The following is a 144,179-nucleotide window of genomic DNA, read 5'->3' as shown; positions in this document are numbered from 1 at the left end:
ATCCTACTGAAGTTGAAACCCAATTACCTTATGCTAACGTAAAATTCAGTAGAATGTAAAATACATGCTAATGTGAAACTCTGGGGGAAACATTTTGTTATCTAGCTACAACAGAATGTTTTAAACGCTGGGGAAAACCCTTGAAAAAACTCGTACCCTATCCTAACTATTGGTTCTCTGTGACCATCATTCTCCTTTCTGCTCTCATTTCGCATCCCTTGCCCTGCTCAGCACCACAGATACCGAGGAAAAGCGCTACCTAGGACAACTCTGCTATTCCCCACACACTCAGCCGAGTTACACAGAGCAAAGAAAACGCGCGCAACGCACTTAGACAATACATAACAAATACGATGAGTGATACACTGTAAGATTTCAATATTTAAGCCTTATGGGTTTGTGTGTGTCCCCTTGAAAGTTTAAGAACTCAAACAAGATAGATCAATAAGCCCTGACCTGTTGTCCCCTCTGCTAGGGAGGTACATAAGGAAGAATTCTGAGGCACTAGGGAATAACCGACGCCTTACCTTATCACTTCAGCAAACAGACAAGGAAAGCTGGGAGCCAGCAGAACACGTAGCTTAAATGCTTGAAACTGCAAGTGACCACATAGCTCCTAGCTGATTCTAGCGCTCCCTCAAAGGTATGGCTTTAAATGGCCACACTAGGTGCCAATTCAAACACAGTTCGCCCGATCAGCATAATTAACGACGATCTTCCTATAAAATTAAGCTTTAGGGAAGCCCGCTTTAATGAGTCCTACAGAACCGGTTGGTTGCGGTACTCACCACAGACAAATTCTGAACTGAAGCCAGGAAGCTGCCTCAATTGCCCCACAGAAGAGAGCGGCACAAAGTAAAGCCTTAGGTCGCTAGGACAGCTCGGCGGGGCTGCAAGGAAAAGCGACCCTGCAGGAAAACCCCCCGCTCACGAGATCACCGGGGCCGAGAAACGCCTTGGCACGGCAGAGGAAAGGAACAAAGAGGAGGGCGCTTCTTCTTCCACGCACGGTACCGTCAGGCCTCAAGCGCTGAGTTTGGGGCTGCTCCTTCCCCGCCCTCAGGGCTGGGCACCCGCCCGCCCTCGGCTCCCGGGCAGGTGCCGCCGCCGCCGCCACACCTGGGGCCGAAGGGCGGCTGCTGCCGCCCGGCCGCGCCGAGAGGGAGGAAGCCGCAGGCGAGCTGCGGTGCCGCGGGTGGCTTGAGGACACGCGTAAATACCCGTTACGCAAAGCGGAACGCGGGTTTCTTCCGCCTGCCACCCGCACGGCAGCGGGGCGGCCGGCAGCCCCCCGCGGCAGGCACCGAGCCGCTCCGGAGCCCCGCTCCCGCCCTCCCAGCCGCCCGCCCCGCGGGGAGGCGGGCAGGTGAGCGGCCCCGCCGCCGGGCGCCGCCGAGGGAAGGGGCGGCCGCCGCGCAGGCTCGCCGGGCGGGCAGCCCCCGCTCTGCCGCAGGTGGACCGGGCTCCCGGCGCCTCGGGGAGGCGGGAAAAGCGGGGGCGGCCGTCAGGGCCGGCCGCGCGCTGCCCTGGGGAAAGCCCCGCTCCGCTCCGCTCCGCTCTGCTTCCGCCCGCGCCGGGGCAGCGGGCACCTGTCAGCGCCGGCCGCCCCTCGCTTACCTGGTGGTGGTGGTGGCCGTGGCCGTGGCCGCCGCCGCCTCCCGCCCCGCCCGGTGCGGCGCGAGCGAGCCGCCCGCCCGCGCGCCGCCAGTAACGGCGCTCCACCCGCCCGCGCGCGCGGCGGCCGGCGGCGCAGCGCGAGGCACCGGCTCCAACCGGCGCTTCTCGGATCCGGCCCCGCCCCCGCCCCGCCGCCGCTGTCACGTTACCGGCCGCGCCAGCCAATGGGGCGGGGCCGGCCGAGCCGCTGACAGGCGGCGGGGCGGGGGCTGCGGCGGACAAAAGCGGCCCGGGCCCCTCCCTCCCCCCCCCCCCCCCCCCCCCCCGGGCGCTCACCTGCGGGGCCGCCTGACGGGAGGGGCCCTCCCGCACCGGGACCCCCGGGTGGGACCCCCCCCCCCCTTCCCGGTGCCCGCAGGCAGCAAGCCGCCCCCCTCGGTGCCGGAATTTAAAGAAATGGAGCCGCTGGAAAGCGGGAGGAGGTGGAAGAAGGGCGAAAGCAATCGTGGGCGACGATTAAAAATAATAAAAATGAAAGGAGGTGACGCTGGCGAAGAGGCCGTCGGGTGTGAGGGAGGGCGGCGGGGGTCCCGGGGCACCGGAGGCCTCGGCTCATCGCTGCCCCGGTGCCCGCCCGCCTGGTGCAAGGGCCAGCAGGAGCCCGGGCTGCTGCATGGCACGACCCTGCTACGGCTCTTCGGGTCCAGCAAAAACCTCGTAACCTAATAAAAAAAAAAGTTCATAAATATACACAATGTTTTTTTTAAAAAAAAGTCAACCGTAAATGCATTCGACTTTGCTACTTCACTTCCTCTTTTCTCCAGCGGACACTGCGGCTCCCTCCTCCAAATGCTTGAAAAAGGGTAAACTGCGTGAAAGCCTGCAAGAAAATGTTGATTCCTACCTGGATTTCTGCAAATAAAGATGAAATTTAAACCGAATAACCAGGAGAAATGGGCTGCCTCTGCCTCCTCTTAGTCGTACAAACAGCTCAATCTACCCAAGTAATTTTCCTGCCGTGTTTTCATTCTTAGCGACTCCGTTGCAAGAATCTATTCAAAATTCTATTTACGATATAATTATATTCCTTACACTCGCTCTGCTATAGCAATGTTTATTGTTTGTCTAGTCATCAGTTTCACAGGGAAAGGGTCTATTTTCAAAACACCGCTTTTCCTCCGTAAAACACCAAAATCCTTTTCTTCACAGCTGTACAAAACCTCCCCGTCATTTGAACAGCACAGACACTAAATGTTGCAAAAATGCCAACTTTCAAATTGTATTCAGCACACATTCAGCTATTATTACTAGTTTCAACTTAAAAGAGCCATTAAAATATAACGTATCTTATGTGCTTGTTTTGATACACAAGCATTGCTGTTGAGCCAGAAGTGAAACTAATTACAAATGAAAGTGAAGCTCGCTTTTTAACCCGAACACGTAGAAATACTAATGCAAACGTACGTTGTATAAAAAAAAAAAAGCCTGTTTGGTTCACTAGTTTGCAGTCATATTGGTAGCGTAGCAGAGAATGTATTGGTTTTGTATTTGGTTTAGGCTGATAGTTTCTACTTAGGGTGGTGTACTTTGATAGTAATCTAACCTCAGCGAAGCCGCTGCTGCCATCCCGAAGACGACAATACCCGGCGCTGGCTGCAATTACCGCTCCAAGAGGCGTTGGTAAGGTTTGGGAAGCAGCAGACAGCAGGCCAGCCGTCTTCCCAGGAGAGCAATTCCCTCCTGTCTCATCAGCTGCCACCTCCTTAGCTGACTGTATCTCCATTTCCATCACCAGGACAAATCTTCTGCTCTATCAGGGTTTCCCTGAGGAATGATTTCATCTGTTTCGTCCATTTTACCTCATTGGAACTACTCCCCCTTTCCATGAGGAAAAGAAATAAAAGTGCCTCTTATTCTGTAATCTTTCTTCCTACTAACTCAAAAATGAAAAGTCTGTCTCCAGGATCTGCCACATTTTCTTTTTGTCAGCAATAAGCTAGGAAGACGAGTTACTGTTTAATTAAATTATAAACCCAAGAACTGTTTGTGCTAAATCGTAAAAGCAAGAACTATTTGTGCTAAATTGTAAAACCAAGAACTATTTGTGCCAAAAGTAGAAGTATTGAATTAAGTCAGAACACTGAAGTTAATGGTCATAAGGTCCATAATTGCTCGAGCAAAAGATTGCAACCCAACTTTCTAGGTTTGGCTCTTATTTACTTTGCTGCTGAGTACCTCCTGGGGAAACAACAAGGGGAGCACTCAACTCGTCAGTCACACCCCACAAATCCCCGAGTGATGATAGCTGAGCAAAGGGAATATTTTGTTAGCCACCTACTCAAAAACAACGCTGTTTTTAGCTGTGCAGCTCTTGACTGTATACGTAGCAGATCAAGTTCATCTTTGGGGTTATCTTAGTGTGATTATTTTAGGATGAATTTCTTCCAGTCTTTTTCAAGCAACATTATCTGGAAAATGTTCTTCAAGCTCTAACACCCTTTCTAGTTGTTTGTCACAGCCATTTATAAGACAGTGAAAAACAACAGCTTGACAATCCAGAGGAAGTTGAGTTTCATTTCACACAGCATGCCATCCCCTGATCTTTTTTAACGTGGTATTTAGATGTTACGAAACCAGCTTTGAATCGCAAAAGAAGTAGCAGTTTCAAATGTTATGCTCAGTGTGACTAATGGGTGTCCTGAGCATCTATTTCAATCCCTCCGCTCGTATGATTTTGGGAAATCTCATGTAGTAAGAAAGGGAAAGCTATATAGCAGAGTCCTGTATATTTAAGACGGTAATATTTACAGTCAAAATTTCACTTTAAAATAGCTCCTATTGAGCGTTCTTTTTAATATCAGAGAGGTGATATTATACTTGTCTTTTAAGCCTCCAGTAGCGCTTGGAGTTGCAGGAGCAACAGCATCTTGATGGGCAATCGCTTTGGCAGCGGTTATCCGAAGGCGGGCCAGTCCTCCGAGTAACGCACCCTGTGACACCTCGCCTTGCCATCACCAAGCGCGTTTCTGACCGCCTGTTTCTCAAGATCCCATCGTTTGATACGAAAGGCTACAGTGTCGTAGTTTGCTGAAGCACGAGCCGGCAGATCATAACCCTTTAAGCTCTAAAATGCCATACTAGCATTTTATTCTCCTATAGAGAATAAAAAAAGCGTGCAAGCTTCATAGCTCTCCGTGTAAGTTAATCTCAGTCCCCGGCACATCCCGGTTATTATCGCACTCGCTCTTTCTGGCGTTCTTTGTCTCCTTCTGAGAATTTATAAATCACATGTTACGTTACCCCAGATCATTGATTTCCTGGTGCAATAAGGTGGCTTGCAGCGAAGCGGCAAGGCCCTGGGTGCGGGGCGGGTATTTTAGAACAACACTCCCCTCTGCTGGCTCTGCGGGCAGGCACAGCTGTTCAGAAAAGGGCAACGTTCGTGTTCAGAAAAGGGCGACGAAGCTGGTGAAGGGTCTGGAGCACAGGCCTTGTGAGGAGCGGCTGAGGGAGCTGGGGTTGTTTAGCCTGGAGAAGAGGAGGCTGAGGGCAGACCTTATTGCTCTCTACAACTCCCTGAAAGGAGGTTGTACTGAGGTGGGGGTCGATCTCTTCTCCCAAGTAGCTAGCGATAGGACGAGAGGAAACAGGCTCAAGCTCCATCAGAGGAGGTTTAGATTGGATATTAGGAGAAATTTCTTTACTGAAAAAGTGGTCAAGCATTGGAACAGGCTGCCCAGAGAGGTGGTGGAGTCCCCATCCCTGGAAGTGTTCAAAAAACGGGTAGATGTGGCACTTTGGGACATGGTTTAGTCTAGTCTACCCTTGATTGGTTTAGAGTAGACTTGGTAGTGGAGGTTAATGGTTGGACTGGATGATCTTAAAGGTCTTTTCCAACCTAAACGATTCTATGATTCTATGACCTGCCCAAATCCTCTGCCTCCAGCTCAGGCCAGACCCCTGCTCCTTCCAGACAGCTTTGGCCAGAAGGAAACTAGCAAAGGTCTTCTCAATTTATCAAATGAATGTGGTAACCATTTAATTAACCAAGTTTAATCCAGCATCAACTGGACAGGAATAGCAATTTAGTTTCTGCTCAAGACACGAGTATCCCCAAGCTGTAGATAACCGCTAAAATTGGGAGTCTTAGGGCCTGCCATTTCATATGCACGCCAAAGCCCTGACGCGTTAGCTCTTGAGCTGCGCTACAGTAGCTCAGAGTAGGAGACGGCTTGATGTCGTTCAGTGAAAAAGCATCAGGCTCATTGGGTATCCCGAGAACAGCACTGTAGATCGGCCATCCCGCAAAACACAGGACGTTTGAGAAGACAGCACGTTCTTTTTCTTTCTCTGTTCTGCTTTGCTACCTATTCTCTGTGCCTACCTGTGAGGAAGTGAGTGCAGACAAAGTGACAGCAGCATCTTAACATTCTTTTTTTTTTTTTTGGCCCATTACAGTGCAGGCAGCCTAAAAACCCCAGGAATGTACAGTATATAGGGTTGCTAGCATGAACCTCGCTTTGCAGAAAATGGATGCATATAGATCTGTCGTCTGCAAACACCTTCTCTAAACAGACTATGCTGATTTTAATTGACAACTCTTAAGTATCAGCTGGAGCCTCATGCCAGATAAAATTAAGTCAATATTTAAAAACACTTTTTACTCAGCCCAACTGGCATTTCTTTATAGAGTGTGTATATAGGGCACCACAGAAAAAAGATTGATTTTTTTAAGAGAGAGGCCACAATTTTTGTGACTCTAATGGAAACCAAGAACAGCCCTACAGTGAATTTTAATTGAGTGCTATGTTTCCTATCTGGCCATCTGTTCCGAACTGCTAGCAAGAACCAGAACATGACATTTTACAGAGGGGTTTGATGGAAACTACCATATTCAGGTACAGCTGTCTTGCGTTCAAGTCGTACAGTTGTTGGAATATTGTCCACAACCGAGGGGGAAGGAGTGTTAAGAGGAAGGGGGGAGAGAATTGCAGAGATAAATGAGTAAGATTGTGCTTAATTCTTGTTCTCCACAAGGACAGGAACTGGTCCCAGTGCAGCACTACATGTGCTCCTAACTCACTTGTACAAGCACGACTGAAAAACATAATTAAGCACTTTGCTGAACAAAGATTCTGTTCACATACTCTGCTGAATGAAGGCTTTTGGTGGACTCCAAAACACAGGAAGATGATGAATAAGCTAAAGATGGGGGAAGAGGAGTAGAAAATACAGATATAATCCTAAAACAATAGTCCCAGTCAGAGAAATTCTTTGAAAAGGGAGACAGAGACGTTCCACAGAAAACCTGTTGAAAGATTGGATCAAAGTGGTACTCAATGTTAACAGTTAGAACAGGTAACAGTGCTGAAAGCTATACTGAGCTATAGCTGAAAGCTATACTGAGGTTAACTGGAATAAACCTTCATTAGAAGACAGGAAACAGGTGATTACACAGTAGGTGGTTCCCGATTTGTGTTCAGAACAAAGCCTGTGCTAAGCACACCGAAGGTCTAGTTAGAAAAGATCACGTAACAAATATTTCTCATGAAAAAAGTGTTTTCAAAGAGTTTGGAGAGGAAATAAAAGGCTTGAATAAAGAAGAAACCAGAATGTCAGGATCAAGGAGACATCCTAAGTAACAGCAATAGGGAAAGGAAATTAAAAAAAAAAAAAAATACAGCATAAGGTGGCACAAGCAATGCTTTTGTAAGCAGGATCTTTTCCGGTCATCAGCAGGTTTTTAAATGCTGAAGAACAGGGACTCCTCTCTGCTTCTTTTAGATGGTATTGCATTCCTGTCTCCTGGTGATCCTTGCATCTTATTCTTATTGACTAATTGTGAAGGCTTTGTCTGAGACTTTCCAAGAAAACTTCTAAGGTGGACTCCAAGTAGACAGAGCAACTAAAGATGAGCATGTGTTTCCTAAGAGCTGTCAACACAAAATAAATGTTTGTTGGCTCTAGAAGCCCTACAGGCATTAACAGTTCACATATGACACTTAATACTGCATTACTAATAATTGATGCGTGTCTGCTAGAATGCTATTAACAAAAAAAAAAAATTGTAGTGCTTTGGAATTCCGATACCATTCACTCCTGTTGTTCACAAATGCTTTGACTCCACTGTACAGTTCTAGCATTGCAACTACAATTCATAAAAATGCAATTAAGAATGCGGCATGTGAAACTCTGTGTTACGTAATTTTCTGCAGAAAAGACAGGAAATACACTTCAGTGTATTCTTATGCAGATCCTGGCTTCTCACAAGTGTCCTAGGTCTTTCTTTCACTTACGCTATCTTATTTTTTTACATTTCACTCACCTTGCACAGAGGTGAAAGAATTTTACACCTAGTAAATATTTCATTAACACCAGCTTCTGTTCGCTCAGCACTCTTGCAAAGTCTTGCATTTCTAGTCAATTCAGCACTTGTCTGGAGACAACTTTGTGCTTGCTGTGGAGGTTAACACACTAGAAATCAGAGGTCCTCCAGTAGGAAACTACTTACTGTGTTGTTTTATGTAATCACTGTTGCTTTACTCGTTAGGCCACAGATATGCAGCCCTGATTGCAACTGAGACAGTTCAAGAGGGTCACCCCCTTCCAATAACCTCCTGGTGCTGATTATAATCCCCAGCTATTTTTTCACCTGCAGTTGCTGCTCCCTCGGAACTGCAGTCCAGTTTACATGTGATGTCGCTTCCCAGTTTGATGCTACCAAAATTAACCCAGTCAGTTGAAACACTTTTGGTTACAGGGTTTCTTTAACGTGCATCATTCTGAAAGACCCAATTTGGCACCAACCAGTATAAGCTCCTTCCCATTTAACTCGCCCTTACAATAAAGCAGGATCTGCTCTGCACCTGGAAGACTCAGATCCTCAGGGAAATTGTTAGATCAAAAGACCAAAGGCAATTTATTTGTCTTTCAGCACACTTTCATTCCGGACCTTTTTTTCTCATTCTGTTCAGTCTTCTTTCCTAATGTGTAGTTTGAGGTTGGCCAGTGATTTATGTGAAGAATTTAATCCCAGTATCCCTCCAGAAGGTGCAAACATCAGTTCTGTACTACTTGTAGCCCCTGCCAGCAAAAATGTCACAGAATCACTTTCTGGTAGCTTGAGGAATCCATAATAAAACATGCCGCTGCTACATCTCAAGCAGGAATTTGCCTTCTGTTTTCTAGAGAACATGGGAAAAATAAGACAAAAAGGTCTGTTATACCAAAGTATCTCTACTCAAATTTAAATACAAAGAAGGCACCTCTGGAATCTGTCCCAGAATACTTCCATTGCCATACCCGTTTTCATTATTAATGACTTGATTCCACAGGGGGAAAAAAAAGCCAATTTTGTCCACAAACCGTCACAACATAAAAATATATAATTTTATAAAGAAGTCAAAGATACAGACACATAATTTAAAATCAGCCTTGGCAGTATGAACAATGTCCAAATAAATGAATATTACTTTGTTCATGGATACTGCTAAGGAATGCTAGAGGTATCCACCACCTGCTTCACTCTGCAGTTGCACTGAAGTTTCTTTGAGATATACAAAATGTATGAGGTCACTTAAAATTGGAGTGCTCCCAGCACCTGCTAAGATTAGATCTTTAGAGGCAATAAAGCCAGTATAATCTTAACTCCAGGATCAAACTAATTGGCTATGATACCTGTTTCAAAATAGTGCCAAGCACACACAGTAGCTACCATCTGATAAGTAATCATTACAGTGCAGCCTACCACGCAAAGAAAAGTCATTATTTTTGAATGAGACTCAAAGTAAATAATAAATGTGTACAGAACAGCCTCTTATGAGGAGTTCCTTGGCAGATATTTGGGTTGTTTAATCATAAAAAAATGTAGTTAGACACGAGTCATACAGCTCACCCCAAACGACTGAAAAGTCTTATGCATTTGTTTAATACTGCATACTGTGAGTAATATAGGAAATTCTCACTGAAGTATTTCCAGCTTCCTAGACTCCTCTGATGCAAACCAGTGTTAGTCATGCAGTCCGATAGCCACATCCTCTTCCCCAATCCAGATGCAGGCTGGACTCAGCCTTTAGGAATAACGTTAGGCCTGCGAGGTATTTGGGCTGTATTTCTTCATCCGTATTATCGTACATTGTATTAAGATGGCATGCTAATTTCTCAGAACACCTCTTTAATAAATACTCACAAAAGACAAGATTCGTACAATTTTTCTTGGGCAGGGCTTACAGCCACAGCACAGCAGACTGTGAAGTGGCAGCATGGCCATGGGCTGGGGGTAAGGGTGGTACCTCCCATCCGAGAGACTCCAAATTATCCACGGCTCAGAGGTGTGGCCTGCCTAACCTATTGCGCAGGCGCCGAGTACAGGACTGGACGCAGAACTGCTGCAGACATGTCTTCCTGTGCTTTTGCTTGAAAAGCAGGACTGTTGGCACAGCCTAGTTGTGCAGTTCTGAGGAAGAAAAGGAATAGAAGAGACTAAGAAGAGGAATTGTGAGCAAAGAAATTCTCTCATCTGCTGCCCGGTCGCTTTCGTGATCAGAAAAACAGGCTTTCATCCATTTCTTGTTAGTAAACAAGACTGTGTCAAAAACTTTGATGTCCCATCAGTAATTGGATATTTTTCCCTCTTGACAAAAAGTCCTCGGGGCCCGAAATTCATATAAAAAAGAAATGACAACACATATGTGCCTTTTTGAACTGCCACGTGTAAGGTTTTATTTTTATGACTTGCATAATAACACTTTGGAAAGTACTGGCTATATCCCAAGGGAAAGCTGATCTAAATTTTATGGTTCTCATCTCTACTTTGATTTGACCAAGATACAGGTTCATTAGAGTCTTTTCTACTGCAGCTAGGGTAGAAAACTCCAACAGACAAAGCAGAGCTGAAGTCAGCTGATTTTCTGTGGCCTGTTAGTAGTGTGATTTGTGCATCCAAGTTCTGCCAAGTAATTTTCTCCTCTATGATTGAACTGCCTCACGCTAATCTGTTTTGAAGTGTAGAGATTCCTGACTATCATTGCTACTTTACAAATAAAATGGAGCTGGATTATATGAAAATAAATTAGCCTAAAGACTAACTCTTACTTCTAATGAATGAGAATGTGTTAAGCAGTTGAACCAGCCATGCGAGACTTCTATCAAAAATCCTGGCTGCTTTACTGTGCACTTACAAAATGAGTGAGATGCTTCTAAACTGCAAGTCAGTATGAGATACTTGGGGTGTTTAAAAAAAGCCAGAAAAGCTTAATGTGGGTGCTGGGAAAATGACTTACTTTAAATATGGAAATAAATATTACTTCGAAGTATGAAACATAAATTTGAAAAAGCAAATACCTCACCACACCTAAATTTATTACTTTAGCTGAGTCCTGGGATTTGGGACCAATTTAATTTTATGAATACTTTTGAACGCTGAATTCAAAAGACTTGACTTAATCATTAGGCTCAGATGTCAGTGTTCCTGCTTCCCCTGCTGTACCAGAACTTGGAAAATCCTGTTAAGTTAGCAATCTTTGAAACAGAATGTTTGTCCCTTCACACTGCTGAAAGTGTGGCAAGGCTGAACTCAATCGGTTTCTCTAACACTCTTGCGTTGGGCCTCCTTCAAGACCTTCTGACTGATATACAAAGTGAGCCTTTCCTGCTTAAAGCACAAAATGCCATTAAGTTAAATAAATTAAGTTGCCGATTTTGGGGGAGAACGCGAAAAAAATGCTACTGAGAATAGGTAGCAACTAGAATTTTCATAGTGGTCCATCACTACAGCGGACTTTGATTGTTGCAGAAGTTGGACCTGTTGTATGCTTTTCATATTACTGCAGATGAAATTTAAACCAAAACTGACGCACCAGATGCTATAGAATTGTAACTAAAAGAGCAGACAATATTTCCTTTGCTCTGTTAGTTAAACTGCAGTGGATCCTATTAACTCATGTGCTCATAAGATTCTGTTTTACCAACAGCAGTCACATAACAAGGTGTCTTGCAAGAGATGAAATGTCACAGTTGGGACAGATGAAACTTTAAAACCGCCTTCATTCTTCACTATCTCAGCTGATCTGGTAAACACTGAGCATCACTTAACAGGGTAAGGACTCAAACAGTACTTGTTTCATCAGCTGAGGATGAATCAGCAGTATCTTAACAACATCCCTTCAGCTATCTATATCACGGACCTAGACAAGTAGTGTCATGCAGAAGCCTGGAAAATATAACACTGCATGGATTTCCCCATGATGTCTGCTTTGTACACGATATTCTGTGAAAAATATGGGCATCAATGTGACTAATGGCCAATGGAAGGCTACAGTTTCTTTTTTTTTTCTTCTTTTTGAACCTACTTGTGACATGGGAAGGTTTGGGATCTGCTGCCCTGCAGCGGATGCCTGGAGAGGTCATCTCTGCCAGCAGGAGCACTGCCTTTGAGACCACAAGAATTCTCAAAGACTGTGACAGAAAAAAAAGGAATAAAGTTCTTTGTGTGTCTTATTTAGGATCAAAAATAATAGGTGGGACTAATTTCCTAATTTTGCTTTTTTGTTCTGGTTTTGTCAGAGTATTTCTACATCCAAGCAGAGGTGTTCTAGTTCATTTTATCAACCTGGTTCTCTTCAATCAGCTTTCACTCTTTCATTTTATATATGTATAATGATTACATATATATAACACAACACATACACTAATGGTATCCAAGTAGTAGATGTATCTATTGCACTTGATAATATCTGCATTCTGCCTGCTAATCCATTTCTTTTTTTTTCTTTATTGATTTCTTTATTGATTATTATCAATACAGTAGACCTCTTTCTAGCATCAACATTTTAAAAAAAACAATGAGGACTTGCTATAGAAAGTGTTTTCTTATTGTCTGGTACAGTTCTTTTTAAAATATTTATCTGTGTTACTGGACATTTTAGAACAAGAAATGCATTTGACATGTAACGTCATGCCAGGCCCCTCTAAAAACCTGATTTGTGAGGTTCTTTCAGTTCTGCACTGGTCTGAGATGCTGGATGTTAAGATCACAACGTCACTTAGCATACAAAATCAACTGGAGTTGTACAACATTTCTCTCTCTTAAAGCTCTGTACAGTGACATTAAGGCAAACTGGTTTTGTAAAGATTTACAAAAGTAGCACAAATAGGTTGCAAGCACATCTCAAATAGATGTATTTTTTTCCTAACTGAATAATCAAATGTAGTGATGATGAGGTGCTGATTAAAGGGAACTTTTTCATTTACCAGTGGAGTAAGTCTCTGTTTGTCCTGGTTGCGAAATGAACCTTAGAAATGCAAATCCTGTGACTTTGTGGAATACCTTTAGAAATCTGGAAACCCCCATTCTTTTCCTGATAAGGGGTTAACTTAGGCACAAGATGATTGTTAACAATTTTGACACTTCATTCCTTCCCGAAAGACACACCTAAGAAGGTCATTAGTTAGCCCAGTTTACAGTGAGCACCAATTTTTATGTTGCTTGGATATGCCTGCGCGTAGCTCCGTATCAAGAAGTATTTGAGCAGGAAGAGATCAGAAAAGTTGTAATTTGAGTTCTGACAAAAAAATCTACCAGAACTTGGAAATCGGGAGACATTTCTAAAACATTCAGCCAAGCTGCTGCGCCTCGCTGTGCGAGCAGGCCTCTCACCTAGCAGCAGCCTCCCACCCGCACGGGGCCCGGCTGCGACCTTTCTGCGGTGCCACCTCTGTTGCCCGCCTTGGCACAACGACCAACGCTGTGCTGTGGCGGATCGCCTTCCCTCAGGAGTGATGTGCTACAGCCCGTGGCACGGCGTGCTGCCTTCCCGATGCATTTTCCAGCCCGTGCCCTTAGGACTGAGGCCTGACAGCCTGTGGCACGGCGCACTGCCTTCCCAATGCATTTTCCAGGCCGTGCCCTCAGGAGTGATGCCCGACAGCCCGTGGCACGATGTGTTGCCTTCCTGACACATTTTCCAGGCTGTGCCCTCAGGAGTGATGCCCGACAGCCTGTGGCACGGCGTGCTGCCTTCCCGATGCATTTTCCAGGCCATGCCCTCAGGAGTGATGCCCGACAGCCTGTGGCACAGTGCGTTGCCTTCCCGATGCATTTTCCAGGCCATGCCCTCAGGAGTGATGCCCGTGGCATGGCGCGTTGCCTTCCCGATGCATTTTCCAGGCCGTCCCCTCAGGAGTGATGCCTGACAGCCTGTGGCATGGCGTGCTGCCTTCCCAATGTGTTTTCCAGGCAATGCCCTCAGGAGTGATGCCCGACAGCCTGTGGCATGGCACGTTGCCTTCCCAATGCATTTTCCAGCCCGTGCCCTCAGGAGTGATGCCGGTGGCATGGCGTGCTGCCTTCCCAATGTATTTTCCAGGCCGTGCCCTCAGGAGCGATGCCCGACAGCCCATGGCACGGCGCGTTGCCTTCCCGACGCATTTTCCAGGCTGTGCCCTCAGGAGTGATGCCCGACAGCCTGTGGCACGGCGTGCTGCCTTCCCGATGCATTTTCCAGGCAATGCCCTCAGGACTGATGCCCGACAGCCCGTGGGAGGGCACGCTGCCTTCCCGACGCATTTTCCAGGCCGTGCCCACCGATGCCATCACCCGCGCCCCGCTCCTCGCTCCCCCGGCGGCTCTGGGGCACCTGCGAGGAGGTGCCTGCGGGAAACCCGCCACGGACAGCCCGCTCCCGATGCGGGGCCGGGCTTCACCTGTCTGGGGCCACGCAGCTTTACCCTGCCTTCGGCCGCTGGCTGCCCTGCCCCGGGGCGGGCGCTGAGGGAAGGCCCCGCTCTGCCCCCTGCGGCCGCCATTTTCCTCAGGGCTCTCGCGCCCCTTCCCCTGAGGCGCCGGGAGGGAGCGCCCGCGGGCGGCGGGGCGGCGGTGGCCTTGCTCCGCCCTGGCAGCTCCGCACCTCCTTCGCGGGCGGGGACGGGGACGGGAGCGGGAGCGGGGCGGCAGGCGGAGGCGGCGCCGGGGCGGTGAGTTGTGGTGGTGCGGGAGCGGCGTGGAGGCCGAGCCCTCGGGGCCTGGCCGAGGGCCGGCGGGGGAAGCGGCCCCGGGGCGGGCCGGGCCTCGCCAGCATCGCGGTCTCCGCTGGGAGAGGCCCGGAGCCGGTGCGGCGGGCCCGGGGAATGCGGGGCGGTAACGCGGGCAGGGGCGGCCCGTGGGTGGCCGGCTCCGGCCCCTCTGCTGGACCCGGGGCCTGTCGGTGGGTGTGTGGGGGTGTGTGTGGTGTGGTGTGTTGTGTGTGTGTGGTGTGTGTGTGTGTGTGTGTGGTGTGTGTTGTGTGGTGTGGTGTGTGTTTTGTGTGTGTGTGTGTGTAAGTGCCCGGCAGTTTCTGGCCTTTCGAACTTCGTCCTGCGAACGCGGGGTGCTTCAGGTTGAAAATATGCGTGGGCAGAGGGCGTCGGTGAAAGCATGAGTGCAATACCAAGTGACTAAATGGCAAAGCTGCTGTGAGGAGGGAAAAAAATAAGACACCGCCCCCCCCCCCCCATCCCTCTCCTCATTCCGTATCGTAAAATTTATTTCTCCACGCTCAGTTTTCCCCGTTCCGTGTAGATCATGGAGGAAGAAATGCCAAAATGTTGACTACTGCGACAAATCCTTCACATACAGCAGTTTTTATGTTCAGTGCCCTGGAGCAGAATACCCAGCTTCCCCCAGTCCAGCAACTTTAGCAACAGTTCTCTTGGCTCGACATGTCATTTATTACTTTTAGATGGCAGAAAGAAAGGTTTTGGAGAGGCCTTTGGCACCCTTTCTTTCTCTAAAGCTTTCATCCTCTAGGCACGTACAAAAAGTCTTTCAAAGGCTTCAGAAAGTTTGGCTGAGATGTAACATTTTCCAGGTTTGCATATCCAGCAAATGTTAAGCACAACGCAAATATAACAGGGATTATATTTAAATTATTGTGGTGGCTGGTGGGCTTGTTTCTGGGAACATGTTTGTTGCTGAGACTGCACAGTAAAATGAGGCTACTTGTTACATGGAAAAAATGCAGCAGCGTTAAGGGGTCTGGCTCTAAGTCTTTCAAGCTCAAAGGCATTCTTTTTATTCAGTTATACCTCTGTATAACTGAAGCTCAACATGAAGGGGCAGCAGCATTTGGCCTTTAGTTTCAAATAGGAAAAAAAAATCAATTTGTTACAAACATGTAAGTTTTCACAAAGCGACCCCCGTGGTACAGAAGCATCCGAGGTCAGGGTACTGTATGACCAGGAGGCTGGGCAGATGTTGTGAAGGGAGCGGAAGAGCCTGCGACTCAGAGGTTGTATCTGTGCTGGAGTGATTATAGACCACAGCGTGAGCTAAATGATTGTTAGTACACAGATACATTTGCACAGTTCCCATGACAAAGTCTAACTGTATCTCCCAGTCTAGTTTAAATCACCAAATCTGAGTTTAAACCAGATTAGCAACCAGAATGTGTCTTCCTCCCAGCCCCACTAAAAAACATTTACTGTGTTGGCCTTTCTGGTAGCCTTCCTTGCTTCTCACTCCCCTAAAAAAATAGGAAGCCCCAGGAGTAGTCATTTGTTATCCTTTTTTCCCCAACATGTTCTTTTTTCTGTTTTCTCTATGAGCATGCAAACCTGAATTCCAGCAGGACTGACTGAGTTAAAGCATGAATGCTTCAGAGCACTGGAAATTAGAATGGGATGAAAAGTATTCCTAACTTAATTTCTGGCTTAACAGGTACAACTCTTGGCCAAAAAGCTGGTGCCTGGCTCCAAGATTGAAAAAAGAGACATTAATAAGAATAAGAAAGAAAAAATTAATACCTTTTCATTCCCCGCCAAAGACCAGTGCATTTTCTGTGTTTGAAGAACCTTTCAAATTTTTAAGAGAGTTGAAACAGGGTTTGCAATACCTCTGTAGCTGCCTAGCACTGTGTAACTTTCCTGAGCTGGAAGAAACTTTCTATCTTGATGAGAAAAACTTGCCTTAGGACATTATAAAACATCTTATTGATGACCTATACATACTTGGTCATTGCCAGAACTCATGCAGAGGTAATAATTAAGCATGTGCTCATCCTAAAAGTAACAGTAAATAATTCTCTTGAGCCTGTGATATGTATTAACATGTCATATACAATTATAGTGGGAACGTGTGTGTTTGGAAAAAAACCCCTAAATGGTAGGTCTTGCTTTTTTTTTGAGATCAGTGTGGTTATATTAAGGAGGTCTTTGCCTTTATTTCCTAGAGTAGCTTAAATGGAACTATTCAATGTTGCAGAAGATAGAAAAGGTGTTTTTAGAAAGAAAAAGTCATAAAGGTATTTTATAGGAGGCTTTCCTGTTTAGTGGCCAGTAGTCTTGTCCCTGAGTGCTCTTGAGTCTGAACAAATGCTGTTCAGCATTTGCTGGAAAAGTGTCACAAAGATTGAAATGTAGTGGGACAAATGTTACATGCTAGCGTCTTGACTTTCCTTACTGAGGCTGTTCAGCAAAGTATTGTTTCCATTACATTCCTCATAAAGTGTTCACAGTGCCTGCATTTCTGTGGTCTTAAAGGTGGATATAATTTTTTACTTCACGTATTTCAGGGTTCTTGCAGAGATTGACCATGCTACAGTGATACAGGTGCACTGTTCCTCATGCTGTGTTGTGGTTTTGTATGAGCCATTGCTTGTCAGATTACCACACTGTCTTTCACTGCAGCATGGCAGTAATGCTAGAAATATTTACAGCTGTTAATAATTTTTCTTACAAAAGTTGCGAGTTAGTTTTGCATGTAAGGTTTGCAAGGGTTTTTTTATTTAATTTTGCTACTCCTCAATATGAAATGAAACAGGCAAAGATAGCGTGTTTGTCCCTCTGTGCTAACTACTGCAAGCGTTTGCGGTGTGCTGCATGAGTAATCCTGTCTCTGGTCTGATCCTGGGAGAACAGCACTATTGTTACAGTCACATTTTAAGATAGTATCAGTATGTTACATAAGTAGTTTTTGTAAACATACACAAGGCGAGAAATAGAGGGCTTCACAATCTTTTTGATTTCATGTAGTTATTATCAAAGGTTATGTCAAATATGCTAAGTGCTGTTATTAAAAGTAACTTAACATGTATTGACAGGTCTTTTTAAATAGATATATTTCTTTTGTGTCTTTCAGACTATCTGCTGACTAGTGTCAAAGATTTAATTGCTGGGGTTTTTTGCTGGTGTTCAGGCCAGCAGAGTTGAGGAAGTTGCCAGTGTTTCGTCTTGTAAAGAAAGCGTCAATGAATTCTGTACTTGCAGATTGCTAAATGCAGTGGGATTACGTGGGTATTATTGAGGGTCTAACTGAGTTAGCTACAACTCAGTACTGTGTGAGAAAGACCCTGACTTCAGAACTAAGATTGAGTTTGTAGCACTGGAATAAGAGAAAGGCAAACCCAACATGCTTTTAAAACCTGACTCATTCAATGAGGCATCCTTCAAAGGCAGTATTGGATGACCTTTATTAGTTTACATTGAAGGTGTAAAGAACACTTTCTTGTGGCACTAAATCCATTCTTCTTAATGGAAAAAATAATACTTTGATACTGAATTATCTTCTCTATTTCTGTCTCCAAGGCTTGCATGGTACTGTTTTAACAGGCAGTGACATTCCTTTGTTTCTAATACAAATAGTATCGTTTTTCTTTCTTTTTTGTTTTCTTCCCCTTTTCAGGTAGCAAAGTCTGGGGGGAAGCAGAGGTTATCCATTATTTAATGAGTAAGCTAGGGAAAACAAAGTTAATAATAATACTGCTGTGGCTACTGTGTTTCTGACATAGGGCTATGGGTTACATGTTTTTCTCTTACACATACCAGGCATTTTGACAATGTCATCCAATATATATATATTTAAAAATACATTCTTGAAGTAATTGCCTGAAGTACCAGCTCTTACTTCTTTTTTATAGTTAGATTAGCAGGGCACATTTTCTCTAGTCAGTGAACGATCTGTTGCTCCACACAGAACATCCTTTCTAGCTGTCTGTTTTCTGCTGTGGTAGATGTTTGCCAAGTCACTGTGGCAAAACTTAGTATAGTTATATAAAGTGCGTAGGCCTGCCTCTTCAGTGTGACTGGTGAGCTTAATTATCTGTTTCAGAATAGCTGATATGATGCACTTGAAAATGAAGACCAGTTTTAAAGCTGTGTGACTTTTTAAAAAATTGGCTCCTTTTCTATTCTGCCTAAATCGGCAATTGTAATAGCAATTTTTATTACACAAACACATTTTCGCAATGATTTTAACAGAGACTTTGAATCTTGAGTTGCGTTTAGTCTTAATTGTCATTCAAGGGAAAGAAGATCAGTGCTGTCAAATAGAGGAAACCTTCCTTCTAGATGACAGTCAGAAACATTTTGCAGCCCTGTCAGTTAAGAAGTTTCATCCTCTATGCTTACAAATGTGATAAGGTAATAATTTACTAGAACTTACTTCAATGAAACAAAATCACTGAAGGGAAGAGAAGGGGATCTTATCTTTTAAAATTGCTTAGTGATGTGTAGAAACTCACTCCTGGACTCTGTAAGTTTTTTTCAGGTCACTTATTTATTATGCAGGCATGCTTTTTGCTTCACGAAGTTTCTGTTGCCTTGGCATTAGAACATACCAACTACGAACAGATTTACTTTCCAGATCCATCAAACTTTCAGCCTCTGCAGTAAGTATTCCTTCAGCTTCGTAGATAAAACTATTTTGTGCAATATTTTAGAGATGCGCTAATTTTGTAGTGTTACCAATATATACGCATTAGCTATGTTTTCTTTATTTCTTGTTACATTGATCCAAACATTTAATATTAAGAACAAAGTAAGATATTTGAATCAGTCAAATATTTAACCACACTAGCATAACAGAATTTGGCGATTATTACTGTGTGTATCCTCTTCAGCCTTTAAAGTCATACCTAGCACGTATCAGGCCAGAAGGATTGCCTAGTTGTTTGGGCACTAGAGCTTGAGATACAGGATACAGGTTCAGTCCCAGATTTATCACAGACTTTTGGTATGTCAATTAATTTCTTTGTATCTCAGTTTTCCTTTAATGAGAGTCGTGGTGCTTCTTGATACTGCAATAACGAGGGGTATATAAGTACCTCAAACTTAGTTTTATACAGAATCTTCTCAATTTCCCAGCTTAACTGCTTATAAGATTGTGTAACTTCATTTTAAGTGTTCCATTTTTGTTGAGAGAAAACAGAGCTTTGCAACATGGTAGGTGATTGGAGGTCACATTCTGCACTGCATATAGAACGCTGGAATGTAAATTGTGTTCCCAGGTCAGAACAGGAGTTCACCTAGTCAGCAGCTTGGGTCAACTGAGGCACATGTCAGATCCTTCAAAACAGATGTTCAAACCATTATACTGGACAGTTGTAGCATATTTTGCCCATATGAGAAGTTTCTTTTAGCGTGCAAGCCACTTTGAAGGTCAGTGTTTGCCTGAGTCAGTTTTTCATATACTGTAAGTATTGGTATGCTGTTGAATGGAGCTGGATATTCTCACTAAACGTGCTGAAATCTGATCCTCTTTTTTTTTAATTTTCTTAAGATCTTGGCTGCAGTTGCAGCTTTTGACATTGAATTCCACAGTTTAATTATGGACCATGTAAAAGTATTTGCTAATACCATTATTAAACATATCGCCATTCAATTTAATCACAGGTTTCTTTGTATTAGGAAAAAAAGATAAATACGAGCAGCACCTGACTTTCTATCAGGTGCTTTTCCTGATAGAAAGTGTTAGGGAAAGCAGGAGGTCAGAGTTAGAGCTTGGTGAGGACATACCTCTCCTGTTTAACACCGATCCTAAACTCATGGAAATCCTAGCCCTGCACCTAGAAATGGCTTGAAGATTATCAAGTGATGACATAACTGGGCTAAACAAAAAAAAAAGAGTCTTAAGAATTCTCATGACCTTCTGGAAGAAAGAATGCTACTTCAGGTATCATTTAAGAACATCAGTTAATTGGTTAGCTTTCTCAAAGTAATAAGGTGGACCTGAGCCCCACTGTAAGCTGAATCTGTGAAAACCTGAAAACTAATGCAGGTCCAGCTATTCTGTTGTAAAACTAGTTTCAAAGCCCAAGAAAAAATAAATAGGAAGACTTGAATCATTAAATATTTCAACTTAAAATAGTATGGAAGCTGTAAGGTGAAGGCTTATTTTACTTGTCAATACATTTTTTAGCTAGGGAAGGTTACTTAATGCAGTTAAGATTTACATTACAGTTAATTATAAAAGTCCTGCAGTTGATAAGCCTTTAGCTTTCAGCAAATTGAAACAATTTCAAGAAGAGCAGGTCAATGGAACAAATTTACTCATGGCAGCATACAGAATTCTCATTATTAACTGGAAAAGTTCAAGGTGGGACTTCTTATTCCTTGTAGCATGAGAAGTAGTCTAGCATGTGAAAAAAGATGTGTGTGTGGGGCGCAGTTGAAGTAGTACCTGTGTTATTTGTAGTTATATAGTACAGCCAAATATTAATCATATTTACCAAGACATACACTGTAAAATTGGATTCATCTTCTAAACCATGCGTTTGTTTTTAAATAGATGCAGTACAGTTTACCTAGTCAGAACTGTTTATTGACTATGGTGTGTGTTCTGTGTCAAGAAGTACAATTTCACCTGTGTAGTTATCTTAATGGTTTTCTTCCTGAGGACAAAGAAGAGGTGTCCTGTGCTTGGCTCCTCTGGTGTTTGTGTCTTATAGATGAGGCCAGAATCAGATCTGTAGAGAAGACATATGAGCAGAGAAGTATCTATTTAATTTTATAGCTTCCCATTCTTCAAATCATTATGTATATGGTAGCTTCATTACTGTAAACAGGTTGAGTGCAAACATGTGCCTGCATAATATTTCTACTATGAGTCATTCCCATTGATTCAAAGTTGAAACTTGGAATGTAATGGTAACGCAGACATTTTCTTCTCAGAGTATGGTAGCTAGAGTATGGGTTTTGAATCTTCCAGACAATAACAATAGCTAGCAGTGGTAAAAGTCACTAAAATCAGTAGTCTGACTCAAAGAGTGTCTGGAGTACTGAGGGACTATGTAATTCCTAGGTATTTTTTTTTTCAGTATCAAGCTGGTTTACAAAGATAGAAATGGGCTTGCGCTTTTTTTGTTTGCACATAGGTTTTTTTCCCTAACTTTCTTTTCTCTTTTTAGCTTAAAAATACCACAACTATCAATAAGTTTTTTTCTGCCTTTATAGAGAGTACTCGTTGAAAGTCTATTCTAAAGCAGTTTTCCAAGACCTTAATTGAAGGTCTGAATATACAGCAAAAAACATGTTCTAATGTGGTTTTGCTGTGTTGTAAGTAAATACTTTAAAGTTTTAAAAGTCTGAATGAAAATAGGAAATGTCTTTGCTATTTTCCTCTTACCCATCAATTTAACAAATAAAATACAGAGAAAATGCACAATTTCCAAACTGGATTGAGCAGGAATTGGGCTAGAAATAACACAGTCTTTAAGTTGTTAGTATATCATAGAAAAGAAAAACAATGTATGTACTCTATTTTTTTCTTTTTAGGTCATCTTTTAAAGCTGTTGAGCTAAATTATGCCCCTGCTCCATCCTTGCTGAAAGTTCAGTGGCTTTAGATAATGATGAATGAAAATTTAGGACATTTTTGTGTATTTTCTTCTTAGTCTGAATTCAAGCTATTATAGAAGCTTTAATGAAAGAACATGTCTATAATTTTGTGTAACTGCTGAATTCAGCTGGCAATGGTATATTTGAGAAAGCATGAAGGAGGGTTTGTCATGCAGAACCCAACAATATAGTACTTTGTCTTTCTTAACAAAACCCTTCTGTCTGTATATTTTGATCTCGCAGACAATGGCCTTCAGACACAAAAACACAAGACGAATTGAAGGGCTTGATAGCAATGTGTGGTAAGTAAAAGGAAAAGATCTGCAAATTTCAGAAAATATCTTTGGCCGATATATTTTCTTTCCAAATTGATAATTATTGCCAATAAGAAGGCACGTAGCACTTGCTATCTCTGCTGAAATATATTTGGCACCTGCTTAGGAGCAATGAACTAAATTATCTTAAAGGTGTGAATTAATTCTTATTCTTGAGCTTTAAATATTAGGCTTGGGCTTCTCTTCATCTAGTAAATCACATAAGACAAGTATAACTCTTGGGTGTGGTGGTACAGCTGACTTTCAAATTTAAATGTTAATTTTGTTGAGTAATGTATATCAGTTACACTTGATTTGTGTTTATCAAGTAAGTCAGGTTTCTTTTTAAAGCCATTATACTTGTCTTTATAATTTAGCTCATTATTTTTAATACACTTTTTTCTAGGTATTAAATTGGTCTCAAAACAATATTGCCATCACTAGTAAATATGGGATTTTGCTAGTTGGTGAAAACACTATTTTGGGCTTACATTAGTTGTATGAATATATGTGTGTATATATACACAAGGTATTTTGGTTATTCAGCCTCAGACTCATTTTTAGCAATTTGTATTAATTTTTGACAGAACTGTGATGCTATGTGGTGGGGTTTTGTTTTGTTTTGTTTGGTGGTTTTTTTTTTTTAAATCTTGTTAACATTTGGGTAGTGAGGAAAGGGTAAAATGCAAAGTGTACCTGTGAAGAGAGGGAAGAAAAAAGAACTGTTCAAGAATCCTAACACTCATATGTGGCAGGCTACGAGGAACATTTAAACAGCCTGAAACAGGCTGTTGCCTAAGATCACAAAAAAAAAAAAATTATAGCACTCTGAGGTGACTGGATAGTTTAAATGACACCTTCACTTGAGAGAATCTAGCCTTTAAATCATTTAATGTGCCTGTTCTAATTAGGCCTACTTCATTTTGCAAAGAGGGTAGTGTTCCATTTCTGCCCATATCCAGAGTTACTGTGTGTTTGTGTGTGCGTATCTGAGCACAGTTCTGCTGGCAGAAAAGTTATTCTGTGGCTGCAGAAAGTCAGCCTTTTACTGGGTTCCCTCTGACTCCTGTGGTTACTTACCATTGTCCCAGCCCCCACCTCTCCATACGAGCACTCAACTGCTGTGAATTTGGCAAAGTGAAATACTTTTTTTGCCTTCTAATGCTAATGAAAGAAAAGATAATTTCATCTGGTATGTTAACTTTGAGATGTTTTCCCCCTTTAGGGTTGAATTTACAAAGGTGGCAGCAGATCCCTCAATTGTTAACCTTGGCCAAGGCCTTCCTGATATATCCCCTCCCAGCTATGTTAAAGAAGAGCTGGCAAAGGCAGTGGCAGTTGACAGACTGAACCAGTACACACGAGGCTTTGTAAGTACTGTGGAACTTGAGGACCCAAGTTCAGTGGAGAACATGCCACAGGGAAAAAAATAAATTGACTTTTGCTTTAAATTAGTTTTATGTGTAGGTCATACTGTTCTGTCCCAAATTAAGTTGATCTAGTAGCCTTATCTGTTACTAATGAACATCCTCTGTGTAGGCTTCTTCAAGGCAGAATCCTTCAGCAAGAGCAAAATGGTAGAGCACATGTGGGATAGATTGTCTTTGAAGAGTCAATTCACAGTCTAAAGAGTGTAAATTACACATTTACCTCCGATTTTGGTCAGTCTAAACATGAATCAGATAGGATAACAGTAGAATGAGAAAGAAATACTTGATACCAGTTGGGACAGTGCCTCTAGGATCAAGAAAAGATTCACCCATAACATTTAGTAGATTTCAGCAGAGATTAGGAAGTGATGAAGACAGGAAGTTTTTGCCCCTGAAAGACAGTCACTACCCATTCTGTAAGTTGGCTTGTAGAGTTTATGTCTTGAGCTGGGTGTGAGCGTGTGGCATTTATCGTTGTCCAAGGCAGGATATTTTAGTATGACCACTTCCTTGTTTGGTTTGTCTTTTTAATATTTTGTGGTAAAGATAAACCATATTGCCGCTGAGAATCATGTGTCAGGATTGCTGCAAGACCCTAAGGAGTTTAATATTTTTTCTAGATGACTCTGTTATGCAACAGTGGTAGAAAAACATTGTATAGACTGGTAGGCCAGCAATTGCTTTGGTAGCTGTGGCATCATTGTGTATATATTCCAACAAAACTTTTTGCCTGTTCTCAGAGAATCTGCATGCATTAGAACTGACGGGGAGCAGCAGCGGCCAGCAGCTCTCTAAAGGAGAAGCTATCAGAGCGAGCAGGGCAGAGGCCTCACCAGCCCAGTCTCACAGTACCTGCGCAAGGCGGGCCCAGAGGTGGTGGCTGAGGTCAGCCCAGATCACCAGGCGAGCTTGTGGTGGTGGGGAGGGCCTGAGGTCAAGCCAGGAAGTCAATCCACGGGTCAAGCCCGGCAATGCTAACCATGATTAGACATAGCCCAGCGATCACTAGGCAGGTTCAGGGTGACAAGGCAGGTCTAAGGTCAAGCCACAGAATCAGTCTACGGGTAGGGGCCGGGATCAGCAAGCTCTGTGGCCAGGTACAGGCATGGCTGTAGCTGAATTGCAGACCAGCAACCCTACTGCGTAGCACTTAAGTGGAGCCCCTGGACCAGGGGCACAGCTCTGGGTAGAGGCCCCAGGTGAGGCTGGTCAGGGCCATTAAGGCCTATTAGGGCGCTCAGGGCCCTGGCAAGAACAGAAAAAAGAAAAAAAATAAATCCCCACTGAATGTAGCCTCATTACAATCCTTCTTTGGGTCACTTTGTTTTATTATCTTTAGCTGTGTGCAGAGTCTCTGCAGGTAGAATATATATATATGTATAACTTGAAAGTGTAAAGCAATTGTTTGGTGGCAGACACAAAAGATGGGTGAGATTTAGTGAACTTCTGTGCTAAGCATTAGTGTGTTCATCAGCTACAATAAGGTACCTGAAAAGTCATTGCTCATCAGGCAGGCAAGGTTTTGGAGGAGCCTTGGCACAGGGGGAAAGGCTACAGATAGAATGGGGTATAGTCCACCTGCCGGCAAATATTCGCAGACTGATTGTCCAGAATAATTTGCAAATCAAACATAAATGTAATTTTCCCAATGCATGCAATTATTCAATGTTTACTTCTTTCACTTTGTTCTTTATTTCCAAATAGCTTGATAATTCCCATGATAACTATGAATGTTTGCAGATATATTACGCTGTAGATAGTAATTAAAGAGGAATTTTTACAAATATTCCCCATTTCCTCTACAAACTTCTGCCCTTCTAAGGTTTTTGGGCACAAATATCTGTGGTAGCAAATAGGGGAGGGCTGACTAGGAATGATGCACATCCATCTGATAATTGAGACATTGTCTCAGCTCTCTGCAGTGCTTGGACCTCTTGTTGACTGTAGAGTGACCTAACGTGACTTGGGTGGTGCAGCATTCCTGCGCTGCTGACACACTCATGGCAAGAAATGGCTGTCATTTGAATCAACAATGACTTGTAAGCCTTAATTTATGGTAATGTTCTTGTTTACAGAAGGGTTCATGATTTTATGCCTTGTGTGTAGAGGTACAATGGTCAGTATTTTCAAGAAGGATTTTTGTTACATAGTTGAATTTTCTCACGGAGCTGTTTTCTATTTCTACCAAGTATCCAGACAGAAAAAAGATTTGCACAGCAGGAAACCTGTAGTCTTCCCGAGTAAACAGAATTGTGCCTTCTTCATATTATATATGATCTTTGTTGCATGTTTGTTTTCTCGTTCTTTAGAATCATAGAATCATAGAATCATAGAATCGTCTAGGTTGGAAAAGACCTTTAAGATCATCCAGTCCAACCATTAACCTACACTACCAAGCCCACCTAAACCAATCAAGGGTAGACTAGACTAAACCATATCCCGAAGTGCCACATCTACCCGTTTTTTGAACACTTCCAGGGGTGGTGACTCCACCACCTCTCTGGGCAGGCTGTTCCAGTGCTTGACCGCCCTTTCCGTAAAGAAATTTTTCCTAATTTCCAGCCTAAACCTCCCCTGGCGCAGCTTGAGCCCATTTCCTCTCGTCCTTTGCACATTTTGAGAAGAGTACATTAACTGCCATGTCCCTGTAGGGGACACAAGTGGTGAATTGTGCTCTGAGATTTGGGATATGATTACGTGAATCATCATTCTGATCACAAGTGCTGTTTATCAGCGGTACGTAAACAGAATAAAAAGATTTCCCTTGCATCAAATGATTTTTAGTTGAAAGATAAGGAAAGAAACAGAAGGAGCTTCAGATGGAAATATGGGCAGGTGGGAAGGAGACTCTAAAGGGGGTGAGGATGAATTGGTGTCAGCGTATTCCCTTCTCTCCTCCTGTCTCTTGTTCTAGCACTCCTACAGGCTTCCTGGAGCTATCCTGAGATGTGATAATAAGATAGAAATTAAAAAGCGTCAGATATACAAAAAGAATTTCCTAGCAGATACGAATAAATTGAAACCACTTTTCTTCCCTAGCGCGCAAAAACTTTAAACCATGCTACCTGTTAACAGCCATTACACTGAGGCCTCATCTTACATTTTTCTATTTCAAAATGTATTATTTTGATATATGTGGAAAAAAACCCCAGACATAGGCTTTGTACATTGTCAGGAACACATGAATCGGTTGCATTTGTTTGCTTTAAACAGGGACATCCGTCGCTGGTGAAAGCCTTGTCTCAAGTGTACGAGAGAGTTTGTGGAAGAAAGATTGATCCTCTCACAGATATCCTGGTGACTGTGGGAGCTTATGGATCTCTCTTTAGTACAATACAGGCATTAATTGAAGAGGGAGACGAAGTAAGTTTTTATTTGAAATGTTCACATATACTTGCTAAAATGAGAATTTGCCTGTTTTTTATTCATCCACTTTTGAGTATCAGTTAATATTGGGGCTTCTTTCTGATCTCCATTAATTTGATGTTACAGTTGCACATCTGACTTACAGTTTCAGACGTTGTGATCAGGAAACTGTCCTTTGGATGTTTTCCTATCATTCACCAACTTACAAACCCCTTTCTTTCATACTTGCAGCAGTTACATGCAGCAGTTTCTTTATCACTATTACTGTTAGGTGACACAATACACAGTGATTCCTTACTTGAGAAAACTTGTGGGCTGTTGTCTGCAACAGAAGACTAAGGGTGGTGCAAAGTATTGTTGGTGTTTGAATAACCATTGTGTATCAAGTTCTGTTTTGGACCATTGCATGGTAGCAGAAGAGCAAAAAGGTCCTTTAAAGAAAGGATTGTTAGTTTACTGTACTAGCTGTGATGATTCATCCCTTTACTTCTGATGTCTGCCTTTTGGACAATGATACTAAAAGTCCTTTTGGGGGCTATTTGTATCTGTAGTAGACAAGAACTTTTTGTGTTGTCATGCATTTTGTTTTCAGTGTCTTGTTGGTTTCGCTTGTATGATGTATTCTCATCTGTATCTTCCTTTTCTGTTGCTCTGATATTCACTTCTCTTTTTTTGTAACAGTTCCCTGCTATTAGCCTTTGGGTTTTATTTTTCCTTATTATCTAGCCTCTACATAATTTTCCTTGAATTTGTCCTCTTTTTCTACCTGAAAATTTTCTTCTGATAAAATGTGAGGACTTAAGCCATTCTTCTGAGATTTCTAGATACTTGGAAATCCTGGAATTTCATGCGCAGAATCAGGGCAGCTGTGCTGTGGTTCAACAATTTGCTGTTGCTGTCGCCCATCTTTGTGTCTTTGCCTTACACCTCCAAATCTGTGTGTGGGACCCAAACATTCCTAATATTATATCTTAATAGTTGTAATGTGTAACTGTAGAAGAACAGCCTCTGTGTGTTGTCAAAAATGAGTAGTGCTTGTCATACTTAGACTGAGGGCATTGTTATATGATGTTCTAAAAGGAGGAACATTCTGCAATGTTAGATCATGATGGAGGGCCAGAAACATTATCAAGTTACACCACCAAAGTAAATCTGGAAATATGATGGTATCATGCATGGCAAATTCTCTGTTTCTGATACTGATGATTGTAATTTCAGGTAATAATAATAGAGCCATTTTATGACTGTTATGAACCAATGGTAAAGATGGCGGGTGCAAAGCCTGTTTTTATCCCACTGAGATGTGTGAGTAGCTTTTTAAAAATGATTTATCCTATAAAGTTTCTCATCCATAGTCAACACAGTTCGCTGAACACCTTCTAGGCGATGCTCTTCTGTATAGTTTTTCATAATATCCAATTATATAAAAATTAGATAGATTGCTACAGTGTAAGTCTAAGAAAATGATAATCCAAAGCAGATAGAATATTTTATTGGTGTTGGAGAAGGTGGGACAATGTTTCTCATTTGCTTTAATTTGTGCATTCTGCAAGCTGATCAAAGTTCCTTTTTTGGATGTCATCAGAGAATATTTTCAGTGCAAATAAGGGAAGGAGGACCACATATTGGTTCAATTTCTGTATCTGCTGTTTTTCAAAAGATTTGGTTTCTGATCTCTCCAGCAACTCCTACAATGACAGAATAGAATTTCTTTTCCAAAAACTGCTTACTAAATAAGGAGCTATCATGCAGTAGACATGTTTGCTATACATACGAGAATTACTGTTTCCTTTATTGGTAAAAAGTAATGATTTTCGTATGGGTTAATTTTCAAATTGGTACTGCTGGCATTATGCTGGCAGCTTGCAAGGATTGTTCTGGATGCAAAATGTTGATCCTGTTACTGTTGCCTTGGGTAACTGGCAGCCGTGCATGGGGAGGGCTGAGGGGCCCTTTAGGCACGACTGTTCCATGAACACCATGAAATCAGAACAACAGAGAGTGACAAAATCTCCAGGACTGCAGTGGGAGTAGGTGAGACTGTTCCTCTGGGTTCCATCCTTCTAGGGACATTAGGAATGACGGGGTTCCTCCAAGTATTTTCTGTTTCACACCCTTATTTTTGGTCTGGCCCTCTCCGCATAATGTGCAGGTGTCAGAAAGTTAGTGTGGCCATGCTCTTTGTTCTCTGTAGCAACTGGCCCAAACTTCTGTTGTCCTTGTGTAATACCACAGCAACTCCAGAACCTCAGTGGTGCAGATTTTTAACTGTCTGGCCATTTTCATATGGACAAGGGAGAGGAAAAGACCTTGAATCTCTCTAGTGGTGATCAGTCTTTCCAGCCAAGCATGCACACACTTGTTCTAGTGCCTGTGAAGGCCATAAACTCTCCTGTCATATGACTGGGCTTCCTGCATTACACAGTTATCATCAGCATGTGTGTAACCGGATCCTGGAAACCAGTTCCTGGGGAGGCTTTAAGACAGACAGTGGCCAGGAGAGGATAGACACTGTCATAATAATTTACCTTGCTCGTAGCCTCCCTGCCTGCTCCCAGAAGTGCCTTCTCCCAGGAGAGCAGGACAGATTGGATAGGTTGTCAAGTATGGTTATGAAAGTGTCTGAGGGTGATAAGTTGGGCATCTCTGTTTAGGCTGTAACATGTTGTATTCAAGTAATGCATACATTTATTGGTTTGGTTTTTTTTAGAAAAAGGATGGAAACTCTGCATCTAGTGCTGATTGGGTCTTAGATCCTGCTGAACTTGCTACTAAATTTAATTCGAAAACAAAAGCAATTATTCTGAATACCCCGCACAACCCTATAGGCAAGGTAAGAGTCCTGCTTTAACACTACTGTAATTTCAGAGTATGCCTTAAATACTGTGATTAACGCATTGTCCCCTTTCTTGTACCCCAGGTGTTCACCAGAGAAGAGCTCCAAGTAATAGCTGATCTCTGTATTAAATATGACACCCTGTGCATCAGCGATGAGGTGTATGAATGGCTGGTGTATAAAGGAAATAAACACATTAAAATAGGTACTGATTTTTTGTGGCATCTCAGAAGTCGTTGAGGAATGATGTTGTAAATGCGCCTCTCGGAGATAATGATTGCTGGAAGGAGCTCAGTCTTCAAGCTTTGACTATTTTACCATGTTTAGGCTCTAAGGAGGAGAGCCCTCCCTTTTCTGAAAAATATTTTAAAGAATAATTTCCAAATAGAATTTCCAAGACTTTGGAGCAGATAGCCATAGAAACCAGTGGGACCGATGCTCATAAATCGGCTATGATCATCTGAATATCCCATCCTTATTCAGTTACTTTGGCCATGACAAGTGTAACTGCTGTTCATGTATGCATATTGGACTGTGCTTTGCTCAAGAACTAACAGAAGGAACAGGGATTAAAACTTCCTTCTCAAAGCATTGTAGACATAATCAATGACGGAATCATATAATGAGGAACACGATTATTTTTGCTCCACTGCTTATAAAAAGAAAAAAAAATGTATGAAGGTTAGTGCAGAGATAGTGCATGAACACTGTCCCTCCAAAGTGCAGAGACAGTGTTAAACAATGGACGTTGAATTCAGTGAAGTAAATTGCTAATTGCTGCACAGGCAGCGTGAAAGCATGCTAAAGTCTTCAGCGAGTATTGCTACAGAGGTAAAGCACCATTGCAAGAACAAACCAGAAAACCAAATATGATGTTATGTCCCTGTCCCTCTTGTTTTACTTCTTGATCCAAGTTTCACGGAAGTTAGTGAAATCACTCCCACTGTCTCAGAACAAGTGAATGTAGTGCAGGTTACTGAACTCCCTCCCCAATCCTATAATGCGACAGCTAAGCATTTAAAGTTTCTAGTGTGGTGGTCTTGGGTTGGATCCGCTGATGTATTTGAGCAGGCTTCAGTCCAAAACTTACTTCTTATTTGTACGGACATTTGTTTCTGATGGTAGCATCTTGCATGAGCTATCTGTTATGATGTACTTATTGTCATAATGAAGGCACATTTCAGTCTTGTGCAATGAAGACATCTAGTTGAGATTAAACAATGAAATCAAGAGACATAAATAGACATGAAAAAGCTTAGCTTTTTTCCTGGCTTTGCCACAGGTTGAATGCTGAATAACTTTGCTTCTATGCTTCAGTTCCATATATGTAGAGTGGCAAGAAAAGAAACTTTGCATTAGTGGGGGCTACATCATTGTAAAAACTGAATCTCATAAATAATAAAAAGGCAATTATATCTAAATGACCTTGCAAGACTTACTAGCTCAGCTATGCAGTTGCTGATCATACAGCTGAAGTACATTAATTGTATTGGCCATGCATAGGATATGAGTCTGTTTTCAAAGTGGCCTAATTTCATGGCTGTTGTGGTGCCTTGATAGTGATACCTTCTCAAAGACCTTCAGATGTGGAAGAAGGGGAACATTTTGGGTACATTCATGTGATAGTAATCTGAGTCAGTGCATGCTAACAAGTTACTTTGGTAACTGATCATGTATGGCTTATCATGTCCCAATTGCAAAGTAAAAGGAGTTCAATTAAAGCTTTCTTCGTGGGCTTAGTGGGTGGTTCATGCAAATAGCCGTCCTCAGAACCAAAATCTCTGTGGGTGGTGTAAGGTAATCCATTTTCTTTTGCAATGGCAGCAGGTCTGAACACTCGTGTTGTCAAGTTATGCTTTGTCTTAGTGGACAGGTGGTGAATTCTTAAGACATGGTAACTCTGTTGTTCGTTAGTATCAGTATTGTCATTTTAATGCTTCAAACCAAAACATTTCCCGTTGAACAAAAGGCATTCTGTAGTTTAGCGTAAAATGTAAAAATACCATGTAATGATAATGCAAGTTAAAGCCTGGACAGTTAGACAGCTAGGTTTAGGTACATATTCTCTAATAGATCCCATGATATCATCTTTAACTTTAGTATTAAAATTACTATAAAACATTCAGGGTAACACTGTAAATAGTAACATTATTTCAGTAAAAGAAACAAGATCTGCTCTTTTTAACTTAAGTTTCTTAGATTTTTTTTTTAAGTCTACAAAAGATAATACAAGGAAAAAAAGAATGTATTTCACTAATTAAAAACTCTCGTCTTTCCATGTTAACCTCTACGTATTCCATCAAATGCAGTGACACTTTTTTTTTGAGAGATGCAAAATGGATATTGCATCAATTTACAGGGTCTGATGGTGGTTCTTTAATACAATTTAACAGGAATTGCCAGCCACAGATCATAAAATTAGTACAGTCTTTGTGCTGTCACTGAAGCAGTTTTTGGTAGCGTAGAGCACTTCATCATGTTTCTCCTCATTACCTGACTTCCGTAAAACCGTGGACCACCTCTAAGTAATGATTAGGGTTGCACTGGCAGATTTAGAGATTGCATTTCATAACTGAGGGTTCTGAACAAGCCTCTCAACAAGCTGAGTGCCATCCCAGGTAACAGGCTTATTATATGTGTTAGTTTGCACTTCATTAGTTTTTAAATTGTAGTCAGGCTTAGTTATGGTGTCATATAATGATGTTGCCATATGGCCTGAGGAATTTCCCTCTCTATTTAAAACCTGCAGCTTGTAAAAGCAATGGAGCTGCTTCTTCCCCTGTGCCCTTTTGCTACTGCTGCTATTTGAAATGCTGTTACATTCCGTCTCCAAGATTGAATTCCTATGACTGTGTGGCAAAACAGTCTCGCTAGAGGGCATTAGCTTTGAAATTCAATTCTTTTTGCAGTCTGTGAGAGCTAGTTTGGTTGCCTTTAGGAAGTGATCTATACTCTTGACCTAGCTAGCTAGAAGATGCATCTGTTCAAGCTGCCTTTTTGTTTTCAAGGTCACAGAGCAGTTGCGTGAATATGGGTGGGCTAATAGGAATATGAGTTTCTTTCCTGCTGTTTTGTTTCTCTTCTTGGCAAGTGTGCTCAAAAAAAAATACAATAGGTGTTTTCAAATAACTGCAAAGACTTATACCATGTCTAATGCAGATAACTGCTGCAAAAACTTCCTTATGAAATTTGGTGGGTTTATTTGGAAAATCTTTGTTCAGTGGTCTCCCTAGAGAGGGGATTTAACAATTGACAGATTCATTTGTAGTGGTTCTAGTGTACAAATGAGGTGGAGCTGGATGTTGTTGACCACTGCAGTTGCAGTAGTGGTATGACCTTGTCTAACTTTGTGTCTCAGACTTAAGTGTGTCTTGATTTATCTATTTTTGTTGAAAATGAATTAAGTTAAAGAGTCCAAATAGAGCTCCCCTGAAGCAGTGTACAGAAAAAAAAATTGCAAACTACAGGAAGAGACCTTTGCTCTGTCATCTCCTTGGAAAGGAAACAAAGGATTTTGGTCTCCTACCAGATACAAATACAGAGACAGAGATAGGCCTCCATTTGTCCCTTAATCCTTCCAGACATCCTTAGCTAGCTGCTGTTGTCAGTCAGTCCCACGCCTGTTCAAATTATATAACAAAACATTATTTATTTACTCACTCTGCTAGTTTTCCGATTCTTGCGGTGATTGGTTCTGGGTTAGCAGTCTTAGTAATTCTTTTTTTTTTTTTTTTCTTTTTCTGATGTCTGAGACAGCCACTGACACTGAACTGGACAATTCTATTAAAATGGCTTGCAGTGCCTGAGTTAATGTTGCATATGGTGCTATTATCAGGCATCAGAAATAAGGCTGTCTTGAGATGAATGCGTAGCCACTTCTTACATCATATCTTTCTTATGAATAATTATGTATTGTAGCTGGGGATAACTAACATGTAGTTTTCACAAACTGTGCCTCTCATTTTCTGCCTCTTCTTTCTCCTTTCATTAATCCTTACCTTCTTTTCATGACAAAAAGCATTGGTCCATATCTTTTCTCATTTGTTACAACTGCTATAATTTTAAAATATTCTCATTGCTTGCTTAATATGCTGCAATGATATATCAACATATAGCTCTGAGCTAGGGGCAGTACAGTTTTTCGAACTACCTGGACTATGTGAGTGCACCTGTACCCAATTAATTTTATTTTATATACAGCTACATTGCCAGGTATGTGGGAAAGAACAATAACCATAGGAAGTGCTGGAAAAACATACAGTGTAACTGGCTGGAAGGTAAGAAGAATCACTGTAAAAGCTTTCAGTTATATAAATAACAGAATGCATTTATTACACTAAAAAAGTCTCTGTTTTTATGACCTGTCTTTTAAAAGTTTCTGGCAAATCTCTGTGTCTCCAAAACATGAAGATAGCATTCAATTGGAGCAATTACCTGTCTTGAACACCCACGTTTTAATTCTCTTCCTGTCTCTCAATTAATAAGCTCTTGTGAGAAAACAATACTAAAAAAATAAACACAGTAGGGTTTGTTCAAAACCAGTCAAGATTCTTGGAGAAAATGTGGATATTATCATATTTTAACCTTCCAGTTTTGTGGTGATATTTTCAGATTGTGATAATGGTATGTTTTGGAATGGCTTATATTTCTGTAGAGTATGTAATTGATAATATTTTCTTGACTTTAAAATACATATCAGAAAGTAAACAAAAACATTTAACCATTTGGCAACTGAAGTCTTTCCTCTTTATCACCTGTGCTCAAACTGAACCATGACGTATATGAATCAGTAGTGAGCTTTTGTTTTATGCTCAAACCACCTTTGACACAGGAGCTTATGAGATGAAAAGATTCTAAAACAATTAGGAATAATGCTCCTAATAAATGCTTGGTTTGATTTCTAACCCTTGTTATGTGAAGAGTTAAAAGATTGCTCAGTCCCCTATGAGAGATAGGGATAAGTGAAACTACAACTGTTGTCTCAAATCTGGAATTTTTTAGTGGCATAATTCAGCAAACTTTGTGTAAACCACCTCTTTTCTTAATTCTTTATCAAAACAAATTCACTACCAGTTCTTAAAATAGAAAAACCTGAGATACTGGCTAATTTAAATTTTTGGTTAATTTTTAGTAACACCACTACTGTAAGTATAACATACGCATGCTTTCTTCCCTTAGCTTGGTTGGTCTATTGGCCCTCAGAACCTGATTAAGCATTTGCAAGTTGTTCACCAAAATACACTGTATACTTGCGCAACTCCATTACAGGTAGGTACAGATGGGGCAGAGGAGGCTATTTTCTGGTGTAGCAAAACTCTAGGCCTCACTGTAATAAACCAATAATCACAAAAATAAATTTGTAGTTGTCAAAATATATAGTCTGGGGTGCAATAAGAGAAGAAAAATTAGATCAGCTCACCAGACATTAAAAAAAAAAAAAAAAATCACAGTCTTGCAGATTCTTTCTTCTTTCACCTACAAACTGCTGCTTCTTGCATAAAACGTGATAATCTTAGTGTTTTCCTAGCGAATACAAATAAAAGTTGTTGCAATAAGGTCTTGTTTTACTGAGCATTATCTCTGCCTGCTAGTCTAGTATTCTATGATACATTATTATCAGTCATTTAAACAGCTTCAATTCAGATTGTAAACCCTTGTGTCAAGGACTGTGACTTCTGTATATGACTAGTGCCAAGCAAATGATTGGGTTCTTTGGGTGTTGCCACAGCACAAAGTAACAAACACACACTTGGACGTAGCTTGTGTAATTTGTATATGCTGATTTTCTTAATAGGAGCCAGAATCAAAGAAAAATCCACATGATTTCAGTAGGAAGTGTGCGAGTGTCTGTGAGTTTACCAAGTATCCATAAGTACTTTGAACGTTGATTATGTTTCCAGGAGGCTTTGGCACAAGCATTTTCGATAGACTATAAACGCATGGATGACCCAGACTGCTATTTTTACTCACTGTCTCGGGAGCTGGAAAGCAAGCGTGATCGGATGGCTCAGCTACTTCAAGAAGCTGGACTAAAGCCTGTCATTCCAGATGGAGGATACTTTATGATTGTTGATGTTTCTACATTAAGTTAGTGTACAGTTTATTAAAAAGGGCATGGAAAGCAAGTATTATAGTTAATCTGAAAATGCAACTTTCATTTTAAACTATATTCTCATTTCATGTTCGTACAATGTTGTCAGAAGTACTAACTGGGACTGAAATTTTCTGTTTGACGTTAGCCTGGGAGGTAGATTTTATAAGCTGCAGCAAAGCTTTTGTTTGTGGTTTGTGATCCTAACTACTGTCTGTGTTTTGCAAAGCTTTGGCAAGGTTTTAGGGAGGATAAAGGAGGTGGATAAATATTTTCAAAAGGTCTATGATTATGAAAAAGTTTGAGAGCCAAGCACCTGGCTTAATATCCTGAGTTCCTACCATTTGTACTTTCCCCTTTCTGTTTTTTTGTTTGTTTGTTTGTTTTTCTTAATCTGAAGTCATACCCTGAAGGCCCTTTTGAGGCATTCTGATTTCTAAACACTGTCAAATGCTACCAAAACTTACAAAACCTTCTGGAAATTCAGGTTATGGTAACTTTGGAGGAAGAATTCCCACAGGGGAACATTTTGTAGTTCCACATTCTTCACTAACTGGTCCTAATGGCACTTGTCATTCACACAGAAATGTTTAAACACAGCTGGACCTCGCAGTGCTACCATGTGTCAGGAAGTTTTAGATACCCCAGTTTCACAGATGAGAAAACTGCAGTTGCAGTGATTATTGTTGTCCATGCAATAAACACATTCTTCAGTACCCTCCACAGTCCTGATCCTTCCATAACCCAGACTTGAGGACTTCTTGGAGTACTGCATGGCTTTCTTCCAAGCTACATGTCTGCATTTGCTTTGAATAGAAAGCAAATGCTCAGGTCAGAATGGAAAGGTTCCATCTGTTTGCCTATTGTAATTGTTATACTATAATTTTTAAGTTATATTTTAAAAGAAAAGCATATGTCTTTATTCTTAAGTATTAACTATAATAAAGTGCTGTTAATGAATGCCTTCCCAATGGAGTCTAGGAAATCTTACAACATGTTTGTTTAAATTTAATTTTTTTAGATGTGGATCTCTCTGATGTAGATGAGAAACAACCTTATGATTATAAATTTGTCAAATGGATGATAGCATCTAAGGTAAGATGCCTTAGTCATACTCTAGTTTTAGAAATGCTTTTCTGTTGAAAGCAAGAGCAGTGCAACTGTACTTATTAAATAATGTAGTAGAGATATTCTATTCAAAATATTATTTGGTGTTTTATAATATATGATAATGATGTGGCTAAAATACTGCTAAGTATGCTGACAATGTACCCTGTAGGTTTGTGTGATGTCCCAGCACTTTTCTTTCAGCATGCTTAAATGCTAGTTGACGAAAGTACCTTTGAAATGTTTTGCCTTAAAAAAGTAATTTGAAATTAGTTAAGCCTAGCTGGTGCATGCAAAACCAAACCTTGTCTTTCCCTCACATGTTGGGAGGGAGAGTTCTAGAAATGGAATAGTAAAATCGTCATGCTTAAACCAGATTTTTTTTTATATATACATATATGAAATAAGCAAATAGTATTTCTTTTTTATGTTTCAGAAGCTGTCAGCAATTCCTCTTTCAGCATTCTGTGGTCCTGAGACAAAAAGGCAGTTTGAAAAATATATACGGTTTTGCTTCATTAAGGTAAATTTGTGTCCTGGGAAGACTTAAGACTCGTAAAAATCAATGCAGTACAGAAATCTGCAAGAGATTGGTTGTTAACATTTTGCCCAGGATCTCCTGAGTTGGATGGTTTTAGGAACAGGTTAGCTTGGTGTAAAATTCAGCACAAAGTAGCTTCAACTGTCTTTTTGCTGAGGGGCTTTAAACCGTGAATGTGGGTGGCATGGCTCAGAAGGGCAACTGGCAGAAACAACTGGGTGGGTAGGCCTTTTTTAGCTTACTCTATTGATTTTTAAAAATATTCTTGACCAGTGGTGATAGTGAAAATGAATGATACAGATATGCTATCAATTAAGGTGAATTCCATAATCCAGAGCAGAGAATAACTGTACAGCAGAATGGTACACCCCATGCCCATTCAGTTTCCAACAACAAAACCAGCGAAGAGGTCACCTTCAAGTTTAGCTCACTTGCCTGAAAAAACACAGGGTTTCACATGAGCTCCAAATTAGAAAAGAAAACAAAGACACAGGAAGTTATCGTACATGTTTTTTTGTGAATTGGCTGACTTTTGCCAGTTTGCAAGCACCTCCTTTTCACATATTCTTCCTCCTGTTGAATCTGTTCTTGAAAAGACTGAAACACTTTGGGGACAGGTACATAAGCTTTGATAAGCCCGCAGCCCTAAGATGTTCCCCGATCATTCTGTAACGGAGTCTGCATAATGGAACATGTACTGCTATAAAGATCGGAGGAGCCTTAGCTTGAACCAGTAATAAAGGGGAGTTTCTGCTTGTGTTAGTTCTTTTGATGAGGTTTAAAGGCTATGATACAAACTGAGCCAGCAGCAACCAGGATGATACTTGCTGGTTGTAAATGTGGCTTGCCCAGGATGAACAGCACTAATCAGGTCAAGTTAAAGACTCACCAGGCTGTAGCCAAGCCACACAACTGGCCAGTGGATGGATTACCCATATTTAGAGGGATTATGTTTAAGTAGTTCACAGCATAACTTGGTTGCATGGAGATTTCAAAATCCCAACTGTACACATAAAGATTAGGAAACTCTGCTAGGGTGTCTCCAATATAGAGCTGCCAGCTACATCACTGCATAATGCCAGGCATTTATATAAGAAGTATTGCTCTCATTATAGTATGAATGCTGAGAAAATACGTTATCTTTTAAATATACCTAATAAGTATTTGCAAGGAATCAGCATTGAATTTTTTGTGTAGTCTAGATTTGTAGCTATAACTGTTAGTGAAAATCTGACTGACAGGTATTTACAGGATGCAAGTGAAACTACCAAATATTGATTTGGGATGATATAATCATGATTACTACTCTCTTTTCAAGAACTCCATACTTGCAGTAATAGTGATACATCTTGTTTTGCAGAAAGACAGCACACTAGATGCAGCTGAAGTGATCCTGAAGACCTGGAATAAACAGACAGCCTGATTTTTCTTTTTAACTCTTCCATCTGGTATAATTATCTAATAGTAGGGGTTTTTATTGCAAATTTAAGAACAAATTACTTAATTAATGTGACAATGTAAATAACTTTGTGCTGCCACCTGCTGAGGAGTTAAAACAATGTTTTACTGAAATATGTGTAATTCAACTCGGAGGTTATTTTCAGTCTTTTCAAAATCATTTACTTTTTTCCTAAAAAAAAAAAAAAATCTATGGGATTCACTTCTTTTACTGAAAGGCAAAAATTTCTAGGACTCCATGTAAAATAAATAGATGATATAGGTATTTTAAAACTTAGAAGAAAAAAGTGGGAGGTGTTTTTGGTATGAGATAGTATAAGAACTAGGGGTGAGACTTAAATATTGTGGTTTGTGAAACCCAGTAGCCTGCAGTGGAGGAAAATTAAGATATGTCTTATATTAGATAACTGCAGTGACTTTCTACATACACACCTGTCTACCCTGTCCATGCACAAATTGCATCAGTTTAAATAAAGTGATTGAGTTAAATCATTACAGTGTTTATACTATAGGCAAGATTGAAAAGTGCTAAGTTGCGTAATTACTATTTTATTTTCCCATAATAGTCATGTGTGCTGTTCTGAAAGTATTCAGTCCTCAATAAAATTATAAAAGTGGCATCTAGAATAGGAATTCTCTTTACTCATGTCTACCTATTTATTTATTTATTACATGGATGAATCTACAAAGCAAAATAGAAGACTTTGCTTTAGAGGCTCCTTCACAATCAGATGTGACACAATTAATCCTGTCAGCCTTTTTCTTACCATGTTCACAACATTGGTAACTTCACACCAAACTTATTTCAAACTCTTTAGGTCTAGGGGGGAGCATGGAGATGGGCCTAATACTGTGCTGTGGAGCTCGACTAACTGTTTCAAGCTCAGCTGATAAAAGACTGTTTCAGAAGAGATCAATGTGGAGAATTCCTTTCTAGTTGCCTCCCATTTCAGTTCTCTCTGCGATCTTTTCATCTGGATGGGTTTCCCACTAGCAGAAGCAATCCAGGTAGGTAACCTTTTAAAGCTGTGTGTTATGTTCTCCATGTTGTTTCTATATTCTTCCCACAGGCCTTATGGTAGAAAGCCTGGACAAATTCAGTAACTAGTTTGGCAAATATTTTACTCGTTCTGTGATCACGCAGCTGGAATCTTAACTGGATTCCACAGATTATGACCGTGGCCAGGGCCTAAAAACAAGTCTAGAAACTGGACTGTGAGAGCAGCTGCTACGCTTTTTCATTAGTACTTCTTGGCCTTGGGTTCGTGTGAGTCCAGTAGCTGGGGCTTCTATCGTCTTTGTAGCAGTCTTGCACTGTCATTCCCCAAATCTCACCAGAAGATGGTTGGCTGGTATTTTTATAGCGGTATGCAGTCTTTGTGTAGAAAAATCAATTTAGTAACTAAAACGACTTAACGGAAATTGTAGCATGCAATTCATGTGGAAATTCCTACATTAAATTCCAGGAGGAACTGTTTTTTTACAATGCTAAATTTCTGTGAAATCTACACTCTATTTTACAAGGAGTTTAAAATCTGTTTATGTAAGTTGCACTGGGGAGCTGTGCTGTTGCAGGAACTAAGAGGGCAGTGCAACAGTCTGTTGAGCTCCATGATAATTTGGGAAAGGAAAATGTAAAATAGTCTGCCGCTTTGAAAGTAAATTTTTATAAAATTAAGCAAATTTTTCTAGCATAAATACATGGTAAAAACATAGGCTTCTATGAAATGTTTGTATGATTATGTGAATCAAAATTTTTTAATTTCTTAAGCCTCTGAAATTATACAAAATAATAAAATATTTTGAATTTTGGTTTCTTGTCCTTGAAACAGGTGCTTCTCAATGCAATTAAACCTTATGCAAGTAATATTATTTTCATCATTGTTATATATAAAAAGCTTTAAAGATCATTGCAGCATGCTTCTTCTGAAGATAACAGCTACAGAGCACAATTCTCTTAAGTATCTTTTAAAACCCTATTTCTACAATCTAAGATTTCCCTGGTGTGTTAGCGTGTGAGCACATCCATAATTGGGTTATCTGGCTTCACAACAGTAGTAAGGTATTAAGGGTTCTTCCATTCACCTCTCCATACAATGTTTTCATGCTCTGTTAAAAAAAGACAAAAAGCACCTCACTGCTTTGAAAAGACTTGATGTAACATGCTTATATTATTCTCATCGGCAAATGGGACACCCTGTGTAAAATCAGCCCAGAATATGCATGAAAGAAAAATGATATGCAGGGCTGAAGAGGAAATTAAGAAAACTATAGCAAAATAATTTTTCCCTTGTTATGTTTGACTGTTTCAAATATCTCATTAGTATGGTAATGACTCACCTGCTAAAGCACCACATTTGAGTCGGGACACACAGGTGGCCGATGTTTACGGATAGCTCTGCATTGTGTATAGGTGCAGAGCCTTACTCGTGTGTACTGGTTTTGGCTGGGGTAGAGTTTATTTTCTTCATAGTAGCTAGCGTGGGGCTATGGTTCGGATTTGTGCTGGGAACAGCGTTGATCACACAGGGATGTTTTCATTATTGCTGAGCAGTGCTTACGCAGAGTCAAGGCCTTTTCTGCCCCCTCAGACTGCCCCGCCAGCGAGCAGGCTGGGGGTGCACAAGATGTTGGGAGGGGACACAGCTGGGACAGCCGACCCCAACTGACCCAAGGGATATCCCAACCGACCCCAACTGACCCAAGGGATATCCCAACCGTATGGCGTCAGGCTCAGCAATGAAACGGGGGGGAGGTTGATTGGGGGCGGGGGGGGTCTGCTGCTCGGGGGCTGGCTGAGCATCGGTCGGTTGGTGGTGAGCGATTGTTTTCATTTGCATCACTTGTCTGTCTTGGGGTTTATTTTCCTCTCCGATACTTTTTGCCCCCCTCTTTTCCTTACAAATTTTAAAATTATTATTATTTCTTTTTAATTATTAAGCTGTTTTTATCTCCACCCACAAGTTTCTGTCTCACTTTTACCCTTCCAATTCTCCCCCCATCCCACCGGGAGGGGGGAGTGAGTGAGCAGCTGTGTGGTGCTTAGTTGCCGGCTGGGGTTAAACCTCATGTTATAGGACCCATTCTATTAGACTTGAGTAGTTAAAATTTCTTTTTTCCTATTTTGTCCAGGTGCTGTAATGTGGTAATCTTTTTGTTTCATCAAATGTCTGAGCACATAAGATGCAGCACAGAGATGAATTAACATACCAAGCGTAATTAAACTGCTCTGGCTATTTATTTTTTTCCTTCATTTGCTCCTTTGAGGCATTTGACTGACATCTGCTATTTTAAAAAAATGACCATTGGCTAAATCAACAAACCAGTACAAAGGACCTTTAGTAAGAAGGAAAGAAAGTAAGAACCACTGACTTGTTTTCATTAATGTACTGTTCATTGCATTTGCAAAGGCATCTGAATATCCCATTGCATTATTTTTAAAATGATGCTGGTAATATTAGCAATGTAAGAATTGCAATTTAATTACCCCGGTTTTTTTTTTTTTTTCATTACTGACAGTAGCTAGCATGAGATACTTTGGATGAAATTCTAAGAAACTCCAGAATGACCAATTAAGTAAGTTTTAAAATAGCATTATTGTTCTAACTACAGTGATGGGAAAGAACACATACAGCTGGGGACAGCAGGGTGAACTTTCCCTAAGTTATTAAAATAATCTCTTGTTGACAGAGACTGTTAATAGTGGTATTCCCATCTGCCACATCAGCCATTTTTTTTTCTGCTGCTTGTGGACAAAGCGCTTGAAAAATTGCTGCAGACAGGGAATAAAGAAATGCTGAGATACCATCTATCATATTTTTTTGCAACATTTCTGAAAATGATTGTCTTTCCATGGTGGAAATTAAACACTTTCAATTCTAGTTAATGAGAATAGGGTCAGGCGGGACCCGCTGTTGACAGTGATTGCCAGGAGAAGATCTTTTTCATGGAACGGATTATATGAGAAGCCAGGACAAACCTGGAAAGCTTGATGGGACTGACAGTGCTGATGGGGCACATCTGGTGCAGACAATGCTACATACACATTTCAGAGGGTGTGGGGAAACTTAATATCGCCTGCTGTATTCACATTGACAGTTATAGTGATTTTTTTTTTTTTCCTCCCTATTACTATTTCATCTTTTGGGTTTATTGAGCATTTGTGAAAAAGGTCATTGCAAGTGGATAAAGAGAAGCTTTAAATTTATATCTTAGCATCTGTATCTTCTAATAGATCAGCTTCCGTGTATTCCAAAAGGTATGTAATTTTTTTTAAATCTAAGGAATGTGTTGGCAAGTTCAAACTAGCTTGTTTTCAAGCAGCACACAGCATTTCAGTCCGCAGAAAAGTGTTTAGAAGTTGGGTGATAATGAATTTGACGCAATATTAGCAAGTACTAAGAGAACTTGTCAACCCCGCTGCATTTCCTTCTTTGAGCTAGCAAATTGAAAAATATTCTTGTTACATAGTGGAGACGTGGGCTTAAGTGGTGTGGACAGTCCTTTGTAGCTGATTAATAGATAGCCAATTTACAACTGTTCAGAGACTTCAATACTGATCACTTTAAAGCATTGAAGCACTGGCACTTTCCAAAACCTGTAGACCCTCGTGTCCTCTTCATCCCTCTCTATCGGTGAGGAGAGGCTCATACCAAAGGAATAGGGGTTTTTCCCACTCTTTTACCGCTTGGGCGTGAAATATGGATAATCTCTTGGGGAATTCAAGTCCGGACTGGAGTCCAGTGCTGGAGGGCTTTGGTTTTGCAACAGTTCTTGTGGGTTTCTCCTGCCATTTGCTGCCAAGATGGGTGAGAGGGGGAGGGACAGCAGGGGAGCTGCTGGTGTCACACAGGAGCGCGTGGGGTGACACGGGAAGCCCACGCAGACGGGCAGGGACGCGTGGCTGCTTGGGTCAGGCAGGGCGGCTGTGCGTGGCCCGTTGCCGAGGGCTTCCGCGAGCCACAGCCGGGTTGCCCGGCACCTGCGGGTCCTGCAGAAGGGCCAGGTTTTTCTCATGGTTGAATCAGCCCAGCGTCAAACCAGAACAGCTGTAACAGATGGTGCCAGGAAGGGGGAACTAAACTTTTCTTGGCTTTTCTTTCCCTTTCTGGGAATTGGTCTCCGCTTGGTCTCAGTCCCACAGCCAAGAACACGTTGTGCCCTAGACGTGCAAACTCCCGTGGTTTTGCTTAAGCGCGTTTTCAGCAGTATTTCGCCGAAACGCTGGAGTTTGCACAGAAACAGCCGAACCGTTGGCACATTCCATGGGCAGCTCCACTTTGCCCGGCAGCGGCGTGGGGCTGGCAGGCGGGCAGGCGCCGTCAGCAGCACACGGCTGCGCCCCTCATGCTCCCGGCACTGGAAGGTTCCAGCTCAGCCTCCCAGGGTGCAGACACTTGAAGTGACGAGGGCTTCCTGAGCCCACAGCCCCAGGGCACCCAGCGCCATTTGATGATTTCTTAGAACAAGACTTGGGTCCCCTCCATGCCAGGGGGCCCAGGCCACAGGCTGGCTCCCAGCTCCCACCTGCCCTCGCCGCTCCCTTGGGCGGCCAAGCCCAGCCCGTGAGCTGGCCGGGGGGGGCCTGGGCCTTCCCCTGCCCCGGGGCTCGGCCTCCCCAGCGCCGCCCGGCCGGGAGCCCGGGCTCCCCCCGGCGCGGGCCGTGCGGGCAGCGCCTTCGCGGCCGTTTGTCCCTTGGGCCGGCCCGTAGCGGGCGCGCGGCGGGCCCCGCCCCGCGCTGTCGCTATATAAGGGGGCGGGCGCGGAGCCGCCTGACTCCGGGCAGGCGCTGCGGCAGCGGGGAGGCAAGATGGCGTCCACGAGCCGGTACGGCAGGCCGGCCGGGGCGCTCGGAGGGGCCCGTGCGGAGGAAGAGGGCGGCGGCAGCGGCGGGGGGGGGTGCTCCGCCATCTCTCCCTGGCCGCGGCGCTTAGAGAAGATGGCCGCGTTGCCCCCTTGCTGCCGCCCAGGGAGGAACCGGTGGCTATCGCCGCCATTGCCCCGGGGTTCGCGGCGCCCCTGGCCCCCCTCTCCGGTTTCCCGTGTCTCGGGGCCGCCCTGTGCGCGGCTCCCGGGGTGGCGGGAGGCCAGGGAGCGCCGCGGGGGGCTGGGCCTCCCTAGGCTGCTCCGTGAGGGCCGGGGCGGGCGGCCCCCGGGGGAGCGGCCTCTGAGGGGCGGCCGGGGGGGGGCTGAGCTCGGCGCAGCTCCGCCGCCTGCCTTCTTGGCGTCGTTACGAAGCGATAGCGCTCCGAGAAGCAGCGAGCGATTTAGGGGATGTCGTGGCGATTCGTGACTTGATTCCGGGGCCCCCTCGTTAACGTGGGCTCGGTATTGTCGGCGCTTGCGATCGAGCCCTTTTTCCTGTCGGGCCGGGCTCTTCCCTCGGCGGTGCCTCACCTTCCCGCTTGCCGTCCCCCCGGGCTGCTGCTGGCCCCAGGGCCGTCGGCCGGGGATCGAAGGCCGGGGGGTGGGGGGCACGGCCTGGGCCCGGCGCCTCGGAGCCCAGGTGGCTGCTCCCTGGCTTGCCTCCAGCTTATCGGCTCCTGGAAACAGCTTTTTAGGCTCCCACCCTAAATCCGTACCGGCACTAGGCAGTGGCCAAGCGGGCCTCGGGCTCTGAATTAGTCCTTTTTGCCCTGGAGATGGAGCGAGGTTGGTTGGTTGGGGTTTTCCCCCCCCAAGTCGGGAATGAAGGAAGCGCCCGTGGAGCGGGCTGTGGAGTGACTTTATTACTCCTGCTAAACCTGTCCCAGGATCTAGGGAGTGCTTCCTAGTAGTCTTGCTGCAGCTCGGGAGCTATTTGCTGAGGTAGACCTTTACACACGTGCCATGCATTTTCCTTCAGTGTAGTTGACTCAGTATATCGAACCTGTATGTTACAAGGAGTACAGTGTATATGTCTAGATAAATAAGTTAAAAGTTGGGATAGGAAGACAATTTTTTACAATGTTTTGTGAAGGTGTAGTCTAAAGCAAAACACTGTTAGTATTCTTTCAGGCTTCTGGATTTTTTTTTCCTTTTGCTTCGTGTGTCGCTAGCCTTTTGCGTAATGCCAAATGTCAGATGATCGCACGTGCTTTGTCAACAATTTTGTCTTGTCATATGAAACTGCTGGCTGGGAATAGTGAGAAGGGAAGTACTTTAAAGAGCTTTTATGTATTATTTTGAACATAATTTACATGTGAAGGTCTTGTGTATACATGTTCTTTCTGGAGGCTGTAATATTAATAGCGATGTTGATTTTCAATTTTTGTTCCAAGTCTTAGGTATTTTTCTGAACAGTCACTGGATTAAAATGCTTGGGGTTTTTTTTGTTCTTTTGACTCATCAGAAATATCTAAAAAGTAAAAATCAAGATGGGATGTATAAATCAGGCTGAAATAATGGAGTAGTGGGAGCGGGGGGAACTTGGATTAATGCAACTTTTAATAGGATATTTTCTACAATTGAAAGGATTAGATGTTATTTTTTGGCACATTCATATTGAGGATGGTGGGTACTCATGACAAATTTTTTGTGATCAACTTCTGTACCCTCCGCTTTTTAGCGTGAGCAGAACGGCTTCGTTGAATATAGGGACCCCAACTGCAAATATTTTTTTATTCCAATTTTGAAACGATCAGTTCTAGCAGAATTACTGAACAGTCACTAGTAGCTTGAGTAAGGTATTTACTTTTAAAATGTTTGGTCAGAAGCAATTGGTTATTACTCTAGTCAGTCACTAAAAGTTGTTGTGTTAAGTAGCGCTAATGCTTTATAGTTTTTTATATCTGCTGTAACTGTTGAAGATGCATGGGTGTGAAAGAGACAGATCCCTGTTATCAAAAGCAGTTGTCACATAATCCTCTTCATGAGCTGATTGTTTTTTGTTAAGATCTCACAAATAATGAGTTGCCTAATTTAAAATTGGACTTTTTCTTCAAATACTTGAAAATAATAAACCAGTGGTAGAATCAGCTATTTTCTAAAAATATATGTTGTGTGTGCACTACTTCCTGAATTAAGGACCTGGTAAGCAATATTGGTCTGATTGGAATGGGTGAGAAAGCTCAATTGGAAGGAAGCAATCACCACAGACTTCTTGGGGAACTTCATGTAGTGATAGACTGCAAGTTAGACTACACTTAAATCTCTGTTTAGATTTTTGACGTTTTAATTTGAAGTATTTTTGGTACAAGATACATCACAAAAATACTGGAATTTAAGAGGACCTGAGGTCTTGATTGTGAAATGTAGTGTTACAGCATTTAAATAAAAGGTGAAGTTCATGTGTTTTAGGTTAATATTAAGTCATGCAAATCAGTGTAAATTCTGTATTATTAAAGTGTTCTTTTCAGCAAGGAACTCTTAATACTTTTGGATGTGCAACCTACTTGATTAAAAGTAATTAATACTCTGATATTTTTTTTTTTCCTTAGTTTGGATATACTTCCAAGAGTGACTTGCCCAAATCATCCAGATTCCATTTTAGTAGAGGATTACAGAGCTGGTGATATGATTTGTTCTGAATGTGGGCTAGTAGTAGGTAAGTAGCTATTCATATTTTTATGAATTACCATATAACTTGTGTGTGTAGATTTGTTTTCCCACAAAACTGGTATATGATAATTCGAGTATTAGAAGGCTTTTTCTTGGTGTCTAAATGTTTTCTTTTATGATATTCTGTTGGCTAAAAGCTTACTGTTTTGAATAGTCTGTCTTCTGGTAACTTCTTGCGTTATGAAAAGAATCAAACTCTCTTTAAAGATTGAAAATTCAAAATACGTTGTAGTATTGAATTAAAATATTGTGCTGTCTAGTCCAGTATTCTGTCTTTAATCATGACTGTTGTTTTAGTCAGGAAAGTATGAGAAATGTAATAAAAGCTCTTTGTCAAATAACTTGCTTACAAAAAAAAAAATCTCAGTTTCGCATTAGTTGAAGGTTATCTTCTGCCCGAAGGGTTTCTCTTTATATCCTTGCCAGCACCTGTTTTTGTTAATTACTTCTCCTAAGGCTTTTAATACTATCCAAAGTAAATATCCAGTTTTTCCTCTGGAATTTTGCTGAGCTGTTTTACTTGGTTCATGTGGCAGCAACTTCCACAGGCTAAACTGTGTTTCGAAGTATAATGGAGTATTTAAAATGAAAGGCCTTTTAGGCATTGTCTTTGAGAGAGAGAGGGAGAGAGAATCATGCTGTCATAGAACATGCTGCATATTCATTTTTATGTATCTTTTCTAGGATCAGCAGCTTATTGTGCATTTTACTGTCTTTATTCCTTTTGCATGGGAAACTTTCCATGCTCATGTTATGATCATTCTTTAAACCTCTTATTAAATTCTTTTCAACATGCCATGACCAAAAGAAAATCCTCTGTTTTGAGGGTGCATGTTCAGGTGATTCGTTCAGTGGTGCTACATGTTTCAGATGGGTTTATATCCCTCTCTGCTAGGCTGTGGTGATTTTGTTTTGGCTCTTGCCTTGCAGTGAGTGAAAAATTTTTCTACAGTTGTTAGCGTAAAGCTAAAGGTTTAATAAATTGCAGCACAAGTAGTACTGATTTAGCCAGGTGACTAGAATACGTCTCTGTGCAAAAAGCAAGCTTCCACATGGCTTATTAAAGTAAATGTTAAATATTGAAACTTGAGTACCAGTTTCCTTTAAAATTCTGAAACCACATGAAAGGCTAAGGGGAGGACTGTTACTTGCTTTGTTAAAAGAAGGCTTGGTTTAAATTGCATAAATTATGATAAAGATAAATGAATCATAATAAATTTGTTGGTTAAAAATACAAATGTCCACAGCAATATTTCCTATCGAAATATGGTAATAGGCTTCTAAGCTATTGCTTACAAATAGTTTGGTCTGTGTTCAGCTCTTTGCGTGGCTGCCATACAAGTTGAACCAAAGTTTAGAAAAGCCCATCTTGATCAGTTCATAACTTTTAAGATAATTCTGGCTTTCGTAGAAGGGGGAAAGGTTTTGCTCGATATGTTTTGTTTTTAGGAACTTGGGGGTTTAGCAGAAATCTCAACTTCATGTACCTCCTGTTACCTAGTCACAAGGTATTCTTGCTTTAGAGATTTACTCTCTGGTCCCTCCTGAATCAATAGCGTTGGAGATTTCTTTAGTTCAAGTTGTCAGCATTTTTGATGAGCAGAATCATTAGAATATTAATACAAACTTTCGCTGAGTTGAATTTTTAAAATGTGTTTAAAGTGGTCTTAGTCCTCTTTACAGCCAACCTTACTGGTAGGGCAAAAAGTGTTTTTTCTTTAAGCATGCAGTGTTTTTTAAGTAGGCCTTTCTGTGGATTTATCGCTAGAAGGCTTTAACAGTTACTTTTGTTGTGCTGATTGTTCTCATTCTGTCTTGCCTTCCTTCAGCAATTTAGTTTACCTGCATTTGTCCAATTTGTTAGCTAGGGTATCTAGCAGCTTGTTTGGAAAACCAGTGAAATCAGACGAAGATAAGTAATTGAAGAGTGCATGGCCAAACAGAAGTGTGAACATTCAATGCTTTCTCTTCTGGTCTGGTAAGAAATTTGGAGGAAGAGAAAAACAGATCCGATTCCTGATGCCTGTTTTCTGGAGGTGCATGTGGAATAGGCATGTTTTAAAAGAGTGAAGACAACATTTTGTTTCCAAATGAGAAGGCTTTTATGTATTTGTTGCAGATTCCATGATATGTGTTCCCCTTAAGAGAGTAGTGATTTCATTTCCTGTTCTTACATAGAAAAGTCGTGGATTTGTGTTTCAAGGCTTACATAGGTCATGATGTGTAGCTGATGTGAACAGGGCCCACTGAGAACCCCTTTTGAGGTGGGCTGAAAGTTAGTGAGATCTTTATCATTGAAGGGGATCAGAAGGGGATCAGTTAAAAACCCCAAAAGACTCAATACACGCTGTAGCCAAAGAAGTCTTACAGGTTTATTTAAAAATTTTGTGATTTTTTGGTGTCTGCAGAGCACTGCTGGTGTACATGGGGCAGAATGGTAAATGCTGAATTTGTGCATTTATTTTACTGTTGCAAAGTACATAGTTGTGGTGGGTTGACCCTGGCTGGAAGCCAGGTGCTCTCCAAAGCCGCTCTATCGCTCCCTCTCCTCAGTGGGACGGGGGAGAGAAAATGCAATGAAGGGCTCATGGGCTGAGACCCGGACAGGGAGATCGCTCACCAATTACTGTCACGAGCAAAACAGACTCAACTTGGGGAAATTAGCTTATTACCAGTCAAAATCAGAGTAGGAGAATGAGAAATAAAAACTTCCCCCCACCCCTCCCTTCTTCCTGGGCTTAACTTCACTCTCGATTTTCTCTACCTCCTCCCCCTGAGCAGTGCAGAGGGATGAGGAATGGGGGTTGGGGTCGGTTCATCACTCGTTGTCTCTGCCGCTCCTTCCTCCTCAGGGGAGGACTCCTCACACTCCTCCCCTGCTCCAGCGTGGGGTCCCTCCCGCGGCAGACAGTCCTCCAGGAACTTCTTCAATGGTGGGGGTCCTTCCCCCGGGCTACAGTTCTTCACAAATTGCCCCAGCGTGGGTCCCTCCCACGGGATGCAGCCCTTCAGGAGCAGCCTGCTCCAGCGTGGGTCCCCCACGGGGTCCGCAGCCCTGCCAGCAAACCTGCTCCAGCCTGGGCTCCTCTCTCCATGGGGCCACAGCTCCTGCCAGGAGCCTGCTCCAGTGCGGGCTTCCCACGGGGTCACAGCCTGCTTTGGGCACATCCCCCTGCTCCAGCACAGGCTTCCCATGGGGTCACAGCCTCCTTCGGGCACATCCCCCTGCTCCAGCACAGGCTTCCCATGGGGTCACAGCCTCCTTTGGGCACATTCCCCTGCTCCGGCGTGGGCTCCTCCCTGGGTGCAGGGGGATCTGTGCTCCCCTGTGGGCCTCCATGGGTGCAGGGGCACAGCTGCCTCACCATGGGCTGCACCAGGGGTGCCGGGGAATCTCTGCTCCGGCGCCTGGAGCACCTCCTGCCCTCCTTCTGCACTGACCTTGGGGTCTGCAGAGGTGTTCCGCTCACATATTCTCACTTCTCCCTCTGGCTGCAGATGCACAGTTGGTGTGTGTTGTGGGTTTTTTTTTTTTCTTTCCCGCTTCTTGAATATGTTATCCCAGAGGCCTTGGCCAGTGGCAGGTCCGTCTTGGAGCCAGCTGGCATTGGCTCTATCGGACACAGGGGAAGCTTCTAGCAGCTTCTCACAGAAGCCACCCCCGCCTGCTACCAAAATCTTTCCATGCAATCCCAATACAATAGTTATGTGACTTCACTGATTTATTTTTAATTTTTTTTTTTAGTGCAATTTGGCTGAAATCAGAGCAAAGAGTCTTTGATGAAACTGAGCGTATTTCCACTTCATGTTTTTCTTGCTTGCTATGGCAAAATACTAAAGTTTCACATTTGTGGAAAAAGCCCGAGTTTGTTAAATGTAAAACTGTGTCATAGGATGAAATAGCTCATGCATAGATAATTTTCAGGTTTTGTAATTAATCTTCTGTGAATATGAGATTAAATCAGTATTATGAGTATTAGGACTGAGGCTGCATTTATCAGGTCTGTAGCTGAAAGGGTGAAGCAATGTAGAAGTTTGTGGGAGCAGGAGGCTAGAAGGAGGAGCTGATCTCTTTAACAGTTGAATTCCATGTCTTAGGCAGAGCTGTATATTGGACATACTGCTCTTTAAAGGGCTTTTTGAGAAAGATTTTTAGTCAAAGTTTTTTTGTACTCACAGGTGTTGTTCTTAGTTTGTCAATAGGGTTGAAATTTCAAGTTAAATCCAGTATGCTGCTTTTCTTTTGCACAGCATTTTTCACTTGTTCTATTTAGAAACTGTGCTGTTTTGCTGTGCAGGATTGAAACAATTAAATCTTGTAATGTCAGTATGACTGAAGCTGGTGGCTGTTTTATTACTGCTTCAAAATAGAGCTTCAGTCTACTAAAATCTCTCATATGCCTTTTCACTGTTACCTTTCCTGGATTAGCTTGTGTTCCATCTTTTCATGGTAACCGTTTCCAGCTTGTTAACTTTTCCTCCTGCTAATTGGCTTTTGCATGAAAGGCAGTCAGAGACCTAAATTGCAATTTTCTGTGGGATTTTGGTATTAATCTGGATTGACGTGCGTCTGAAACTTTACAAGTCTATGTCCAAGTTTATCTGCTGTCATAAGTCTTGTATTTTATTATACATACTTAAATCATTCTAGGATATATGGTATGGTAAGTGTTCAGGTGCTGGCTTGAGAATTCATGAACAGAGTTCTTAGGGTGTGGAGAAGTGGTTAGTTCTGTGTTCGTTTAAAACAATGACCGTATCTCATTCTTCAGACAGACTTGGTGGAAGGAGAAGCATTTTGTTCAAGAACACAGGGCTAGTAAATCCTCTTTCTTGACAGGTAAATATTTTGCTTACTACCTTTTAGGCAGTAAAAAAGGCTGAAAGTCAGCTGATAAGCCAGAAGGGGCTGAAGAAGGCAGAATCGAAGTGGAATACAAAGCACTGAATTTTCTTGGTGTAGCAAGGTGGTGAGCTGAATTTCAGAGGACGATAAGAGTGAGTCTAGTGGCATGTACAGCTGTGTAGCATCTCAGCTAGGTAGGAATACCTTTTCTGATCTAAGATTTTCCTTAAACTTCTGTATAGTTTCATTAAGTGTTGTCTTAGTGTGTGGGGGTTGGAGCAGTGAGGAGTTTATTTTCAGCATTTGGCAAGTGATTTTTCTCTAACTGGTTAACTCTGTCTGACACGTATCAACTTGTTAAAGCTTTGAGTCAGATTATGACCTATATTCAGGTGTTCATTCCACGTTCTGTGTATACCTGAGTGTTCAGTTAAAGAATTTTGGGGAAAAATTTTCAATAGCTTGTGGTCAGCAGGAGGGCTGTTAGAAAATTCTGTCAGAATATTTGGTTGGCTAATGCTTCTGAAACATTTGAGATCTAAATGGCACATCTTAAATTCAGGTATAGTCTATGAAGAATAGGTAAGATTTAACGATACCACAGATATTTTTTTTTTTCTCGACAGTATAACAAACGAGTAGGCAGGGGTTTCACGATTGCCTCTCTCCTGGCCAGTCCGTTACTCGGGATCTCTGTCATTAGGGATAAGATTGGTTTTCACAAAACAAGCATCTATGTACAGATGCAATCAAAGAAACCCTTTTTTTTTTCCCCCAGCTGTTGGTAGTATCCTGTAAGCGGAGGTGCTTAAGTACTTCTTACTTGGATCTCCAGTAGAGGGCAGTTACGTCTATGCTAGTATCTTTATACCTCCACACGGTGAAAAATCTTTTCATATTTGGGTGTATGTTCATGGTTACTTCTTTCTGTGAGTATTATCAACATTTAAAACTAAAATGTGAAATCTCAATTTAAAGTATTACTTAAATAAATAGGCAAAAATCTTTAGATATGGATAGGTATTAGCACCTTATATCTGGTTACTGCTTCCATGCTTGGTGTCCAGAGCACTAAAAAGTGTCTGACAAAAATTAGTCCTTGCAAGTAAAACTCTTTGCATCCACAGGAAAGCTAATTATAAAGGATGCTGATACTTAAAGAAATTCTGAATAGTTGACTTCTGCATGAGCATGCATGGATGCATGATTTACATAGGGAATTTGTAATACGAAGCAAGCCATTTGCTAGCCTTTTTCAGTCAGCATTTCAGGTAGCCTGTGTTTTGAATCTAATCCATTTCAGCTTTAGAGATAAGGGTGATGGTTCTAGCTGTTTCAGCAATAACGCTTGTAGCAGTGGAAACTTAGACTTTAGATGTCAAAAGTTGGCATCTTTTGTCAGGCTTTGTCATAAACACTGCTCTTAGCGTGATATTTCCTGGAGATTTTCTAGTCAGTGGGTTCTAGGCTGCGAACCAAAGGTGTTTGAGAGCCACTATGAAGAATGCTTCTATAAGTTGAAGTACTAGATTTATCTAGTGGAATAACAGTAAGATTTTGAATCATCCTATTTAGGCAGTGGTGTGGGTGTGGTTTTTTTGGGGTTTTTTTTTTTTTTTACTTATCAGATTGGCAAAGTGATTTAGGGCAAAGAAGGGCTAGAAATGATCTGAACTCCTGTGATGGAAGAAGAGTCCAAAGCCTCATATTTTTGTGATACAGTGTAGATCAGGCACAACATTTTTTTCATTGAGATTCTGTAGTTTGGAGCATCCTTCACAAGTACTTGAGCTGTTTGTCTTTTAAAGGCCACAATTCCTGGAGAGGTGTAACTTCAACTGACCAGACTTGTCCACCAGATTGTTTAACATTTCTACTCTCATTTGCTTCCTCCAAAACTATTACAAGTTGATGGCTTAGGAAGCCTGGAAGTCCTTTTAAATTTGTCATCATTTTGACATGCAGGAGCTGCCAGGTTTTTTTTTTATTGTAACAATCATTTGCCTGCAGTGCCATACTGTCCATTTCAATCCATAGTTGCCTGTTAGGTACTGGTATGATGCTGTTGATGTCTGGAAACTAGTCAAAGTATTTTGTGTTTGGGGGTGTTGTCTCCCCCCGAACATCTCAAAACCTGCTCTCGTTCTGTTTGTGTTTTCAGCTGAGTCTGGTGAGTAGGCTGGTGTTGCTGCTGGTGATGATGCATTTGTGGTGTTTATTGAAAACAAGATAACTTTTTGCAAAGAATATTGCTATCTTACAAAAGGCTGGAAATTTTCTAGAAAAAGCTGTGACTGTAAAATTGTGGAGTTACTTTTGCAAAGAGTTTGTTCTTTGGTAATGTTTAATACATCTGGTCTTAAATAGAAGTTCTAAAGCTGAAAACTGGAAAAAAAAAAAGTTGAGTTTATATTTTGGAAGCTATAAAGTTGAGTACTACTGTATGGGGCAGTGTGTAAACTAATAAATAGAATGTAGAGGAGTAGGTATCTGGAGTACAGTGTAACTCTGGGCTCCTCAGTACAAGAAAGATAGAGACTTGCTGGAGCAAGTCCGGCAGAAGGTTGCAGAAGTGATTTAGGGACTGGAGCGTCTTCTGTACGAGGAGACACTTAGCCTGGAAAAGAGAGGGCTCGGTTCAGCCTGGCTCTGCGCAGTTACACGTCTCCGTGATTCTCCTCAGCTTGTAGTCAGCTACGTGGGTTTTTTCATTGTAGTTTGTCTCAGCAGCTCATTACTCTGGTTAATAAGGAGTTGACTGAAATTAATTGCAATTTTTATATATATATATATTTTTTTTTTTTTTTTTAAATTTGGCATTGTAAAACGCTTTTAATTAAAATAATAATACATGTGCTCACTAGATGGCAGCAGATTCCGTAACGAACTGTAAGAATGAAACATTCTGTAGCAACAGTAGGTATTTTGGTACTTCAAAGTGCAAATAAACTTTAATACCATACTTATGTTAAGATTAAAATATTAGTTAATAATGTGAAGAACTTGATGCAATGTACAGCTAACATTAGAGCTCCTCTGAAAAAGACTTAAGAACATACCTCCTCAGAACTGTTTCAAGACTGGATATGGAAGATAACATTACTTGAGGCTTGAATTTCATCTTGTTTCTTGTTTTGATTAAACATCTTCAATTTTCAGTCTTCATGTAAGAGATAATAGAAAATGCAAAAAGAGAATAAAATACATATGTATTGTGAGTTATTGCAAGTGGATTGCAACATTAAAATAGCTGATATTATTGCAAATTCAGGGCTTGTTGAGTGAAAATGTTTTCCTTTGAGAAATCACTTTCTGGGTTGGGGGGGGGGGGAGTAAAGATACATAATTTGCAATGTGTAGACATTTTAAGCTAATTTTTAAAAACTGCTCAAAATGATATTTTAATTGTTGATACTGACCTGAGTTTACTCTTGCATTTCTGTAGCGCATGCTCTTTGCATTTGGCAGTTGTGAAGAAAAGTAACCTTGGTCTGAGGTTTTCCGTTCTGAATAACAGTTCTGCATTTTACTAAATGAGCTTTTCAGATGGTGGGTAACCTGAGTCAGTGAAGTTTGCAGTGTGTATTTCCACTAGAGCCTGTCTGTTCGACTGTATTTTAAAGAGTAACTGAATACTGGAAGAATGGTTTACAAAATGAAGTGGGGCAATGGAGAAAAACTCAGAAAGATGCTTCAGGATATCAGTCTGGAGATGGGTTCTACAAAGATTTGGGTCTGTAAACTGCGGGTTTTTTGTATGTTCTTCAGAGGAGGAAGCTGAGGAGATGAACTCATCTGATGAAAATTAAATAAAGGAGTGTCTAACGTAACCATATCTAGTGAAGCTTATTTTTGTTCAAAAGGACTGCATCAAAAGGAAGTAGTGCAGGGAATATGCAGCCACTCCCATACTTATCACAGCTCAATACCGTTGCCAAAACCAATATAATAATGATGTGAGAAAGCAGAGGCGGTTTTATAAGGTACTTATTGGGAGCTTGTGTTACTCTGATGTTTGACTGTCAGACCCATTTTCCAGGTGCTTCAGGACAGCCAAACCGTAGTGTATGACCCACAGATTCAGTTTAGGACTTGAAATGTTAACTCGGGTCCAGTCTTCAAGGCTGATTCCTTACACTGCTTTTTGTAAGACTGACTTCAGTATTTTAAGGTTTTGTTTTGATGGCTTAGGGTGGGGCTTAATTGCATCTGTACTAACATTACGGTTCCAAAGCAGTTTTTATTGAAGAGTTAAAAGATAATAAATGCCACACTTTTTTTTGGGTGTAGAATGGCATTATTAGCTGCTTGTAGCTGAGTATATTTTCCATCTATGGAAACCTTGTGGCCTGTTTGTTTCAATTCAAATAATATTTCTAGCTTGTGTCACACTTTTATAGAAGCCTTTTGAAAGGTGAAATGCACTTCCTAGGACCTCTGTATATTTTAAATAAGACACCGAGAGTATACAGAAAAACTTTTTTTCTATAATAGCAGATTTCTTGGCAAAGTAAAGGTATTTGCATACTGCATCTTAATTACACAAATGCTTTATATTCAGTGATTTGTTCTACTTAATCTTTTCTCACTCTGAAATAGTAGTCTTAGTCGTCTGTTTGTAATATGTTTGCCAAAGCAGGCAGTGATATAACACTTTTTTGTTAGAACAGGAATGGTTCATAACTCACAAGAGGCAGATCCCTGAGTGAGTCATTTAGGTCATTCCCACTTGTGTGGAAAAAATATTACATCATTGCCCTGTACTCAGTGTTCTATTTATACCATGCCAGAATTTTAAGTACATTTTGCTTTTTTTAGATGCTGTAAACAGTATTGGGGGGTTGTCTTCAAGTAAAGTTACTGCTAGGCCATAGAAGGAGCATTACTGAATCAAATATTTACAGAGTCCAGGAGCTAGAGGAGCATGCTGTCTACTAATTTAAGTTTGCAAGGCGGGGAGACCTTTGTAGTAGAAAGAGTGGATCTGTGCCTTCTTTTAGGCTGCTATATTCTTAACCTTCTAGTTTCTGATGATTTTCTTTTCCCCCTCCTCCTCTTGGTTTTCATTAGAGCAGTAAATAAAGGTGGAGCATAGCTGTGAGCATGTCTGACAAACATTGGTGAGAATACCTCTAACCTAAATTGATTCTTTGTGGTTGTGGTGATTTCTAATGGTTCATTCACAGCTTTCAATTTCAAGCATGTTCCCTGCAGAATTTTGTGTTAGGAATAAAGTTTCTCATTCAGAATAGATCCCCCCGCCCAGGTAATTGTGCAGTTGCACCACTCTGTCCATTGCTCCTGTATTTCCTCTTGCTTCATATTGTGTGTTATCGTTATTTGGAGAGTGCTTTTGTCTGCCTGCTTATGTCTTCACCAGGTTAAATCAGCCTCTGTGGTTTCATACTAAGGCTTCCATACCGGAAATTTTTCTTGCAGTCAGTGCTGCTTATTTTTTGTAGACATTTCTTTCACAACATACTTAAACACTGATAAAGGTAGTGAATTTTTCCTCAGGTTTAGCAAAGCAGGGTGACAATTATATTGAAGATTCTTCTGATATCCTACACAGAGATGTAATCTGCTTTACTGCAAAACACTAAGAAAAGTGTTCGTTTTGTGCTTTTCTGTATGTGTATTCTTAACAATTCTGTAGTATTGCTCTGGAGACAACACCTTTGAGATGCAGCTTTTACCAGACCTCTGAATAGAATGAACTGCGCTGCCAACAGCGGGGGTGTGTGTGTGGGGGGGTTTCTCGGATTTGTTTTGTTTGTGGGGTTTTGTGTCTGTGGTGGTGGGTGGTGTGGTGTGTGTTAGGTGTGGGTTGGTTTTTTTTTTGTTTTAGGTGTGTTTTTTTTTTTTAAGATTGTTTCGTGATTACTTGTAGGGCTTTTGCCTATGTCAGAATGTTGGTGAGAGTTATTTCTCAATCTGAAAAGTTGCTGTAGGAAACGTTTAGATGAACGTGAGGTGAATAGAGGACTACAAGGAAAGTTGTTTCATTCAGAGAATGTGGGTTCAGTGCTTTTTCTACTTACTCTGAATCTGTATTTAAACTCTTCTGGGTATAACAGGGTAGGCTGAGTTTAAGAAGAAGCAGTTGTCTATATATATTGTGTGTTGATACTGTCAAGCATCATAAATGAAGTGGAGTTGGGCAGGGTCAGACCTCCCTTCAAGAACAAGAATTGAGCTGTAAAATGTTGTTATGGTAGATTAGAAGGTGGCACATTTCGGAGTACCCAGAACCTGGAGCTTATGCACAGAAGTGATTTACCGCAGCTTAATGAGATTGTGCATGATAGGTAATTCACATGTGCACTTGGAACACACGGCAAATGTGAGAGAACTTGTTAAGTAACAACAACTTATTCATTTGTGTAAGTGCTGAGAACATCCATAGACAACCATGACTTCCAGCTTGAAATCAAGGTCTTGATTCCTTTTGTGTATTGAAGATCCCATGACACTCATGAAGGATAACTGTAACTCTTTGTGTTCTGGATGCATTTCTCTAGTTATTTACATTTTCTGTGTGGCTCTAGTTGCATTTTTTTTTTTCCATTGCCTTCAACTTCACTTGTAAATCCCAAACATTTTGGTACACTGTCCTGCAAGATACTGTTCTGTTTGGGAATGTCAACAGAGTGCTGTCTTATAATGGAGAGCTCAGATGCATAACTTAATGCTTCATGAAATATTTCAAAATGTTACATTAATGCAGACTATTGCTTTCTGTGAATTCAGGTGACCGGGTCATAGACGTAGGGTCAGAGTGGAGAACTTTCAGCAATGACAAAGCAACAAAAGATCCATCTCGAGTCGGGGATACCCAGAATCCTTTGTTGAGCGATGGTGACTTGAGTACAATGATTGGCAAGGTAACACTTAAAATACTAAATTTTACGAAGTTTGAGTGTTTTTATGTCAAGTACATGTTTGTATGTCCACAGGGAAGCTATTTGGAGAACGTATTTACAAAGAGATTTTGTCTAAACTGAACTCTTACGTTTCAGTGGTGTGTAAAATGTGGCTCTTTCCTGGGGGTAGCAGGAAAGGACTGACATCTTCAACAGATGAAAAGTTTGCAGTGCTCTGGGGTCACTTACCACTATTTGGTATGCTGCTGTAGATAGAAAAGGGAGTGTTGCAATCTTCAACGAAACACTTTGACTTAGCATGCGTATTTGAGAAGATTCTGAAATAACAAATACTTTGAGGTCTCAATAGCTAGTACTGCCCAACTTGAACTGTCATTTTTTGTAATAAAATCTGTATCAGATTCATATTGGAGACCCAATGATCTACATGCACATTGTATGCGTTCTTCCAGTTATTGTTAAAGCACTAAATGTAGAATTCTTTTATGGTGTGAGTGCTCCAGAAGAAAGTATTCAATGCATATTTGAGTTGAAAGTTAGTGGTATGGCCATATCCTGCCATTTCCTGTGAGAGAGCAAGCAGGATTAATTGTGCAAATGCACTCCCATTAATGAAGTAGTGACACAGGTAAGTTTTCATTGTTGTACTATGTGTTCTGTTTTTTTACTGCAAGATGCAAATTAGTTTTTGTGAATTTCTTGAATGTTTCATGAAAGGTGGTCCAGTTGCTGATAAATAACTCTTAAAAAAGGTATTGCTCCTTTGTGTGTTGCAGTGCATGCACGCCAGGATTTCTCAGAAGTTTTTGTTCCAGCGATGCTAGGATGAAGTAGACATACCTAAATACGTATGGATATGTGTAGGGGAGTGTGCACCATACTTCTCAACCAAGAATTCTTCAAAGAGATGAAGTTGACTAGTGAATACTGATACGGACAGCTAATCTTTCACCACTGGTGAAAAATAAACCTTCTGTTCAAAGGATTGTCCAAGTAGATGCTCGTGTTTTGGACAACTCCAAGCATTGCTGCCCACCAGATTTTAGGATGCCTTATGGTGACTTTTGGAATCCATTCAGACAAATTTCTGCACTGCTTCATTAAAAAAGTTGGCATTGCTAAGTTTTAATGTCACCTGTATAGGTCCAGAAAGATTGTGGTTCCTAGGGCTTGGATTTCTGTCACTGATTTGGTCAGCTATGATAAAGATCAGAAATACACCTTTATAGACAGATGGAGAAATGGCCTGTTAGCTCCAGGTTCGCGCTGTTGTCTTGGTTTGGGACAGTGTAAATACAGGGTTTGTTTCTGGGAGCTCAGTTTGATTCATTAGGTAGGATGACTTTCTGAGCTCTTTTAGAACCCGTGTGTTGGAAAAGAAAAGATATTTCAGCTAAAGATAGAATTTGTATCCAGGTGAGCAGTGGCTTGTGCTGTTAACCCTCTTCTCTCTGGAGGTTCAGATCCTCATTTAGAATAAGAAGGATAGCAGCTTCATTGAGAGAATTGAAGATGTAAAGAAATGTCTGTGAAAAGTTTGTTTTTCAATGAAAACTAAAAACGTTCAGAGATGGACATTCATCTAATGAAACAGTTTTGCTGTTAACCAGAACATCCCAGAATAGGCATGACTGTCAGTGTGGCACCATTTAACCTATGAGAACTGTGAGTAAGAATGTCCAAGTACTGGAACTGCCAGGGTCATGTTGGAGAATGTAGAGGGGGCAGTGTGTCCTACTGTGGATATTTTATTTGCCTGGGGAGGAATCACAGAAGAGACACGTTATTTTCTACAGGAAATTGGGAATCTCTTTGACAAACCAGGATGTGTTCTGGACAAGAGTTCCTGTGTTTGTCTTGCCAGTGAGCAGGGGCTCTGGGATGTCGGCTCGTTGATGTGAACTCTGTATCAGGAGCTGCATTTTTCCTCAGTCATTTGGAAGGAAGAGAATGGCTTATATCAGAAGATGCTGAAGAAATTTCCGATCGGTGCAGAAAGGGCAGGAGTGTTGCAGCAAAAATAACTAAACCAAGGAAGTAGTACATTTCTCAGGCGGTCTTCTGAAGTTGCTGCCAGCAGTAGGCTGGGATGAGGATTGACCTAGATATGCACAGTGGTTGAACAGGGGTGAAATTGGTGTAGTCATGAGGAAGATATATAGTATATGACAGATTACAGAACAATCTTCATGAATTCCAGAGAATGAAGCAGGATAAGTATTTTGTCAGGTAACAACAATTCCTAGAATGGCCTGGAGCAGACCCCAGGTTTGTGTGCCAGAGATTGGCTTAGCCTTTCGCATGGGACAGGGAACAGAGGTATTCCTTTCTGCTGGAGGTAGAGCTGCAGAGAATAGAATCTTTAAACATGGCTCCCCCCTGAAAAAAAACCCCAAGCAAAACCCAAAACACCACAACCTGTGTTGTGGAAAATCCAAGAGAGAAGGACATTGATAGTTCTCATGGCACATCATATTAGAGATCTGTTGTAAACTCCTGGGAATGTAGGTGGAAGTGGAGTCTGAACCACTTGCTGGTTACCACAGTAGAGTTCTGGTGACTGCCTTGAAATAGTCAAGGAAGGGGGCCAGTTCTGCTTCACAGAATGGTTTGTCACTCTTTCCTCTTTGAAACCAGGAGGTGTTGCTTTGGGACCCCTTTCTACTGGGGGTAGGTGGTCTGTATCTGCTAGCAGCAAAAGAGAGGCTGCTTTGCTCATGCAAAGGGATTAGTTCCTAATTGGTTTTAGTACTTAAGGGACCCATCTGTCTGAGGCAGCAACAGCCTATGTTGGAAGAAAGATTAATTTGTCTGTGAAGAGGAGGATGAATAGCATAGTTGGCTGTGGTGGAAGTGGTTTGCATTCTTCAGGCAGATCTTTAGGATATTGGCACAGAACTGTATCTCTGTGAACGCAGATATTGTGTGCTGCAGTTGATCTGATGACAATGCATATCAATTGGAGACGTGGTGAAGTCTGGCATTAGTTGTGACTCGCCTGCCAGAATATTATAGTTATATCTAAAATCCTCATGTAAAATTCAAGAAAAATAACTGAACAAGCAGCTTCTAGATCTGCCTTGATATAAAGGACTTTCTTCTATAAATCTAAAAGAAAACTTTTAAGTGTTGCTACCTATCTTGTGGAAGAAGTTGTCTTTTGTCACCCTCTGTAGTTAATCAATTCCTTTTTGTAGTGACTGCAAGTACAAGAGAATTTAGGTTGGTCGAACAAGAAACTAATGCAATTTCTTGGTATAGAATTCCTATCCTTTGATCAGATGCCTCTGAAAGGAAGCCGGCTGTTGTCAGACTGCAGGGCTTGGATCTAGAAGTGCTATATTGATAAGCAGTGGCAAGGTATCAAGGGCTGATGATTGAAAAAGAAAAAAAGGATCCATCAGACTGTCTAACAAGCTGGTTGTACTGGGCAAGAAGACTGCCAGATCTGGGAGCATTCCTTGGCCCTGTGGGTAACCTCAAGTCAATGGTGTGGATGATGACGGAGATACTTCTACTTTCTGCTGTTAAAGGGGATATACCGGGGTGCAAAGCTGTTGGCTGCCAGCACTGTAAAGCTAACCTCCACTGAGCCCCTTCAGAGATTACCACTGTTTCCTGGACTGTGTTTTCTCACGCTAGCTATATTTGAGGGTGTTCCCAGGATTGTATCCATGAGGTTTCTGCTCTGTTTGATGGTCAAACAGGTGGAATTCCTGACTTTGGCAGGTACTTTCTTGCTGAGATGGGAAAGAGATGAGTCGATGTCTCATAAAGGCCGCAACAGTAAAACACACAATTCTGAAAGTCTTTCTTGATTTCAGTTAAAACTGTATGGCTTCTGTTTTTTTCCATGAAGGGAAAGGGACTCCTAACACGGTTGTCAGGGGTTGAAGCCAACAAAGCATTGTCCTTCAATTGAAAGCTCCAGAAGGAAAGTAGATGGTGCGTTTAAATAGCAAATGCAGGGAGAATTGCTGTGGTTTATTCACGCGGTTGAGATGGAAGAGTATTTTCCAACCCTTTTATAGTTGTGAGCTGTATATTGGGTATGGCTCTTGGAGAGTGCTTGTACTGACAGGGTAAAATCCTTTGGCTAACAGCACTTGCCTATAGCTGCGCTAGTAGTTTCAATATACATAAGCAAAGGTTCAAAGGAAAAGGTAACCATAAGTACCAGCAAGAAAGTAAAAAATTAAGAGGTTAAGGAGAACTATTACCAAAAAACCAAAAAATTCTTCCAGGTGCTGCATGGTGGACCAGGGAAAATTCCTGTGGTGAAGGGGAATACCTGATTGCCCCAGGACAGAGCAGTGTTTCCTGGCAAAGGACTGTCTGGCAGGAAGCCTGACCAGACAAGGACTGGGGGCTTGCTGTCAGGGGGTGGTGGGCCTTTGTGTGTGGTTGCTCTTCTGGCATCTACAAGATTTTGAGCACATGCAGTTCCTGTAAGCATTTGTGCATAGCGCTAGTCTAGGAGGCCGCGACGCACACAGATGTTGTAACACATTGCAGGGAACAGGGGCATGAGTGATGGCCAGGAAGGAGCCTTTTGACCTGAGACTTGTGTGTGTTTTGGGCCAAGGGAAGTTGTTCTGGCATAATTCCTGAAAGGAAGGTCTAGTGTTGCAGATATGTTTGTAATGCTCTTTGTGACCTCAAGTTTGTGCTTGATTCTTGCTCTTTGTTTACCTTTAAACGTTACTGGGAACCCTTGGATAGTTGGAGGTGTTCATCCGGTCAAGGAAGTAGGATTGCCTTTGGAGCAGCCCTCTGCTGTGTTGGTGCCAGGATCATTTTTGAGTGGTTCTTTCATCTGAAAGGATGTTTGAAGGACTAGGAAAAGAAAAAACCAAGCACAATCTTGGAATCTAGCATCTGTCACAGAGGCTAGGCCTATTCAAGTGGCTAGGAAAGCTTGTGAGGGAGCGTTCTGTGCTGGAGTCCTTGGTCTCCACAGCAGTATGAAAGTGTGTGTGCACCACAGATAACAGGTCTCCACGGTAGAGGTATCCACTGTGCTCGTCAGAAATGGGGTGTGACTGGAGTCCTTGGGTGCAAGGAAGTGGAACAGTGCAAGCAAATGGTCAAGAGTGAGCGTTATTAGTGTCAGCCAGAGAACGTGTATTAAATGCAGATGTGCAACAGGGGGAGATTATAGAAATAGAGGCTGTTTTAAAATAGAAGGGCAGTTCCTAAGACGACGGATCAGGAAAGAAGAAACGACCTGTGACTCCCATCTGGGCAGCTCAGAGGAATAAGGCGGTGCCAGAGTGTGGTCTGCCCTTTGTTCACTGTGTCCTGGCCACACTTTGTACTGCCTGGGCATCCTGATACGTCGCTGAGTCTTCAACTTGAGAACCCCATGTGCAAGTGCTGGATGTGAATACCCAGGTTAGCAGTCAGTCGTAGACCAAGATCTGCCTTATGCTTAGTGGTTTTGGCAAAACAGAGCAGCACAGCGGTCTGTGTCTGCAACCACCACCACATCAGCTTGTTTCAATGACCAAATCTGTCTGCAGTGAAAGCTGGATGCCCCTGCCCAGCTAAATTATTTGAAGGTGCCAGCAAGGAATAAATGCTTGCTGATTCAGGGAATCCAGGTTTCTACTCATGACATGGAATTCCACTTGAGAGAACTCATGGCCCTACACACTGTGACTGCAAACACATAAGTAGACAATATATTGCTCTTCTGAACTTAGAGGCCATGTTGTCATCATCAGCTATTACTCATCTGACGTCGCGTTATTTGTTAAAGACATGTTTCAGACTGATGGCTAATTGAAGACCTTAAAACATTTTAGACCCTCTTAGTTGGGCAAAATTGATTGCGTATTTAATAGAAGTATGCAATTTGCACTATCAGTTGTAAGGCACAAAAAAACCCCGCGTGTTGGAAGTGTGTTTTGAAGTTGCCAGGTTGAGTTGGTGGCTCTTACTTCTCCTAAGACCTCAAGCTTTTCCTTTAAGAGGTCCATGGTTTTCCTGTAAAGGCAGAATATATGGATATTTACATTTTGCCACAACTAAAGCTCGCAGCTGCTAGCAGGCACAGTATCAAATTGGTTTTGAATAGGTCATTGGTTTGGATGTTCTCTTTGCCCATGCCTTCATTTTCATATTTGAGTTATCAGTGTAACAACTGGTCTCCAGTTGGCCATGAAATTTTGTTTTTCTGACACTCGCCAGTCTGCCACAGTGCAGATGCAGCCTAAATGACATACGGGTTGCATAAAGTCTAATAATCTTGGACCTCGGCCTTGGTGATGGGAGTGAGACACATGCATTGGCTACATATTATTCATGGTATTCTTTAAACTTGTTGCATTAGGGAAGAAAAATCCCTGCATGATCTGTGGTCTTGAGAAATGACTTCATGATTTGAGACTTGTGCAAAGTATAGAACCTGATGTTTGGAACAATGCTCTACTGTATGATTTACTTCAGTGATGTTTATTTGCACAACTGTTTGAATGCCCTGAATTGAGATGTATAAAGCTGGAAGATGTTTGCTCTTGAAATGAGGAGGAAGTTGCTTGTGTTTTATTGACAACAAAAATTTTTCTATTCAGGGCACAGGTGCAGCAAGTTTTGATGAATTTGGGAATTCAAAGTACCAAAATCGCAGAACCATGAGCAGCTCTGATCGTGCAATGATGAATGCTTTTAAAGAAATTACAAACATGGCAGACAGAATCAACCTCCCTAGAAATATAGTTGTAAGTTCATGTCTCCCTTCCCTAAATTGTTCTGGCATTGACTTAGTTAGCATAATATAATGAGCACATGAATTTTTGATATTGCTGCTAATTAAATGGCCTAGAGTTAATTAAATTTCATCGTCTTGCTTTGAAGGATCGAACAAATAATTTATTCAAGCAAGTGTATGAGCAGAAGAGCCTGAAGGGAAGGAGTAATGATGCTATTGCTTCTGCTTGTCTCTACATAGCCTGTAGGCAAGAGGGTGTTCCAAGAACGTTTAAAGGTACGTTTTCAGTGATACAGATTCAATTTTGCTGTGAAGTAAAGGTCTAGTTCCTGTCACTGTAGGAGGTTGGTTTTCTCATTCCTGGACTTTGCTGAATTGGTGGTTCCGAGCTACAGCTCACCTTTGGGGGGAGGGTACAAGGGAGTCTAGAAATTTGTTATATTTGTGAAGCGAGTAGGCTCTCGGGCATGGGATTTTTGGTCATAACGCATTAAAAAAAATTTAGCATTCGAAAGTCATTCTGAGTGTTGGTGAAACTTAAAGGTATTGCTCTGATCAGAGCATGATGGGGACTGTTGTAACTCAATTTGAACCAACAGTTCTGCAGGAAATATGTCCCCTGACAGGGATACAATTTTTTTTTTGGCATTGAGTACCAAATTTCCCTTACTAAGCAAGCTGTATTAATTAGCTCCTTCTGAAAAATGCGCACTGGCTGAAGTGATTTGGAAGTTTCGCAAATGTGCAAAGCTTCTGTAGTGATGGTGGCCTTCATGACATTGGCCTTCTTTGTGGGTCTTAAAGTATTGAGAATCAAATTTGATTATTTTGCGGGAGCAAATGCTGTCGAGCCTACAGTTTAATTTTTACTCTTTGCTTAGAAATATGTGCAGTGTCCAGGATTTCAAAGAAGGAAATAGGCCGGTGTTTTAAGCTCATTTTGAAAGCTCTTGAAACCAGTGTTGATCTGATTACAACTGGAGACTTCATGTCAAGATTCTGTTCCAATCTGGGTCTTCCCAAACAAGTACAAATGGCGGCAACACATATTGCCCGTAAAGCTGTGGAATTAGATTTGGTTCCTGGGAGAAGCCCTATCTCTGTAGCAGCTGCAGCTATTTACATGGCATCACAAGCTTCTGCAGAGAAAAGGACACAAAAAGGTAAAACTTCACCTTTTTTTTTTTTTTTTTTTTTCCTCCTTCCCCCACCCTCCATGTCTTGTTGCTTGAAAGAGAATTCAGTGTTATCATAAAACTTGGATGAGGGCTGTGCAAGGAGTGATAAGCTGCCATTCTAATTGCACACAGTGAGGACCAAACCAGGATCTCCTACTCCCCCCAAATGAAAATTGAGTAATTGGCTACGCTCAGTTTAAACCAAGTTCACTTTCTTCCGGCACTAGGATTTGGATTCTTGAATGCAATAGACCAGTGCATTCAAATGAGCATAGCTTTAACTTTACCCATGCAAATATTTGCGTGTGTACATTCTGCTGCTCTAAAATACTCCATGTGCAAACTTGGGGGCAGTCGCAGGTAGCGTTATGGCTTTAGATGAGTCTTTAATCATTCTAGCAGCCAGGGAATCCCCTAAATTTGTGCCAGGGGATCCCCTAAATTTGTGCGTGTTCCTTGACTTCTTGCGAGCCTGGGATAAAGATCGAGAGCGGTGGGACAGCAGGCTTGGCCGTAGATCACCTCTGGCATTACTCTCTTCTGGTGGGGCAGCCCTTAGGAAGCCAGGAAAGAGTTCAGGGCTGTTCTGGAGCTCCAGAGCAGTGCCCGTCGGCCTCCGGGGCTCGAGAGAATCAGGCCTATGCAGGGGCGGCACGTGGAGAAGGGAGGGAGCTTGGGCTGCGGTGGTTAGAACTCGGTGTGGCAAATGGATCCAAGTGCTGGTTGCTGGCTCTGGAAGCGCCGTTGATGTGTCTAGTCCAGTTCAGATCAGAAACGTTAAAAAATCTAGCCATTTCTTAGGGGAGAGCCGCTTTTAGGTAAAGAATAGCCTTTCTCTGTCAGGTTGTGGTGCTTTGTTCTGCATTAATCACTGCTTATTCTGTCCCCGGAGCTTTCATCATGTTGGCAGTTTCGTGGGCATGTGAGTGATCTAGAGCCCAAGCAGTATGGTGCCTTCATCCTTGCTCGCCTTGAGCTATTGGAGTATGGCTCTTAAGAGTAATAGTTCAAACAAAACACAGCTGCCTGCCACGGATACGAACGTGACTCCATACTCCTTCAGTGTCCTCGGACAATGCTGAAGGCTTTCGTGCAGTTCAAGGTTTAAATCCCAAACCTGGTTAAGTCTTGAATAAATTCAAATTTCCGTGCCTCTCAAGCAAGCGTTTCCGTTGCTCGTTGAACAGTGCTCTGTGCCTCTGACTTAATTCTCTGTGCTTTTTAAGGTAAATGTATTTTGTGTTTTACTGAAGGTATTGCTTTTTGTCTCTGTCTGAGTCTTTTTGCTGGTTTTGCTTATATTTAATTAAAGCGCAAAAATGGAGATCCTGACGTTGATGATGGTTTATTAGAATATTGCTGGGCACGTGTAGAGTTTGCAGTAGATGTTTCTAATGACTTTTGCACTCTTGGCCCTCTGCCAGTTTGAAACGTTATTCCACGATTGATAGCGTAAGTTGAATTACAGCGCGTGAGAAGACAGACTTATGTATGCAGAATATTAGTCACCATGGTTATAACCATTTTTTCCAGGCTTTTGGGAGAGTTATGAATTAAGCTAAATGTACAGCACTTCTCGATCAATTGTGCTTGCTGGTTTCTTCAATACAAATGGCAAAAGTAAAAACTAATCACTTGTCTGCTTTTTGTCTTAGAAATTGGTGATATTGCCGGTGTGGCTGATGTTACGATTAGACAATCGTACAGGCTGATCTACCCTCGAGCTCCAGATCTCTTCCCAGCAGACTTCAAGTTTGATACCCCAGTAGACAAACTACCACAGCTGTGAAATTGCAGAGGGTTACTTTTAATTTCTATTAAAAAAAAAAACAAACCCAAACAACCCAACAACAAACTTTTGATTTTTGCCTACAATAAAGGATGTACAAAGTGTTAATATTGAGTCTTCATGTTGTGGAACTGGAGGATATGGAGATGGAGCATAACTGCTGGAAGGCAGCACACATTCCAAGGGTAAACAAGCTCATTGTGTGGCATTTTGTATGTATATATTAGTGGAAGTAAATATTTAATGACTGTCGCAACAAACTTAATTTCATATTGTTGTACTTATTTAGATTTCTTTTGTAGGGATCTAGTAAGATGTATTTTGGAAAATCTAAAATATTATGTAATTCCCAAATAAACTCTTTTCCAAAAACACTTACCATCTTGTGCCTATGACTGCAACTTGACGTGCACATACAGTTTGACACGCCGAGAACTGGAATGCGGTCCGCAATGGTGGAGTTAGCTTCATCCTTACGGACTCGGTCACAAGGCTGCTTAAATGCTCGCTTCCCTGGCAATCTTTAATCTCTAGTGTGGCTTTAGTATTTGTAGGTAGCTGTACAGTAGAGCGTGGGTGACTTAACCCGGAATGCAAACAGTTGCCGAAAAGCGGTTCGAGTATGCGCGCAACCGCTGCCGGAGATTTCCAGATTTGTTGTGGAAGGATTAGTCATGTCCTTGGCACGGTCTCCCTGGTTTTCACTGACATCTCTCTGCTTTGCTTCTGTCAATTTGACATAACTACAAAGCAGCTGAAGAGAAACGTAAGGATTCTTCCTTTGGTTGAATGCCTGACAACTTTGTGATGCATGGTACTGTACAGAGGAAGGTTAAAAGTATTTTCTAGTCGAAGTTTCTGGTAAATGTTCTGCCCTGTCAGTCCACCCGGCAGCCTGGCTGGCCGGTGTGAAGCTTTTGGCACTGTTAGGTCCTAAGCGAGCTCTTGCTCGCTTGAAGTGGTGATGCACCAGGCGCTGAGGAGCGAAGGCCGGAAGTTATTCGGCCCTCCCCAAACTAACGGCTTCGAGAACTAGTTGCCTCCTGACGGTGTCTCTCTGCGGGTGAAGCAACAAATGTACTTAGCTGGGAGTCTTCTGGTTCCTGAGTTAATTTTGTAGCACAGGTGCAAATTAATTTTAATTACCAAAACGAACAGCTGAGGGGTCAGCTTGCTGCACATCTGGTCCTAAGCCAGCCAGAGGGAAGGCTGTGTGTCCAACGCCAATAGCGCTAATTGCCAATAGCCCTCCCCGTTTTCTTGCTGGTTTGGTCTTAATCCTCTTCTGCCACTCGAGACTATTGAAATGTGGCAGCTCAGTTTTTTTTTTTTTTTGTTTGTTTGTTTGTTTTTGTTCTTCCCTGTAAACAAATAACAAAGGCTGTACAGTTCCGTTACACCACTGAGGCTGTTGGTTGCAGTCATGAAAAATTCTGGTGCGGATGCTAAAGGTGTTCTTGGTAGTTTGGCGGGATGGTAGTCTAATGGCTAAGGCATTTCCTTCAACTCTCTTGCAACATTTCCCTGTCTTGCTCTGAGCTACTCTGTCTGCCTTCTCGGTGGGAGAAGGTGGGATGCTTTCAGTAGGCAGGCCCTGACCTTGAACGTGCTGTTAGCGTTTGGAAATGCAAAGGTGAAAGTTCTTTTACTGAGAGCGTACTTTCCAGCATAGATCAGTATGTTAGATCTACTACGGGCAGGTTAAAAATGGGCAGAACTTACATTTCCGATAATGCTCTTTTTAAAAATGCTTTCAGGCATTATGCGTGAGCCCTTGACAAGCGAGCGGTGAGTGTTTGCAGTTGAAACTGTTAGACGCAGCAGAAGCTGTCTGGACTGAAATTTAAATAGGTCTGTGCAAAGCTCTGGAGTGCAGCAGACGGTGGCAGGGACACACCATAGCCCGGCTTGACCCTGCCTCTTCCTGCAATTCCGTGAGCAGTTCCTGTGCCTCCCTTGGCGTGGAGGCGGTAGGAACTGCGCAGCCTGGAGAGGTAGAACTGGGAATATGCTTGAAGGGGCTGTATATTCTGAAAACCAGTTGCTACTGGTCCCAGTAGACTATGGTTAATATGAAGTATTCCAGGAAAAAAAAATAGTGTAACTTGGAATTGATTTTTAGGCAGTTACGACCCCTTTAGTAAACTGCTTTGATGAAGCTAAGGAATTCGGCTTCTCTTACAGAAGCTTCTCATCGTTAGTGATAGGATGAGAGGAAATGGGCTCAAGCTGCATCAAGGGAGATTTAGATTGGATATTAGGAAAAATTTCTTCACGGAAAGGGTAGTCATGCATTGGAACAGGCTGCCCAGAGAGGTGGTGGTGTCACCACCCCTGGAAGTGTTCAAAAAACGGGTAGATGTGGCACGTTGGGATGTGGTTTAGTGGACATGGTGGTGTTGGGTTGATGATCTTGGAGATCCTTTCCAACCTTAATGATTCCTAGTTTTACTTTCATTAAAATAATCCAGCCACCAAGCCAGGAAACATGAAATTGCTACTCTACCCTGACTTGGTTGAGTGGTGGACTTGGTGGTGTAGGTTAATGGTTGGGCTGCTCCTTGTTCCCAGCTACACCACTTCTCGGCAGCGTGGGGATGGCTGTGTGCAGCAGCTCTCGGGGCTGCAGGGGTAGGTGCGGGGAGCTGGAGAGGAGGTGGTTGCAGCCCATTTTAGCCCATTACCTCCTCGTGTCACCGGAGCGAAGCGGTAGCCAAGGCTGTCTGACAGGGAGAGCCTCGAGCGCAAGCAAGGAGACGGGCGACAATGGGGGTCGTTGCAGGTTTCGCGTTCTCCGCTGGTGCGGCAGCGAGGAGGCAGGAGCGCTGAAGGACTGCGTTCCCCACGCGCTGCAAAGGCGGGCACGGCCTCTTCAGGCACTCCCTGCGTTAATTCAGCTGCAGTTTAGGCTGGAGATTTGCGACTGTATCTTCATTTGGAGCCAGCCCTTTCCACAACCCTGGCTTAGGTCAGTATTGCAGTGCAGTGGCTCTAGGCAATGGTCTCGTGTGAAATCTTAATTTGTTCTTAAGAGTAAAGATTTCTTTTCTAAATGCCCTCAGAAGAGAAAGCTTAATTCTCTGCTTAAAGAACAAGCTTGTTGTGGGTTGGGGAGAGGTTTTTGTTTATTTACAGAGCTTTCCTAGATGACGGGGGCAGGAAGGAGTCTCTGGTGAAGAACTACCCAGGAGGGGAGCGCCTGCTGTCCCCCCCGCCCCCAAAGGAAGCCCTCGGAGGGAGAAGGGCGAGTCGAGCTGGCCGGGCTTCAATTCAACAGCCACGCTCTGCTCCTGCTCCTTGCAGAAGGACTGCTTGCCATGCAGGAGGAGGCTGCTTCCCTTCAGCCTCAGAAAGAAGGTATGCTGAGAGATAATGAGTTATTTTAATGTAAGAAGAAGAAAAAAAAAAAAAAAAGGAAGTACACTGAGCTACCCACTAGGAGATTGGGTTTCTGTAAGTCCCCTCCTGATTGCAAGTTCTTTTCTGAAGTTACCTGTGGAGAAAACATGACAAGTCACTTCAAGAAACAGCAAAATCATATTTGGGACACAATTTACAAATTACTCTATTTAAAACTTTAATTTGTGATATTAATGACTGCAAAACACTTAGAATGACATTTGTTAAAGGCACATTTCATTTTAATGCATAGTGTACCATTCTAAAATATCCTAATTTCCTTACAAAGTGCTTGAGCAGCCACATACAGATAAAGTATAGCAAAATATATTTACAATCTAGGGTTTAAAATCTTAATCTGCCTAAAAATATTTAAAAAACTACAGAGATAAAATTAGTGCTTTCTTTCAGCTTAACTGGGTGAACATACCCTGCCCTCTAATTTTTTTTTTAATTTTTTTTTTTTTTTAGTGATTTACTTAAGATTAAAAAAAAAAATTTCTGTACAAGATGTAGTTACAAAAAGGTATTTTTGAGGATACTTTCGTAAGTGTTAAGCACCTGTTAGATGCTCGTATATAGATTTGGGAACCAAAAAGGGTTGAGCTGACTGTACCTCAAAAGTATTGGTTTCAGCTAGATACAGGAAGAGAATTTGTTTCTTATTAATTAGAATCTGGAAACAAGTAACGATGAGAAGTTGACTCCCTCTGCCAAACATGATTTGTAGAGCTGGTAAAGCAGCCTGCCTTCTTCCTGCGGAGGGGATGCCTCATTTAGAATTATTAACCATTTTTTTTTTCCCCTCCCTTGCCTGACCCTGCAGGTCTGTCCAGCATCATGATTTTAAACAACCACCCTAGCGTTGCATGCTCCAGTGGCTTGCGTTTCTTCTTCGAATGAGTAAAAGAGCAAGTTTTGAAGTCATTTGAGTGCTGATTCTCACTGTTGCAGCCCATGAACAGCAAACTCCTGGCCAGGATGAACCTGTGAGATTACGCGTGCAGTCAGCTCTGGATGGGGCTAGAGCCAAGGACCACATGGGAAATGTATTTTCCAAGAATTAATGTTTGCCCACAGAACACCAGATGCCAAAAATAGGTCTTGGTTTACAAGTACGCACAGTGTCTGGTCTAAATTATTTTTCAACTTTTGAGGTACAGCTTTTAGTGTTAAGGGGTTTATAAAATATACACTGGTTTTTATCAAAAATATTTATACATTCTGTTACAACATATTGCTTTTACTCTCAGTAACTGCCAATCTAAGTTCTGGAGTTCAGTGGCCTATATGCATACAAAGATCTTTTTGTCACTCCGAGTTCCATGTTGTTCACTCGGCCACTGCACAAAATGAATGAAGTGGTATAATTAAATTACTTGCCTGGACATCAGAATACATTACAACTTCCAAATATACATGTTCACAGCATGTATACATTGAAAATCCTTATGTTTCCTAGAAGTGATATGATAATTGTACAGCAGATAGAGGATGATCTAGGTGGTTAGATACAGACTGGTTAACTTCTCTGTCCCCGGGGTGAGCGGGAAAGGCATGAGTTTGAGTACAGAAGTGGGGCGGGCTGGGGAGATGCGTACACTTTGCTCGTTGCGGTTAGGCTGAGCAACATCCTTGTTACGTTCTTCGGATCAACCAGGGTTTGAAGCCGTGCTTAAAAAGCTGGAAGGCAAAACCGTTTGGCAAGTGGCTTTGGTAAACTTTCCGGATTTTTCTGGATTTTTTTCTTTGTAATGGAAGCACTTACACTGTTGTTATCTCAAAGGCAAGGCATTTAACATTTTGTTTTCCTAATAAATACCATAGAAAATTTACAAAGCAAGGCATATCTCTTCTCAATACCATTCTTTTAAGAACACAAGATGAAGGTGTACATAGAAACGTGTCGTTTTAGAGACTGCACAAGATAACGTTTAACTGCAATCATTTGCCTTCTCCAGCTGGAACCATGTTCTGTGCGAGTGTCATCGGCATCCCAAACTTCTATTTCAATGTGGCTGAGTAGAGACAAGTGATTACCTAACTCAAAGTCTGCTTTTCCCACTTAAGGCAGATACAACCTTGCTTTCTGAAGTATCTGCTGTAGAAGGGTGAGAGAAACCGTACAGATCCACGTGTGCCCGTGTGTGGGAAGCTTAATACAGCCTGGGTTCACCAACTCAGCTTAAGAACTCCATAGACCTGCTTTCCAGTGCTCAGATAAAAAAACAATATACAAAAAGGCCACTCTTCACAAGAGTGTTAAAACAGTACTTAAAAGGGTCTTCATGTGATTTTTAAAAAAAAAAAAAAAAACAACAACAACCAAAACAAAACCAAACCAAACCAGAAGCTACAGGTGGCACAGAGAGCAATCGAAGGGTTGGTATTCTTCTGAGAGAGGCATTCTTGTGAGCCAGTCAGCTAGGGTTTCACAGTGTCTAGAAGTTAACACCAATCAGCAATGTAATCAAAATCTCTGAACATTTCCTGCTCTTCTTCTGAAAGTATCCTTGGTTCCCGAGGTGGAGTGAGGATCGGTGCTTCAGAGGTAAATTCGTCATCAAAATTACTAACGTCTTCTCGGCCTCTAATGGTGGGTACAAAAGGAGGCTTCACCTTCTTGGCCAGTAAAGCATTCCAATCTATTAGCTGTAAAATAAACCAACCGATGTTTAGTTTCCTGTCTCTAGCCCTCTGTGTCCTTAGAAATAATAGTAGGCTGTACTCACCCTGAAGAAGTGATGCTTTTTCACATCCTCGGCATCTTTCTCTCCAGCTCCAAGACGCCGCTCTGGATTTCTTCGTAGCAGCTGACAAAACATGCGAGATTTCAGCGCAAAAATTCAGGGGCAGGGGGGAGGAACTAGGGAGGATGAGTGCTGCTGTGTGAGAGCCAACACCAAGATTGGACGGACAGTGGAATTCGTACTGCCTGACCTACAGGAAAATTCCTGGTCCTCAAAGAAAGGGAAAGACAAAACTTCAGCTGTACAGAGCTAGAGATAGCAGCGCTCTTTTCGAGATGCCTGAACCTGTTGGCACAACTCCACCAGCAGCCACGAACAGCAGAGTAACCCGCCTCGCTGCAGGCCTGTGGTACCACGTCCTGGTAGCCGAGGTGATTTGTGGGGCCAGTGTCCAGCACAGCGATACTGAAGCGTGCTTTTTGCTGGAGAGGATACGGAATTTACATAAGCTGGCATTTCTTGCTTGGCTCAGAAGAGAGACTGCTCTGCTGTCTCCTGCGCCCAGCAATTTCACAGCAGTTGATTTACCAAGAGGGTTGAATGCCGCTTTACACACCCAGCCAAATAAAAGGGTTTTCTAGTTAACACCAGGAGTTAAGACGCTCCCGCTCGTGAATCACGCTGCTGTGAGCAGACCCCCGTTCCAGGCAGAGTGCCCAGCATCAGGGCGGGTTGATACATTCATGATGCAGCTGGCAAAAAAATAATGTCTACTGTATTACGTAAGAATTTCTCAGATGGGAACGGTGCGCACACAACTACAGCTAGTAAACCGCAAGCACAAAAGTTCCCGGTACGTGTACCGGGGTGCGGTGCAGCACTCCTCTGTGGATATCGGCACAATAGTTTTCACAGGAAAAACGCTCTCCCCCAGGTACTGCCTTGAAACTCTATTCTTCCTTCTTTCTCTAGACAAACACTCTCTCCCTGGGAGTAAAGCAATCACTTTAAGCTATAGAATATTTATGCTATTACTTATTATGTCACAGTAGTTACTGTGACACTGGGTGCTAGACTCATACTCTGACGTTGAAGCAGAGAGGCTGCTTCCAGAGGCTTTGAATCGCCTCCAGTCGATGCCCTTCTATCAACTGTGATTGATAAGCTTCTAACTTCGACAGGTTCAAGCATCTTCTTTAGCTAAGTAGAGGCATTACCACTAAGGCAGAGCACCAGTAAGAATCATAACCAAAATCAGCCGTTCTTTGCCAAGAATGGGACTACAGCTGCCGTGTGTACGGTGTTCTCTGCCCCAGTTGGAAGGAAACCAAAAAGATTTAGAAGTCTTTGAATTCAAATATTCATGTGACAATGTTAATCTACCAAATAGGTCAATGCAGCAGTGTTCTGCTAGGAAAAGAGAGCTGAGCTCCTCTACTTAGATACGGCTAGGAAACTTGGTTCAGGGAGAACAGAGAGCCTCTAGTGTTTTACGTTTTAAAACAGAAAAAATTGCTCCCGAATCAAGTGGACTGGCACTGACAATTTTCATTTAAGGTGATAGGCAGCATGGCACAGCATAAACGAAGCAAGTCTGAAATTTAACTGTAGAAAAAAACACACCAAGCGTATGTTCTTAAAGCATTTTGTTCCTCACATAAGTAATTCATTTCCTTAATGTTGGAGAGGAAACAGGGTAAGAGGGGATTACTGTAATATTATTATTAAGTTCTTACCCGTCTCATTATAGAGATGGCTTCTGTAGACAGAAATCGTGGATATCTTACTTCATCATTTACAATACTGTCAAACACCTCTTCTTCATCATCTCCAGGGAAGGGAGACTATAATGAAAATAGTAAGAAAATACCATTAAACAGGCTTAAAAATCACTTGCAGTTGAAAACAACGTACATTCAGCTGACAGTTTGGAATTAGACACCCTGAAATGAAGTCTTCCTTTTTCCAGAAACAGATATGATACTCTTCTCTCTTCCTTATGGAAAACTAAGGCAAGTTGGTATTATCCCTTAATTCTTACTGAAGGACTGTGATTTAAAAATGTGCTTTTACAAGGAGAAACACCTAAAAACTGGTATCTTCTCTGACCTCCGATACAAGATATACAAGGGAATGTGGAAAGTATGTATCAGCTTTATTTGGGACAGCTGCCATTCACAAGTAACATGGTCAAGACTAATTTGGTTTTGTAGTATCTTTAGCATGTTACAGCTCAAGGGTTTTCAAATGGTTTTGAAGTGGCCTGACAGACATAGGCGACACCCTACAAGCTTTTTGTCCTCTTTTACCTGAAAGGAAGTGAAAGTAAGTTGAATGATCATCTTTTTTTAAAAAAGAGCAAAATGATGAGCAAATCTATAGTTTTTCTCCAGTTTTTAGTGTGTAAGCCATCACTGTGCTACCTGGGAGATACTATAACAAAATGGACAAGAATGTCAAGTGATATACACCATGGTAAATAACTACTCAATAGTAATTTATTTACACTAGCTCATTTACGTGGAACTGGGGCATTCCGTATTAGTGGATGTGTAATTCAGATGGTAAACAGCATTGCGTTTGGCATAATCTTTCACTACTGCCCAGTTTTATGCACTAAAGTTCACTTTGATACAAGCTACAGGTGTTCAGGAGTTAATTTTCTCTCCACAACCATTTGAAAGCAGAAGCCTCCCATAGCTGTACGCATCCAAATTTGACGATAAGAGACATGCGCCGGAAACTGTGCTCCCCAAAACCAGATGTGCTATGTTCTTCCTTAGAGACACTACAGTAATGTGCCGTTACTGTAATTTGATTTAAGGCATAATGATGTAATTGAAGACAAACTAAAACTAAAATCTAGAGGTTAAGTATTGGACCAGCTACAACTCATTCACTTCCAGAATTGCTGCTAATTCAGGCTCGTGACATGAGTCATCAACTTCTATAGCATTACAGCAGCTAGTATCAGGTAAGTAGCTGCTCAGTATTTAATACTTCTTGATGAAAGACATTAAGATGCTCACTGTAAAACTAGGTACGCCTACACATACTGTATATACAAGTATTGATACAACCGTGACAGGTAGGGCGTATTAAATGTTGACAGGCTGGCCATCTTGAGTTTTGTAACCTTTTTAACGCGTACTGGTTTTATGACTCCATTGTGTCTTACTAGAACTTACCTCACCCACTAGCATCTCATAGATAAGTACACCAAGACCCCACCAGTCTACAGCTCTTGTATAGGAAGTTTCTGTCAGCACCTCTGGAGCAAGAAATTCCGGTGTGCCACAGAATGTGCTTGTTCTGTCTCCAAATCCCATTCCTGAAAAGTTACAGTTAATGAAAAGAAAGCAGTGTTTTCTGCCACTCTACAACCTATTCCTCCAGCAAGTAAAACCTCTCTCTAGAGCAACTTCAGCCCATACTGTAGTTCCAGGGCCTGTCCTGAAGGCTCAGGCCAACGAGGTTAAAACACTCCCCCCTTCTTCCCTCCCACGCCCATGTTCCATGTGTGCTTCAGTGTAAGTTTTTCTATCCCAAACTGTATGCAGTGCGCCAAATTAAGCTTCCACTTACTTCTGTCACCCAGTTATCTTTGCCTGGGAAGATACAAACAATCTTATGCTATATTTCTACCAGGTAGTAGAAGAAAATGCGGTACACTAGTTTAGTCAAACATGCCTACCATGGATGCTTCTGTAGTGGCAAAACTACATATAGTAAAGTAAAACACGGAACGCAGTGAAACAACTTTGAGCAAAATAAGCCCTGTATATTTGCAAAAGCGGCACAGTTTGGGACACCGGCACCACAAGGACTGATGTGACAGTACAAGTGGAGGTGCTGCAGAAAGCTTAAGAAAATTATTTATTGTAGTAGTCAGTAAACCAAAGAACTTTCCTTGTCCTCCTTTTGTTATTTATGGAACTTGTTTGTAGCTAAAGTCACAGGACTTGCCCTATTAGAGACATATTAAAGACAACAGTAATGTTTGAACACCGAATTTACTAAATTCCCTCTTAGGCTGTCTAAAAGGAAAAGATATGGAGGACAGGCTATACGAATTGGAGAAGGAAATGGACCTTTCCAGATCTCCCCCCCAAAAGGGTTGAGAAAGACACTGCAATTTCAGTTGCTAACTCTATTTTACGTCTTATTGGAAAAGTAGCTGCCAGTAGTGGGATGCTTGAAAGTAACCTTCTAGCATCTAGGCTTCCCTTTTGGGATAAACTTCTGTATTTTAACTATAGCACACTTTGCATGTCATTTCCATATATGTAAGAGTTGCGGCTGTTCAGAGTTAAGAAAATAGATAATGAATTTGTAAAAAAAGTAAGAGTGAGGTATGGATCATAATGGTATTTGATTTCATTGTACAGTGTCAACATGTTTAGAATGAGGAAAAACACCTAATGCTTTTTCTTGCTAACTTGTAAAATGCAGCTGTGTGCCTCATTAATAAGCAGAGGTATGACAGAGTACAAATCAGAATAAGTGATGCTTGCAACCGAAAAAAAAAAAAAGAAAGAAATAGGGCTATGCTCAGATGCTCCTGGTATTTCCCTGCTAAGGAACTTCCTCCTATCACCACATTTGTACAGAGATGTATTTTTTCCTTCAAATGATACAGGGTAAGTATACACTATACACACCTGGCAGTCCAAAAGTCTCAAGGAACAGTCAAGAGCAAGACAGATTATGGAATTCCCCTTGAAAGAAAATTTAAGGGCTGTTACCTTCTTTGCAAAGACCAAAGTCAGCAATTTTCACGAAGCCTTCTGTGTCCAGCAATAAGTTATCCAACTTCAAATCTCTAAATGAATATTTGATAACAAAATTGCATCACTGATGTTTCTTCAGTACTCTTCAGAATAGCTGAAATTCATCTCTTGGAAATGGGTCAATGACTACTTACCTATATACTATTTTGTGTTCATGTAAATACTGAAGTCCAAGAACCACACATGCAGCATAGAATCTGTTGAAAAAGTTAAAGTTAAAATTTCAATGGATTTTAGTCTTGCTTTTCAGAACATGAAGTCCGTCATTATTGGCCTTTTTTATTAACCATCCTCTGAAGATTACCGATTGTTTTTTTGGGTACAGATTAGCTTTATACAAGGTCAGAGTTCTAAAGCCAGATGGCAAAAATGCTTAAACTTGCAGCTTTCAAGCTGTAGTATGTTCGCTTGGGCTGGAGGATAAATTTTCTGTAGCGTCCACTGCCATGGCATTGAAGGATTTCTCGTCTGGCTTATTCTTTCCTTTTTTTAGCCTTGTCTGCCATTTTAACTTTTATGTAATTTAGCTTTTTTATGTAATCTTAAAAAAGTATTTAGAAACATTAAATACTTGTATATAATTTTTGAATTCAATGTAGATTCGGGCACATTAAACCTGCATGTGTCTCTAACAAAATCGGTTAGAATCTCTGATCCTTTTAAAAACTTCAACAGTATTTACTGAAATGGCATAACGTAGAGGCATGGGGTGATAAAGACCTTAGTTCTTATCCGCTGAACAAAATGCCCTTCACTTAATGCCACAAAAAGGGACGGGTACTCACACTGCTCTTGGTTCAGAGAAGACATCAGTATGAATGTGCATCATCAGATCCCCACCAGCAGCATATTCCATTACAAAGCAAACGTGATCTTTGGTTTGGAAACAAGCAAAAAGGTTCACCAAGAAGGGATGTCTTACACTATTCACAGTTTCAAATATTCGCTTTTCACACATCAAGCTGCAAACAGAAAATCAGTAAAAATTTAAAGCTGAATCCCAAACTACAATTTTTCAACTCTCAGAAACTATTAAGTAATTTATACCTTATGTTTTTTTCCTCTATTCTTCAGGATAAGGTAAGAACATTTTTTGTTTCAAGACAGAGGTTTTAATACTTGCACAAGCATTAAGTTGATGCCAGGATTTGCACAAAGTTACATTTAGCTTTCACAAACGAAAAAGGAAACCTAGCAGTCCATGAAAATTGTACCCTACAAATTTGCCTTCCAAATACTCAGACTTGCATTAAGTGTGCATTGATATTGTGTAACATTAGCTTTAATCCATTTTTATTTTAATTGTATGTGATACATAAACTGGAAAACCAGTAGCAATATGACAGAAATCTATCTGTAGTAATTCCAGATTATTTCTCCTCAAGCCAATTGGTTAATTTGTAGCTTATTCTTAATACAGTTACCTTTCTTCCTGCAAGTCAAGTGAATATAGTCACTATTAAACAGTTGTAAAAGCAGCTTCATGCACTAAAACAAGACAGTTCTGTAACTGCCATTTCACTTCCAAGCAAAAAGAAAAATCTGAGTTTTGGGGGAAAAAAAGAAAGATTAAAAAAACCCAACAAAACCACAAACCCAAAACTGACTGTGGCATATACACAAGACTTAAGGGAAAATATGATGGACAAAGTACAACAGCGTGTTACGGGTTGAGAAATACCATCATAAGTGTTTCTGCCAGTAAAGAAAACATAGTCACTGTCCTCCTGAAACGTGATGGAAGTCCATAGAACAAGTAATTAGAATAAATAACTGCAAGACAACCTCAGTGAAAAACAGGATCAGCTTTAAGTCAGAGCTGTAGTACAGGCATGGTAAGAGGGGCACTAAACCGAATCAGTATTCCTGGGCTACGCTGCTCCCTCCTTGCCCCAGCAGAAAGACTACGCGTCTGCAGCAGCCAGCTAAGCAGGGAGATGACAACTTGTTTTGCTCTTTCACTGAATTTAACTACTGGTTGGTAGAGCTTACAGTTGTGTTGCATGCAGAAAGAAAACACGATTTATGGAATCCATGTATTACGTTTTTACAAACTGACCTGTCTACTTCATCGCGAGCGACAATATCTCCTTTCTTTAAGGCTTTAATAGCAAACATCTCGTTTGTGTTTTTGTACTCTGCCAACAGCACCTAAAACAGAAGATAAGCGACTCATTTAAGAACTCTATTTAGTTTTTGATAGAGCCTTAATATTTGATACAGCCTTTTGACATTTACCTTTCCAAAATGTCCTCTGCCCAGTACAGCACAACATCTGAAATCCTTCAGACTGAATTGAAATCTTTGTTGTGATCTATGTAAATAAAAAAAACAGTAAAAAATCTTCTAGTTTGTTACCTTTATGAAATATTATTCAGATCAACAGCAAAACCACTGCATTTTTACCTTCTATCTTCAGGCTCTCGGGTGTTGGTGTATTTTACATCTGAATGGGGAGCATCAGTCTCACAGATTATTTCAGGCTGGAGTTTTGGGACAATATTATTTCTGCTATTTTCAAAATCAAAAGTTGTTACTTCATCCTGTGAAAAAAAAGAACTCTGAAAAATCTAAAACTGACTGCGAAGGCAAATGAATGCAGAAATTTTACTATAAGCATGTGAAATTCTTAACAAGAATTATCTAAGCTAAAATGGTATACTTTAAGAAGACACAGATAAACAAGCTTTTAACACTGATGAAACCTATTGCTCTTTGCTACTAAAACCATTTTTTCCTGAATCCTCTCATGATTTTGGGCTTTTGTTTTTTCTGTGGTGGAACCAATGACACGGAGAGTTAAACACACCAACCATGCAAACAGTTTGCCACCAAGAGTCATCGGAGCATTCTGTTGAGACAATTCTGTACGTGTAAGTTAAGGGAGCATGTGCTGAAATATAAGGGAAGAAATCCATCATAAAGATGCCAATATTACAACCTTGTTAAACTATACAGCCTGAAATTCTTGAAGTTACTTGCCTGAGATGGCACATCAGGAGCCTTTACCTCAGAGGAAGATTCACATATTTCCCCAAGGGAAGAAGCACGGGGTGGAGCAGGTGGAGGCTCAGGCTCAAGTTCAAAGTCCAATTTGGCTACAGGAGAGTCACTGGCAAGAAAATAAATAACTCTTTAGTGTATAGCAGAGACTGTTTTAATAGTAAGAAAACCAACTTAAAACTGCATGTTACGTAGATTTCTCCTAAAACAAATGTTGTGTGTGTAGATCTGTCTGTAAAATGGATGTCCAGAATTAAAGCACTGAAAGGTCTGCAGTCTTGCAGACTAAACAGATTTGACAGACGTTATGTACATTAGGGCATAAGCATCTCACTGTTACTCTTGCTTTTAAAAGAGCTGTAGCTATCACCTACCTGGCTGGCAGCGTTAGTTCGGGAATGTGTGCATCAACCACTGGCCCGGTAGCAGGCACTGATGCTTGAGGGCTGAAGGTGCCAGAGTGATTTACTGTAGGAATAGCTCTTCTTACCAGCCTTCCCCAAGTGGCAATATTAATATTCATTTGAGGAGCTCTGAGAAATGTTTTGCCTGTGGATATTGTGAAAAAAAGAAAATAGAGTGCAAGTAATTTCCTTGCTTATTACCAAAAGCTATAATTAAAAAAAATTCATATTAATGAGTTTATAGTTTATGAAAAACAAACTGAATTTGTCATATTCCTTAGCAATTCCTAATTATTCACTATTAAGTGCTAATGCATAATAAGGAATTCTAAACCAAAACATTTCTAAATGCAATGCCAAATCCTTCATTATCAACAGCTTTATTCACAGGCAAATATTAGGTCTCTGTATAAAAAAATATCACAGATCTGTACAATTTTTAAGCTTTACATGTTTATATTACCTTGCTGTTTTGAAAAAATTTTCTTCTGCCTCTGGAGTTTTGGTCTTCTTTCAATAACTGGATTAAAAAAAGTAACCTGCAGTTCAAATAACATGTGTTATAATTCAAGTTTCAGAACAAAACGCATTCTTAAAAGTTTAAGAAAAACTTCATAAACTATTCTGCAATATAATACTTGCAAGCATGCTCAAGTGCTTCAGAGAAACATTCTTACCTCTGCAAACAGAGTGCCCTGGGGTTCAAGATAGAGACACATGCCATGCCGTTGGTTATCCAGGAAGTCTTCCAACCTCAGAAACTTTACTGCACACAAAGATCTCCAGTCACGCCAATAAACTGAGATTTCTAATTCACGTGACTACGACAGGAAACACATACACAGGAAATTACTTATTAGTAATTGTTCTGCAAGAGTTACCTCTGTACAATCGTAAGATCTAGCAACTCGAGGATCAAGATGCAGAGCTGTTACTTTAAAAGTGTGCCAGGGCTAACTAGCCAAACCGAGCAAGCTCTCACTAGGATGATCGTAGCATTTCACTTCAGTTCAGATGTGATCGCCCGCGTCCAAATAAAAGTGTAAGTGTAAAATTCCCCCAGAAGTAGAAGGAAAGAGTCACAAACAGTCACCAGACTTTTTGAGTCAGTCTAACAGTGCTAGCTCAAGATATTTTAGCTCAAGCTCTGACGACAAATTTTTACCTGTGTTTAGAAACCTCAACTTTACCAGTTTTCCACGTTATTTACAAGTACCAATTGCATTTCATAGCTGCATAGTGACATTTTAGTACCTGCATACGCATCACGATGCAAGACTTTATACAGTATCTCTAGAAATACATAGTTTTTGTAACATGGTTGTGAAGAGGGGCCAAAACCTCTAAACTAACAAGAACTACTGCTATATCTTGCTGATGGGATTTATATATTCTTAGGGGGTCTTATATGCTTGTTACAAAATGTGAAGAATCCAGCAATACAATTTAACAGCAGCATTGTATGTTACTAAGTTCAGTTAGCATAGTTTAATTCCATCATGATGCATCAACTTACTGTCTTTATATGATAGCTGTAGGTTTTAAAAGACCCAAGAGTTAAGAAGCAGCAGCAGCTAAAAATAAAGATGGTTTGGAACGTGCATTTCCAATGTGGAAGGATGCGTGGGCATGCCCAGCAGAAGCAAGGTCCTTTTCTGGCACCAAAAAGCATCTAATATCGAGTTGTTAAACAGTGAACGTGACACATATGAGGCTGGTAGGAGCAGCTACTGAACTTTGACTAGTTCTAATCTTATCTGAGAATAACCAAGGCTTGAGGACTCCACAGCTGCTAGTTTTGTTCTGCACTACTCCTAACCGGAACCTGAATTTCTCTACCTGCAGGTCTAAAACTGCTTCCTTCCTAGATGGAAGGAATCTGGTTTGGGGCTCAGAGGGGTGGGGTGAGGTGAGGAGAGAGCAAAAACAGGAAGGTGGCTTTTCTTTTCTTTTTTTTTTTTTTCCCCCCCTCTCTCTCATTTATTTTAAATATATACTGGAGATGACATTTAGGCTCCTAAAATACAGTTTGTTTTTCAGTCTATTTTAAATACTGATGGGAAAAAAAAAATCCTTGTACCTTAAAATACTATGACTATCAGGTATATAAAACACAAATGCTTGATTAAACATATATAACATAAATTTGCTTCAAAAGGTGTGAGGAAAGAAACACGAAGTATAATTTCAATACTTGCATCCTCCAAGTAACATTTAAAGTTCTAGGAAAGAACTATTAGTGAGTTTGTTTATTATTCCTGGAGAACGAGCAGCTTCACATGAGAACACTTTTACAGAAGCACTGTAAAAATTCTATGACATAGCTTTACCAAAATATCCAAATGGTATCTGATATTAGAATTTACTGATAAATAATGAGAAGTTGATGATCCTAATAAAAACTTAAGCACCATCTATCACAGGCTAAAAAGATGCTAAGTGTTAGATCTTGGATAAAAATATTATGTCAGTCTGTAGGCCAGAAAAGGTAAAATTTCTACAATGCCAGCCCAACATAACAGCTTAACCCCAGGGAACTCATTCTGTTAAGGATGGGAATACTTGCACATATGAAATTTGAACATGATCACATCAACAGGAAAAAAGAACTAAAGCAACGTGAGATTAATCTAAAGAATCAACTATAGCTGTCAATGAAGTAAGACCACATTTTTACCCTGTCTAGTTCCAGTGTAAATTTCTGGTCCCATGACTGATTGGAAATAGGTTTCCAGCTAGTTTGACCAACCACAGTGTTATCCAGCTTCAGTACAGCACAGACTTCATCTGTAAGTAAAGTACACAAACTCAGCTTAAATCTTTAAGAGGATTTTCCACAAACAAAAAAATCTTCAGTAAGATTCCCTTAAAAATGTAATCTCATATTTAATGGGTTCTTATGGGCATAATAGTGTAGTTGTGTTTTGGTTTTTTTGTTTGTTTTTTTCTTCTTTTTTTTTTTTTTTTTTAAAGAACTTGACAGATGAAGAAACACGTAAGTTTAAAGCTTCAAATCAATTTAGTATTTTAAATTACAGAACACAGCATGCACATTAAAATGTAAATAAAAGATATGCATAAAAATAAGAGAAGTAAGAGTATACTGAACTGGACAAGTCATCAGTTTTCAGAAGGTTTCTACTACTCCCACTTTTACTTTTACTGGTTCTGCTCATGAAAGATGATCTGGCTTCATTTGGACTCCAACCAGGTAGCGTAATCGATGTGGCTTTTGATCGACCAGGGACGTTTTCTAAAATATCTTGGCAGCCCATTAGCCTAACTTCCAGGGTACCTAGAACAAGACAGACAACAATTTATCAAAGATTTCTGTTCTTAAATAAACGAAGTGAATGACTAGTGGCTGATTTATGGCAATAGCTCGCATTCTGACCCCTGCAGGGTAGAATAGAAATATCAGATGAAATCAAAAGACAGATCCAAGACAGACATATATACTGAAAACAAGCATTAAGGGTCAAATATGCGAGACTCAACCTTCTAGAAGGAGCAACAGTTCACCAAAATAACACAAAATTAAGTTTTTGTTCCGTGTCTCAGAAGTATCTTTGTTTTCTTCACTTGAGAACCTGACTGACTTGGGTTCAAGTTGTAAGCAATGTCATTTTTTAAGATGACAAATCTTAAATTTCTCATTAAAACGATGGATCTTGCAGATGGGACAATAACAATTTTTCATTAGTTTTATATAATGGATTAATATTGGATACATTGCTTCAGTAATTAAAATGAACACATTGACTATTGAAACTACAAATTTGTTTAAGATACATTCAGAAATCACATTTGCCTGCTGCACGCTGAAGTCAAATTTGAGTTAGTACATAATTTAAAAATCATTGAATTGTTCCAATTTGACTGAATTTGGATTTATAAAAGCTGAAACCAGAAGCTACTCTTCAAAATCTTCTACATCTTTAAACAAATGAGGTAGAAAGGCTGCTGTTCTAATTTAAGAGTTTCCTCCAGCAGCACAGAAACATCTAAATACTGCAGATGGTTACAAGAATGGTAGGCTTACCTCATCCTGTACAAGATAGCATCTGTAAAACACCACTGACACTAACAAAATTAACTATTAGAAGTGGTAAAATTAGTCAGCTCATAATCATGCTGTCAGCTAGAAATGCAGTGTTCTTTTGACAGCAAATGCACTTAACTGTGAAACTTAAAAGTACTCTTTTGTAACAGAAACTTAAGTCAGACTTGACCTAAAAATGGGCTGGCAACATTATAGCCCAACAGAACAGACACCAAGAAACCAGGATGAGAAGAAATCCCATCCTGTAGGGAACTAACAGCCATAAGTGACAGCTAAGCATTAGGCTATGAAGACAAAGAGATGCTATTGGCTCCCAAAACAGGTTAAAAGGTAGGAAGGATACTTCATGCCCAAACTCTGTTTAGGAAGAAAAAAAAAAAAAAAAAAAAAAAGGCAGAAAGGCTATAATCCTGTATAAGGTCTGGATGAGTATCAGAAAGTTCTGCTGACGCATGTTAAGAAGTATGACAGTAGCACTGATCTATTTTTCACAAAAGTGTTAGAGGCAAAACACAAAGACACTGTTCTTTTAAATCCAGTTCAATACAAAAGCTCTTTGTGTAGCCAATATGAAAGTGAAACTATTAAGAATCTCACAAGCATGTAGCTCTGTTTTGATAATTGCTATTAGAAACCGTTCATATGTATCAGTAAATCACGTTAAAGAGGAATTATCTGTCACTATATATATCTGACCCATGATTATGTATTACAGGAAAAGAATAAAAAAAAAAAAAAAGCTTTTTTAAAACCAAGGCACAGTACTTCCTGCCCATGGTAACTGATCATTTGAGATTCCATATGATGAAAAAGGTTCCCTCACCACTCTGCAACTTTACAAGGGCTCTTGGCTCAGGTCCTGATGCTTTTTACCCTTTGCTACGTGTCTTACTGAATCAAAATGGAAGACAAGTAGACTCACTCCATTTTATTATTATTGCAGCTCAGCAGAAGAGTTCCTCTTTCTTTTAAAATATAACCCCACAGTACTTCAAAACTAAATTCTGGTTTCAGTTATACATGTATACATATAACATTTGAATTACAGATTGGTTTTGTAATAAACTTACTCTGCTAATAGTTCATTTAATAGTTTACATATAAAATGTTTTAGGAAACAAAACAAAAAGCCAAACCTATCTGTACTAGTAATTCTTATATGACCACTTATTAAATAAATTTAGTAAAGCAACATACCCTGAAGTAGTCAAACCTATTTGCTTTTCTTTAAGAATATTGAGAGGCAAATGTTTAAGAGCTTTGTTATTTGCTTTTCTTTAAGAATAGGGAGGCAAATGATTTAGAGCTTTGTTAAAGCATGGCTCATCTCTTGAAACAGTTTACTTCCAATGAATGACAACAATTCCAGGGGAACCCAAACTATAAGAAGTTCCTAAGTCTTATGTTTTTATATAAATGTATTGTTCCCTCACAGTAGGCTAAGTCTTAAAAAAAAAAAAAAAAAAAAAATATATGCACACTCACACACTCCATGTTTAATTGCATGGAAAACAATTCACACCAATAAACAGAGGCTTCAATAGTTCCATGCATGTTTGTTAGGATCTCCCTCTCTGGTTCAGAAATATAACACATGTTTTGGTAGCATAAATCTCACCTTCTAGGAAGCCAGTGTGGTCCAGTGGGTAAAACAGGGACGGGGAGAAAAGCTGGGTGTCTATCTCCAGCTCTACCACTGACTACTTGTATGACCAGGGCAAGTCACTTAACCTTCCTACACCTCAGTTTCCCCATCTGTAAAATGGGGATAATGATACTTAAACCCACCTTTTAAAGTGCTTGATAATCTAAAGATGAAAGGTGTTAGGTAAATGCTAGTAATACCGTTCCATAGTGACCTAACTTAAGGCTAGAACTTCACTTTTTCAATAGGATTATAAAAAGGTCAACAAATAAATCAAAGAAACTTCTCTGCGTTTTTTTTTGGCACACAGACACTTGGAAATTCTAAATGCCTTTGTCTAGGAAAAGAACAACAATGAAATACATCCAGAAAGAAATAAAGTTGGCATTAAAGACTTGTTTTAAACCATTTAATAAAATAAAATAAAAACCCAAACCCTCCATAAAACATACCTGTTAAAGCTGCTGGTTTGGACAGTGTACTATACTGGTTTTGAGTAGATATTACACTTTGACGAGGACTTAATGTGGGTGAAGAGACCAGTGAAAGCTCCTCTATAATAATACTGCTTTTGGGATGATTTTTAGGAAGTTCATTCAATCTCTGTTCCAGTGAATACTTCAAGAGGTCCAACTTCTGACTTGATTCATTAAATCTTGCTTGCGCCTTTTTAAAACAAAAAAAATTTTGAAGTATTATTATTGACATTTGAAAGAACATTTAAAATAAAGTATCAGAAATTGTAATGACATAAATTACTTCTGAAAGTGCCTTTCTGTCCGTAACTTTCCCAGATCCAAGTAATTTCATCACATTTTTTGCACCTTCTGCTACAGCATACTCTATCCTAAAATGATGCCGTAATTCTTCCATTCGGAGTTCGAGAGGGCTTATCACAGGTTTTGCTGCAAAGAGATACAAACAAACAATCTTCATTGAAGCCCACAGCCATGTCTAATTTCTTTAATATTGACCCCTCTCCCATATAAACAGAGGGGAGGGGAGGAAAAAAAGGAAAGAAAAATTGGGGAGGGGGAGGGGGGAAGGAGTAAGAGATGCAGATTTGGTAGCCCAAAGAAAAGCCTGAAGTATGTCATAAAGGCAACAAGAAATTTTAAGCATCTGCATTTGAAGGAATAAATAATTGATCAGGGCCTCAATCCAATAAACAGGTCCTACTCCTTGAAGTGCTGTAATTGCTAGAGGATGCAAGAAAAAAACCCTATGTCTTCAGGTGAGTTAAGGGACAAAAGCCAAATCTCCCAAACATCAGTCAGCTGGCAAGAAGGAGGTTTTGAGACTTCCACATTTCTGAACCATGCTCTGAGGATTTATCTTTCAATCTACTCTGTAGCTAAGTAGATCCCTGATAGGTTTCTGATAATTCTCCTGCTTCACACGAAATCCCAGGGAATCTGGCTTCTGCCAGCACAGAGAATGTAAGAAGTCCCATCCACTGCCTTCCCAAATGGTTTGGGTTAACCATTCTAATGTCCACTTCTTATGAGCGTTTAGATTTCCTAAACGGAAGTTAGGAAGTTTCCTGGATATATTCCTTTCTGTTTAAAGCTCTAAGAGTAGTAGGAATACAAAAAGGCATTTGAAAGCCCTTTCTAGCTTGAATATCTTTCTTTTTCTTTTGAAAAAATGATATACCTAACCCATGTGCTAACATGGGGTGTTAGAAAAAGCCAGAAGTGTCAGAAGCATAAAAACAAAGAAAACCAACCCCCCCATCCCCAAGCTTTTCGTTATCTAGGATATATCCAGGCCTGATTACAAGCATTGCCATACAATGTCAATACTCAGAAATACATACGAATAAAGTTCAAGACTTAGAGATGTACCGACATGCCCACAATTTCATAGGATACTCATGCTATTACAGCTCAGGGGTATTTTTTTTTTTTTTTTACATTTAAAGTTTCCGAAGAAATGCAAGTTTAAAACTATTTCCGAAATGCAGCATGAGTATAAAATAGGTCATTTTTAAAAACATTGATTTTTTGTTGTTCTTAAAATACTTGTTTACTACTCAATCTAGCCTAAATACCCATACAGACAGCAAAAATTTGTCTCCATCTGTGCTCCCATTAGTAATAATAAGGTCAATCTATTTAAGTATGACAAGCAGGCTTTGTACCTGCATCAGATTTTTTTTTTTTTTTTTAGGATAGTGAAAAGATTATATGCTTTAAAGAAAATTACTGGTTGTTAAGACAAAAGAAAGCATGTGTGAAGGGAGAACGAAGACCTCAAAGCAAAAAGGGACTGCATAAGGTATAAAAAGGATGATGAAGAGACGTTGTATTGCTTGTCATTAAGCTTAAGGTATTTTGCTTCAAGTCAGATGTATTTGGCATCCTAACACACACAATGGTATGCCTAGTCTCCACCTATTTTTGGTTCATGCAAGCTTTGTCTACCATTCCTACTAGAAACGTAGGATAACTCTGTGTGCATATGGGTACATATCTACGTGGCATTCTGACATTAATGATTCATATTTCCTTTCTACTCCATCACCATTATCAAAAGCCAGTTCGTTGGTCTGGACTGCCTGAAGAATCTGCATCCTTATAACTTCTATTTTTGTCTTGCTGTCCTGGAGCATCTGCTGAGCTGTGGCAAGAAGTTTTCGATCCTATTAAAACAAACAAACAAAGGAGTTAAAATCGTAAACCCTTCATGGAGCAAAACACATTGAAAGCTTCAAAACCCACATGCTTTAGGAACAAGAATTAAATCTATGTAGTTCATTTGGTATAGCAGACCAATTCAACTAACCGCATTAGGATACTAGTGAAAATTAAGTTAGGACAGAGGCATATGCTGATTGGTTAAAGACTATAAGCCACTCCCATGGAAACTGTATCTGTTTAAAGCTGAATAGAGGCGGCATGATCTAGCAACATCACATGTTTAGATTAATGTTTTGTACGCTGATACTAAAGACAGGACAAGATACTAAGTGCAAAATATCTCCACCCTATGCAGAATGACTCAAATCTACCGTGAGTATGATGAGCACGCTTCTAATAGACAAATTGGTTAGATTAAATCCATATAAAAATCATTGTACTAATTCACTTGAGCTGATTTTCAATGTTGAAATTAGAAATATGAAGTTAGCTTACATAGCACATTATAAATAAGTCTGCACTATGTTCTTCTGAACAAATGAAAGTTGAGGATTTTTTTGCATTAATAAATACATAATATATAAGGGTTACTTCATTAGCTATTTCATCAGTACAGTACTTTTCATCTAAACAAATTAAGCTAACTAATTTTTGTTTTCAAATGCAGTAACTTTTAGAAGAGAACATTTCTGAAGATGAACTTGCAAACTGACTGACAGTACTATTTTTTGTCCCCCAGTTACTGGAGATCTGTCTTACAATGGATTATCACACGGTTCTTGGATGTGGAACTGTGCTTGTGCTTCTATGGCTGCTGCATGGCTCACTCTATACGTTCTGGGAATTACCAGATAACTTAAGGGTGATCTGACTTGCAGTAAGAACAAAAAAAAGGGATATAAGAAAATTTAAGGCAGTCTATTTGTCCTGTCTGTGAGGTACCAATCAATCACAGTAATTAATAGTAGTCAGTGTAGATGAGTATCACACTTGTTATAGCCCAAAGGGTATTTTGGTTAACTCATTTTGTAGCCACTCTATAACCTCATTAATAAGTTACTTTCCCATGGACATGGTTTATACTTATATTTTTAATTTTATAATGAAGTTATCAATTATTTAAGGAGTTAAAGAAATTCAATTCTTCCCCTTACCACAACCAAGACAAAGAACTGCAGTGTAGCACAGATACCCAGAGCTAGAAATACTGGCACCATGAAGTATACGGTGAGAAAAATCAGTATGCTGAGAGAAGTTTACCTTCATAGAGCTCCTCTATGACCTTGTGCCTAATGTATTTGCACACTCAGATATTTTAATGCTGCCCTATGCTCTTCAGGGTAGATACACCAAGATATACACATAAAAAGGCTTTGGCTGCGTGGGGAGAAATTGTGCCCCCTGTGCACACCATAGTCTCAGGACTCTTTGTTTTGATTTTTAGCATTAATCAACATTTTAGAGAGATACCACTAGTTTTCATATTCTAAGATCCCACGTTAGCTATCCAATTATTTAATGAATACACTGAATTTCCTAAATAAATGCCTTCTCAAATACAAGTGTCAGCTTTTGAAATAACCAGTATCTACAGCAGGGCATAAGATCTAAGTAACAGATTACGAGCAGCTCTAGAATCCTGTATTAAACCTTATCCATGCATCATTCTGATGTATAAACATGCTGTAAGTGTTTCTTTGTCTCTATCTTCGCTTTTATCTTATTTTTGATCTTGCTGATCTTCATTGTCCCTCATATCCTCTTACTGCAATGGATTTGCTTGCTCAGGGGCAACATCAGCCCTTCAATGTGTAGAATGGAGGCAATTCAGGATTATAGAGATATCCTTATGTTTTCAAGAGACAGAAAATCCCATCTTCAGAATCAAAATGGATGTGTTATACTCAGCAGCTCTGTTACTGTTGGAGGCTGAATACAAAGTATTTCAAGGCATCTCCCGAGTATAGAAGAACTGACAGTGCCTGTAAAACTGATCTGCAAAGCTGTCATGGGATCTCAGAGAATCCGCACAAGTCTGAGGAAAGATGATCAATATCTCAGAAACACTTAAGTCCAAGCAGGTTGAGCTGAATGCTACTGAACAAGTAGAGTAAATACAAAGGGAAAAACTTCCCACGAGATGATGGGTTTATTACTATTTACAGAGTGCTGCTTCATTTTTAAGAAACAAATTATGACCTCCCTCCATTAAATTTAGGTCTGAAAATAATACAACAAATTTGAAATTAGATCATATAGGACACTTGAATAAAGGTCACAAAAGAGTTTAGTATGTTTTAAAGAGGGTTCTGTGACTACTTTTTAAATTACTATTGCATTACCGGGGTTGGATTCAAACTGGGAATTTTCTGTCCCTTTTGCCCACCTCATCCAGACACTTGAGTTGTTTTAAGCTCTGCTTTTTAAAACGTAATCACCACGCTCAAGCCTACAGTTTAAACCTGCCAAATTAACTCACTACTGAGTACTAAGAACACGAGAGAATGAATACGCACCACTTCCATCCTGTTTGTTGAAGCAGCTGGCAATGCTTTTGTGTTTTCCAGCTTGCTCTTCCCAGCCCAGTTACTATATACACCCAATCTGGGAGGCTGATTTAAGCATTTACCAATTGCAAATACAAGATTCAATCATCAATTTTAATTACAAGCCTTAATCATAAAGCAAGCCAGAATTTATCCTTTCTACCTTGTTTGATCAAAGCTGCCTAACAATGTCTAATATTATAGCCTGAGTGTTTAGTTAAGTTTTTTCAGGCTGTTAGAAGGTTACTTACCGAGGGTTTATTAGGAACATAATTCATGTATGTCTTTTGATCCATTTGGGTCAGCTGATTATTATTTTTAAGTGTACCTGATGTTAAGTACATGGCCCCAGAGAATGTAGACTCCAGGGTTTCCAGGAGCTAAGGGCCTGTAGTGCATGGACAGCATTCCCAGACCCTTAGTCATAAGGTGCACTCCAGAGATTTCTTCCACCTGCCCCAGGCTAGCGGGTTGCAGGTCACTTTCAGATAAGGCTACCAAAGTACCAGCTGGTTCAACAGAGGTGCTGCTGGGACAGAATGAGCTTGATGGCACCTACAATCCATCTAAACTCATTTTTCTGGGAGTGAGCAGCATTTGCAGTAATTTTTTTGAGGTATTAGAAAGTCATACAGCAGGCAGATACAAAGCAATCTGCCTCTCCACCAGTCCCTAGCAGAAATTCACTCAGAAACACAAAGTTCCTTTCCAACGCTCTCTAGTTAGTATCAATTATAATTATCAACGCATTTCACAAGTGTCTACTCTTCAAGTCAAACAACTCTTTTTAATAAGTTCACTGACCTAGCTAGGTGTTGGCTCAGTCAGTTAAGAACTTAAAACATTTCGATTTTATTTACTATTGTCTGGACACAGAAACATCTAACCAAGCTACTATTTGTTAGATCTGTGCTTGTGTTTCTCCTTAGTTTGGAAATTCATCTCCTTAATGATTTAGTAAAAGTAAATGGAATGATTTAGTAAAAGTAAATGGGAAGAGCAGGTAATGAGCAACTAATGAAGGGTGAAGGGGCAGGTAAGTAGAGGACACCCCTCCCTGCTTTCTTCTCATTTGAGAACTATGAGTCTCTCATACTCATAAAACATGGTTTTGGGGTTTTTTTTGTTGTAGGTTTTTTTTTTATTTTGCGTCCCCCCCATTTAAAAGGTTTGGCTTGTTTTTCAGTTGAATTAAGAGATTCTTAGTGTATGATGAGTTTTATTACATAGCTAGGACTGTGTAGTAAGTCAAACCCACGTCGGGGTTAGCAAACATCCCTCCCCCTCCGCCTTGGAGAACTTCTGGTGCTATCAAGAGAGTAGTGCAAGTGAGCATATATTTAAAATTCAGTTCTAGAAATAACTGTGGCTTTAGTTTTAATTTCAGTTTGATGCTATTAGATGCTACCTCTAGAATACCACACTCGTGTAAAAAAAGAAGTATTTTATATGTACTTTATGTGCATGCATACTAATGCAGATTATAACAACTTATCAGAATAATATACACATCTTATTAAAACAAATATTTGGTACAAATCTTTTTACTGCCAACTAAAACTAGATGACCATTTCAGAGGCATACTTGGCAGGCAATGCTGCCTTTTGTGTAATTATCACACACATTACAACTTTAAACTAATGGATTTTTTTTCTTTTAGCAGAGCTAGGAAAAGCACCAGAGACCAGTCAGTGTCATACCAAGCTTTGTTGCTAACAGATTCACACATGATCAAAGATTACTAGATGTACTAAATTTAGTAAGCCGGATTTGTTATTTAGGTTGAACAGCATGTGGACAAATTGATAAAACAATCACTTGAGTGGGTATCAAACCACAACAAAAAAGGGTATAGAAATTTGTAGCAGATTTGACATAACCACTTAACAAAAAATATACCCCAACTAAAAACACTGAAATTGCATACTGTTTCTACATTGTACATTCACACCACAGAAATATGAAAATGCACAATCATTTCATGTTCTTTAAGCATTCCAAAGCCTTACCTTTGACGAGCCATTGGAGTACATCTGTATCATATTTTCTGCTCCCTGTTTTACCTTCAATTCTATATCCAATTGCTTCTTTAAGGCCATCAATCTGTTGTTAGTAGAAAAACGAGGATCGCTATTTGGAGTATCGGGAGTCCTAGGACAATCTGTGAATTAAAGGTAAGATGTAATGTGTGCAGAAAAAAAAAAAAAAAAAAAAAAAGAAAAAAGGGAAAAAACTAAACCCCACCAACCAAAACCAAATCCCTCCCCCCAAAAACACCCTAAACTTTTCTATTCTATTAAGTTATAGATTAAACAAAGCTGGAACATCATACTTAAGTATTAGTACTGACCCTCCTGTCCAGAGCTGCTTTGCAACAGCACGGCAAATGCGCCTTAACATGAAAAGCCTCACGGAAGCCTAGTGACTCCTACACATGTCCTAATTCACATGAATCACTTCCGGGAGTGGTAAAATAGGCAGGTTTGCAGCTAGGTCTATTTTCGTTTCAAAGGAGATTTATTTCTTCTGCAATGTCTCGAGTCAATTAAAAATGCAGTTTTCCATTAAGCTTTCTTACACTCCTGATTTTAAATCTAAGTGTTTTAAAAACAAACTTGGATAATAGTATTCAATACTAATGAGCATGGTCTAAATACAGATATTAAGTAGATCCTCATCGATTCTAGTGTGAACACTGCAAACATGGTTTATGTCAAAATTAGGAATAGATAAAGTGAGCCTTTTCCTTAGTCGTAAAGCTGAATGATTTTTGCTCTGGAATCATAACAGACTTCTGGGATAATTGAATAGATAAGCAGACAGGTTATTGAACAACTGTGATCTGTGGGAAGGATAAAGCTTTTTCATTTGACAATATTATTATGTTTAGATCTCCATCTCGTTGGATTAATTTAATACAATGCAAGTTAGTTTTATCAATCAAATTATATAGTCAAACTCCTTAACTTTTCTACCCTCCTCCAGAAAAGTCTACTAATCACTGGTTCATATCTCAGCTTCTGCAACATGAACTGCCAGCAAACTGAAAATAAGTGGCCACTGGACTATTTCCTAGTACCCATCTATTTCCAACACTACTGTCCTTTCAAGCTAACTATCTTCCCTAACCGTCCCAATGGCTTCTCTTTCAAACTTTTCATAAACGAGCATAAATTATGTCCACTGTAATAGTGATTTTTTTGTTGTTGATTTCTTCTACCCTAATAACTGAGAGAATACCTTCTCTATGGGCAGATGACATTAGTTGGTCTCCTGGAAGATAATATTTACCCGATACTAACAGTACAGTCTTTTTTTAATTAATTTTCCTTGAATTAAAAGCAGGATGATGGATCAAGTTCCCGAAATCCTCAATTATTAGAAAACACAGGCATTGCACTAGTAACTTAAAAATTATTAATTATGAGGTGTCATGGGGAGGAGATGTCTTATCTGCCATTTCATATTTCTTCTGTAGAAGCTTCTGATAACTAGTTTTGGAGATTTAATACATTTTACATTTGAGTTTGCTGTGTAATTTCCTCCTAAATTGCAATTTTTGCTGAGGCTACATACAGATTTCATATAAGGAGGAGTTTTAATTTCCTCTGCTGCTAATTCACTCTACAGTTCAAGCCACTTCAAGACTCTTCCTGCATCCTCACTACTTAAAGGTAGTACAGAAAATACCAGATGTTTTTTAAATAATAATAATAAAAAAAAAAATCTGTGTTTTTCCTCATCTGTTTTGTCGTTCATCCTCTCCTCAATGTTTTGGCTTGGTTTCTCTGTGAAACTACACTTGAACAGCTTTACCTTAAATCTGTTATTAATAAAACAAAGATTAACAACGTGCTTTCCTCTCACTTATGTCTGCACATTCAACTAATCCTCACCTAATAATCTATTCAAAATTAGAACAAACGTGAAACTTGAAAGTCACAGCGTCAAGTCTCCTTGTAAATTAGATTAATCGTATAAATGAGTATTTACCAACTTCAGATTTATGATGCAGGCCTCTACCACTTAAAGATCCCAGCCCTCTGATGATCCCTGGGAAGAACGTGGGACTCCTGAAGTCTGTTTTCAGAGCTTCTAAAGATGCACACGAGCAGTCTTCCTTTGCATTAAAACACCACTCAAGTTGCAAGTCAAGGACTAATTAGAGATACCATGGTTCAGGTTGCCCAGGCAGCTGTTATTACCTCCCTTTGCGTGGCTGCACTGTGAAGGTGTAACCACATCACTTACCTGGGTAATCTCAAGAGCTGGCCTGCACTTGTGGACCTAAACTACCCTCTACCATTTAGTTTACATGGTTCTACTATACGCTTTGTTAGTAACCAGCAGCAAAGGAAACTTTTCTGCAGTATGGATTAATTGCTAGAAAGAAATCATTTTTTGCCTTCAGGCACAATAGCTGCTCGCTAAACTCCCAAACATGGAACAATATGGTTTCTTAACAAAAGATATTTCTTTATTTTAAAAAGACGACGACATGTTTACCAACAGCTGTTCAGAAGTGGCTTCCAAGTGACTCCTCCTCCCCGCCGACCCCATTACAATTCAGTAAGCAGCCTGAGGCAGCTTCTTATAGAAGAATTCAGATTAAAGTTTTAAATCAGCCAGACAAACTGGTCCTATTATGGAAAGCGTTGACAATCTTAGCAGCAGCACTACAAGCTACATCTGTATTAGCTGTTTCCCTCTCTCTTTGTAACGTCCACTGAAGTTGTAATCACTTTGGTATGGCTAGTTATCTCTGATCTATTTGTGTAAAGCACTATGCAGAGGGGCTCAAATCTCATCCAGAGACATTTAGTCATCTTCATAATACAAATAAATAATAAATTCATCCAGATAGTTACAATAAATGGGATTTATGTATATGCTTAAACAACAGTTAAGCACTCATTCCAAATTGATATTTCTCTCAAGTAATTAAGTAGGGACAGGGGGAAATAAGATTCTCCAGTTTGCCACGTTTGTCGGTCAATAAGGACAGTACGAGACTTGCCATTTTGGATGCATTCAAGTCCAGCTTTGCATAGGACAGCAAGAGCTTTGCTGGGGTATGGATCAGTGCCCCTAGACATTTTCTTCCTGACAGTGAATATCAAGTGAAGTAACAGATGTATTTCAAGTGCACTTGACTTCATTTCAAGTAACCAGCATGTTATTTTTGCTGAACAACTATGAATGTTGTTGCTTAACACTAATGAGTTTTGTGTGGTTTGTTAGCACACAACCAGGCTGCTGGAAGAGCTGCAGTACTGCTTCGCCAGCACCTGCAATATCCTGTTTTCATGAAAATATACTTTTAAGACTTAAAATAAGTTAATAGTGATGGTTTAACTGATTTTTTTTTTTTTTAATGTCTGGACTGCATCAGGACAACAGCAGTTTTCAGTCTGAAATGTTTATCTTAACCATGATCTTTGCTCTTCCAAAAACCTTTTCGGTTGAGTCTTTGCATAGTGCTCACCAGCAAAAACTTCTTGCTTCTAAACTGCCTGTTACCAGCACTCCCATCTAAAATTGTATTTATTAGAGTAGTGACGCCAACTGTACTCTTCTGAGACTGCTGCTCATTCCTTTGGGGACTCTTCCCCAGGTATGCTATTTCTTCAATAAGCTCAGTGTGAAATCTAGGATCTCATGTAACTTTCTGATTTTGGGTTCCCAGATGGTACTGCAGCATGCTGCTAAGCTACTCACTTAGCAGCAAGTGCCCTTTGGTAAATAATTAATTTTAATCTTATTTGAGGATATTTAATTGCAGTTAGCCTCATCAGTATCATACCCAACAGAAATACCTGTGATGCATGTTTAGGCATTGCTGGAGAAGGGAAGAAAGAGGCATCATCAGGCTTTTCTCAGGAAGTCAGATGGTTGTATCAGCACTTGAACTAAGCCATCAGTAAGTCCAAGGCAGCAGTGGACATTCTGCACTCAGAGAACATCCAGCACTGACCTCCTGGAAACTTCTGAAGTTCAATTGAGTTTCAGTTCAGTAATGGCTAATTTTAACTACTAAACAAGTGACAAGAGATTGTTTCAAATTGCTTCAATAATGTTAATTCTACACTGAGGTTCCCAAAAGTTACCATGAAATTTCTATGGATATGAGCCTTGTAGGTGTAGTCTGCTGTCTAAAAAGTCACTAACCTCTACCAATTTGGTTGTTACCTCTGCCAGTTTCCAGTAATTGGTCTTATACGGACACTTTGGTGTCTGACAGATTAACCTAGTCATTTGTAGGGACAAAGAAATCCCCAGAACAGTCTCACTCCCCTGTCAGATAGTCATATACTTAAAACAAAATAATTTATTTTCTTCGTGACCCCTACAGCCAAATTTGGTGTAAAGTGGATAGCTTGGAAGTTAGTTAGGAGAATGGAAGAAGAGGCATGAACCTGTCTTTTTGATTTCATGTTCTCCATGTTTTATCCAGTGTCCTCAATTCCCTCAAAGGTTTTTCTACCATCTCACCTCCCTACCCACCTTTATTTCAGCTCTATGGAACAGATTAATTTCCCAATTTATATATATCCTACATATCAACTATACACCTAATTAAATCAGTGACTCTCTGTAGGCAAGCTATTTCAATCTTACACCTCACTGAGTCATATTAAAAACCACAATCTCAACTGCTACTTTTTAGACACATGAAAAGAATATCAATCTGTGCTACTGTGTAGAAGTATGTTTTCAAGGTACAAAATTTCTTCATCTCTAAGACTGAAGTAATCATTCCCATGTTACACATTAAAATAAGTCTCTCAGATTTTCAGCAGTAATGGTCACTAGGCTTGTCCTACTCATTTTGTATTGCTGCACTCTGCTTCGCTTCTAAGTGCTGACCTACAGATTTTAAAACTCCGCATCCTAGTACGACTAATACGCTGCACAATAAGGGCAGACCTGGGTACAAAGTCCCACATCTAAACCAAATCTAGGTTCACCAGCAACCCCAATAATGGGGTTCACCAGCAATAATGTAACGTAAACCTATGTTATGCTAAAAGTTGTTTCTGAATCATGCATCCACTGCCAAATATGCCCTCACATTCCGTAATACAGCGTTTTGGCAAACTGCATTTTTTGGTTAACGTTTAATACCTATTCTTCAAATAGTTGTCAAAATAATTTCCTATGACATTAGGACATGGGAAGCTTTCAGCCCTAGGCAAACTACCATCAAAACACCTTAACTTGCTTGAAATGGAATGTTATTAAAACACGTTTTTGCTCAGTAGATTCATTAACACCATATTTAATGGTTTTAACATGTATCAATTATACTGTGCTGATTACAAAGAAGTTACACTACAGATTAGTGGTTCATTAAAAAAGTAACGTGTAAGTTACTGCTTGATACCATAAGCAACAGTAAGAGCCACAACAGCTTGCACAGCACTTTTCAGCTCTAAATCTGGAGCACTTTACAAATATATGTTCACACCCACTTTTCAGATACAGGAACAGGAAAAGATTAAATGACTCTTCCAAGTTACCACAATGACCTTTCAACCAGTCAACAGAAACAGTCCCAAAATCTTCAGAGTTCAGGCCTGACCTGCCAAAGGGATTATCATCTTATAGGCAATGATTCTCTCAGTGTTACTTCTCAATGGATCTCAGTCCTGACTCTAGAAGACAGGGAAAAACACAGGGCCACCCCCAAAAAACACTGAAGTATGTGAAGAGAACACAGGCCTTGACTCCCGCAGCTCTTGAACCCTCTTTACCTGGTTTTCAGCATTCATGCTCTGCACAGTCTAAAAATTTCCCATATGTTTCCTCCTCTCAAATCATTTGTCACTAACCAGAAAAAGGTCAAACACAAGCTAAAGTGAAAAGCTGTAACTTAGAATAAAGTTAACCTCTGGAAACAATGCACTTATTCGTTCAGCTCCCATATTCATCAATAAATGGTTATTAAATTCACTGTCACTCCTGAGCAGAAGAATTCCCAAACTGAGATACCTGTGACCTCTCCACAGAATTATCTTCTGTCAGATGGCAGTGACCTCTAGGGCCACGTACCTATGCATTTGCTGAATATTATGTGTGTACACATGCACACACACAAACACACCCACAAAGTTGGCATGTCCTAAGGTTTACATTACCAACCTTATTTTGCAAAGGCCAAGCTCACTAATACCTTAAGTCAAACCTAAGACTTCAGTATTAAAAATCAGAGTATCTCCTAGATCACCTGCACCCATTAGTCTCAAGACAGACAGAATGTTTACTGGTAGTGCTCCCCCTTCATGAATTAGTGACCATGAATGAGGAAGGAGACAGGCAATGAAATTACAAGGCAAACAATATAAAAAACTCAAGCATTTCAATTTTGGAGGGTGGGTACTTGTACATCTTTGATCTAGAAAGAGATATTAAAAGAATTAAAGACTACTTTTCCCCAGAAGGTTAAGCAATATATTCTATTAAAATGGGTCTTACGTAGGAATACCTGATGTGATACTATCCAGAGAATATAAAGACCTCAACAGAATTAGTAAGTTTTTTTCCTTGCATATTTCAATAATTAAGTAAGGCTGTAAAAGCTATCTATCAATAACACTTTGAACAGAATGAATGAAAGTTAAAAACATAGGACTAAGTTTAGCATGCATCAAAAGCAGGTAGAAGCACATAAGTTTATCAACTTCGATCTTTTATCCCTTGAGCCTTTCATGAAGTCTCTGGTATTTGAACACAAGGCGCAATGAGCCTGGCTGCTAGCATTTATTCACAAAAGCAGTGGGCACTGCTGGCCTTTTCTGAAGTGTACTAAGATTCTGAACAACATTATTTAGATCTTTGTACCCAAACCATCTCTTTAGAACTAGTAAATGCTTTCTTAGGGTCTACTGCATTTCCTGAGTCACGCAGAAGGACAATATTGCTCATTAACTCATTGTGATACAGTTTTAAAATGCCACACTGGAAGGGGGCATTCCAACAAAGGCATTCTGTGCTCATCCACTTTTCAATTCTACTACTAGATGAACTTCACAAATTTATGTCCGCACAGATTTTTATATTCGGTCTATACACAGTTTGTATACAATTTTCTTTCTGTTCCACTCTTCCCGTTCCTTTAAAAGCCACACTACTGTCAACACTGAAGTGGATTTTCATAAACCTTAGCCGACAGGGAACAGAATGCTTCATGCCTACTAAAAACCCAGTGGCCATCTATGAACCACACATTATTGTATTCGTTCCCATTTCACGCTGCAACAACTACTTCGCCTCACTAGTTCCAGCTGTCCCCCACCTCTGCCCCTTGTATCTCGCCAAGATCAAAAGCAAAAAATTCAGAGAATACAGAGAACACTGTGCAACCCACCGTGGACACTTCAACACTTTTGCAGCATGTTACAGGGCCAGATAGTACAAATTGCTGACATCACCTGCCAGTATCTTCCTAAATTCTCACTGTAACAAACCTCTCTTCACAAGGATGATGCGGTCTTTTATTCGACTTCTAGGCTTGGCATTCACTTCACAAACACCTTCTATGGCTTGTGCACATTTATTAACTTTTTGCCAAGAAGAGCCTGTGCAATGTGAAATCACCAGGCTGGCAACAGCTCCCAAGTCATTCCACAAAGCTGAAAAAGGGCTGTTTACTTTCACAACATTCCATCTTAAAATACCAAGCCTGGTATTTTCAAAAGATACATTCAAAATTAGCATTGACTCACTGCCATGCCAGAGAAAATACTAATTAAAACCATTAATTACAACCATTCTGTGAAAACAATTTCAAATTGTCTTTAAAGTGGTAGCTTCATTACGGAAAAGCCTGAAGACTTAACAAATCGTTGCCACAGTAAGAAATGTTCGATAAGTTAGTCAGATAAACGGTGTAACAGAAAAACAGTTTTTTAAAGTTAGATTTAAGTTAAAAAAAACCCAAACCTTTAAGTACAAGTGTTATAATTTTTTTCCCCATAGACTAAAAAGGTGTGTTAATGCTGATGTCTACAGCATTAACTCGGAGAAAGTCACTGGAAGAGCTACTGAATTTTGTTTTTATACAGTGAAAAGCTTTTAGGAAATATTACAGCGATTGAGATAATATTTTAATACAGTAATAACTGAAAGCGAAGAACTGGTACACGTTAAGTTAGTCTTTAGAGCATCATCAAACAGACCATGAAATACAGTGCTCCCCAGAAAACAATTTAAAACTCAAAGGGACTGGACACTTATTTGTGAATCAAAACAAATAGGCACACATAAGCAACAAACTCACCAGCTATGGATTTGCTCATTCCCAGAGCAATTTTTTCAAGTGAAATAGGATACAGCTTATCTAAGGTAAGAGGAAAAACTGATTTCACAGTAATGTACGGTACCTGCAACATCTTCTGGATCCGTTACAACAATGTGTGCATTTAACTCCTGTAACTTATGATGCAAGTCTTCTAACTTCTTATTTGATTTTTTCAAAATGTTGTCCACATATGCCAAGTTCTTTTTATCCGTTGTGACCTTCCTGAGGTTCTCCGCTCCCTCTTTGATTTTAAGTTCCTTCCTTATTTCCCGCTTGATCTGGTCCTTTACTTCATCCAGCTTCTGCTGTACCATTGTATCTGAAAAGTCCAACTTTTGGCCAGTGCTCACATTCTCAGAGGCTAGAAGACTTTTGGCATCCCCCTAGAGAGAAAAACAGTAATATAACTACCAGGAAACACTGTTTCTTGACAACACATGCTGCATGCTTAAAATGATTAGGCTTTAGGCCTCTGTATATTAAACACTCACTTTTTAAGACCATTTACTAACCATGGGTCTACCCTCATGTTGCCCTAAAGCAACAATCTCACAAGACATTACATGTTAACTGGAGTTACATTTTACAAGAGATTTATTTTAAATTTAGTGACATCTTTACTATGCCTATTTTTAACACAGAGATTTAAATACTTCTGGATTTGTCATGGCTGCTTGCCTGGCAGTTATATGCCTCAGAGCTAATGACTCACATTTGTAATTTTCTAGACTTAATTGCATGTTTTAATAGACCAAATGGATATAGGAAATAAGACTAACTTCTAACAATTATTATCTATGATGAATTTTTATACATTCATTAGAATAGATTCCTTTTAAAGATTGTAAAACAAAAAAAGTTAAAAAAAACTTAGTGATGTTTACAAAAATATTGACATCTTTATAAAGATTTATCAAGATGTTACCGGAAAATAAATTGGCTAGATTTTTTTTTGTTTTTAAATCCCTCAAATAAAGCCTTTCACTTTAAAAAATAATTAAAAATATCTTACTTCCTTATGCAGGACAAGCTAGGCTGAAATAAAAAAAAAAAAAAAAAACAAAAACAAACCCAAAACACCAACATTGCAGTGATGAATGGAAGTTGGTGTTGCAAGGGAGCAGGGGATGAAAAGTTTTCAGACCACCAGTACCTATGAGGCCATGCGTTTGCCTAGTACAGGTTTACGTATCATTGAGAAGTAAGAGTACAAAGGGCATGTTCTAGAACCTACATCAATAAAGTACAAATACAATTAATTATATACATAATTAAGACTTCCTGTGCGTCTTATACATGGACCCTGAACAATGGGTAGACACTAGGTCCTACCCAAAAAGTCTTAGCCAGAGCTAAGTGAGTGAAGATCAAAGAAGGGCTCCTCTGAACTTAGAATCTGATCCAATCGTAATTCAGGATGTATTCAGTAAATGTGTGGCCTTATCTGTACGTAACTAGCCAAAAGACCAAAATTCCAGTAAACTTCCTTAAACACAATGAAGAAGTTGCCTAGGCTTCTGAAATATTTGGGTGGACAGGTATTTGAAAGGATGATGAAAAATTCAAAAGTTTTGGGTGCAAACTTAGTTATTGTTATTTGCTGTTGGAAACACCAACAATACAGCAGAGGAAACAGTAGAAGACAACATTCAGGAAGGAGTTCAAGAGGCACCGCACTGGGCTAATAAACTGTAAGAACGTCCCAGAACACACAATCTCTAAACATAGTGCACAGCGAGTTGTTTGTTTTCAAAAGAATTGGGGAAATGAGGATCATGAAGGTTGTGCCTGGGCCATATACGTCAACAGATAATGTTGGTCAAACTATTTCAATCTGTGCACATTCCAGTGATACTGCCTTCCATAAGCAAGATCCAACCTACAAGTCCTCAACTATAATTTTACAAGTTCACTAAATCACCTTTAAACCCCTCTTATCAAAACATTTCTACCCATAGCTGCTACTTTTAGTACAAGAAGTAAGCCATGCAAAGATTCATAAATATTAAAAGTAGTTGGAATCACTGTCTTGCCACAGAATTTGTCTATCAGTGACAAAGACAACAAACAAGCAATTTAGAAATGACAAGCTGAGTAAGAAATGGAAGAGGAAACAAATCATGCAAATTTATACTTGAAGTGCACTTGTGATTCCTGTAAGTACATTTCTGTTAGTGCAGATTAAAATAAATAATTTATTATGCATATGTAGAGAGGCTATTAATAGTTGTACTGGGAAATACATGACATTGTTTCCATATATAGACATATAAAAAGAATCAACTTTTTTTTTTAAAGAATAATCAATAGTGATGAGCATCTAGTACAAAGGTTCATATCCATAATGTAGGAAACCAACCATGATGTGTTGAGTGTTCTGAAAAACAACTGAAACTGGAAATAAATTCATATAGCAAACTATTTAAGTAAAAAGTATATCCAAATTAGATTCATATCTTTGATTTTCCTATTTGTCTAACATAAAAATTTAGGATGTAAAAAAAAGAGCTTCAAGGTTAGTATACTACTATTTAGCCTTTAAAACCAGGTCAAAACCAGTGTTTGTAAATAAAAAAGTATCTATTTTTAAACCATAATCCTTTGCACTTGTTCTGCAAGCTTCCTAGAAATAAACTCATCATCTACCTCCTTCAAAGCATGATATTACACTTTACAAAGTTCACAGGAGAAAGACAAGTGGTAAATGCAAAAAAACCAACCCACAACCAAACCACCCCAAAACCAAGAGAAAAAACTTTATTCCGTTTTCCAATAGCACCTGAAGTATGCTAAAATTATGCCAAGAACATACACTTCTCAAACAGAACAATGTAATTAAAATATAAATAATTCAGAAATAGTGTTGACTAGGGTTTTCCAGAGAGACTTCGGTTAATTGTTTATCTATTGAACAATAACGTATTTTGTTACGGGGGAGGTTTTTATCCCTCTACAAGCCCTACATCCCACCTGTCAAAGAGATGTTATGTTCTTCCATAAACAGGTTTTTGGAGCCCTTGTTCCAGATATGGAGTCTCTAACAAGTCTTCAGTTAAATTAAATCTCCATGATCATTAGTAATTTGCATTCCAAATATCCAGTAATTAAGTTAAAAGTTCTCCTCAGCTTGAGCAGTCTCAGCAGCATCTTTATCCCTGGACTTAAGGGTTTCAGGATACAGAGCCATCTTCTTCAATCTGCTTCCGAGACAGCTAAGAGTTCAATAGCGTGGATGCTAACACTGGACACATCGCCTGTGCATTTAAGCATTCATCTTTAAATCCCCCCAAAAGCCCCAGATGGTGCTCCTTCTGTCTCTCCTGTCATCCAGGAGTTAATTATACCTTTGAACTAAACGTATCGTGTCACCTAGTCACCTCGATGTGTCACCTGGCACAAGGGTCACTGGCAAATAAACAGCCTTCCAAGGAGGCAACCGTGCACTGAGTGACCCTGAAGGTCGCTGTGAACGCAGAGCAAGAGCGTGTTCTGCAAGCAAAGTTGCTCCACTCCTGCACTGACACGTTTCGCTGCTGGGAAGCAACGTAGGTTTGCGACAGATCCTCGTGCTGGAGAGATGAGTAGCCTCAGCAATGCTCCATTTTAAAATGGAGATAATGCCAAGATGGACACAAACGGACAGAACATCTACGAGTTGAGTAAGAGAACTGAGGTAGGATTTTTTTTTTTTTTTTTAAGAATAGCACCTCCCAAAATGCCAAACTCAAACTCTACTTTTAAACTGAGAAGTGACTTAAAACACAGGATATTCCAGCTTTATTTGATGACAACCTATGACAAGTCTCTTGTTAGACTTAAAGATTCTTAAAAAAAAAAAAAAAAAAAATCTTTTCCCCATTTGGATAAACTCTCTCCCAGGTTGTCTCACATCCATTAGGACATCGGTGTTCTGTCCCCTCAACCTGAACATTAAGTACGTCAAAAGAAACAACGGCCGGAGGCGGGGGCCAGGTCCTTTCCTTCACACTGCTCAAGCAGGCAGGGTGCAACGACAGGAGAAATCATTTGCATTCTCTATGCCAAGAAACCATCGATGGATTTTGCACAGCCACTTCCTTTACCCTCCCTCCCAGAATCATTTAACATAAAATATCTTATGAGTGGAAATGCTCTGAAGCAGCTAATGACTAAACCACTCGGGCTGGCAAAACAGAGAACAGGCCTCGCTGCTTTAAAATCGAAGACAAAAGAATGGGCAGCCAGTTATCGATTCTCAGTTTCTTTTTTAATTCTGGTAGTCTTTTGACTGCTGGTTAAGAGAGAGGAGCCAGTCTTTGCTGGGCGGTCCCAGAGCGGGCCGGGCGGCAGAGCACCCTTCTTCTCCCCCTCGCCGGGCGGCAGAGCACCCTTCTTCTCCCCCTCGCCGGGCGGCAGAGCACCCTTCTTCTCCCCCTCGCCGGGCGGCAGGCTGCTGGTGACCTAGTTCTCTGCCCCAGCAGCAAAGGAAGGGCAGCAGGCACCCGGTGCTGCTCCTGACAACCTGCTCCTGCGCCGTACGGAAAGCAATTAGAGGCAGTGGTGCATACGTCTTTGCAATGGGAAAATACGTGTTTATGAATCAGACTGGACGTTTCTGAAACATTTGAGCATGTAATGAAACTAAAACCATGTTTACTACAACGAACTCTCACGGACCGCAAATTAGATACCAGTGCTTTAAGGAAAAAACCAAACCAACCCCCCTCATATACAGCTTTCCTACTGCAACGGCTTAATGACTCAACCTCACTTTGATTGCTGGCTCGAAGACTATCTATTTGCACAGATGAATTCAAGATGCCAGCCTTCAATTTCTGTCCTCCTGGGAAATGTTTTAAGTATGGTTGCTGAAAATGATGGGTAGTGGGCTGAGCGTGTCTTTTAATAACACACACAGAGTCTATTCTGGCTGATGGCGGTGAAAGAGAGTAGCAGTGGTGTTTAGAAAAACCCATGGGGGCCCTGCACTTTTTCCTCAGGTCAATTCTGAACCAAATAATCGGTGAAGCAGGTGCCTTGCCAAACTGCATTTACCACCCAAACTCCCACTTAAGAATAAAACATCCGAACTGCTGAATGATGGAAATGGTACTGCTGAATAGAAGAGAGTACCATGAAGCTGAACATATCAGAGAATCTGCTTAAGTTGTGTAAACTGAATGACTTCCAAGCCAAAATGAGATTCTCAAATTACCACCTCTTAGAAGAAAGGTAATGCTAAAATCCCGGGCGTTAATAACTCCCAAAGACTCGCTCCTAAGAGCACAGTACAGCTGCACTGCGTTATACCACGTATACACCACAGAGAATATTGAACAGGGCAAGAATTCAGATTGCTGACTTCTGGTAGGAAGTGTTATAGAAGGGAAGCGGAGCCTTAAACTACAGCCTGCTTAACAGCTGATGAGTAGTCATGCACGATACTATTTACACTTCACATTGACTTGCTACTAGCACACATTCAACCTGCCTTTAGGGGGAAAAAAAAAAAACAAACCACGACCATATCAAAACTCACAGTAAAACTGCATATATTTTTTTCCTGAAACTATTAGCATTCATTTTCATATCCTCTTGAATTTAGTAACCATTTCAACAGATAATAATAGACAATTAAACAAAAGAAAACCTGTTTGACAAGGATGTAAAAAATGCTTGGTTATTTAATATAAGCATACTGATTTCAAATATAAAAATAGGATTTTCATCTTATGTGTCATTTAAAAAAATACCACAATCCAGAAAGACTAAATGTTTGTTAATTTTTTCATTTCATTTTGAAGAGCAGGAAGTACAGATTTGGAACTACTAGGTGTCTCAGTATGATTTTCTGAATAATCTTTTAGGGGGAAAAGAAAAAAAAAAAGTTGTTTTTCTGAACTAACTGCCAAGGTCCCTGAAGCTCTCTATAGTAATTCCTGAAACTACAGTAGTCTTTGATTTTAAGAACAATGTTAATCAATTGCAAATTTCCCTTCCCCCCTGAAGTCATTCATAAAACCAGATGTGATGGCTTGTCTGGATTACTGGAACTACATGGGCTATTTCCTCCTGCCCAGAAGCAAATGTGATTGTGGTCAAGATCTCAGCACTCACCCAACATCAAGAACAAAAAAAAAAAAAAAAAAAACCCAAAAAAACCCCAAAACCCACCACACCAAAAAGCCCCACCAACCTTGGAGGCTTAATAGATTTTGGCATTAGTTTGCTGTGCTAACATGTCGCAAATCAGGATTTAAGTTTAATCTAAGTCACAGCTCTCTGCTTTGTAACAAGAAGCTGCTTAAGGCACAAATATCCATAGTGCATTGCATTATACTTATCCACTATATATAGCGGATGAATTCCAGTCGGACACTGATTAAATGGGGTTCAATTCCTGTGCGCAAACAGTGGGTGCCTGGCTGCATCTATAAGAGATGAAATAGATAAAAAAAAAGTGTTCCTCAACATAGGGATGTCCAACGTACAGTCCTCAGTCAGCTGGTCCCTTCTGCCCCTCTCTCCCAGTTTCGGCTGTTGCCCCGATGAACGCTTCAGGAGGAACGTTTGCTTTTAATCACACCATAGCTGCTAGGCTGCAGCACTCGGTCCTCCAGCACCTGTATGAAAAGCTGGGTGGCCTGCCTCAGCCAGAGCATCGCACCTAAACACGTAATAAAATTCCCCGGGGATTCCTTGCTAACATCTAGGCTTCCAGCCACAAACAATCCCCGATTAGGCCAGCGTTTACTAACGCACAGAAGCAAATGTGATTGTGGTCAAGATCTCAGCAAAAGGTGCACAGACCTCCTCCAACAGCAGCACAGACTTGCTTACGGCACTGGAAGCTGGGGCGTGCAGTGCTGTGCCCACGTCGATTACAGAAAGGGGTGCACGAGAGAGATTTCCTTGCCACAGAAGGGGAGGAAAACATTTTAAGAAATGCTGCCTGCAGCTGCTTCTTATTGTAGAATCATAGAATCGTTTAGGTTGGAAAAGACCTTTAAGATCATCCAGTCCAACCATTAACCCACACTACCAAGTCTACTCGAAGCCAATCAAGGGTAGGCTAGACTAAACCATGTCCCCAAGTGCCACATCTACCCGTTTTTTGAACACTTCCAGGGATGGGGACTCCACCACCTCTCTGGGCAGCCTGTTCCAATTCTTGACCACTCTTTCCATGAAGAAATTTTTCCTAATTTCCAGCCTAAACCTCCCCTGGCACAGCTTGAGCCCATTTCCTCTCGTCCTATCGCTAACTACATGGGAGAAGAGACCAACACCCACCTCACTACACCCTCCTTGCAGGCAGTTGTAGGGAGCAATAAGGTCTCCCCTCAGCCTCCTCTTCTCCAGCCTAAACACCCCCAGCTCCCTCAGCCGCTCCTCATCAGCCCTGTACTCCAGACCCTATTGCAGCAGCTCCTGATGGTTTTATGCTAGGAGAAGGACCTGCAAGGAGGCTTGCAAAGAAATATGACATTCAGAGAAAATCCCCGCAGTCGCCTTTCTCGTGATCGCGAGGACTCGGCGGAGGCTGTGGCACAGCACAAGCAAGGAGCACCTGAATCTGGGATCAGCAGATGGCTACGGTATCCAAGCAGCATGACTAGATATTCTGGCAACAGGCGTGGTACAGACACTTCAGCGGTTTCCAAACTTTTATCAAGTTCCTACCCCCAGCCAAAAAATTCCAACGCAGCCCAGCACAGCACAAATAAACCTTCCCCTCTCTAGTTTCAGATGTGCAAAAGAAACAGCACAAATCCCCGTTATGATGAATGGGGCCTGCTGTCACAACTTGCATTTACATGTGTCCAGGAACAAGATCAGTGTATGAAATTATGCCTATAACAACGCCACTCCTCCATTCTCTACGAGACCTTGCTGTCTTAGTTTTAATTTAGCTTCTAATTTTTAAGTGCATGTGAAGTACCAATGATTATCAGTGGTGCTACAGTAACTGAGTTAGTATAACAAGAAGCAGAATACATACTCGGAAGAAAACTGCATTTTACATCATTAATACGGTTTCAAGCAGACCACACACAGTAGTAGAAGCTCTATTAAATGCCAAAATATAAACGAGCTCTTTCAAGATACAGGGAAAAAGATTTTATGAGCTGTTAATACCATACTGCACACTGGAAGTATCTCCAATAATGATCTATCATAGAACTGTGCCAAGAAGACTGAAGTAATTCCCCGAAAATGCAGCCTCACCTAGATGCAAGCAGTAGAAGCACTGAAATGATAATTTCTCAGCTAATTCCTGGAACATTATCATAGCATGTATTTGTAATGTGATAGATACACACGCTCCTGTTTAAAAGATGAGGAAAACCAGGTGGATTAAATGACAGTTCAATAAATGAAAGAAAAGCAACTTCAAAGCAGCACAATATATTTAAGAAAAGAAGTCCCTTAGGCACAGACTCTGAACTGGAGCTGTATTTGTAATGTACTGGACTAGGCAGCAAAAATGGACACGCATGCGTGTCGTATCTCCTACTGCCAACACAGGAATCCATGCACAAACTTGGTTTGCATTTTCCAAGTTTGATCTGAAAAACTTAGTCTTCTTTTGAGACATACTTTGAGGAAAAATTCTTAAGACCCCATCACACAGATAATGTGAAGACTGGTAATTAGCAGAGAAATTACTATTTTTGTGTGTTTGACAGTTTGAGGCTGCTTTGGAAAAAAAAAAAATTAAAAAGTATATAGCAAAAATAAGCATTGAAAGGGATTTAGGTTTTGGTGGGTTTTGGCATTGTTTTGTTTGTTTGTTATTTTAAACACGTCCAAATAAACATGGAGTTATTGTTTTCTTCATGGGAACATCTGTAATTTTCTATACCATGTAAATATATAAACAACTTAATCCTAATGGCCTAGAATTATTTCTTGAATATATACAGTATGTACTTTTAAAATAAAGTGTCTATTTTAATATTCTTGCCAAATACTATGTATGGGTATGCATAATATCCATTTCTTTTAGAAATTAATACACTCACTTTGAGTTACTGCTAGGGACTAAACCAAGGTTTTTTGGGGGTTTGGTTTTTTTTTTTTTTGAGAGAGAGCAATTCTTATCACGAGACTTGTCTCAGTGTGACTTGATTGATTTCTCTGTAGTTACATTAAGCTCAAGTTTGGTGCAAGCAGTTGTTTTACTGCTCTGAAATGCTCGAAGTCTAACAGAACTTACTGAAGAAAGAGAACTATTTAAGATAAAGCTAAGGTCATCATGCAAATGTTGTGTGGAGAATTTGCCTCTAAGTACTAGTAATACAGAAACTAGTAATCTGTCCACAAGAGATAAACACTCTCCCCCTTCCCCAAATAAAACATAACTAGCAAGGTATCTGTTGAAGCATGTGTTAAAGCAAACACCTAAAATAAAGCATTTCTGCTGCTACGGAAAGTTAGTATAATTTTGTTTCATGTCACCTCAATATACTTTTATTGTTTTTTTCATATGAAATATTTGCTGAATTTTGTCTAACATTCAGAGCAGAATAATATTACAAATATAGCTCGAGATGCTGGAAAAAATAATACTACTCTATTACGCAAGCTACAGGATATGATATTTAATTTGGTAGAAGAGACTTTCAAAGGTAAAAAGGTCAGTCAACAGACATGAGTCACCACCATGCCTTATGACTTTGATAGCTCCTCCTCAAACACAACGCACACCGTACAAAGGTGAGAGTTTGTTGGGCACGCCTCCAAAAGTACACTTACCTTAATGTAAAGTTAACATTGCAACTATGCATTTTCAAGGGCTGTAATGTTAACATTAAGATAAACACGTGTGGTTAAATTTCTGCTTGTAAAGAAGTTTTAATCACTACACAGAAATATCCAAATAAACCCCCAAGGAACCCAAACCCCAGTTATTAATACTTAATGACAAACTGGTCCACTCCCATTTGTAAGGTGGTTCTCTTCTATTATGATAAAAATGAATTAGATAATAGCTACTATTACCTAATTAAAAGGTATTATTATCTATCTCAGATAATGCAACAGATTGACCATTCTGCTCATCCACAAATTACAGTATCAGCTATTGCCACATCTGTAAGTGGTGGTACTTAAATAAAAGTGTTACACATTCTAACTAAACTACAGGAGAAGAATGCTAAAATGCCTTACTACAAGAACTCGTCAGTACAATTTGGGACTTTTCTGTTCTTTCAGTGCAGGTTAAAAAAATCTTAAATCATTGAAAAGATGTAAAAAAATTCTCAGCTAGCAAACAGGAATTTCTCAATAACACATACAAGCGTTGGGACACTGTTAAAGAATGAAACACTAATTTCTTTAATCTGAAAAGCACAACAAAGTGATCCACGTATGAGAATCTCTGTTTCTGGGATGGATAATTATGATTTAAAAAAAAAAAACCCAACCCTCTCTGTTTCTGGCAATTCCAGCTTTCAGCACAGACAACTGCTACGTTAGTCCATTTAACTTTACTGTATTTTACAGGAGCTATTTTTAGCCATTGCAAAACTAATGGAAGAGCTGAGAGTCTACATTCCACTCTAATTAAGCCATCATCTTTAACAGCCAACTATTTTGTACATTACAAATGCAGCAATACATATCAGAGATAATACTAACATCTGTTTTATGAGGCAACAGGCCAAATGGCTAAATACTAGATCCTGGTGAAGGAACCAGAATTTTTGCTTTCTAGGACTGTGCGAGAGTGCCTTCACCACAGCTTATGGCTTCCCCAGCTTGGCAGCTGAATCCGTTATTACAGGAAAGGGATGTATGTTTGTATTTATACCAGGGAACTATGGCTTTATAATCCAGGATTGAGAACTCCTTCACAGTAGTTTTGGCTATTATATCTGAAGTCACTACCTCACACTCCAACCAGCTGGAAATGCTGCTCCCGTTTTCATCTCCAGCAGTAAAAGAAGGATGGAAAAGCCTCCTTAAATCCTTTCCTCATCTTTACAGGTGGTCAGTAGAAAAGATCACTTTTCACTATCAGGGATAATAAGTATTGCCACACCCAAAATTCCACTTGTAGAGATGCAGGCATCTCATTCCATGCCTTTGCAGTAAAAGTTTATGGATGAACACAGAGTTATTTATAGAAGCATTACTTCACATCCCCATTTGTCTGAGGCTTTTACAGAGCATCACTGATGTATGCTGTGATATGTTTGAATAGTGTTTTTGCAACCTTTCTTTCTCTGACCCTTGAAATATGGTAGGAAATGGCTCACTTGCTCTTAATGCCCATCTGCTATTGAAGAATTCCCTAGGTATTAGAGCAGTCATGAAGAAACAGAAACCTGTCTTAACTCACAACACAAGCAAAAAGAAAATTTCCCGACTTAACTGCTTTATATGCCATAGCAATGAAAGAGAGGCAGGTGATTTCACTTACTAATTACGAGGACTACAAAGAATTCTTAATACATTTACATTTCAAAATACAAATCTGCTTAAAGTTTTGGTTTTAAAAACTTTCTACCTTTTCTTAGTTTTTAGAAGCCCTGATCCCCCAGTGACCTGCAGTACAGTAATCCAAATCTACCTTCTTATGACCCAAAATGAATCTCTGACATGTAAATGAAGTTGACAGTGAGAAGTGTTGAACAAAAGCCTAGGGTTTTAGCTGAAGGATTTCTTAATGCTCATTTAACAAGTTTTACTCTTTGTGTTCAGTCTCAGTACCGTCTCCCAAGTCAGCTGCTTCCCATTTTGCATATATACTTGTGTAAGACTCTTCCTTCTAGCTTGTTACCAGCACAGTTTCAGTATCAGCTACATTGAAAATGGGAAGCATCGGTTTCCAAATAACCAATGCACCAGTGAGACCTGTAACATAACACAAATAAAGCAGCATAAACCAACAGTTTTTCAATGCATCAGGTATAGATATGCCTATAAATCTTAAAGGATATGCTATAAACCCACGTTTATATAATAATGGCAAAAACTTCTTGCCTTACAACTGCATTAAACTAGGGGAATGAGATGTTGCTTTTCATATCGTTGAGTATTCAGAAAGCCCACAATGAGACATACTTGTTAGTGATTTCAATGCCCTTCCTTTTTCGGAGTGGGTAAGATTACACGTGCATTCTATGTGCTTTCCAGCACAAATCACGTGAATGCAATCTTGAATGTGGTATTTGACCTCTGTTTATCCTAAATTGATCAATTTTTTTGATAATAAAAGCCTTACCCTATTTTACAGGGCATATATACACAGTAGTTTTCACACACACAATTTTAAAAAATGGTCTAGGAATATTTGTTGCCAATATTCCAGTGTAACTGATTTTGATATGCTCATAACTTTCAAGACATTCTTCTCCAAGGCTACAAGTTTTCCACTTCATTCCAGTTCAGAGGCATTTTAGTTAGCAGCCTGAGAAAACTCTTTAGTTAGTAATTGAAACTGTAGCATGAAAAACGTTAAACAGAAGCAGGATATTCTGCTTTATTAATAACCAAGAGCTACAAAAAATACTCTAGATATGACATTCAGCAAAACCTTCATGAAGAAGTCCTTTAAGCTAAAGAAAGAAATTACTGCAGTCAGAAGCTATTTATGGTTGAAGTTTAACCTGTTGCATTCCCAAGAGTATCTACTATGTATTCCTCTATAATGAGCTATCTAATCTAAAGCATGTCATCTTTAGAAGACAAAAATATACAAACTAACTTTTGACTGAAAAATACGAGCAGGAAGATGACTTCTACTTGATCAAAGAGACCAGCATATTCTCCTAAAATTTAAGTTTCTGTCAGGTCGTGGCTATTTCCTAGCTGTATTTGAAAGGGGGGTTGTGGGTGGGGGCGTGTGTGTTTTTGGAGGCTCTCTCAAGCATTCTATTAAAGATGTCAAGAGTCACAGGAGAGAAATAAAAAGCCGTCTCTATAATAAAAAAAGAAATTAAACTACACAAAAATAAAGTACAGTCTCAATCTGTCTACACCATCTTCCAAAATAAGATACTACATTTAGCTCAGGCTAGCATCCTCTCAACTGTACACTTCTCTCACCTCTCTGATCTTTACTGGTTTCTTTTTCACACCCTTCCCACTGTTCTACCTAGCCAGAACGCAATGAACTGGCATTATTATAAACATTTTGGGGTACAGCCAATGCTTCTGCCTAGACACAGGTTCTCCCCATTTTCTGAAGATGCCAGAACCACAGCCAGCCCTCCCCTTCTCCTTTTGCTAACCCCAAGGGAGCAAGTGGCATCTCTGATCATTCCCAGTATATGCCACCAAAATGCTCATTGCTGCTGTAACTCGGATTTGCAGAAATTCTCAGTAGATGTACTTGACTACGTACTAAGCTTCAAGTATATTCATTGCACTAAAGAAACACTTAAATACTTCAGGACAGTAGACAGCTTATTTTTATAACAGTGGAAAAATTAATAATTAAAAGTAATTAGAAACATCTGACATTTTCAACATACAAGGGTAGCAAAGTGCAAGACAAAAATCAGTGAAGGAAATCTGCAGAAAATATTACATGCTAGATGGAAATCAAGAAGAAAGTAATTCAACTGCATAGTTTAGAAAATGTATGTGAATCAATTCAGAATATGGATGCCTGCAGTTAAGTCTTAAAAATCTGTTTACTTGAAGTACTGTATAAACCTTAAATTGACAGTAAATTAATTCCAGTAAATGCAACAGGCAGGAAGGCAGACAAATGCTAAAGAAATGAAATGTTACTTTTGAGTCCATAAACCAGTACTGTCTATTATAGAAAGCAAAGAGTTAAAAAAAAAAAAAAATGGGAGACCACTTGCAGAACTTGTATCTCCTGTGCCTTTCTTTCATACCCAAGGTCATCTGGTTCAAGAATCAAATTGGAGTTAAAGAAACCAATTCCCACGTGCACGGCAGCTGCTGCCCTGACTGTGTCGCTGAGTTACTCCCATCAAAAAGAAACACTTTAAAAAAAGAACACTTTAATATTAGTGCTGGCTGCTAACCTGAAAAATAGAAGATGATACTGAATACTACTCTATGGCAGACTGATGTTCTTTTTCCTCCGGCACTTAAGAAACTTCTAAGGACTTTATTTTTTTCTTAATTCTGTTAGCATTAAAGCTTGAGAATACATTCACTCATTCTCTTGTACAGAATCCTAATACAGGTGAACACCAACTTCTAAAGTTCAAATTGCTTCTGCATTTTGCAGTAGGTTACAACAAAAGGCAGAATTCAAGAAAGGAGTTTGCCCCCCAAATCAAAATTAGCTGCTGCTGAATGCCATGTACTTTGCCATAGATACCCATTTCATTTGAAAAGTGCACATACAAAATGAAAAGGCAAGAAGTCAGATTTAGGTATTACTTTGTGAAGCGGCTTATGTGATGAGGAATCATACTTGAACTAACTTGATAAAGCTGAATAGTTAAAACTGATTACATTTTTCTCCCAACTGACGAATACTTAGTTTGACTCAGACTAACTGGTATGAATAAAGAAGTAGAGAACAACAATTAAAAAACCCTCTGAAATAAATTGTTTTGTTCTAATGTTAAAGTGCTATCTGTTTTAAATTTCAAAATGTCACGTTTCCATCTCTTCAGGAGAGGAGAGACTGAAGACACAAATCCTAGCAACTTGAAGAAATAATCATCACTAAATAATGGGTTAAGTTTCAAGAACAAAATTTAAATAATCTTCCTGAAGCTCTCTAATTATACAGATATTATAATTTGCAAATGATAACTTTTAACATCCAGTCATTCTCAGCCTAAAACACCAGCTTCATATGAGCTTATAAATAAGCAATAAACAAACTCAAATATTGAAGAAAACATGCTTCCATTAAAGGAGATTGCCGAGTCCTAAATGGGCAGCAGTTCAAGAATGCTACACTAGTAGTCAGGCATGTACGATTTACAGTACTTTTACTTTTCTACTGCTGCCACTAAGTTTAGAACATGTCCTACAAAAAGGCCTTGCTGATTTTAAAATGTTCTGTAGATCTGTAGTATGCTTATTTTGGTCCTTTTCAATAGAAGCCTTAGAAACCCTGCCTTCAGTCTGACTCTGGCTTCTATAACCTTTTGGTAGAATCTAGTTTACTGTATGCCATCTCCCCACCCCATTACGCCCACGTAGTTCCCCATGTGCTCCGGACAGGTTGTCAGCAGCATACATCCTTACAACTTTAGAGGCTGATAATGTACTTTGGTCTTTTATTTTTAAGAAAAGCTGACACTTCTTTGTCATCATTTGTCTTATAATTTTAGCCCACACATTTGAGAATTAGGGAAGAAATTATCTTGTCATGTCATATGCAGATCTGTCTATAAAGGGAACATCCTCTTAAAACACATTCCACTTACTTAATTGTTTTGCAAAGTCTTCCCATATAAATAAACACATGAAGTAGAAAAGCAGTGGATGGTTTTTCATATTATGCTTGTAACAAGCAACAAGCCACACAGTCAGTTTGCATTCCTCCTAAATTCCCAGCAATAGTTTTGGAGGCTTTTGAACTTATGTTACTTAAAAATCCAAGTGATAAGATAATACGCATCACAATGATGAAAGAGCAATTTCAATTTCATAGCTAATAACTTAAGTGATGTAAGCAGTTTAAGTCCTCAAACCTATCATAAAAGGAGTCACGTTCCTCTTACTGTAGAAGAGAAAAAAGAAGGGTAGGCAGAAGAGCAGAACTAAGCAAGTTTTTTCCATTTATCTAAGGACTGGCATAAAGTTTCTCGCCCACATTACACAAATAAGCCAGTTGTTAGCAGAGAGCTTTGGAACATCTGGAATCACCAGAACCACTCTCCTTGTTTAGATAAAGATAATCCTTCACCCCAACACCACAAACTTAAAAAAAAAAGTCCTAGATTCTAATGGCATAGCAGAGTTATGAAGACAACACACCCAGAGTTTGTCAATGTGTACAAGGAAAACGGAAAAGAATTGATAATTTTGAAAATTAATTCAACACCATTAGAACTTTGAAAACATCTCATCACTTTGTTGCCTCAAATTTGTTATTTCTGCACCATATTATCAGGCCTTTTCCCCCTCCAAATTTGGCGAGGCCTCGGAAGCACAGCATCAATCTTGTACACAGTAGTTCAAAGTCCTCTAAGTGGTGTTTTAATTGATGCTTGTGTGACCATTAAGAGGTATTCCGTTATTGCAAACATTCAACTCTTCATTGTTTGGGTTTTTTTCCCTACAAAACATTCAAATGGCTTACAGTTATTGAGCTATTCAATAACTGACAAATGTATTAATACCAAACTGTAATACACACTTCATTATCTTTATGGACAGTAATTTTATATTATTATTTGCACAGTAAGTTGTCTTCACTCCAAAATTTGATCCCATCTGTTTCAATTGAATGCTCACTTTTTCTCTCACTTAAGTTAGAGAAATAGCAAAAAACCTCAAGATTTTTCAAAACTACTCCTTGCCTCAAGTGTGTAAAAGGTTTAACAGCAACTTCTGAAAGCTAGCAAATAAAGTTGTGGACATATCCCCACATTTGCCTAGAGTACTGCTACAAAACCTTAACATTGTCCTCAACCTTCGACATCAAACTAAATGAAACTAGACCTTCCATCCATGCATAATGTCCAAACCAATTCTATTTTCAATGCTTTTTCAGACAGTTTTTTAAACTGTCACATGCAGCATATCGTGAGACCTCCTGCCTGAAGAACGCAAAGCTAGAAAAGAATCGCCATAGACAAGTGCATGGACTGCTCGTTATCCATATATTCATCCGCAGCAGAACTGGACTCTTTTCACAGTCTGTAGCCCAAAGCTACATACACGAGAGTAAATCTCAGCCTGTAATCTGATAAACATTTTACTACATAAACCAGCATTGCGGGCGAAAAAAAAAAAAGCAGCACTCTGAAGAACCAGCAGTCCTAACCTCCCCTAACAGTTTGTTCCTGCCCTAGACCATTTGCTGATATACGCCAATACAAACCTTTATATGGTCACACAGTGAACTGGATTGTGAATGTGAACTGGCTGAAAACTAATTTACAGGGGGGGAAAAAACCCCACCAAACCAAGCTAACAACAAAAGCTGTTCACCATATACCTGTCTGTGCAAATGTAAAGCAACGCAACATGGCACACACTCGTTTTCAGCAGCAGTACAGCTGACCAAAGTCTGACACTCGCTTTGAAAAACAGCCTCAAGTCAGCACGGGCAAAGCTTCCAGTTCCAGCACATGGAGCGGTCAATGAACCAACTAGAACTTTTCCATCCTAAATTTGTGTCATAAACCTGCCTTGTGTCTTAGTGATCTGCAACAACAAAAAAAACCAAACTGAATATTCCTTTTGACAGTTTTCAAGATTGCATATGTTAAAGTTCCTAAGTTCATAAGCAAACTATAGCGCCAGTGATATACTACACCATATCATTAACATTATTTCCTGTTTAATTAGGCAGCTTGTGTTTGGGACTTAAAAAAAAAAAAAAAAAAGACAGGACTTTTTTCTGCTTCTTTAAATCACCAACTCTCAATTTCTCCTCAAAAGTTAGATGAAGTTTATATATATAAAAAAAATTGTATACATACAGAATGAAAAGTAATTTCAGAACAGCTATGCACCACAATTATCTGCAAGTACTATTTCTAAAACAGGTAAATAACAATTACACTTACTATTAGCTCTTATTCCTTTTAATAACCTATTTGTTTCAATAGTCTAACAAATGTGAGTACACAGAAGGATGTTACCTATGTACTTACGAAGTTCATGTACATGTATTTTATTTTTAATTTCATAAAATTGTACATGATAGCGATCTTTAAGTGCTTTGAGTATTAACTTTTACGAGATAACAAAAAAAGGTGTATCTGCCCTTACATTCCAAGAGTTGAGCAATATTCTCCAGGTTTAAGGCCCAGCACTAATTCAGAAAACCACTGCTGTTGTAGTAATCCACCTGAGAATTTCTCCTTTCCAACCTGATCTGCTTGCAAGTGTTTCCATCACACTAACAGACAGAGCCCCACGTTATCCCTGTGATTTATCTCAGAACTTTGACACAACCTATTAGCACCTTGGTATTGCAGACTTAATTATGCCTTCTCCTGGCTATAGATCTGCCACCCGCTACATTTTGTGACACTCTAATAACAATTGTGGAAAGTTAGTGGAAAGCTGTCCCCCTGGTTCTTCTCAACAGAAATAGCACTGGCTCTGCTACTTTCATTTTCAGATTAACATGCTCTTGTGTTTAATGGTAACTTAAAATCTACGAGCCCTGCTACCATGTTGCAGCATAGCCAATGTTTGAAAAACCTCAACAGAAAGACCAGTTTGCTTCAGCACTGGACCACCATACATAACACTACAGATATGAAACAGATACAAGCTCTCTGATCTGTAGTTATTTAGAGAACGAGTCAGAAATTCTCTGTCATTTAAAAACATTACATCTCCAGTGAAGAAAATAAGGCTTAAAGAAATCCACAGGAACTGGAGGCAGAAAAAGCTAACTAATTTAGTTATGCCCACATTAAGGTTTTTACCAACATAGCCCAGTTTTCCTGATTTGCACAATGGGCCAGAGAAAACCCTCCCTGGATCCTGCCATATATCAACCTTTCTTTACGGCACAAAAAAAGAACAGGAAAAATCTGCATATATTAACCTTTCATAGCCCAGCCCTTCCCAGTCAATCATTTCTTATTTGTTACCTGATAGCTATCTATATATCTATAATAAAATAACAAAGGCCTTTAGTATAGATGCAGTAATCCTAAAAACTACACTTACGCCAATATTCCGTTTTTTTCCCCCTGGTTGCCCAGCAGAAGCAACAAACTACACTGATGAGAGCAGAGTTTTGCCATCATGGTGCATCCACTCCAGAAGTGCTCTGTACCCCACTGTAGCAGCAAACAGGAACCACAGCCAAAGTGGGCGTAATGTTGATACACAGTATAGGAACCTGCATCTGTATCTAATATCAAGGAAAAACAGAAGGTCAAAACCAGAAGGTATGGCCTACTCTTAAAAAGCAATCAGACCACCACTACCTACAGCTGGTGGTCCCACAACCGAGCCATAGTAACCGATCACATGAACTCTCTCAACCCACCCTTTTTGTGAAGTTAAATGCATTCACCTGAATACCTTGATTTCAGCCTCTTCTACTACCCACAGTACAACAGCAGCAGAATTCCCAGCAGAGCTGGTCCATTTAGCTGAACATAAGCCTGCAACTGCACGCTACCATCCTGCTCACAGTAGCGTCTACTCACCACAGAACTCAGCCAATACCCTCCTCGCCAGCTGTAAGTAGCAGCACTGGCAAAGCGGATGGATGCCACAAAACTGCATTAGTTTGACACACAGTCACAGAATTCCTGAAGGTTCAGGAAAGCAGCCCACAAAGCACCACGAGAAAATCCACAGAGCAGAACTTTGCTCCATAGGATGCATGCCCAGAGTGCCACCCAAGTAGTTCAACTCACTGGTGAGCTGTCAAACATAGTAAGTAATCAGTAACTGTAAAATGGCAGTAACAAAGATGGTGTGGACTTGTGTCAGTGTGACATAATTACATTGCTGCAGTTCAAATAAACAAACTAATCAGATATACCGTTACTGTTAACGACAGGCCCAAAGCATTTTGTTAACTAATGGCACTACTAGTTTCTGTTTCAATGTAGCACTTCCAAATTGTAACTCAGAGTAACAGAAGTCATGGATCAGATCCTGCAACAGAAATCTCATTTCTTTAAAAACAAACCCCTCCTCCCCCCAAACACTAGCACAGGAGCTATTTTGCTTGTGCTAGGAATTCAGACCAAGCATTAATATTTAAAACTGCAAAGTACCACACAAATGCCTTGCCCGTGCTACAGAGCAGTATCTCATGAGCGATGCTTCAGCTTAGCCCATTCCTGAACCCATTCATTTACTGGATCCACACAGAAAACAAAACAAAACAAGCAAACAAAATGCCTGCCATCAACCAATTTGTACCAGTGATTCCTAGAAAAGGCAAAAACTAAAAGCAGACCAAGACCCTCGTGCTGCATATAACACACCTATAAGGCTTTGTTACTCTGAATCTAAGTAGAGGCCATGTAACGTCTTAGTCTCTAATTCAGCAAAGCACTGGGGCATTGACGAAGAGGTTCTTAATCCCATCATTAAGCCCTTAAACCACCGTTTCCCAGTGTAAAGGACATGTTTATCTAGTAACTCCACTACAGATTTTAGGTTACACTGTAATAACCATCCACAATGTACAAAACTGTTCCAGCAGAGCTATTACACATACTGTAACTAAATATACTTTTCCATAGCCATCACTGATAATTTATTGCGAGTTAAAATAACAGATCTGGGTCTTAGAAAGACATCTGCTCTGATAAAGAAAATTCAATCAAATGTATACAAGTCTACATCACATACAAGGTGCTATATTAACAGGCAGACTGACAGAATTCAGAAGATGGAAAAAAACCCAAAACAAAACCAAACCAACCCCCCCACCCATGCAACTACCTAAAGGTATTTTAAGGACTGTTTATGTTCCACTGAGAACAGGATGTATATTTTACTAATACAAGTTTTGAACAGAGTACTGTTTAAAGAGTAATATATATCCACAAATGGAAAAAACCTGAAGTGCTTCCCTAAATCCACCAGTGCTGGAAGCATTTGTAGGGACCTGAGAAGTCCCAAGCAGCTGTGCACACATTTTCATGTCTAAACTGCAGTACACCAGTTCAGGATATTTTCACTTGAACGTGACATTTTCTCGTTCTGAAGAAACAAGAGTAATTCAAAATTATTTGAGGCTAATCTGTCCTAGCTGAACAGTATTTGAAGGCAGTCTTACTGCTGAGTGTTCAGCCTAATTACAATGTCTGTTCAAAACAGATTAATTAGGTTACTTGTACCTTTTTAAGGCGTCCTTAGGCACTTGACCACAGCTAATAATAAATACCCAGGACTTTTTAATCTCTAAAAAAGCAAGCATCATTACCTCTATTCTAAAGATGGGGAAACTGAGACATGAGTAAGCAAAGTCCTCTGCCTAATGTCACCTAGCTGAGAGCAGAGCAGCCAGGAATGAGAGGCTGGTCTTCAGAGTCCCGTCTAGTAGCTTAACCCAACACGGTGAGGTACAAGTGCCTAGTTTTATATAAAAGTATATACCAAACATAGCTGTGTAATCTAAGACTCAGCTATCCAATTTATAGCATGCACACTAGCAAAATACTGAGCATTTTCCAATCATATTCATTTTATGAATATTCTTGTCCCAGATATGAAATGGAAAAATAAGACAAACTAAAAACTATACCGGATGTGCCATCGTGTAAGCCTAATTTACATATATTTCAGTTGTGGTACTCTTCATCACTACTTTAAAAAAGAAAAAAGTTACCAATGGCCTTTAAACACGATTCTGTCATAAATTTTATGCTTCAAGATTCCCGAGTACAGCATCTTAGGAAATTAGATGACTACGGCTTCCATTAAAACAAAATATCCATTCAAAACCCCCTTTATTCTGACCAATACAGAAATAAAGACATTTTTGCCAATGTTTTGTAATTTCAGAAATATGTATTATGGCCTAATTTGAAAAACTCATTCCCAGCAGAGCCTTTAACACCTCCATTTGAAGCAACTGAGGGTCTGTTCCATGCTTATTTACTTCAGGGCACAGCCCAAGTTCTCTATCTTGACTAAACAATTTCATTTAAGTAAATAAAACCAAGTAATACACCTTTTTTTTTTCCCCTGATGTAAAACAGGTATTGTTTTAGAAGCACAATTTTGAGTAAACCAAAAATTTTCTTAAAATAAATCCTGTAACATTAACAAGAAAAGTCAAAAGTTTAAAACATTTATATGACTATCTAGAAAAGAAGTAGTGGAGAACACCTAGAAGCACAGAAGTCCAATCATTTTGCATACACAATAGCTTCATTTAAATACTCAAAGTAAGAATTTCTGTTACCTCATCCATATCAACTTACTATGCTGACATCTATCATCACTCCCGAGAAAGCACACATCTTTGGAAATACATGCTACCTCATAAAAACTTTTTTTTAAAAATAATGACTAAAAAAAAAAAGGACTCTTTTTTTCAAATAAAACTTTAAAGATTTTATTTCAGGGATGCCTTACCTAACAGCCTGCCAGCATCATAAGTTAAAGTGTAATTTTATGATGAAACAGAGTTGCCACTTCCACCGGGAAGCAAAGAGTTAAAGGCTGTGCAATTAACCTGAAAGCAAGCACTGGAGAGGCTCCTTTACCTGCTGGACAAAGTTCTAAAAAGATGCAAGCCCAGAGAAGGACAGCAGAATTTTGGAAGGGAAGGCAGCACCAGCAATACTCTTTCTTACCCAGGCTCCTTCCCCTCCTACAAAAGAACCTGTACTGGAGATAAAAGGAGGTAAAAAGGTAAGCTGGCTTTATGTCATCTTTCAGTCTTTGGTAATCAGGTAATTTTGCTGGTGAAGCTACTGAACAGAACAAACTAAAAAGAGGATTTGTTTACTGCCAAGTTGATTTTGTACTTTGTTTGCATTTACTAACTACTGAGGAATAACTGTTCCATTTTTCACCTTGAACAAACTTATGTGAAAACTTGCTTAGAAGCAAGAGATACTTCCCACATCCTATTAGCTGTCTTGGAAACATTTACAGTGAGGTATAGAAGAATGGAGAAAATATTTTATAGAAAAATCAGGACTGAAATGTCTAGTGGATGTTTGCTAGCAGAGGTTTTTAAGAAACTGCTCTAGCCGAGTCACATTTTTAAGTATAAAACTGTCACCGTGAGAAGTGTGATCTTAGGCCTATTTAAGGCCTGTCTAATTAAGCCCAGTACACTTTGAAACAAGTACATATACCACATCTATGTTTCACCACTTTTTTCTTAGCAGTTAGTTAGTTTGCCCTTTTGTTTTTCATATTTTCTCAGAACACACTTCACATCCTGTTAGTCAGTAGCTGTGAAAGCTTGCCAATCTTTCTATCAGGCAAGTTCAATTGATTCACGGCTGCTGATCCACCTCCATTAACTTCATCCAAACCTACCAGTTAACTACTTACAGCACGCTGGGGTACGCAGGGCTATCATCACCAAGTGCAGGCAGAACATACCACATCGATAAGCAATGTGTTATATTGATCGCTGACTGATAGTCACTTCAGATTCCATGGCAGGATCAAGCTTGGGATTAACACTGGGTTTAGCTTGTTTTCAGCAGGTTTTCACGGGTATTACCAAAACATCTAAACCACACTGTTCATGATCTAGATCAACCCAGCTACATGACGCTTTCAACCTTTACTGTAGCCATGTATTCTACAACTTCCTCATCTTTCTGCGCAAGATTGCAATATGCAAGTAAAAGCCCATTTTACATATAAGCACTTTTTAAGTTAGCGGTCTTTAGATTGAGGAAGTTTCCTCCTGAAGAAACACAAGTGAAATGGCGTATCTCACACTTCACTGTAGTTCCCTTTACTTTGGGAACATGCCGCTAAACTAGCTTTTACACGCAGGTATACGAAGAGTAATTTGTTTTGAAGAATTCCCAAGAAAAATGATACTGATGTCTTCGCATTCCACTACTAATATATGTCACTGCAAACAAAACGCCACCTTTAAAGCGGTTCTTCCTGATATGGAAGTTCCTCTTAAAAATACCTAAAAGTTAGCAGTTTACAAAGCTTAAACCCTACTGGGATTTCCACGTTAACTTTGTAACCTTTCTGTCTTGCCCAAAGAACTGTATTTATCGATACAGAAGCTACCACACATAATGGAAGTGACAGCGCAACCAAAGGATCTAATCCATCCTGTTTTGTTTGTTTGTTTAAATTAGTATCACTGCCAGTCTCATCTTTCAAGAAAAAAAACCCCAAACAAATAAAACCAACGCTCCCCACCCCCAACAACAAAAAGCCCCCCCAAACAAAAAAACCCACTCGTTTCTGTTTAAATTTATCTGAACCCCACTCTCGGTACCTCTACAGAAACTCTGCTTCCGTTTAGCTTACCTGTAACACTGCCATAGCTACTTACTCACACAGCTCACCACTTCAAACAGGTTTACCAGCTCATATATCATCATATCAAGTTTGTATTAACATAGCAATTCTTCCTAGACACTTAGAGCCACTGATTAAAGTTCAGCATTTTAGATGGATTCTTAGCCTTCAGCCATCTCATGCGCTACAGTATTAAGTAGACTGCTACATCTCTTTTGTGCCTTCTTTTGTTACTCGAGTGAGCACATCGCTAACATTTAAAATCATGGGAGGATTTAACAGCGTTTAGGAAATAAGATTTCTCCTTTTTAAAGCATGCCTTTCTAATTTCCATTCGAACATTAAATTCAATGCTTTCCATTTATGGACTTCTTTGGCTAATTGTCCGACTAATAAATTGAGACACATTCTTTGCCTGGTTAATCATAACAACTTGTCTAGATTTAGCAGTGTATATTTAAAAAAAAAAAGGCAAAAAAAAAAAAGAGAAAAGCAAGCTTTCTTTTGGACAAGGAAGCGGAAGAGCTAGCAGGTCGAGCTGACATTTAAAGATAAGAGCACAAAAGTGAAGCTCCTGAATTGCATCTAACCCTGCGGCTGACAAGCAGAAAAGTAACTGTTGCGCAGGCAACCGAAACTGGTCAAACTACAGGGATGGAAACAACCAACCCTTGAGTTTTCAGGACCTTTTACGGTGTCGGGGGGTTGTTTGGGGTTGGTGTTTTTTTCGGGGTTGGGTTTTTTTTTTTTTTTTTGAGTGACAAGAAGCCTTGCCGTGTGACAAATACCGGCGCTCCGACCATTTTCTCCTCTTCGCAGCCTCCGAGTTCAAGGCCTACATAAAGGAAGCTGCTCCGACTCCGGCGCCGTGCAACGCTGAGGGGAAAAAGCTCTTGGCCTGACCCCGGGGCGGCCACCGGGCGCCCCTCCGGCGGGGCCCCGACGGGCGCAGAGCCCGGGCCGGCGCAGGGGCCGGGAGCTCCCGGCCACCCCGCAGCGGCTCGGCCGCGCCGGCGGGAGCGGGCAGCCTCCGCGCCGGCCCAGGGCGCTCCCCAGCCGGCGGGGCCGGGGCGGGGGGGGCGCGGCCCGGGGCAGGCCCCGCCGGAGGGACGCGGCCGCTCGGCGGGGGGGAAGGAGGGAGGCGAGAGCAGACAAAAGCGGGTCGCGGCCGGCAGCGGGGTGGGGCCGTGACCGGGCGGCGGCGGCGCCTCTGCTCCCGGGGGAGAGCGGCGGGAAGCGGCCTGGGGTGGGCACGGGCTTCCGCCGCCGCCCCGGCCCGGCCGCGGGGTGGGCTGGGCTGGGCGCCCCGCGCCGCGCCGAGCGGCGGGCAGGGGGCGGCGGGGCGCGGCGGGGCCGGCGGCGGCTCCGTCCTCCCCGCGGGGAAGCGGAGCGGGGCCGGGGCGGCGCCCGGAGGGACGCCGCCGCCGCTTACCTGCAGCTCGGTGAAGAGGATCTCCCTCTCGGCCGCGTTGGACGCCATTGCGCTGGGGTTTGAAGTCCGCACCTGGACGCTGCTGCTGCCGCCGCCGCCGGCGGGGAGGGGAGCGAGGGAGGCGGGTCGGGGGCCGGGACTAAGGGCGCATCGGGGGCGGGGGGAGCGCTCCGCGCTCAGGCAGGCAGGGGGAAGCCGGGGGGGCCGCCGCCGCCCCCCTTCCTCTCATGGGGGTCGCGCTGGGGCGCGGTGCGGTGCGGTCCCCGCCGGGCCGCGGTGCGCTCCCCCGCCCGGGCGCGGCGCTGGGCCCTGGCGGCGCTCGGCGGCCGCTGCTGCTGCTCCTGCGGCCGCCGCTGATGTCGCACCATTTGGCTGTCACCCTGTCGCAAAAGCGTCGCCGCTTTGCGGCTCCCGGAGCACGTGACGGGGTGTGTGTGTGTGTGTGTGTGTCTCTCTGTGGGGAGGAAGAGCGGGCTCCCGGGAGGCGGCCCCGCCCCGCCTATCCCGCGCGCTGCGAGGCGCCGAGCGCGGGCTGGGCGCGAGGGCGCCCCTCAGCCCCCTCAAGCTCCCTCGCCCCCCTCAAACCCCTCGCCCCCCTCAAACCCCTCGCCCCCCTCACCGCCTTCCTCCCGCGTCGCCGCGCTCCCTTACCGGCGCTTGCCCCTTTTGTAAAGCTCCAGCGCATTCGTTGCCTCCTGTGGTGGCCGGGGGGGGGGGTGGTTGGGGGGGGGGGGGGAGCGTATGTCACATCCCTGGTGTTGGGGGTTGCTGGGGCTCGGCTCAGCCAGGCCTAGGAGACAGGTAAAACCTTCCGGCTGTTTCTTTAGCAAAAGCAGCTAGCTCAGGAAGGAGAGAGGTCGTGCTTGTCTCAAGCGCCCGGAGAGAGGGCAGCCACCTGCCGCCCTGGGGACCTGGAGCAGTGGCCCGGGAGGTTGTGGTGAGTGGGGGCTGTTCATGCGGGTCTTACTAGTTTAAAGGGCTAAATATATGTACGTGGGGTGCTCGGTGAGTTCGGGGGGGCCCGCACTGTTCAGCTAGTCTGCGGAGTAATAAGCTCCTGAGAGCTTCAAAGTCAGTTTGAGCGTCTGGGAGGAAATGGTTTCTCTTCCCTCTTGGCAGCATGTGACGCGAGCATTTATTCTCCGTTTCCTGCCCGTGTCTGTTGGTTTTTTGGGTTGGTTTTTTTTTTTTCACCTGTCCATAAACACGAACTTTCTGTTGGCTAGTCTATACACACGTGCATTCTCATCCCACCTTAATATTGGATGGTACACTAGGCTAATTGAAGTCATGCAAAACGCTGTGTGGAAGCAATTAAAACTTTTTTTTTTTAGTCTGTGCCCTTCATGTCAAACTCGTATAAGCTGAGGCATTTGTGATAGATTCATCTTCATGCAAACATCAGCATTTGTTCCATTTGTGCTAGTGCATCTCTGTGTGGCTACAGGCCAATAGCAGTCTGTTTGCTCTAGAACTGCAAGATAAATTTTGGAGACTTGGGGTTTGTGTTTTTGTTGGTCTGTTTGGGGGTTTATTTGGTTGGGTTTGTTTTGGTTTGGGTTTTTTTTTTTTTTTAGGAAAAATGAAATGGGAGAAGTAAATATTAAATTACCACTACTATTCTTAGCAAATTTGAAACATTTTAAGTATTCTTTTACTTCCACTGTTGAGCACCAAACAAACCAGACAATCTGAAGTACTATTAGGCAGTACAAAAGAAGTTCATGAACATATGTACACAGCTAATTCCACATTAAAGAATTAGTAAGATAGTTCTACAGTAACAATGCACATCTTTACAGAAATGAGACTTTTTCACTGACTTATGCCTAAGTAACTGTGTTGATATATTTCATAATCTTGCACATACACAAATTACATATAGACTTAGTCCACTTGAAGCCAATGGCTTAATTTCTGTCCTGTGTGGCGAGACAATTGCAGGCTGGGAGGAAAAAGGCAAATTAGAGAGGAGGAAAACTTTACCTGCCAGTTGTCTGACAGTCACTGTTTTACAAAGAATATCTTCATAAATCTGGGGTTAACAGAGTCTTAATGCAATATTTTAATTACTGTTCACTGCTGCATTGGTACATGACAGCAACCAGTGAGGAAAACATATCTTAGATATCACACAGGAATATAGAATCGTTTAGGTTGGAAAAGACCTTTAAGATCATCCAGTCCAAATATACAACATCTGAGGCTAAACTGTAAATTGTGTTAAGCTGTATCAGGAACTGGCTTAGCACTTGGATAAAATTTTTGAAGCATACACCTTCTGTGGTGAATGTAAATTCCTCAGATGCAGTTTGGGTTCTTGAGTGATTTTTCTTTTACCTACTGTGCAAGTTTAAACTACCTGAAGAATGCTAACTTGGGAGGTCACGTAGGTTGCTTTTCTGAGTCTGGGAGTCAGGTAAACATCTTTATGTGATCAAGAGCCACAAAGTACATAACTCATACCTTAGACAGTTATAAAGAATGAGAATTTCAGAAATCATTCATATGACTCAATTGTGAAAAAGGCTGTGGGTGGGAATCCTAGTTATTCTTCACCAGACTTCCTGGCTCAATTTTTCCCATAGCCAAAGTTTCACATTATCCAGTAAAATTTGTGCTAGCCCAGCTTTGCTGTCAGTTGTATGAATTAGTCTTAGTTTAGCAGTCACATGTCAAAACCCATGAATTGGCTTTACCATGGGTCAAAACCCATGAACTGGAGCATGGTGCAGTTTTGGGCACACTGCGGAAGAAGGTGGGGGAGCAAAGACAAGACATTTATACAATAATTTCTCATTTTGAGTGTGATAGAATGATGCCAAACTGTATTTAAAATTTATTTGAACTGGTTTTGAGAGCAGGTGTTTAAGGATATATAGAAGTAATCAGAAATGACTGGATCATATGGTCCGTTGCTGCAGCTCATCTACTGGCCTGCTCCCATTGCAAAGGAGGAGTCAATGTGCTAGCATGTATATTGTACAAGATGTGGTCAGAGGGAAACAGAGCTTGTGCCCCCAAGAAAATTCATAGATATATGAGCAGGTGTCAACAAAGTTAGTGGAGCTTTGGGATTGTGTCTAAAACAGGCAGCTGACTTGAGTTCATGCTTAACCCAGCCTGCCTATTGGGTGTAGCCTAAAACATATTGTTATCCCTGTCAAGACAGGGCCTATAATCTTTTTCGTATTCCCAATGTTACTTACACACCTTGGAAGGACAAAGTCCTAGAGTCTTTGATAGAAGTGTAGTGGTACAGGAATCAGAAGAGGAACTGGTTTGAAAAAACAACATTAGCTTAGCTAAATCTCTGATACTTAATCATTCTTCTTCCAGAGTCTGGAAAACACAAGGCAGTGCTGGACAACTGTAGCTCTACGTTTAAGTACTGTGACAGTGAATTACTGAGCAAGAGAGAACATTCCCAGTGAGTCCCAAAATAGAAGGCAGTTAAGTACGTAAGTCCAAGAATTTAGCATTATATGGAATCCTGAGTTCAACCCGTGCCTTAAAATATCTGAATGCTATTTCTTCAGCCATTATTCTGTTAGCTCATTCCCCACACCCAATTAACATGCTAGAAAAGCAAACTGAATCAAAGGGATGTCAGTACCATTGGCTAATGCCTTTAATTATTTCTTTCTTCAGGTTGTGTTATTAAAGTCTTTGTCCCAAAGACCTGGAAAAGTAAATAGCTGAGACTTCCAGTGTGCAAAGCACACCTTGTGAACCCTTGAGCATAGTACAGAACTCTTTAGAAAAATATCCAGGATACTGTAAACAAAATCTAGGGTATTTTTTAGAATAGGTCTAACTAGTCCTATATATCATCTAAGGAAGAGCTTACCTTCACTTGGTGATGCATGTAGTACTGAGGGTTGAGGACATGTGAAGAACACCAGATAGGTGTTAATTATTGTATTATTATACTTACTACCAGCAAGACTCTACCAGGAAAAAGTAAGTTTTTGTTTAAGCTTCTGGTTAATCTTGCTTGTTTAAATTAGTGATGTATTCTAGAGGGACAACAGTGTAGAGACGTGCTTGGGTATGGGCAAAGCGAAACCCTTGGGAAGAAAGAAATTAGATACCATTCTACATGCACTGTGTTAGTAGGTGAGTGGGGGCAGAACAATAATAGGCCAGCCCACCACCTTTTTAGGCACAGAACAAGCTCTAGGAATTAGTGACCTTTTTGATGGGGTAGGATAAAGATTATTTAATTTTGCAAGTAATATTGATACCTTTTAAAGGAAATCCTTCTCTCTTTCTCTCTCTCTCACATAAAGTGGGAATGCTAAAATTCACAGTTCAAGTCTACCTGAGGATAGCATTTTCTTTAAGTTCTTTCACTTAGGAATAAAGACAAGTATGTAAAAGAAATGGAGTCCCAACACTAGTTTAAAAAAAAACAAAGCACACCACAACAGATTTTTAATAAAGTAACCATTTGTTCTCCCTGACTTCTAGACGTAGCAGTGTTACTCTTGTATTCCCGTAGTTGTCCTTCTAGGTTGGATCCTCTGAAAACCTTATGAAATCCTGGAACTATGAGGCCCAGGAAAAATGAGATGGGAGAACGTATACATCTTTGCCTTCTTTGTTTGTTTACTTCAGCCTGGAGATGTTGAAAAAATAGCATATTAATGAAGAATAGTACTTTTTATCTTCCTGTTTTGCTTCTCAAATCATTGTGGGAATAGGAGAAAGCTTTGCTTTAAAAACCTTCCAATAATATGTCTTGCAATAGTTTTAGAAGGAAATGTGTCTAGATCAGATGAAACTTTGAGCTAAAAAAAAATTAATATAATAATCTTTCTTAGACCAGCAACTTGCTGGTGTTTATTAAAGAAAATGCTGAACAGGAGAAAAAAAAAAATCAAAGGTGTGGATAATTTTAATGTCTTTAGCTTGAGAATGTTGTTTCCTTTCTTGAAAACTGACTTCCTCCATAGTATTTCTTAGAAGTTAATCACCCCCCTTTCACTCAGATTTCTTAAAGGGAATTCCGTGTAAGAAAAGGCTCCTGAGAGGGACCGTAAGAGCTCTCTGAGCCTCTTATTGATGTACCACTGACAGTGAAGAGGACAAGATGATGATATGTCATAAAGAGAAAACTAAAATGACTATGTAAGTTTGTTTAGCTCTTGTGGTGCTTGCAAATTTTGCATGTTCTTAAACTATTCCTTTATTACTCTTTTAATTACACAGCTAATCTTACAACTTTTGAGTGGATTACTGTGATGTAATCATAACCCTGCTAGCAATTGCTGCACACTTTCTAGTTAAAATTTGTCTTCTGTGTTTACATACTATTACCCAGGGCTAGGTGTAGGTATATTATCACCCGGCCAAGTAGGCAGATGCTATGACGAGTGGAGTGCAACAAACCTTATCTTACTATCTGTTTTATTAATTCTGGACCCTGGGAAGACTTGTAGTCAGTGAGAAAAGAGTGCTCCAAGGGAAGGAGGTTCATTCCTGTTATTCTCTCCTTCTTTCCCCTCCTTCTCTTACAAGGGAAAATCTGCCTTATGCCAGCTAATGTCAGCGGAACTCTGTGGAGAGGAAGTGCCCTACCTGTGCACAATCAGCTGTAAGATCAGACCTCATTTCGTAAAAGGAGATCAACTTGGGATTATATTATTATAACAAAATGCTTTATGTCTTTACATTAAGGCTATGATCCTACAAGTGGATCAACATGATGGATCTTTACACCTATGCTAAGTCCCAGTGATACTAATGAAACTTGATTATAGGATCAGGCTTAACAGTACTCGGTGTTGTTTCTGCAATGAGCACTGCACAGATGGATGCTTGTGCTTTCAGTGAATCCACTGAAGTGAATATGGCCTGGTGTAGCACTGGTAACATCAAGGCCTTATTTTCTAAGAATGTAGATAACAGATTGGTACAAACAAGGTAACTATACCTTTGGATAGTTCCAGGTCTCATTGCTTTATTTCTGTTGACTGCAAGCACATTAATTCAACTGGTGGCTGATCTAAAGTGCCTTAGTTCATTAAAAAAACAAAGCAAGATGCATTCAAGAGTGATTCAAAATATGTTATCCTGTTATGAAGAAGACTTTCTGAAGAAATGTAGGTGGCTGTGACCTGGAGTTGCTCTGAATAGACATTAGGAAATTTGGGCTTTGGAGATAATTGAAGCATTTTCACATGCAGCTTTAGGCTGTGCAACTTTCCCTGATTCTAGGAAAATGAATTTCCTACAAAAGGCTTTGCAAATATAAAACAAACAAAGAGTTTGAGAGTCACAACATAGCTGTAGTCCCAGTCTGCATTTGGAGGAAAGGGAAAGGTATTGCAAAGGATGAGTCAGATGTGGGCATCCCCAGAGAAATCTTTGCTAAGTCGGAGATCAGTGCTTGAAAGGCTACTGCAGGGATATCTCTGTTGTGTGCTTCTAAGGTGGGATTTGACCTGCCTTTGGAAAGTCTGTTGCTGCCAGCAATACTAGACTGCAGATTTGCTAGCAGCTCCCAGCAGGGTGTGCAAAAGGCAGAAGGTTGTGTCCGTTCTTCTCTGCGTCATGGTACTGACAGACTGGTCTCACCCTGTGTTGTGGAAGTTGATGCGTGTGACTCGTGAACTTTTGGCTGTCCTCAACCATTTTTAATTTGCTGTTTTGAAATCTACAGCAAAGATGACAGAAACAGGAACTAAGTCCTTTGCCTGAAAACATGTACAGCTGCAGTGTCATGTCTGGTGATGGTGTCCATACATGAAAGTTTTCTTTAGTTCTAATATGTTTGTGGACTTTATAAACAACTATTCCAAATGATCCTGAAACAGACTTCATCAGACACTCAGTCTTAGATGGTAATGATTTTTGGTCATGATTAACTCGATGGCTATTTTTTCTCTCCATGTCTTTATCGCCTCTCAGAGACAGCAGCCTGCATGTGTAACTCTGCCAGGGATTGAAGTCCTAAGTAGTTATTAACTTGTACTTAGTATGCAATGTCTCTGAATTAAAAGGGCAGATCTATCTTCATCTAATAATGAACATTTAAAACAAGAGAGTTACCAGGCAGGTTTATAGCTAGCTCTAATTGCATGCTCCTTGCTCTGTTGGGACTGACATCCCCAGGAGAGAAGAGAGCTTAACTTTCAGAGAAAATGACAACTGCATCACACAATATCAGGAGAAAGACATTCACAAAATGTTAGTGCTGATACCAAATATGTTAGTGCTTCCCCTTCTCTCTTCCTTCTCTTCACTCCCTGTCTTCCCCCACCCCCAAGTCTTTTATTCTCATGCTATGGCAAACAAACTTGCTCTCGTGTAATTTAGTGCAGCTTCACACTGCTTTGATTCACGTTCCACTGCTTCTGAACCCTGCGGTTCAGAGATGGCTTGTTACAGTGTATTCCACTTCATATACTGTTCTTTAAGCATAAGTGAGGAAGTAAGCATAGTATCTCTCTTTCCCCCCACCCCCCCTTCTTTTTTTCTTCTTTTTTTCCTTTCTTTTTTCTCTCTACTTTCCCTCCCTGCTTTGAGTGGGATGGTCATAATAGGGGTGAGCAGGGAAGTTAATCACAGACATTCCGTTTGGGATACCTTTTCAACTAGCTGTAATTGAAACTTTCACACATCTTCAAGATGCTCAAAGGCATTCTCTCTTGTGTGAATAAATTTGCTGGCATTCTCATGTTGCCTGAGAATATACACAATGTAGAAAGGCTTAGATGAGATTTCTATACTGGAGACTGGTTGCAAAGTTAATTGTGGAGTGGCTCTTCTGATTGAAAAGTGAAATGATTAGGTATCTGAAAGAGCAACAACAATTAAATTCTTGTGCTTCTCTTAATTTGCTTAGACACATAGTTACCAGTGATTTTTTTTTTTTTTTTTAGTAGTATAATGCATTTGCTTGCAAACAAGTTATGGTTTAGCCTGTTCTTATGTTGTAGAGCGAACACTGGATGTCTAAAGGACTAAGCTGAATCGGTTTGGGTTAAGTTGCTTCGAAGTATCTTGAAATACATTCACTGAAATCCCACAGGTCAGTATGGCCTTGGATTTGAACCATTTATTAAAATCACATAATGAAATATTCTGATAGAAATAGAAAACAGTTTCAAGTTGGTTTGCTGCCTAGCAGGTAGTTTGCAGTTAGTGAACTTGTTTCTTGTTTGTATGAAAAATGAGGCTAGAAGGTACTGAAGAATGTGTGGAAAAATGTTTTGGAGCCTTGATCTGTTTTCTGTCAGCCAGAGGCAAACACTGAGGTGGAGTTAATGGAGGAGAGGGCTGAAGTGTACTGGGTTGATATTTGAAACGTGTTAACCTAGGTTTTCTTTACATTCATTTACCTCTTTGCTTGCTGCAGTGTTGACATGTTAGCTTTAATGAAGGCAGCTTTTACACAAGTGTTAGAAACGTCTCTAACTAATGGAATGCCTTATTCAGTGTGCTCTCATTCTTCCTTCTTGACTTGTTCCTTGCTTTCCTCTGTCTGTTCCCTACACACACCACACACTCCACACACACACCCCTTACTGGAAATAGTGCAGTGATGGAGCAAAGCATGAAAATGAAGTGTAATAATCTAAAAATAAAATAATAAGGTTTACCCTCCTCCTGTCCTATATTCTTTCTCTCCATCCTGATATCCATCTAGTAGGCCAGTCTTGAACAGTGTCCTTAAAGACTATTTGATTGAGGTAGGAGAGCTTAGCTTAATTGGACCTGAGCTGAATGTGGTCATAATAGTGATGGAGATGATGGGGACGTATCGATGATGTGTCCTCAGTATCTTTGGAACCGTGGCCGAATTCTGTAGGACAGAAGTACAGAATTACCTTAAGACTTGCCTAAGCAGCCTAATGTTTGTTCTTTTAGTAATCATGAGAGATATTAGTAACAATTATTAGAAGAAAGGACTGCATCTAGACATTGAAAGCATGCATTTTCCCCATGGATCTAAACACAACAGTAAATCCAGTTGTTATTTACACCTGCTATGCAGGTAGAAGTTGATTTAACATTAGAGAAGTGTGATAATAGGCAGGGTAATAAAGTTGTACACTGTATTACAAGGCATGCAGACTTCAGATACGGCAGACAGTGTATTATAACTTGTTTTCATAACATTCAGATTAACAAATCATACTTCAAAAATATGAATATTTCATAGGTATAATATAACAGAAGTAATTTAAAAGATAAAGGTGAAGCTGAGGTCAGGTGGGGGTTGCTATTCGCAGGCTGTCCTTAACTCTGTGTATTGCTTCCCCTTTTCCCAGCAAATCCAGTATTTAAGAAGGATTGTAAGACCCGTGTAATCATTGAGGATTTACTTCCTTTGGTGCCTCAGAGCTGTGTTCAGCAACAACACTGTTGTTTTATTTGGTTTTTTAAGCATGCATCTCACCTTTACAAGAAACAGATGGATGTTTCCAGGAAGTATTTTAGATAGCAACAACTGTAAATTGTTGCTTGAAATTAACATTTGAAATTTAGGTAGACGTAAGTTCAACTTTTGGTCTTGCACTGACAGAAGGCACTGTAGTTCTGCAGGGATCTTAGGTATGACTGATGTAAACTGGGACCCTGGCTAATGCGGTGAAGAGTCTCTTTTTCACATGTGCTAGTACAAAATCTTCTTAGTTCTCAGTTTTGTTATTAAAAGATAGAAGAATTCTAAATATATGATAGTTAGGCTAAGGTCCAGGGTTGGCTGAAGGCTTCTAGTTTGGAATAATCTTTGCCGGCAAAAAGTTCTTCTGGTGTCTGTGGTGAACAGAGAGCATAATACTCTGCTAAGCATTAAGAAATATTAAGCAGTTTAATGTTTCTGAAAATTATGTGGTGTAGATCAGTGGATAAATGAAATTAATAGTTTAACTGAAGAGCTTTAGAATTGCAGTTTATCTCACACTGTTTCCAGTCTTTGCTGTAATACAGGTAAAATATAGAAACATTTGTGTTTATTCATATGCAACTTTCTTCTAACTTGCATAATCTGCAAGTACACGGTATTTCTAAGTGTCCTTAGCACAAAAAGGAAAAAAAAAAAAAATGTATAAATTTGGTAATGGGAAAGGTGTAGTAGTGAAAGATCTGAAACTTCAAGAGGATTTTCTTTATAAATGGAAATTTTAATATTAAATTGCTCCATCTAGTGGCAAACTGCTAAACCTGATAATTTTTCTTTAGTGATTATTATCCTTTAGTAACTATTATTCCTTTTAAGAATTTAAGACTAAATTCTTCTTCTTTTCCATGGGAAGTCCTCTGCCAAGCGAACTCCACATGTGACAAGATACAAATCTTGATTGTCCTTCTAGTTCTGAGGATTTTTACTGTTTACTTCAATGGGAGCAAGCCTTATGCTTCCAAGTGTCTGAACTGCTTTTGAGAACTTGGTCTTAGTGCCTTAATACCTTTGGTTTGAGTTCTCCTTGGGGCTGGGAGGGAAAATGCGGAAGCTGGATTGGATAAATAATTAATACAATAAAGATGAAGTCTCTGATTCTTGGGCAAAGAGTTAAAATACACAGTGAATCACGTACTGAGTACAGCACACTGATATGCATCTTGTGTTCTAACATGAGATAAGTTTCTGTTGCAGATTGTTTCATTCAAACCTTAACTGGCATTGATACTGTACTTTTCGTAATAATAGTGAACTAACTGAATCATATGTTAATGTCAATATACTTTGTAAGCAGTTGGAATTCTTATGCCAATGAAGGCGAAAAACCCCGTGTTTCCCAGACATATGAAAATAGAGAGAAAATTAAAAAGGAAAAAGTTCAAGGAAAGGTTTAATCCAGACATGTCTGATGCCTTCTTTCTTTGCACACCTTGGAAAGACACATTCTGACAAAAAAAAAGGGAGCTCTTGAGGAGGCTTGCATATTTCCCTCTGCCCACTGCTGTGATCCCTTGTGCAGCTGGCTTTAAAGGGAACTCATGCGCTTAAGAATGCAAGATCATAGAACAATGAATCGGTTTCAGGGTGGTTGCGTGCTGTTGTTTTTCTGAATGGAGCCTAAAACTGTGCAGCCAGCAGCTGAAGTCCTGCAGAGAAACAAAAATATTTAAAAATGAAAACAAGAAAAAGGTAAAGAACTAAAATAATTTAAAACCAAATTTTAAGTATTAGATTAAAAAGGAAAAAAAAGCAAAAAAAAAAAGCAAAAAAAAAAGCTGACTATTCTTGAGAATGTAACAGATGCACTGGACTTGCTGACTCGCTATCCTTTACTTCCATCATTCATTTTTCAGTTTTGGTTAATCTGCTACGTAAATAATTTATACACCTTTAATTTCCTAATAGATTAATTCTCACTTGTCAGTCCATGTCTGAATGCTTCTTTCATATTAAGAAACTGCTCTATACCACTAGAAGAGTTGCATTTTATTCCAAGACTACTGTTGTTATTAGTATTATTCACTTGAATAATGGAACATAAACCTGGTAGTGCACTTCTCCAGACTTCCTCTCCTCAGTTAGGTTGGTCACTTAAAATTGCAGATCACTGTTCCTATCTTCCTTTCCCAGGCAAATGAACCCATTAAGTATCACAATTGCATAACTTCCCTACATGCTAACTAAAGTTTCCTTGCAGCCAGCATTTTAACCTCAGCTGTTATACTTTTGGCTGAACTTGCAGTGTTTGAAATACAAGGTAACGCATCTTGATAACAGTTCATGAACAAATAATTAACATTGCTGGGAACTGGAATGGTGCTTTTCATCTTCTGTTGTTCTTGCATAGCTGAGGCCTTCTCAGGCGATAAAGCCAGTTAGGTGTACCCCATCTCTGTCTTTTTCTAATGCCTGTTGGATTTTGGGCTATTCTTTCTGAAAAGTGTAATTCCTGCAGATAATCTTTATCAGTGTTGCCGTGGTTGAGTTCCTTCCCTGGTACTGGCATCTACAGCAGTACTGACAGAAAATGGAACAAAAAGCATTGGCCTTCGCACCTCCTTCTGTTGGACTGGGGAAACTGAGAGGTATCAGTGACTCTCTTAAACCGGTGGCTTTCAAGGTTTGAGTCAAGGGGGTGGCTACTAAAGGGTTTGCAGAAGTGAGAAAAGAAAGAGTGCTGCTTGAATAATTACATTGTTTGAAATACTTTGGAATACACATCCCAAAGACAGTTTAGTCTGGAATAGTGGCTTTCATCCAGTTTGTCACCTGAAATTATGTGATCCCTTTACACTAACCTTACACGAATTTGGTAAGTATTGCTAACTCAGGTATGTATGTATCGTGTCTATTGAAAAATCATTTGACATACACAAATTGCATGTTTTAGTATTTCTGAACAAAGTTTTCATTGGGAAGTGAGACTAATTTAGAAGGACTCATCTTCTCTTACAGCTAGTTGGAAACAAATTAATGCCTATTGCAGTTTTGAGAGGGGTTAGGTTCTTGCCCCGATTGCTTTGGCAATTGGTCTGTATTTATTTTGAAAGAGAGTTTTTTCATAATATTATCTAGCCATAGATTACTCCCTTTTATCTACATCACATTTGGAAAAGTACCCATCTTTAATCTGTTACCAAGATTCAATTGGCAAGTTTTTGTCTCTGTATGCTACAAATGTAGATCTGTATTCTCTGGAGGGAATTGCTAGGCAATGCTAAACGGTAGTAGTAAATGGCTTATGGTTCAGCTAACCAATGCCAGTTTTCTCAGTCTGGCACACATTTCTTGCTAGGAAAAAATGATGATTATCTGGTTTTTGTCATATTTGTTGCATGGTAAGGTATCTTCTTGGAGGTGGCCAAGTGCACCTTTGCTTTTTGCTGTTGGTGAGGTCCTCAGCCGTGAGGGATGTTTTTTAATTATTTAGATTTCCAACTTCTTAAGTGTATACTATGGTACTGAACACTCCAGGGTTTTGAGATTGCTTTATCTTAAAACAATAGAAACTTCCTTTGAATGAATGAAAAATATGTATGTGGAATCTTTGTACTCATTCTTGTTTCCTGAGGCAGATGCATTGTCCGAGTATGCCTTACGATGATTTGTACTGGTCCGATTCTGGTCTTCTCTAGAGTTGCTTTGTTGTGCTTTTCTACCAATTTTGATCTTGAAAAACATCTAAACCATTGTACTCCTCATTCCATCCAAAATGGCCTATTTTTCTGATGAAACGTATTTGTTTCAAGTCTGAGCGAAACAACAGCAGTCTTAGGAAACACTCTCTCAAAGTGTGCATTGTGGGAGAGGATACTTAATGTATGTTCTTCTGTTTTTTTTCAAAATGTACTCATCAGAACCTTGCTGTTACCCACATGCAGTGTAAATAAATACTTGGTATTGACCACTTTTTCTTTATTCTTCATCCTCATTCCTATAATGCTTCTTTGGTTTCTTGCAGAAAATGCCTTTTTAAAATGTTATGGGTATATACAGAAGCGGTGGGCTTTTTATCTTTTTGCAAGTTTCTGAGAGTACCTGTCTGCTGATCCATAGACATCTGAGCCTTTTCTCTGAACAGCTGCCTAGGACAGTTCATGGCTTGCGGAGTGGTTGGGTTTTTTTAGCTTTATTCTGGACTTGCACAGCTTGCTTTTCTCCCAGATTTCTAAAAGTTTTGGTCTCATGCACCTTCTTAATGAGACCAAGGCCGTGAATTTTTGATGCTGTCAATCTGTCCTGTCGCATTTTGGATTTTAAATTGTTTACCCTATCGTGTTGCTTATGTCATAAGCTTAATGCTGGATTGTGTGACATAATTGGGCAAAGAACTATGATTCTAACTACTTCATCAGAAGGCGATTCTAGATGGCTAGATTCTAGATTCTAGAGGTTAGCATGGCTAACCTCTAAAGTTTTTCATTTTGGATTGTAATAAAATCTAATCGTACTGATCATTCAACCCTTTTTCATCACATAGATGTTATCTCCCCAAAAGAAACAAAT

At 40.4% G+C, this 144,179-nt stretch overlaps 3 protein-coding genes across 6 annotated transcripts; 2 read left to right on the top strand and 1 right to left on the bottom strand.

The window, feature by feature from the left end:
- Positions 1-14,561: 14,561 nt before the first annotated feature.
- KYAT3 (kynurenine aminotransferase 3) lies at positions 14,562-39,310 on the top strand. 2 transcript variants are annotated; one of them, XM_075711607.1, is made up of 14 exons: positions 14,562-14,589; positions 19,156-19,256; positions 22,446-22,504; positions 23,742-23,886; positions 27,160-27,309; positions 28,531-28,617; positions 30,023-30,145; positions 30,233-30,353; positions 34,349-34,425; positions 35,327-35,416; positions 36,049-36,235; positions 37,261-37,334; positions 37,783-37,869; positions 39,248-39,310. In XM_075711607.1, exons 2-14 carry the CDS (start codon positions 19,158-19,160, stop codon positions 39,308-39,310), a joined length of 1,362 nt encoding a protein of 453 aa, XP_075567722.1. In that variant the 5' UTR covers positions 14,562-14,589; positions 19,156-19,157. The 2 variants fall into 2 exon arrangements, with proteins under 2 accessions (XP_075567722.1, XP_075567721.1); XM_075711606.1 differs by lacking the exon at positions 14,562-14,589 and adding an exon at positions 17,094-17,130.
- A 5,823-nt stretch (positions 39,311-45,133) lies between these two features.
- On the top strand, positions 45,134-69,346 carry GTF2B (general transcription factor IIB). The gene is made up of 7 exons (XM_075710331.1): positions 45,134-45,171; positions 47,763-47,869; positions 59,480-59,613; positions 66,189-66,335; positions 66,472-66,601; positions 67,207-67,488; positions 69,159-69,346. The coding sequence occupies exons 1-7, from the start codon at positions 45,155-45,157 to the stop codon at positions 69,290-69,292; spliced, it is 951 nt and encodes a 316-aa protein (XP_075566446.1). The 5' UTR covers positions 45,134-45,154; the 3' UTR covers positions 69,293-69,346.
- Positions 69,347-74,542: 5,196 nt separating this feature from the next.
- Positions 74,543-130,353, bottom strand: PKN2 (protein kinase N2). Of its 3 annotated transcripts, none has more exons than XM_075711602.1 (22): positions 130,259-130,353; positions 104,858-105,158; positions 96,485-96,636; positions 91,813-91,930; positions 90,046-90,191; positions 89,739-89,952; positions 86,688-86,873; positions 86,256-86,365; positions 84,256-84,399; positions 84,042-84,117; positions 83,549-83,723; positions 83,154-83,283; positions 82,578-82,714; positions 82,410-82,485; positions 82,231-82,322; positions 80,957-81,133; positions 80,306-80,368; positions 80,127-80,203; positions 78,570-78,712; positions 77,118-77,225; positions 75,424-75,504; positions 74,543-75,343 (listed from the first exon to the last, which is right to left on the bottom strand). In XM_075711602.1, exons 1-22 carry the CDS (start codon positions 130,304-130,306, stop codon positions 75,140-75,142), a joined length of 2,958 nt encoding a protein of 985 aa, XP_075567717.1. In that variant the 5' UTR covers positions 130,307-130,353; the 3' UTR covers positions 74,543-75,139. The 3 variants fall into 3 exon arrangements, with proteins under 3 accessions (XP_075567717.1, XP_075567718.1, XP_075567719.1); XM_075711603.1 differs by having other exon boundaries at positions 83,181-83,283; XM_075711604.1 differs by having other exon boundaries at positions 86,736-86,873.
- Positions 130,354-144,179: the final 13,826 nt, after the last annotated feature.

This window comes from Pelecanus crispus, chromosome 5 (assembly GCF_030463565.1).
Source record: "Pelecanus crispus isolate bPelCri1 chromosome 5, bPelCri1.pri, whole genome shotgun sequence".
Lineage (NCBI taxonomy): Eukaryota > Metazoa > Chordata > Aves > Pelecaniformes > Pelecanidae > Pelecanus > Pelecanus crispus.
This window is presented reverse-complemented; position numbering and strand designations above follow the sequence as displayed.

Excerpts from the sequence above, each read along its gene's own strand:
- KYAT3 (XM_075711607.1), top strand. The coding sequence starts at position 19,158 with ATGCTTTTTGCTTCACGAAGTTTCTGTTGCCTTGGCATTAGAACATAC. Across the intron at positions 22,505-23,741 it reads GGGCTTGATAGCAATGTGTG|GGTTGAATTTACAAAGGTGG; the intron begins GTAAGTAAAAGG and ends TTCCCCCTTTAG. Across the intron at positions 34,426-35,326 it reads ACAGTGTAACTGGCTGGAAG|CTTGGTTGGTCTATTGGCCC; the intron begins GTAAGAAGAATC and ends TTCTTCCCTTAG.
- GTF2B (XM_075710331.1), top strand. Across the intron at positions 47,870-59,479 it reads TGAATGTGGGCTAGTAGTAG|GTGACCGGGTCATAGACGTA; the intron begins GTAAGTAGCTAT and ends CTGTGAATTCAG. Across the intron at positions 66,602-67,206 it reads TGTTCCAAGAACGTTTAAAG|AAATATGTGCAGTGTCCAGG; the intron begins GTACGTTTTCAG and ends CTCTTTGCTTAG.
- PKN2 (XM_075711602.1), bottom strand. The coding sequence starts at position 130,306 with ATGGCGTCCAACGCGGCCGAGAGGGAGATCCTCTTCACCGAGCTGCAG. Across the intron at positions 105,159-130,258 it reads TCCTCTTCACCGAGCTGCAG|GGGGATGCCAAAAGTCTTCT; the intron begins GTAAGCGGCGGC and ends TTTTCTCTCTAG. Across the intron at positions 82,715-83,153 it reads CTCCTGATGTGCCATCTCAG|GATGAAGTAACAACTTTTGA; the intron begins GCAAGTAACTTC and ends TTTTTTTCACAG.